General features: G+C 40.8%; 1 protein-coding gene across 9 annotated transcripts; it reads right to left on the bottom strand.

The window, feature by feature from the left end:
* Nucleotides 1-22,193: 22,193 nt before the first annotated feature.
* Nucleotides 22,194-89,317, bottom strand: zfand6 (zinc finger, AN1-type domain 6). Of its 9 annotated transcripts, none has more exons than XM_072278390.1 (9): nt 89,208-89,317; nt 67,295-67,463; nt 67,015-67,121; nt 59,397-59,559; nt 52,918-53,026; nt 41,335-41,430; nt 29,451-29,560; nt 27,470-27,586; nt 22,194-23,069 (listed from the first exon to the last, which is right to left on the bottom strand). In XM_072278390.1, the coding sequence occupies exons 3-9, from the start codon at nt 67,027-67,029 to the stop codon at nt 22,921-22,923; spliced, it is 759 nt and encodes a 252-aa protein (XP_072134491.1). In that variant the 5' UTR covers nt 67,030-67,121; nt 67,295-67,463; nt 89,208-89,317; the 3' UTR covers nt 22,194-22,920. The 9 variants fall into 9 exon arrangements, with proteins under 9 accessions (XP_072134491.1, XP_072134496.1, XP_072134492.1 ...); XM_072278395.1 differs by lacking the exon at nt 67,015-67,121 and adding an exon at nt 64,043-64,933; XM_072278391.1 differs by lacking the exon at nt 89,208-89,317 and adding an exon at nt 89,001-89,198.
* Nucleotides 89,318-105,384: the final 16,067 nt, after the last annotated feature.

The raw sequence follows: 105,384 nt of genomic DNA, 5'->3' as shown, positions 1-105,384 counted from the left end.
GAAAACCATCACACTATGCACCTTCTTAACAGTACTGTCAATCTATACAGCAGCTTTGAGTGTCCTATGGACACGGATCCCAAAATCTCACTGATTCTCCACACTTCCAAGGGTCTAACTATCAAATTTGACCTACTGAAATGAACCACTTCATGCTTATCTGGGTTGAACTCCACATGCCACTTCTCAGCCCAATTCTACATCCTATCAATATCCCACTGTTAACTTTTGACAGCCCTCCAGACTAACCACACTTTTGTGTCATCAGCAAACTTACTAACCCCTACTTCCTAATCCAGGTCTTTTATAAAAATCACAAAGAGGAGGGGTCCCAGAACAAATCCCTGTGGAACACCACTGGTCACAGTCCTCCATGCAGAATGCAAACCATCTACAACCACTCTTTGTCTTCTATGGGCAAGCTAATTCTGGATCCAGAAAGTGAGGTCTCCTTGGATCCCATGCCTCCTTACTTTCTGAATGAGCCTCGTATGGGGAACTTTATCAAATGCCTTACTGAAATCCAAATTCACTACATCCACTGCTCTACTTTCATCAATGTGTTTCTTTACATCCTTAAAGAATTCAATCAGGCCTGTAAAGCATGGCCTGCCCTTGATAAAGCCATGCTGACTATCTCTAATCAGATTATGTCTCTCCAAATGCTCATAAATCCTGCCTCTCAGGATCTTCTCCAACAACTTGCCCACACCTGAAGTAAGACTCACTGGTCTCTAATTTCCTGGGTTAGCTCTGCTCCCTTTCTTGAACAAGGGAACAACATTTGCGACCTGTTAATCCTCCAATACTTCTCCTGTCCCTATTGATTATGCAAAGATCATCGCCAGAGGCTCAACAATCTCCTCCCTCACTTCCCACAGTAGCCTGGGATATATCTCGTCTGGATCAGGCGACTTACCTAACTTAATCACAAAATGCTCTGCAGATGCTGGGGTCAAAGCAACATGCTGGAGGAACTCAGCAGGTCAGGCAGCATCCGTGGAAATGAACAGTCAACATTTCAGACCAAGACCCTAACTTACCTAACTTAATGCTTTTCAAAAGCTCCAGCACATTCTTTTCCTTAATGTCTATACACTCAAGTGTTTCAGTCTACTGTAAGTCATCCCCACAATTGCCAAGGGCCTTTTCCCTGGTGAATACTGAAACAAAGTATTCATTAAGTACCTCCGCTACCTCCTCCAACTCCATGCACGTTTCCACTATCGCACCTGATTGGTCCTATTCTCACACGGCTCACCCTCTTGCTCTTCGCATACTTGTAGGATGCCTTGGGGGTTTTCTTAATCCTACTCGCCAAGGCCTTCTCATGGCTCCTTCTAACTTTCCTAACTTCATTCTTGAGCTCCTTCCTGGCACCCTTATAATTTTCTGGAGTTCTAATAGTACCTAGTTTCTTAAACCTTTTGTAAGCTTTTCTTCTTAACTAGATTTTCCACATCCTTTGTACGCCATGGTTCTTTTATCCTACCATGCTTCTCCTGCCTCAGTGGAACATACCTATGCAGAACACCATGCAAATGTTCCCTGAATATTTGCCGCATTTCTGCCATGCATTTCTCTGACAACATCAGCTCCCAGTTTATGTTCCTAAATTCCTGCCTAATAGCATCATATTTCCCCATCCCTCAATAAAATGTTTTCCTAAATTGTCTGGTCCTATCCCTCTCCAGCACTATGGTAAAGGAGGTAGAGTTGTGATCACTACCTCCCACTGAGAGATCTGACACCTGACCAGGTTCATTTCCCAATAACAGATCAAGTGCAGCCTCTCCCCTAGTTGGCTTGTCTACATGTTGTATCAGGAAACCTTCCTGAACACATCTAACAAACTCCACTCCATCTAAACCCCTTGCTCTAAGGAGATGCCAGTCGATATTAGGAAAGTTAAAAATACCCATCACAACAACCCTATTATTATTGCCTCATTCCAGAATTTGCCTCCCTATCTGTTCCTTGATGTCTCTGTTACTATTGGGGGGTCTATAAAAATACCCAGTAGAATTATTGCCCCCTTCCTGTTTTTGAATTCCCCCCACAATGGCTCAGTAGGTAATACCTCCATGATTTCTTCCTTTTCTACAGCCAGGCTACTAGTCCTGATTAGCAATGCCACTCTCCCACCTATTTTTCCTCCCTTCCAGTCCTTTTTGAAGCATTTAAAGCCCAGCACACTCAGCAGCCATTCCTGCCCCTGAAACATCCAAGTCTCTGTAATGGCCACAACGTCATAGTTCCCCGTATTGATCCACGTTCTAAGTTCATCTGTCTAGTTTATGATACTCCTTGCATTAAAATCACAAACCATCCGGCGGAGTGCTTCTTTGCTCTATCATCTGCTTATCCTTCCTCGCAACCTCCCTACAAGCTGTCTCTACTTGTGCGTCAACTGCTGCATCCTCTGCCTCTTCACTTCAGTTCCTACCCCCCTGCTAATCTAGTTTAAACCCTCCCCAATAGCATTGGCAAACCTCCCTCCCAGGATATTGGTTCCCCTCCAGTTCAGGTGTAACCTGTCCCACTTGTACAGGTCATCCTTTCCCCAGAAAAGGTTAGAATGATCCAAGAACTTGAAAGCCTGCCCCCTGCAGCATCTCCTCAGCCACTCATTCATCTGTGCCATCTTCCTGTTCTGACCTTCCCTAGCTTGTGGCACTGCGAGTAATCTGGAGATTACCACCTTGGAGGTCCTGTTCTTCAACCTCCTTCCTAACTCCCTAAACTAACTGCACAGGACCTCTAACCCTCTCCTGCTTATTTCATTGGTACCAACATGTACCACGACCTCCAGCTGCTCATCCTCCCCTTCAACAATATTCTGCAACTGCTAAGTGACATCCTGGACCCTAGCATCTGGGAGGCAACACACTATCCTGGCGTCTGTATGCTAAACCTTCCCTATCCATGTATTTGTCTAAATGCCTTTCATATGTTGCTAATGTACCTGCTTGAACCATTTCCTCAAATAGCTCATTCCATTTACAGACCACCGTCTATGGAGAAAGGTTGCCTCTCAGCTTCCTATCAAACCTTTCTTCTCTTACATAAAACCTGTGCCCTCTGGGTCTTGGTACCCTAGCCCTGGGAAAGTCTGTGCACATTCACCCTAACTGTTCCCTTCGTCATTTTATATACCTCTATAAGATCACCCCTGGGTCTCTTTTGCTCCAAGGATTAAAGCACTAGCTAGCTCAGCCTCTCCCTAAATCACAGTCCTGATAACATACATTATCATGAATAAACTCTTCTCAGACTTCCAGTCAGGTACAGGTATCAATTATAACCGATGTTTCGTTGACAGACTCTGCCATCTTTATCAGGGGTGATGCCTCAGCACGTCAAGAAGGGAGGAAGAGAGAAAACAGGGAATTATAGACCAGTTAGCCTGACGTCGGTGGTGGGAAAGATGCTGGAGTCAATTATAAAAGATGAAATTATGACACATCTGGACATCTGGACAGCTGTAACAGGATCGGTCCGAGTCAGCATGAATTTATGAAGGGGAAATCGTGCTTGACTAATCTTCTGGAATTTTTTGAGGATGTAACTATGAAAATGGAGAGCCAGTGGATGTAGTGTACCTGGACTTTCAGAAAGCCTTTGATAAGGTCCCACATAGGAGATTAGTGGGCAAAATTAGGGCACATGGTATTGGGGGCAGAGTACTGACATGGATTGAAAATTGGCTGGCTGACAGAAAACAAAGAGTAGTGATTAACGGGTCCCTTTCGGAATGGCAGGCGGTGACCAGTGGGGTACCGCAGGGTTCAGTGCTGGGACTGCAGCTGTTTACAATATATATTAATGATTTAGATGTGGGAATTAAAAGTAACATTAGCAAATTTGCCGATGACACAAAGCTCGGTAGCAGTGTGAAATGTGAGGAGGATGTTATGAGAATGCAGGGTGACTTGGACAGGCTGGGTGAGTGGGCAGATGCATGGCAGATGCAGTTTAATGTGGATAAATGTGAGGTTATGCACTTTGGTGGTAAGAACAGGAAGGCAGATTATTATCTAAATGGAGTCAAGTTAGGAAAAGAGGAAGTACAACAAGATCTAGGTGCTCTTGTACATCAGTCACTGAAAGCAAGCATGCAAGTACAGCAGACAGTGAAGAAAGCTAATGGCATGCTGGCTTTCATAACAAGGGGAATTGAGTATAGGAGCAAAGAGGTCCTTCTGCAGCTGTACAGGGCCCTGGTGAGACCACATCTGGAGTACTGTGTGCAATTTTGGTCTCCAAATTTGAGGAAGGACAATCTTGCTATTGAGGGAGTGTAGGGTAGTTTCACGAGGTTAATTCCCGGGATGGCGGGTCCGTCATATGTTGAAAGATTGGAGCGACTGGGCTTGTATACTCTGGAATTTAGAAGGCTGAGAGGTGATCTTATTGAAACATATAAGATTATTAAGGTATTGGACACGCTGGAGGCAGGAAGCATGTTCCTGCTGATGGGTGAGTCCAGAACCAGAGGCCACAGTTTAAGATTAAAGGGTAGGCCATTTAGAACGGAGTTGAGGAAAAACTTTTTTCACCCAGAGAGTGGTGGATATATGAAATGCTCTGCCCCAGAAGGCTGTGGAGGCCAAGTCTCTGGATGCTTTCAAGAAAGAGATGGATAGAGCTCTTAAAGATAGCGGAATCAAAGGTTATGGGGATAAGGCAGGAACTGGATACTGATTGTGGATGATCAGCCATGATCACAGTGAATGGCGGTGCTGGCCCAAAGGGCCGAATGGCCTACTCCTGCACCTATTGTCTATTGTCTATTGTCATGTTAGGTGGTGTTCAAACCCTTATAGTCCGTCTCTCCTGATTGGTTAGTCCTCGTCCAATCAGGTTTCTGCTCTTGTTATAATATGGCATATCATCAAGGATGACAGTGAAGTGTGAATTCAGTGCCTGGATTGATGCTGGGTAGTACATCCGGTTTTTATTCTTCTTGACTTCAGTTTAACAGTTCTTTTGTAACTGGGAGGCTAACTCAAAGGGCTTATAAGGGTCAACCACATGACATAGGTCTGGAGTCATATCGAAGATGGGAGATCTGCTCTGCTGAAGGTTGTTGGTTGTCCCCTGTTGTGCAGCCAGTCTGCCCTCCTGTCTGCTTGTTGACCACCTGACTTTTGATTTACACTTGAGGTTTGGCAGTTTCTGACAACATCAGCATTTAATCACCTTCCATTATTGAGGAGGATTTAGACTCATCAACAGAAATTGGCAAATTACAGAAATATTAGCCATGGCATAGAAGAAGGCTACAATCCTCACCAACCACCCCAAGAGCCTTCGCATCCAGCACATCATTCTCTGTAACATTTGCCATCTTTGATGGGATCTTACCACTAATCACAACTTACCTCCCCCACCCTGCACTCTTCGCTTTCCACAGTAATTGCTCTCTCCATGATTCCCTCGTCCATTCATCCCACCCCACTGATCTCACTCCTGGCCATCACCCCTGCAAGCAGAATAAGTACCTCCTCCCTCACCACCATCCTGGGCCCCTAGGACTCCATTCAGGTGAGGTAACTTCACTTGCCAGTCATCTACTGTATCCAGTGCAACCTTCTCTACATTGGTGAGACCTGGCGGAGATTGGGAAACCCCTTTGTCGAGCATCCTCCCTCCATCTGCAACAAGCAAGATCTCCCAGTGGCCAACCATTTCAATTCCACTACTCATTCCCATTCTGATATGTCAATCCTTGGCCTCCTCTGCTGCCACAATGAGGCAACTCACAAGTTCCATCTGTGTAGCCTTTAACCCAACGGCATGAACATCAATTTTGCTACCTTTCAGTAGTGTGTTGGGCATGTGGCCAAGTGGTTAAGGTGTTCATCTAGTTACCTCAAGGTTGCTAGTTCGAGCCTCAGCTGTGGCTGCGTGTTTGTGTCCTTGAGCAAGGCACTTAACCACACATTGCTCTAGTCTGTGCAAGGAGTGGTGCCCCACACAGACTTCCAATCTGCGCCTTGTAAGGCATGAAAATGCCTGATGCAGGCCTCTCATGGTCTGAGTCGACGTTCCCTCCCTCGGCATTCCCCTCCCTCAATAATTTCTCTCCTCTCCTCCTTCTCTCTTTTTCCATTCTTGTTCCCTTCTTACCTTTTCTCTTCTCCTCACCTGCCTATTACCTCCCTCTGGTGCCCGTCCTCCTTTCTCCAATGGTCCACTCTTTAACTTTTCCACTTGTCACCTTCCTCCATTTACCTACCTTCCCCCTCACCTGGCTTCACCTATCACCTTCTAGCGTGTACTCCTTCCCCTCCCCTACTTTCTTATTTTGGCTTCTTCCCTCGTCCTTTCTAGTTCTGAAGAAGAGTCTCAGCTCATAGCATTGACTCTTTATTCCTTTCCATGGATGCTGCCTGACCTGCTGAGCTCCTCCAGCACTTTGTGTATATCACTCTGGATTTCCAGTACCTGGAGAATAACCCTTGCAGACCTTACCAGCTTCTGGAGCTACCCCTGGATCCTGTTCCCACGCTTACTTCCCAGTAGCCTCTTCGCACCAGGAGACCATCAACTCTACCTTGGTTCTTCTGCTGCCCACCTGCACTAGAGGCAATTTACAGCAGCCAGTTAACCTAGCAGCAGATCATTGAGATGTGGAAGGATGCAAAAAGTCCCAGAAAAACCCACTTGGTTATGGCGAACGTTCAAAATCCCCATTTGCAGCATGCGTCCAGATTGAACCCAGGCCACAGGAGCGGAGAGGCCACAGCAGTTACTGCTGCACCATTGCACTGCTCACAGATAAAGTGACTTGGAGGGAAAATGTAAGTGGTGATAATCAAGTATGCTCCCTTGTCATTCTGTCTGGGTTTGGATAAGTGACTGATGGTGCTTTGCTGCAGTGTGGGTGACACGCGAGGCGTATGGGGCCTCAGGGAGGGGTAGCACCTGTGCTGGAGGAACATGTCGCGTCCTTTTTAAGGAGGTTAGTCTACCTTTGGTCCCCACCTGGAACTCAGCTCTCATCTGTGGCTTCCCGTAGCTGTTTGCATGCGACAGCGGCCAAATCCCAGGCAACAGCTTCGACAAGCCAGCTAAACCGGGTGAGGGTAGCCGATGGGTCTCAAACCCTCGGTGAGATAGGGAATGTCTATCTCAGCATGTGAAGACAGACTCTGGTACATTGTGCGGACGAGACCAATGGAAGGTCCAACAGTCAAGAAGGCGGTCTCTGCAAGCGTCATGGAACTTGTAGAGCAGGACAAGACACAGAAAACGTCCTGGTCATCCACTGTGTCTAGTCCCATCTCAGCCATCTCGACTCTTGTCTTGCTGCTGGACCCAGATGGGAATTGGGAAGAGAGAGTGAGGCTGACGCTGTGCAACTCTCCCTCACTTAAATCCAAATCACGCGCTAGTCTCGACACCATCATAATTGTGTCAAGGTCCTCATCGATGTTGACGATGGACGAACACAAAGTGACATGCACTGCATCCATGTAGGTCCTGGGTGGAGGAACTGAATGCTCATCCAGTGGACCATTTGTCCCACCTCAAATGTTGTGGGAGCTCCACCAATTGCAACAAGTGACAAGTGTTCAAAGTATTCCTGAACTCTGCACGGTAAATGATGGAGAACCTTCAGTGAGGGACAGGATGCATCACTGGGAATGGGATACCATCAGCATGGTTTGACCTCCACATACCATCAGACTACACCCCACCCCTACCCACCTCCATAGTCACATTTTACACATAGTGAGTGATGGTAAGTTCCTGGATGTTGCTGACCTCAGACGTAGATGATGAGCAAATTAGTGATGCTGATGGTGTTGAACGTCAAAGGGAGATGGTCAGGTGGGTCTTGGTGCAGGTGGTCATCACCAGCTACTTGCTACTTACAAGTCTATGTGTGGGGCAAGACATGGACAACTTTCAAGCCCCATTATCTGAGGAGTTATGAATCCAAGCGACCTTCCTTTGTTTATTATGAACATTTGCTTGGACAGGGTGTCTAGAATCAGGGTCACAGTCTCAAAATATGTGGCTAGCCATTCAAGACTGAGGTGAAAAGAAATTCACTAACTAGTGGTTAGTGAATCTTTAAAGTTCTTTCCCAGAAGGCTACAGGGGATCACAGGAAACCTAACATTTATTTAAGGATATTATTTAATCCCCGGACTCTTGTCCTATCACCCACCTATCCTTGTGTTCTTTATGCAAAATTAGTTATATCTCTAATGTTTTCTATTTCTTATGAAAGGACATTAACCTGAAAAGTTGATACTGTTTCTCTTTCCAAATGGCTGAGTATTTCCAACATTTTGAAAACATAGAAAGTAAAATAAAGAATAGACCATTTAACACTCATATCTGTTCTGCCATTCATTAAGATCATGAAATTCATTAGTGTTCACTTAGATTCCACTTTCCTGCTCTAATTTCACATTTCCTAAACATCTATTGATGCCTGCTTTGAACATTCACTGAGACTGTTATCACGGCCTTCTTGATTAGAGAATATTCAAAATTCTCCACCCTCCGGGTGAAGACATTTCTCCTTGACGCCATCAAGAGTGATGGCCATTCACTTAAGAGAGACATATTGTCTCCCCACCCCCCCCCCAGCCCCCCGCTTCTATTTGGCAGAAGATAACAAAAGCCTGAAAGCATGCACAACTCGGCTTAATGCAGCTTCTATCCCGCTGGTATAAGACTATTGAATGGTTCTCCAGTATGATAAGATGGACGTTTGACCTCACTGTCTAACTCATTATGATCTTGCACCTTATTTACCTGCACTTCTCTCTACCTGTAATACTTTATTCTGCACTCTGTAATTGTTTTACCTTGTATTACCTGAATTCGCAGTTGTAATTAATTGATTTGCATGAACAGTATGTAATACAAACTTTTCACTGTACGTTGGTACATACAACAACAGTGAACCAATTTACCATGACCCTTGGACTAAGGCATTGCAGCCAGGTGGAATATCATTTGTTTATTTACCCTGTCAGGCCACCGGAATTTTTGTATATTCCCTTATAGGAGAAAATAGGTCTAATCTTCTTCATTTCTCCTAATAAAGCAACCACTCCAGTTCTAGTAATCAAGTGGGACTTCATCTTGGACAATTTTCAACCCGGGCAATCTTCATTTCAATCTCTCTACTACAAGTAAACTCTTCCTTAGATAGGGAGGCCAGACCTGTACATACGTAATATTTCAGATAAGATCTCACCACAGCCCTATATAGCTGCAGTAAGAGGTGAAGGACAACATACTATTTACCTTACTGATTTCTTTTTGAGCCTTTGGCTTAGCATTTGAGACTCAGGTCTCTCTGAACATATTTCAGAGTCTCACTATTTAATAAATAATTCCGCCTTGCTACCTTTTTCTTGCTGAAGTGGAAATCTGGGATCTTGGCTTTGCAGTGTTGTTGAAAATTCATTCCACACCCACCCCAGTGAACCCCAACAGCAGGATACATCCTCCTCAGTACTTCCACTGCTTCACAACTGTGCATCGTGAACAAACTCAGGTACTTAGCAATTGGTCACCTCACCTAAACCATTGCTCTTGATCGCAGATGGCTGAGATCCCAGCATCCATCCATGTGACGTCTCATTAGATATATCTGAAACCCAAAAACTATTCATTTTTCCTACACTATTTTCTATCCATTAACTAATCCTCAACCCACTCTGCTGTACTATCCCAATCCCACAGTCACTCTTTTTGTTTCTGAACCTCTTGTGTACCACATTATTGAAGGTCTTTAAAAATCCAGATGCCACATGAAATGCTTCACCCTTATTTATTCTGATGGTTACAATCTCATAAAACTCTTACCACAATTGCCGAATGTGATTTTCCATTCCCAAATCATGCTGACGCTACCTAATACCATCACTATCTTCTGAGTGAAAACAAAAACTGTTATACAGACCTCGATGAGTTAATCTGAGGCCGACACATTGATGCCATCACAGAGGAAGCAGCTTTTCTTCATTAGGAGTTTAATGAAATTTAGTATGTCACCAGAGACCCTTGGACTTACTGTGGAGAGCATTGTGACTGGTTACATCGCAGCTTGGTGTGGGGGCTCCTATGCACTGCATCACAGAGGCTGCAGCGGGATGAAGACTCAGTAACCTCCATTACAGGCACAACCCTCCCCACCACCCTAGAACACTACTTTGTTATTTTTTTCTTTAAACTATTTATATTTTTTTTGTAATTTATAATAAGTTTATGTCTTTGCACTGCACTGCTGGCAAAAGCAGTGCATCTGTTGTCGGCCCCCAACCAACGCATATTCCACTCTCCCCTTCTCACAGTCCCCCACCCTGCTCTCATGACTATACCCCTTCCCCACACGAAACCGCCACGGTGGGCTTCACAGCTGAACAGGTGAGAAGACAGCTGAAACGTCTCAACCCAAGCAAGGCTGCAGGACCGGATGGTTTCAGTACCAGGGTGCTCAAAGCCTGTGCCCCTCAGCTATGTGGAGTACTTCGCCATGTACTTCAAACTGAGCCTGAGGCTCTGGAGGGTTCCTGTACTGTGGAAGACGTCCTGCCTCGTCCCTATGCCGAAGACGCCGTGCCCCAGCGGCCTCAATGACTACAGACCAGTGGCATTGACCTCCCAACATCATGAAGACCCTGGAGAGACTTGTTCTGGAGCTGCTCCGGCCTATGGTCAGGCCACACTTAGATCCCCTCCAGTTCGCCTACCAGCCCCGACTAGGAGTTGAGGATGCCATCGTCTTCCTGCTGAACCGTGTCTATGCCCACCTGGACAAGCCAGCGAGCACTGTGAGGGTCATGTTTTTTGACTTTTCCAGTGCGTTCAACACCATCCGCCCTGCTCTCTGCTGGGGGAGAAGCTGACAGCGATGCAGATGGATGCTTCCCTGGTATCATGGATTCTTGATTACCTGACTAGCAGACCACAGTACGTGTGCTTGCAACACTGTGTGTCCGACAGAGTGATCAGCAGCACTGGGGCTCCACAGCGGACTGTCTTGTCTCCCTTTCTCTTCACCATTTACACCTCGGACTTCAACTATCGCACAGAGTCTTGTCATCTTCAGAAGTTTTCGGATGACTCTGCCATAGTTGGATGCATCAGCAAGGGAGATGAGGCTGTGTACAGGGCTACAGTAGGAAACTTTGTCACATGGTGTGAGCAGAATTATCTGCAGCTTAATGTGAAAAAGACTAAGGAGCTGGTGGTAGACCTGAGGAGAGCTAAGGTACCGGTGACCCCTGTTTCCATCCAGGGGGTCAGTGTGGACATGGTGGAGGATTACAAATACCTGGGGATACGAATTGACAATAAACTGGACTGGTCAAAGAACACTGAGGCTGTCTACAAAAAGGGTCAGAGCCGTCTCTATTTCCTGAGGAGACTGAGGTCCTTTAACATCTGTCGGACGATGCCGATGATGTTCTATGAGTCTGTGGTGGCCAGTGCGATCATGTCTGCTGTTGTGTGCTGGGGCAGCAGGCTGAGGGTGGCAGACACCAACAGAATCAACAAACTTATTCGTAAGGCCAGTGATGTTGTGGGGATGGAACTGGACTCTCTGGCGGTGGTGTCTGAAAAGAGGATGCTGTCCAAGTTGCATGCCATCTTGGACAATGTCTCCCATCCACTACGTAATGTACTGGGTGGGCACAGGAGTACATTCAGCCAGAGAATCATTCCACCGAGATGCAGCACTGAGCGTCATAGGAAGTCATTCCTGCCTATGGCCATCAAACTTTACAACTCTTCCCTTGGAGGGTCAGACATCCTGAGCCAATAGGCTGGTCCTGGACATATTTCATAATTTACTGGCATAATTTACATATTACTATTTAACTATTTATGGTTCTATTTCTATTTATTATTTATGGAGCAACTGTAATGAAAACCAATTTCCCCCGGGATGAATAAAGTATGACTATGACTATGACTATGAAGACAACAGATTTCGTGTTATATAAGCCAGTAATAATAAACCTGATACTGATTCTGAAATATTCAACAAGTTCGACAATATCTACGGAGAGAGAAGCTGAGTTAACATTTGAGGTGCTGCCCAAGCTGCTCCCGAAGGGTCTTGGCCCGAAACGTCGACTGTACTTTTTTCCATAGATGCTGCCTGGCCTGCTGAGTTCCTCCAGCATTTTGTGTGTGTGTTACGTGAGTACTTCTAGCACTTTTTGCTTTTGTTTCAGATCTCCAGCAGTTTGCTTTTCAAGTACTTTAGCCGATAAAATCTTTTGCATGATCAATACAATGGGTTCTTGACCACTTTCTCAATTGAATGTCCTCTTCCATTAATCAAAATAAACTAACAGATTAGCACATCAGTTACATCCACTGATGTTTTTGAGATTTATGGTCACAGTTAGGCTGAATATCTAATTACACAAAGTATTCATTGAACGGTTTGTGAAAACCTGACGTTAATGCATTACTTAACAGGAAGTGCTAGAGACACACGACAGAAATCTTTAAAATTTCAGGTGACAACCTCGGTGAATACAATTTCTTCAATTCCCAGGGTCCTTTCTTTATCTTTTATTTAGTTGTTTGTTACTTCCTCACATGGGGAGGAAGTGTTGCATCAAGTTCTGGTGAAACTGACGCCATTAGTAACCAGAGAAAAATCCCCTCAGTTCATGGATTAGTAGAGGATGCCTTTGATTGTTGGAGGTCAATCACTTCAAGCCCAAGAGAATCAGTGCAGGAAATACAAGAGAAAATTGCTTCAGTAAGTGAGAATTAATGAAAAATGTAGAAACATTAACAAATGTAAAGTATCCATCAACAAAAGATATAAAGGGTTAATAAACTCCTTACAAACTGAGGTAGGAGAAGTTGTATTTGGGAGTCAGATGATGGCTAAGCAACAAATAGTTCAATCACAAACCAGAGAAAATCTGCAGATGCTGGAAATCCAAGCAGCACACTCAAAATGCTGGAGGAACTCAGCAGGCCAGGCAGCATCTATGGAAAAGAGTACAGTCGACGTTTCGGGCCGAGACCGTTCATCAGGACTGGAGAAAAAAGATGAAGAGTCAGAGTTAGAAGGTGGAGGCAGGGAGGAAGAAACACAAGGTGATGGATAAAAGGGGGGGGGGGGTGAAGTAATTGGTTATCATCCTCTAACATTCCATAAATCTTACAACAGTTCTCACTGATTTGAAGATGGCTTGAGAGAAGGGAGAAGAAAATGAGGAACATAGATTTATTAGGCTGACACCAGTAGTTTGGAAAATGTTGGAATCTATTATTAGTAAAGGAAAGATATCAGGGCATTGCCAGAAGACAGAATGAGCAACAGGAAAGCATTCCTTTAGTAATGCACTGGCTTATTGCCTAGATCAAGGCTGCTGTAGATGTGCATCGTGGTGAAGTTTTGGAGATGAACTTGAAGATGAATAAGATAATTTAAAATGTACTGATTTGGCCATATCTGCCAGTGTGAATCAGTAATGTCAGAGTGATGGCAAATATAATTTCTAATGGGACCAAACACTCAGGTTCAACCAAATTGTACCTTATGGAAGATGAGTTTCTGGCATGGGTTGACGCAATCATTTTGCTCCACTACAATTAAACTGCTGTAATGCCCTGGTTCATATTTTTACTGTTATTCAGTATGTATTTCATTTAGCAAGAAGAGTTCTGTTTTCAGCCTGTCTGGGTTATTGTTGAAGATAAGGGATGATGAAGAATGTGTACCATCCAATTAGAATGGTAGAATTATGGGGAGGTTTTCATAGCAAGGGACTTGGCCTTGGTCTTGGGGTTTGTTGTTTGGTTCAGCAGGAGGTGAAGAAAGAAGACACTGGGGAGCACTGGTTGTAGGATTCAACCCGGCAGGAGACCCATTTCTTCAGGATGGATTGCGGAAGGTGGCGTATGACGAAGGGCCCAGTGCGTGAGCGACAGAGAAGTTCAAGATGAGCTCCAGCTTGTGTGCATTTGACTGTTTTAATTAAAATGGGCCCTTTTTGTTTTTCTTTTCTTATCCTTTAGTTAAGATTCATAAATATAATTCCTTTAATCCTATGCAGTGTACTGTCCATTATTTTGTGGCACTGAGTTGTAACAGGGTAGCAAATTACACAGCATCCACACAAACCAGGGTTTGGGGTGGTAGAGCCATCTCAATCTCATGAGTTTGGCAGGATCAGAGAGTGTCTTCTCTAGACTTGCACGGCCAAGGAAACTAAGGGGTTTCACTGCAAAAGAGCAGAATTCCTCAGTTTACAGGATCACATAGTATACATGCAAAAAGAGAGTTCTACTTGGATATTGTCTTTGCAGAGTAGACGCTCTATCACAAGGAATCAGAAGCCATGGGTAACTGGAATATAAAAGGTAAGAGATAGGTTTTACAAATTAACTAAAGGTTTGGTTTAATGAGGAGATCAGACAAGTCTCTTGAGGGAGGTTAAATATATGATTAGAAAAACATATATGTTGGTTAATTTTGATAGTTGAAAGCATTCCTTTTTACAGACTCGCAGTACTCTCAAGCTCCTGGAGGGGGCATATGTATTTATTGAGCAACAGATCATGGATTTTGCTACCTGCCTTGCTAAGGTAGGCACCATGGTCTTTTCCTTTTCTTACAGTCATTTACAGTTACAAATTAAGTTTTACATCAACACAATCTTCCAGTGTGAGAATATGTTTCAAAACCCAATAGATCTCTTCTGCCTACTTAGACGGACTCTTAGCTTGGTAAATAAATATTATTTAAAGCAGCAGATGAAGGAGCTATTTACACAGGTTAAGGCATATTAACAGGAGGGTAGAAAAACTCTGCATTGTGAATTTACAGTACCAGATTTTCTTCAAGACTGTTTCATGCATAGATACAATTGTTTGTTTTTATATCTTTCTAATGAATACAGTGGACTCCAGATAACTGGGATACATGGGGAACAATACATTTTGGCCCAATTAAGCAGCTGCCCAATTAGCCTTAGTTTCATGTTAAAAATGTGAATAAAAGACAAACTACTGTTTAACTGAGTAACAATATGTATTTAAGTGAAATCCAGAACACATTCAAACACTAACAATACTTCTAAAGTACTGAAAAACTGTAGTTCCTAATAACTATCAACAGAAGAATTCGCCCACAGTGTATGCTGCTGTGTTCTTTTGATTGACTGTGAACATGTCAGTGCAGACAATGGATTGCCTTCATACAATGTGTCCGACGATTGTATCCTCCAAACTGTCATTTTCTTTGTAACATTCAAGATGATTGTTGAAACCCTCAAATTCTTCATAGTTCCTAACTTGTTGAAGTAGTGAAATTGTTTCATTTTCATTTTCACTCCCGGCCTTTTTGGCATCGCCAAGCCTAAATGCACGAAACCACAGTGAGAAAGACACAAACACGAGGAAATCTGCAGATGCTGGAATTTCAAACAACACACATAAAAGTTGCTGGTGAACGCAGCAGGCCAGGCAGCATCTCTAGGAAGAGGTATAGTCGATGTTTCGGGCCGAGACCCTTCGTCAGGACTAACTGAAGGAAGAGCTAGTAAGAGATTTGGAAGGGGGAGGGGGAGGTCCGAAATGAATGGAGAAGACAGGAGGGGGAGAGATGGAGCCAAGAGCTGGACAGGTGATAGGCAAAAGGGATACGAGAGGATCATGGGACAGGAGGCCAAGAGAGAAAGAAAAGGGGGAGCGGGGAAAAGCCCAGAGGATGGGCAAGGGGTATAGTGAGAGGGATAGAGGGAGAAAAAGGAGAGAGAGAAAAAGAATGTGTGTATATAAATAGATAATGGAAGGGGTATGAGGTGGCAGCGGCCACACATTTTAATACCATGTCCCATTCCCACTTTGATATGTCTATCCATGGCCTCCTCTACTGTAAAGATGAAGCCACACTCAGGTTGGAGGAACAACACCTTATATTCCGTCTGGGTAGTCTCTAACTTGATGGCATGAACATTGACCTCAAACTTCTGCTAATGCCCCACCTCCCCCTCGTACCCCATCCGTTATTTATTTATATACACACATTCTTTTTCTCCCTCTGTCCCTCTCACTGTACCCCTTTCCCATCCTCTGGGCTTTTCCCCCCTCCCCCTTTTCTTTCTCCCTAGGCCTCCTGTCCCATGATCCTCTCATATCCCTTTTGCCAATCAACTGTCCAGCTCTTGTCTTCATCCTTCTCCCTCCTGTTTTCTCCTATCATTTTGGATCTCCCCCTCCCACTTTCAAATCTCTTACTAACTCTTCCTTCTGTTAGTTCTGACGAAGGGTCTCGGCCCAAAACATCAACTGTACCTCTTCCTAGAGATGCTGCCTGGCCTGCTGCATTCACCAGCAGCTTTTATGTGTGTTGTGAGAAAGACAGTTTGAAATTGTCTTACTGCTTATTTCTTGCCAACTATCAGTGACAAAAATCACTGTTCTTTTTAACACAAGCACACAGAATTGACCCTACAGTCTCCTGGCCAAATTACGCGGCATAGTGTCTCAAATAAACAAAGGGAATCCCACTTATTTTATCAATTAGTTGTTCTTTAAGAATTGTCCCAAATAAGCAGCTGCCCTAGTTAACCAATGGCCCAATTAACTGGAAAACACAGCACTTAACACTGAGTGAATGACAGATTGGATGAGATTGCCAATTTCATGGATATAAAATGGGGTAAATTTATTAGGTTGATTGACCTAACTTTGTGATAGGCCCTATTTGTTCTATGTATGTTAGGGGCGTTTAGTATGCTTGAGTTCCAAGAAAGGACATAAAGCATGGATCACTCATGAGCTCTTTCACATAGGCAAAGTGCATACAACCAGTATCATGCATCCAGTATTAAGCAATTTACATACCAAAAATTTTAGAAACACACATCAAAGTTGCTGGTGAAAATTTTATTTGAGTTAGTCACAGAGTTTGGGTTGTTTTAACTTCTTTCTAATACTCAGGCATAAAGGCAACATTTACAGATGTCCTATGAGAAAAATGTGGACAGTCTATGGCAAACACATTTTGAATGGGCAATGAAACAAAAAAAATACAAATCTAAAATAAAAACAGGAAATGCTGGAAGTACTTAGGGCAGGCTGTATCTGTGGGAACAGAAAGAACAGGTTTCGGTCAAAGGCACTGTCAGAGCCGAAAAGAAACTTGTTAAATTGCAGTAAGGTGGGGGCATAGATAGGTATCTGATAGGATAAAATTCTGAGTTGATGTGGGGATAAGCTGTAAACAAGGTTATCTAGTCAGTGAGAACACAGACAAAAGAATGTATGAGTATGAAATGCAGAGCAGGAACTCGTGCCCAGCCAGACAACTGACACGGGCAAGAGGAAGCTCAATGTTGTTCTTGAGTACCAAACATTTTGCCAGTTCTTCATCTCATTCCCTCTCTCACACCGCAGTCTGTGGCTTCCAATATGGGTACGACAAGGTCTAATCCAGGCTTGGGGAAATAACAATTCATCTTCCACCTGAGTACATTGCAGCCTTCTGGATTCAATATTGAGCTCTCCGGCAATCTTGACTTCTGCCTCTAGCACAGTAGTATTAGCTCAGATCAATTTTTGTTTTCTTCTGTTCTTTCTAGAGCAGAGCATATACTCAGGCTGGCCTGCTAGGCAGGTCTTCCAGCTCTGTACCTCACGTTCCTAGACTCTTTGTCTGCAATCTCACTCACTAACTGCTCCTATTCACTCATGACCAGTTAACCTTGTTTACAGCTCATCTCTATCAGAGACATTCTCCATTCTCCTCTTCCAGCTTCTTACATGCTTTTCTTTCCTTCTGAGTTCTAATGATGTGTTCCTCTTCCCGCATTAGAACAGTCAATGTGGGAAGAGAAACATTGATTGTTCCTCTTTGCACAGATGCAGCCTCACCTGCTGAATATTTCCTGTTTTTGTTATATGGCATTAGCAGTTACTCCCTAGTGAGGACACTAAGGAATGAGTGTTACTGTGTTTTGATGGACAATAGATTCATAATGTTAGGCCACTAATAAGCCTAAAGCCAAGAAACAAATTTATTTACATAAAACAAGCAAAACAAGGAACAAGTACAATATTTGTTGCATACATCAAATGACGAGTATGTGAATTTACCAAATCAGAATATGGTTTATAGTGTTTTGCACCAGCAGTACAGTGCAAGTAAAAAAAAACACACGCCCATATATACATACACATACATCTTATATATTATAAAATTAAATTTTAAAAGTGCAAGAAGAGAGCAAAATAGTGAGGTAGTCTTCACTGGTCGGTTCATTGTCTATTCAGAATTCTGCTGGTGGATCATAAGGAGGAAACTAGTCAGCTGTTAACTTATTGGCAAATGACCACGCTCCTTTATGGCAGCCACCAATGAACGTGATTTTTAAAAAAATACAATAACCCTGGCTATCTTCAATTTACAATAATTCTGGCTATCTATAGGTATAGTCATTAAAAAAAATCATATCAGAGTTACAATACTGGGAAGTGAAATGTTGCAAAGTTCTTTCATATTCAGATTCCAGACAAAATTAAATACATTACGACAAATAGTTTCAGCAAATAGTTACTTCTGTTAAAACCTAATAATAAACTCAAAATGGGAATTTCAAAGAAATATAATTATTCTTATTCACAGATGTATCAATGACACTGCGGAAAATACATGAAAACAAATGTGCGTTGAATTATTATTTAAGGTGGTTATATTTTTTTAGTTGGTATCACTGAATTCAACATTATAACAGCGAGATTAACTTGAATCTGACTTGACCTTCTGCATCATTGTCAGCGCTTCAAATTCAGATGTAAATTTTACGAAGTAGGAGTGCTACTCTGCTTATGAATACAAATGTACATAAAGGTCTACATGGAGTAGATGTGGAGAGGATATTTCCAGTAGAGAGGGAGTCTAGCATCAAAGGGCACAGCTTCAGAATAGAAGGATGTTCCTTTAGTGGAGATGAGGAATCTCTTTAGTCAGAAGGAGGTGAATCCGTGGAATTCATTACCACTAATAGCTGTGGAGGCCAAATCATTAGGGATATTTAAAATGGAGCTTGATAGGTTCTTGATTAATAACTACATCAAAGATTACGGGGAGAAGGCAGAAGAATGGAGTTGAGAGGGAAGATAAATCTGCCATGATAGAATGACAGACAGGACTTGATGGGCTGAATGGCCTAATTCTGCTCCACTACTTTATGGCCTTCTAGGGATCTGAGCTAAGTTTATAACCAAGTACAGGGAACAAAAGTCAAGAGATTAAATTAGACCTGATAACCTGTGAACAATAATATGTTAGCTTAGTTAAACAGTTTGGCTAAACAGAATACTTCACCCCTACAAAAGTAACTATGCTAATATACCTACACTACTGGTTAGAAAGGTTTTGTTTTGTTTGGAGGTGGCACAGATTCATTAAATCAAGTAACTGGAGCTTAGTCAGAGGACTAGAGAATGCTGAGAATCCTGCTCATCAAACTCCAACCGGAGGTGCTCATGACTATGGGAAAGATCAGGACTGACTATGATTGTTATTCCAGGTTTACAAAGGCAAGACCTAAATACCCAGTAGTCAATTCTGACTCCTGAACCATGCTTAAATTTAAATATGAATGAGCATTAACCGGATCAGGGCCAAGAAAGAACGTTGTCACCTTCACTTTGAAATCAAGTCTTTAGATTGCATTTGTGCTATGTAACAATTGAATCACTTCCATAACTCATCAAAACTACCCAAGAAAAAATTACACATTCACTTCTTTCTTACAACACGACACATATGGTTCATAATTAATTTTCACTTCTCTGTATATAAATACAGAGCCAGTGGGTCTCTTGCCCAATTTCAGATTTCAGGGAACAATAAAGGTGACACCAAACCTTTTGCAGGTTTTTTTCCCTGATTGGTTGAAGAATCAGTAGCACAAGTTAGTCTCAAGAGAAAAAAAAATAAGCACTTTATGAAATCAAAAAATATTGTTTTAAAGAAACATATGATTTAAAAAGATACTTTAAATAACTCTTCACGTGTATCTCACAGTAATGATAGTAGCGTTATTCATTGGTTCAGATTTGAAGGCAAGTGACAAAATTGAGATCTGTGTATATATTTCCTATTGTGTATACAACTGACCTGTTCTAGAAACCATAGAAACTACAGCACAGAAACAGGCCCTTTGGCCCTTTTTGGCTGTGCCGAACCATTTTCTGCCTAGTCCCACTGACCTGCACACAGACCATATCCCTCCATACACCTCTCATCCATGTATCTGTCCAATTTATTCTTAAATGTTAAAAAAGAACCCACATTTACCACCTCCTCTGGCAGCTCATTCCATACTCCCACCACTCTCTGTGTGAAGCAGCCCCCCCTAATGTTCCCTTTAAACTTTTTCCCCCTCACCCTTAACCCATGTCCTCTGGTTTTTTTCTCCCCTTACCTCAGTGGAAAAAGCCTGCTTGCATTCATTCTATCTATACCCATCATAATTTTATATACCTCTATCAAGTCTCCCCTCATTCTTCTACGTTCCAGGGAATAAAGTCCTACCCTATTCAACCTTTCTCTGTAACTGAGTTTCTCAAGTCCCGGCAACATCCTTATAAACCTTCTCTGCACTCTTTCAACCTTATTTATATCCTTCCTGTAATTTGGTGACCGAAACTGAACACAATACTCCAGATTCGGCCTCACCAATGCCTTATACAACCTCATCATAACATTCCAGCTCTTATACTCAATACTTTGATTAATAAAGGCCAATGTGCAAAAAGCTCTCTTTACGACCCTATCTACCTGTGACGACACTTTTAGGGAATTTTGTATGTATTCCCAGATCCCTCTGTTCCACTGCACTCCTCAGTGCCTTACCATTAACCCTGTATGTTCTACATTGGTTTGTCCTTCCAACGTGCAATACCTCACACTTGTCAGTATTAAACTCCATCTGCCATTTTTCAGCCCATTTTTCCAGCTGGTCCAAGTCCCTCTGCAGGCTCTGAAAACCCTCCTCACTGTCTACTACACCTCCAATCTTTGTATCATCAGCAAACTTGCTGATCCAATTTACCACATTATCATCCAGATCATTGATATAGATGACAAATAACAATGGACCCAGCACTGATCCCTGTGGCACACCACTAGTCACAGGCCTCCACTCAGAGAAGCAATTCTCTACCACCACTCTCTGGCTTCTTCCATCGAGCCAATGTCTAATCCAATTTACCACCTCTCCATGTATACCTAGCAACTGAATTTTCCTAACTAACCTCCCATGCGGGACCTTGTCAAAGGCCTTACTGAAGTCCATGTGAACAATATCCACTGCCTTCCCTTCATCCACTTTCCTGGTAACCTCCTCGAAAAACTCCCAACTGATTGGTCAAACATGACCTACCATGCACAAAGCCATGTTGACTCTCCCTAATAAGCCCCTGTCTATCCAAATGCTTGTAGATTCTGTCTCTTAGTACTCCCTCCAATAACTTACCTACTACTGACGTTAAACTCACTGGCCTATAATTTCCCGGATTACTTTTCGATCCTTTTTTAAACAACGGAACAACATGAGCCACTCTCCAATCCTCCAGCACTTCACCTGTAGACAGCGACATTTTAAATATTTCTGTCAGGGCCCCCGCAATTTCAACACTAGCCTCCTTCAAGGTCCGAGGGAACACTCTGTCAGGTCCCGGGGGTTTACCCACTTTAATTTTCCTCAAGACAGCAAGCACCTCCTCCTTTTCAATCTGTACAGTTTCCATGGTCTCACTACTTGATTCCCTCAATTCCATAGATTTCATGCCAGCTTCCTTAGTAAATACAGACACAAAAAACCTATTTAAGATCTCCCCCATTTCCTTTGGTTCCGCACAAAGCCAACCACTCTGATCTTCAAGAGGACCAATTTTATCCCTTACAATCCTTTTGCTCTTAATATACTTGTAAAAGCTCTTTGGATTCTCCTTCACTTTGACCGCCAAGGCAACCTCATGTCTTCTTTTAGCCTTCCTGATTTTAGCCCACCTTCTACTCAAGTAAGCAAACATGCAGAAATAATCAAAAATACACTGCTAAATCTAGAAGGTAGGGAGGGGTGTATGTAATCAGAAAATAATTTAATCAAAATCTCATATTTAAGGCACATAGTTTCCATGGCAGATTAAAATAAACAACTCAGTGGTTTTCCTTTATAATTTTATTTAATCAAAGTTAAGACAGTGAATAAACTAACATAAATACAGCACAATTACCATCCTTGTTTCATGTATGCTCAGAGTTAAGCATCACTGGCGTTTTTCTGATTATACTTGTAGTCAGCACTGAAGTGTGTATGAAGTCTTTCCAATCAGGATACATACTGTAAAATCAAACCACATACATTTGCTTGAAGTACATAAATAATGAAATGGAGCAGCAAATAAGCTAGGATGCCAACACATGAGGGCCTTCTCATAAACAGAAGAAAGCAGAGATTAGCATACATTCAGTTACTGGTAGGCCCATTTGTGCCCTGCTATGTTAGAAAATCGTGCTGCAGAGAAAGGCCACATACACAAAAGAAGAAATGCAAACCTGAACCATGCATGTAATATTGGAAAAGCACAGCCCTCCAATACTTCTACTTTGCTTTAAAAATAAGATCAACACTTAACTAAGATTAATATGGCTGTAAAATGGATGCTTCTAAATATGCAGTAATTTTCCAACCACAGAATATTCAAAGAAAAGTGAAAGAACTCTTCAGTCATTTCTCAGACTCTATTGTCCGTGCATGCATGATTTAAAGATCTATGCAAGTACAATGCTCCAAATTCCCAGAATGAACTACAAAGCTCAGCTTATCCTCTCCGCTGTTTAATTAGGTTCACGTGGTTTAAAAGAAAAAGAAATTTAATCTAAGTAGCAGTTCAAATCTTCTGGATCTTCTCTCCAACTACAACAGGATTTTCTTTCCTTATTTTTTCAGCAGCATCAGCTTTGTAATCATAAGGACAACTGTGTTTATCAGAGTAACGATGTAATCCACAGAACAGATTTCCACATCTGCAATCAAATCCTGGAAACAAAAATACAAAGAGAGTAAGTATTCACAACACGAGACATAGACCAAAATCACTCTACTCTAACTCACTGTTTTAACAAGCCAGTTCTGATGCATCTGTATTTTGCCTCTTACCACATCTATATTCTTACTCAAAAGTTTTATTAAAATATTAAAAAATTACAAACTAATTAGAAAGTGCCCTCATGTTTTGGGTTATCCCAAGTATTCCACAAGATCTGAAAAGAAGACTTTAAAGATTAGCTCTATTTGTCAAATGTACATTGAAACATACAATGAAATGCATTGTTTTGCGTCAAGAGCCAACACAATCAGAGATGCGCTGGGAGCAGCCTGCAAATGTCACTATGTTTCCAGTGCCAACATAGCATGCTCACAACTTATAATCCTAGCTCGAACTTTTTTGGAATGTAGGAGGAAACCCATACAATGGACAGGGAAAATGTACAAACTCCTTATAGAGCACTGGGTATTGAACCCCAATCTTCCAACCTCTCGTGCTGTAAAGCGATTGTGCTAACCTCTACACTACCATGCTGCTCCTTCTGCAGGAAGCTATTTGCACCTGTGATAGCAAAGTTGTCCAATGAAATCCTACAAAAAGGCAATGTTGGTCTAACTCAGCAGATCAGGCAGCATCTATAGAAGGAAAAGGACAGTCACTATTCTGGGACAAGACTTCTAATCTAAACCAGATGAAGGGTCTCGAGCCAAAACGTTGATTGCCCACTTGCCTCTACAGATGCTGCTTGAACTGCTGAATTCCTCCAGGAGTTTATTTTTCCCCTCGTCCCTTCAACAAGTTGATTTGTTTGCTTACGGAGTTAATTGAGGGAGGATTCAGTAGCCCAAGCTATTGAAAAGTGTTTTTTAATTTTATGCAGCTAATAATTTGACATAATGTACAAGAAATTACTACAAAGTGGCAAATTCTCATTATCACATCACTAATGGTTTCCAAGAAAAGATGTCTCCATCGACCATAATTATGAATTCTGGAAATCCTGTCCTCTTTGGCAGCTCCTCAGGGCTGAAGATGACTCTGTTTCATTCATAAACATGAGAGATTCTGCAGTTGCCGGATATCCAGAGAAACGCACACAAAAGGCTGTTTTGAATTCAACAAGTCAGGCAGCTCCTATTGAAATTAATAAGCAGTTGACATTGCAACCCAAGACCCCTGCCCTGATAAAGGGTCATGGCCCAAAATATCAAGTGTACTTATTTCTATGGATGCTGCCTGACCTGCTGATTTCCTCCAGTATCTTGTGTGGGTTTCAGTTCAATTCTGTGGGTTCCAAGGTGGTTACAGAAGCCAATGTGGGATTAGCAGGAATCACTATTGTGAACTAGCATTTTGGGAGGCAAAGGGTTTCCTCTGTTGTTTGTGATGAGATTCCAGATAATGCTGTAGGGACTCGAAAGTTCTCAATGTCATTTGGAAGGCTCCTTCTCCATTTCGAGAGGACTTAGGTCAGGGTTGCACACATGTCAGTGAGCATGTTACACTACCTCAAGCAAGCTTTGTTAATAACCTTTGTCCACCTGGTAATCCTCTCTTCCTCCTGTCACAACAAGAGTCTCCATTTCAGAAGTTGAGTGCAAGGCCTAAATACAAGTAGTTTGCCAGCTGAGAGCAGTTAGAGTTGCAATGCTGGGGACATTGGCCTGGAAAGATGCTGACACCGGTTACATCCAGCAAGCTGGTTTGAAAGATTTTCTAAAAACTGTTTCCAGTGCTCCAAAATGCCTCCAAATTTCAAATGCATACAGGAGGTCTGTGGTACTATTACCTGGACCATCAGTTTTGTGCTAGAACTGAAGTTTTGATCTTCAATCTCTTTCTCAGATCGCTAAAGGCTGAGCTGGCACACTGAAGTCAGTGGGGAATTTCATCACTAATATCTGCTTTTGTTCAGAGATGGCTCCCAAGATAATGGGGGAAAAATGTTCTACAGGGTATTCATTGTCAGATTACTGTGGATGTTGGTGCTGTCCAGCAGGGGCTTGTCAATAGAGAACCTTTGCATGTGGATGCTGACTCTAATGACAACCCCCCTTACAGATGACAATGATTGGAGCTCTGCACCAGCAGCAAATTGCAGCTAAGTGACCAGAGCTGGAGTGATCTTGGTTCTGAAGTGGAGATGTACAAAGTTCAAAGTAAATTATCAAAGTACATATATGAAACCACATACAACCCCGAGATTCATTTTCTTGTGGGTATTCACAATACACACAAGAAACATAATAGAATCAATGAAAGAACCACCCCCTACAGGACAAATGATAAGCATTTTAGAATCAGCAACTTCCATTTCCCCTATAGTTGAGCTTCATTCAAGTAGGCAGCTTGTTGGGAGGTGGGGTGTAGATATTGTGGCAAAGAAGATTAAGGGCTGGAATCATGACAGATTTGCCTGTCGCCCATCTGCACAGGGATTAAGTCAGCAGTTGACCAGTTAGTTATAAGGATAGCTACTGTGCCATCACATAGCAGAGAATGGAGATTAATTTTTCCAGCCGAATTTGAAGATACTCTAGTTTCCAACAAAAGAACCTCCAGACAGAACCAAAGGTTCTGTATATAGAGCGAGGAACCTTGTTGACATTGATATCCGCAAACACTGATAACTATAATAATGGAAATAACCAGAACAATTTTAAGGTGACTGTTTCACACTGACCATTCTCTGTGAAGAACGTACCTTTGACATCTCCCCAATACTTTCCTCCAATCACCTTAAAGTATACCCTCCTCATATCAGTCATTTCTGCCCTGGGAAAAAGTCTCTAGCTGTCCACTTGATTTATGCCTCGTATCTTTTACACCTCTATCAAGTCACATGTCATCCTTATTTACTCCAAAGAGAAAAGCCCAGCTTGCTCAACCTATGTGCATAAGACATGTTCTCCAATCAAAGTACCATCCTGGCAAGTTCCCTCTGCACTCTCCCTAAAGCTACCATATTCTTCTATAATGAGCAGGACTAAGCATAATATTCCAAGCATGGTATAACCAGGGTTTCATAAGCAATATCCTTGTGGCTCCTAAACTCAATCCCCTGACTAATGAAGGTCAATACATCATATGATTTAACAACCCAATCAACCTGCACAGTAACTTTGAGTGATCTATGGACATGGACCCCAAGATCCCTCTGTTCCTCCACACTGTTAGGAATCCTGCCATTAACCCTGTATTCTGCCTTCAAGTTTGACCTTCCAAAATAAATCACTTCACACTTTTCCAGGCTAAACTCTATCTGCTACTTCTCAGCCCAACTCAGCATGTTATCAATGACCTCAACAACCTTCTAAACTATCCACACCACCACCAACCTTTGTGTCACCTGCAAACTTATTAACCCACCGTTCCACTTCCTCAACCAAGAACTCTTTTTTTCCAACTTGTTAAGTGTTATTCACCATTTTGGACTGTCTTTGTTATGAACTAAGTGATTGAAATAATGATAGGGTGGTGAAGGAGTGTATTAAAATTTCAGTGTCCGAGATGGAAAAGCAGGAACCTATGTGATAACTAGTATATAAATGGGCATCTGTTGTCAGAGCAAATGTTCACTGCAGTACAAAACATTACATTTGTAACAGTGACACAAGAGAGGCTATAGATGCTAGAAATCTGGAACACCACAGACAAAATACTCATTCCTTACACCTTCCCTTTATTCCATGGTCTATCGCTTCTTACATTTCCTAGCTTCTCACATCATTCCCTTTTTACCCCCTACCCACTCAACTACCTTCCTCTGTCACCTGGATTCACCTAGCTTGTGCTCCTCCCCTTTTATTCAATAGGTACATTTAATGTCAGAGGAATGTATACAATATCCTGAAATGCTGTTTCTTCACAAACATCCTTCTGCCCTCTTACTTTCCAGTCTGGATGAAGGGTCTTGGCCAAAAATGTTAATCATTCATTTCCCTCCAGAGATGCTGCCTGACCTGCTCAGCTCCTCCAGCAATGTGTGTATTACACCACAGTTGTAAATCTGGTCTTCCTTATTTGTGTATTTTTTGGGATGAGAGCCATACTGGGAAAGCTCATGTTCAATGCCCATCCTTGAGAAGATAGTGATGGAGCACGTTTACAAAGCAATACCATCTTCCAGTTTTGTTGAATTGAAAATTCCAGGATTTGGATCTAGTAATAATGAAGGTACACTGGAGCTACAGCAAGAGCTGGAGGAAATCAGTGGATCAGGTAGCATCTACGGAGGGAAACGAACAATTGGCATTTCAGGTCGAGACCATTCCTCTGAATTGGAAAGATAGAAGGGTGACAGATTCCTACTCTTTCTCTCCCCAGTACGAGAGTTAATCACTCAACACATCTGCCTAGTGTGTATTTTCTTTCTGTGGATCATACTGACCTGTAAGTCCCACTTTCTTGCGGCAGGTAAAACAACGATTCTTCTTCTGTTTGGGTTTTTCAGGGGACTTGTCCTGTCCATCAGAAGAAGTCTGTGCAATTTCTTTTGATGTAGAGGCTGTAATAGATAAATAGAAATTCAATAAAGCAGAATTGCATATTAATCTCACAATGACATCTCTATGGGAAAGAGAGGCGAGAGACAGGGAAAGCAAGAACTGGTAAGCTTTATCACACAAAAGTACATGCCCCAAGGAGAAATTGTTTTACCTAGATCTGTGAATGACTCCTCTAATTTTCTCTTAGTCCTCCGTGAAACCTCTTCCAGCGGTATGTAGTCGTCTGCCTCACTCTCTGTGCTAGCATCATAGCTGTACCCTGTGTCTGTGTTCTTGGATGAACTGGAGTAATCTGAACTATCCATGGAAAAGTTTTCACCATTATTGTCCACTAATGATTTGTCACAACTGTCCAGCGTTGCTTTCTCTAACTGTTGCTTCCCACCCAAATCTGCCACAAGAATCAGACCATTTTCAATTTCAGGCACTTTTTAAAAATAAAAAAAAATGAAAATCAGTTCCACTATACTACTTTAATCTTTGCTACAACCATTTCCACAAATGAATTTCTTCTTATCTGCAAAATATTTATATATTTTAGGTATGTGAATAGCTTAATTTTCAAAAGTTAAACTAAAATTTATTAACAATTTTTTTTAAAAAACTTCATTCCCTCTGGAAGGTACCATCGTGCTAGTTTTAGTTACCATCAGACATTACGCTCAAATGGTTACTCTAACTATATAAGCTAAAACTTGATAGATCCAGCTACTTCTGGCTTGTATACAGGAGACAGGTTTCCACAAGGATAATGTAAACATGGATTATTTTCCCCTCTAACAGTCAACATGGATTCAGGTCAAATACTGCGTTAGCTCAGCTGTTGCAATAGAGAAACACAATGATGCAGAGAGCATTCTAAATTAGCTAAAGGGGTAAATTGTCACATTGTTCAATAATGAACCAAGGGGAAATGTGATTCAATTCACAAATTTTGAAGGCTCCAAGTGTGGTCTGAGAAAAATCGCCAGTGAAATTGCATGAAAGGAATGTAAAGTTCACTAAAAACAAGCAAGTCTTTGAAGAGTTTGTCTGATATGCTGAGTGTTCCTGATGATTCACCATCTGCTCCCCCTCCACCTCCCCCCCCAATTTCAAATGAAAACGGGACAAAATATTTGGTTAGAATCAGGACCAGTTAATGACATGGGCAGGGAGTTTTCAAAGGAATTCAAAAAGAGATTCCTTCAAACATAAAGTTAACCCAGCGAAGACACAAGACAATGGGAGATTTTGGAATCTGGAGAAACATACAAAAAGTACTGGAGGAACTGAGTTGAGTTGAAGGATCTCAATCCAAAATGTTCACTGTTTCTCTTCATCAATGCTGCCTGACTACTGAGTTTCTCCAGCAGTTAAGATATAGCAGCAGACAGGCCACTCTCATTTTGTGCTCTATAAAACTGACCCAGGCATGTCAAACTACTGTAAACAACCAGAGAGCGCAGGTCTGCGGGGCTAAAGAGCAGAGAGAAATGGGGAATTAAACCATTAGGGGAAGGGAGTGAGGTAGGTAGAGTTGAAAAGCAGGGTAGACATTAAAGAGAGGAAGAGCAGGAGACAAAAATGGAAGGAAAGTGGAGCAAGTGGAGCAATCCATTCAGTTGAGATTTTGCCTGACTACAAGTAACTGTACAGTGAGGCTTCACACAATGCAACTGAGGAACTATTCTTGACAAAATTACAATATTATACAATTGTATTTACTCCTAATCTGCAAGTCTCAGGTTATATCAATCCTTATTTTTTCCATAGGATGGCTTGCTCTAACAAGTACCTACTATCCTTGTGCATTCAATCCCATTTCAAAATATGCCTTTTGTTTTCAAACGGTCTTTAAATGATATTTGGAAATAAAATTACCCTGTAATTCTTTTTTGGATATTTCTTGTTTATCTTCTGTATGGTCTCCATCGCTTTGGGGATTTGTTACAGATTCTTGGGATACTAGCAGCAACTGATTGGACACCGATCTGTAAAAGAAAACAGCAGGTTTGAACAAATAATAAATTTAATAGCTATTCAGCAGAACTAAATAGAATTTAATTCATAATTGGAAGTAGAAGAACACCTTCCAATCCTTTAGGAGTAGGAAACCATTAGGCCAGGGGTTTCCAGCCTGGGGTCCATAGCCCTTTGCATAATGGTATTGGATCATGGCATAAGAGGCTGGGAAGCTCTGCATTAGGCTCTACTTCTCTGTGCTAGGTTTCATTTCCTCAACTATTTTATAAGAGCTCTTATTCTGCTCGTCTTCACAAGTGCAATACTTAATTTCTTCACCACCTATTGAATTAATTATGAATTTGAATACCATCTTGAATTTATCATTAATCAGTACAGGATGTGGCATGGGGAAAATGTAGCAGAATGTTTCAATATTCATGCTGCTCAATGAATTTTCAAGCCCAGCCCACTGGGAAAGTTGCTGAGAAGTCTATTTTATCATACATCCTTCCCTCAGGCAACACTATTTCTGTGAGAAGCAAAGACCTTTTTTCTGACAACCCCAGCCTCAGATTCTACATCAATAGAATGCCCCCAGAGAGTTGTCTGAATAAATAATTTGCAATCTCTGACAGATGTTTTGTATATTTAGTGTAACTGGCTTGCAACAAAGGGAATCTATCTTGTGTTCTGATCTCCCATTTACTTTTGTTGACCTGAAGACCACAGCTCATTTACTCACCATAAATAATTGCCATTTATCAAGTTCTTTTATTTTGACTTGGGAATCCTTCCTCAGTCATTCTTTAGATTTATAAGGCCCCACAGGCTTCCTTTAGCAAACCAAAGATTCTACAATTTAAGAGTAACAGGCTTTGTATCAAACTGTGACTCCAGATGCTGGAATCGGGAACAACACACTAAAGAGCTGGAGGAACTTCAACAGGTCTCGTAGCATTTATGGAGGGAAAAAGACCGTCACCACATTTGTTATGGAAGGCTGTGATGTGAAACATTGACTGTCCTTTCCCTCTACAGATGCTGCCTGATCCATTAAGTTTCTCCAGCACTTCTGCCTGTTCAATAAAAACAGGTTACTGTTGGAAGGGTAGATTAAAAATAGTAAAACAAATGTTTGACATGCAATTGTACAGTTTAATACAAATATGCACTAATGCTCATGTTTATTTTTGTTTATTTTGTCATGAAATTTCTGTACAATTTATGTTAATTGAACTTTGTTCTAATTTATGTCTTTAAGGTTTGTAACATACTATGTTGCTGAAAAAGCCAACTATTTCCCGAATTCAACATAAACCTGAATTTAGAATTATAGCAAAATATCCACAATTCCAAGTCAAACATTTGTTTTAAACCTATCCACATATTTTGTTACGTACACTGAACCCTGCAATACTTCAACAGCAACCTGCATTCTTGTTCACATAGTTTAATATATTAAACCATATTAAACATTTATTCCTCATCATAAACAAATTCAGACACTGATTTTAATATCCAATACATCACAATTAGCCTTGTTTACCTTAAAGATTTATACAAACATATGTAAATTAATGCACCTTGCTATTCTATCAGGCCATGAAAGCCATCCATTCACAAAATCTTATTCACTATTTCTGTTCATCCATATAATTAATGTTTTTCTCCAATCAAATCCTCTTTAAAATACTTATACTTTAGACTTTACTTATACTTCATTAAAAAAATACATCATTAAACCATAGCTTCACTATCAGAAACGCAAACACTTGATCTGCCACCGTCACCTAATCTCATTCCAAATCTAGGGGAATATCTGAGCAGGCCTCAAAGCAGCTGTGTCACACAATCAATAGTGGTAAAAGGAATTTAGAACTGCTTAAATTTTGAAACACCGTAGCCCCCATTTCACCAGAGAATTGAGTACCACATATAAAAATGGCTTCTGCCTCAAGTTCTATAGATGCACGGTGGAGAGTATCCTGAGTGGTTGCATTGTGGCCTGGAATGGAAGCACTAATGCCCAGCAATGGAAAAGTCTACAGAAAATGGTGGATACAGCCTACTCCATCAGAAGTAAAGCCCTCCTGACCACTGAGCATATTAACCAGGAGCACTGCTACAAGAAAGCAACATGCATCAAAGATATCCCATCATCTAGGCTCTTCTCACTTCTACCATTGTCAGCAGGTACAGGAGCCTTAGGTCCCACACCACCAGGTTCAGCAGCAGTTATCAGGCTCCTAAACTGGTATGGATCACTTCAATTCTGAACTGATTCCAGAACCTACCGACTCACTTTCAGGGACTCTACAATTCATATTCTCAGTATTTTTTTAATATATTATTTGCCCAATTTGTCTTCTTTGTCTATGTATACTTTTCCATAAATTCTATAGTATTTTTATTCTCCTGTCAATGCTTGCAAGAAAATGAATCTCAAGGTATAAATATGGTGACATATATGTACTTCGATAATAAATTTATTTCACTTTTAAGTTCTTGTGTCTTACTGGACTAAATGTCCACTGGTACATTTAGTAAAGCAGCTACCTCACTGGACCAGTAAACCCAGGTTCAAACCTCAATCTGTTCTGCCTGGGTAAATGTACATTCCATGACTGCACTGGGTTTCTTCTAAGTGTTCCAGTTTCCTCCCACCTCCCAGTATGCAGGTTAATTGGCCAAATAAATATGCCGCTCATGTGAAAGGTAATGGTGGAACCTCTGGGGAGTTGATGGGGAAGATTAGGAAAGGTTTAGTGTCAAAGGGCACAGACTCAATGGCTTGAAACGTCTGCTTCCATGCTACATAACTTACTCAAAAAACATCCAGGTTTTTGGCAGTTTTCTTTCCATTTTGGTTTCAAATTAGATTTATTTATGTCCATTGAAACTTACAGTGAAATGGATAGCTTTTGCTAACAACCAACATACCCAAAAAGGTTTATTGATTTATTGAAATACAGTGCAGAGTAGAACTTTCCAGCCATTCGCGCTGTGCTGAGCAGCAATCCACCAAGTTAATCCTGGCCTAATGATGGACAATTTACAATGGACAATTAGCCTACCGACCAGTACGTCTTTGAACTGTGGGAGGAAACCCTCGCGGTCATGGGGTTAACGTACAAACTTCTTACAGGCAGCAGCGGGAAATGAATCTGGGATGCCTGTACTGTAAGCATTGTGCTAACCATTATGCTACTGTGGCACCCATGTACTGGAGGCAGCATGCAAGTGGCGCCGCACATTTTGACGCCAACATCGCACACCCACAATGTTCAGCAGAACACAAGCAGTAACAACAAAATCAGCAACACGAGTCTCATTTCCACCCTCTTCTCCATACCTGTCCATTTATACACACAGCTAGACCTCAAACCACAGGACAAGCTGCCTCTGGGCTGCCAGTCCTTGACCCTGGACTCAGACTCACTGACATCAGGCCTCCAACCTCCAGTCCCTGGCCTGGACTCGCAACCTCAGCCTCTGATCTCTGGACAAGCCAACCCAGGGGGTTTGAGTTTTGAGCCTCTACCTCCAGACCTGGTAACTTTGTGCTTCTACCTCTGGACTCAATGAGCACTGGACATCAACTTTAAGCTTTGCTCTCCAGATTTTACCAACTTCTTCGTATTAACCTTGGGACTCCCCGATCATACGTTTGACCATTGGCGTCGACCCCTGAACTCTGTGATCATGAGTTTGCCCTTCAGGCCTCAACTTTCAGACTCGCATGGACTTCCAACTCCGGTGACCGGAGGTAGTACCAGTACTTGAGACTTCTGCCCATACTCTGAAATCCTCTGATCCAGCACTGAGGATGGCCAAACTGAAGATCACTGACCACCTCAGAACCTGTGGTTCAAGATCTGGGATCACTGATCTTTGACTATGGATTCTAATACTGACTCCTGCTGGAACTCATTTACTGTCCTTGACCTCTAGCTCTCCCTCATTCCTGGTCCTAAACTCTAACCTGAATTGTGACTCCCCACACTGTCCCCAAAACCACTGTTACAGACCTAAAAAAACAACCAAGTCTAAGCCATGACAATGACAGTCATCTCAGCTCGACACCATCTTACACCAGCTCCTGCTTCTAACTCTTCATTTACTGCCCTTGAACTCGAACTCAAACTCATCCTTGTCCCTAAACTGTCACACTGTCCCCAAAACTATCACTACAAACCTGTGTCACTACAATCAGGTCGGAGACATTGCAGCTGAGCGCCATTTTGACTGGAACTGCAACCCATGTGACTGTTTAATTCACTAACTTTGCCTTTTTTATATTTTAAGTCCTCATTTTTCATTTATTTCCCTAGAAATGGCCCTTCTCTTTATACAACCAACACACATCAAAGTTGCTGGTGAACGCAGCAGGCCAGGCAGCATCTGTAGGAAGAGGTGCAGTCGAAGGATTCAGTTAGTCCTGACGAAGGGTCTCGGCCTGAAACGTCGACTGCACCTCTTCCTACAGATGCTGCCTGGCCTGCTGCGTTCACCAGCAACTTTGATGTGTGTTGCTTGAATTTCCAGCATCTGCAGAATTCCTGTTGTTTGCTTCTCTTTATACATACTGGATTAATTCTAAAATACACACCACCAATTTATGCACTTTTCAGTTTGCTCGTGTTTTCAAAACTTCTCTCTTTTCACTAAGATCTGTACTGTTAGCTACCATCGTTCTTTCTTCACGACTTCCCTACCGAGTTACACCCTGACTCAAATATTTTGATTTCATTCTCCGAACCACTTTCCATTTACTTCTCAAGCAAGTTGTAAGTAGTTCTGAATTGTTACTTGTCAGTTTCTAGACACTTCCAAAAGTATCAATTGTGAACTATTGCAAATAAGTTCATATTTATAGCGCCTTTCATACTGTAGTAGATCTTATTGAAGTTATTGGTTCAAGCTAGGAACAACTTGGATTTTGCATTCAATATTATTTCCTCCATCTGTTGAAGTATCCTGCATGAAAAACATTGCTGCAATCCATTTCAGTCTGCACTTTGTGTCTACTAAATCTTGTTCCTATTTTGAGACCAGTATTGTTTCGAGGCATTCTACCACCCCCCCCCCCGCCACTTCAAATTGCAATTATGCTACTTTCCTTCTTACAGTCTTCCCACTGCTATTTGGACTGTTGGACTTTTAATACAAACACACATACAGTACATATACAGTGGATTCTGTTTAATTGGGGCACATTGGGACCAATAAATTTTGGCCCATTTAACCAACTGCCCCAATTAGCCAGTTTCAGAGAAATGATTAAAAAAAGGTATAAAAACAGCAAACTGAGTCACAAATTGTATTTAAAATACAGAACAAATTAAAACACCACCACCAATAGTATTCCAATGTGCACAATGAATAAAATCAGTGCAAACACCTAGTGCAGATAATGGGCCGCCTTCATACAAAGCTAGTAATGATTGCATCCTCCAAGTCACCATTTTCAGTGTAATATTCAAGATGATTGTCGATACCTTCAAATTCTTCATAATTCCTAACTTGAAGTAGTGAAATCATTTCATTTTCACTCCCAGGTGTTTCTGGCATTTCCAAGCCTAAATGCTTGAAACCACAGTGAGCAAAACAGTTCAAATTGTCTTACTGTTTATTTCTTGCCAGCTATCAAGTGACAAAAATCACTACTTTTTGGAACACAAACACACACAACAGACCATATTTGAAAAGTATTTGCTCTAAGCATGGTGTAGTATCTAATAGCCACATTAGTGCACACAAATGAAGCTAGTAAAAATGTATTTGGCAACAGTCTCCTGTCCCAATTAAGCAGCATAGTGTCCCAAATATACAAAGGGAATCCCAGTAGTTTTCTCAATTAGCTTTTGTTCTGCAAGAGTTGTCTCATATAAGCAGTTACCCCAATCAAATGATAGCCCAATTAACTGGAATCCATTGCACACACATACGCACAGGGCTAGGGGGTGGAGGAGAGGGGCTAGAGTGGAGAGGGGGCTGGAGGGTAGGAGTTAAGATTAGGGTTAGGGGATGGAGCTGAGGGACTGGAGAGGAGAAGCATGTGCTGGGTTAGGATTAGGGGATAGAAGTGAGGGGCCCAGCAGAAAGGGGGTAATAGAAGAAGGAGGTCATCTCAAGAAACATACCTCAGAGCAGTCCAATGCGAAAAATTGGTAAAAATATGAAACCACAGTCACGCTACCCTAGGTCAGGCAGCCCCTCTAAACATAGTCACTGGAGAAGAATGGCTTTTGCAAGAGGCTACTGTGATTTCAACAGTCATTCTGAGTAAGCTGCAGAAGTCAGTGGCAGCAACTGAAGATGAGGTTCATGGCTCCAGAATCTCTAAGGCCTTGCACAAAAATGTATTTATGGAAGAATGGCAAGGAAGAAGCCCTGGCTTTAAAAAAAAAAGCATATCCTTGCCCATAAAGACTTTGCAAAGCTTCATTTAGAAGATACAGTAAATATGTGGAAGAAAGTCTTGTGGTTAGATGAGACTAAAGTGGAACTTGTTGGCCTCAACATTAAGCAGTATGTGTGGCGTAAATCTAACATGGCACATCAGCCAGATAACATCATCCCTACTGTAAAGTATGGTGGAGGTAGCATCATGCAACGGAGATGCTTTTCAGCAGCAGGGGCTAGAAATACGGTCTGGATTGATGGGAAGGTGAAACCTGCTAAATACAGAGAGATCCTGGATAAAAACCTGCTTGTCTCTGCTAGAAAGCCCAAATAGGGGAGCATATCCATCTTTCAGAAGGACAATGACCCAAAACACACTGCTAGAGCCAACAATGGAGTGGCTTCAAATGAAGGAAATTGATGTCCTTCGGGCCCAGTCAGAGTCCCGACCTTAACCTGAACAAACATCTCTGGCAGGACCTCCAGATTGCTGTGCACTGCCACTCCCTAACTAACCTGGCACAGCTCGAGCAATTTTGCAAGGAGGAATGGCAAATCTTGCTCCATCACACTGTGCAAATAAGAGACTTAAAGATTACTGGCTGTAATAGCTGGAGAGGTGATTCAACTAAGTACTGAGCAAAAGGGGATGAATACCTAACAATGGCTGACATTGTAATGTTTTAATTTTTGGTTTTCATGGTATACTATTCCTCCCTCCCTCCAGCATTTTGTGACACTGTTGCTGAACAGTTTCTAACTACTCAATCACACAAGTTTGTGTGACCTTTAGACAGTACACCAAACAAATTTTAAATAGAATCATTTGCATGTGTCAGTGCTCAAAAATCAGGTAATGTTTTGTCACTGATAGTTGCTGAGAAATAAGTAGCATGACAATTTAGAACTGTTTGCTCACTGCAGTTTCAAGTACTCAGGCTTGGAAATACCAGAAATAACCAGAAGTGAAACTGAAACAATTTCACTACTTCAACAAGTTACAAAGAATTAAGGTATTGACGATAACCTTGAAAGCATTATATGAGGCAGTTCATTATCTGCTCTAGACATCTGCAGTAATTTTGTTTATATACACTCAATCAAAAGAACAGCTGTGTGTTGGTTGTCCATCATATTTGATGATGACAGTAGAACGTGTGCTGGAGAGTTTTAAAATGGAAAAGCTGTTGCCATGGCACAGTTCCAAAGTCTCGACCTCGGAAGTCTGGGTCCAGTGGTACGAGTAGTCGTCACAAATGAGGGTCTATCTTGGTTGCACTGGATACCCATAACTTCTCTGCCTTATCATGCCCTTCACTCTCTGCGAAGCATTTCAGAACCATCTCTGTAGTAGTTGGATCTCACCGCTGTGCCACTCAGTCCACCAGAGCTGATTCGCACACAAGGACAGGCATGTCCCTATTTCACTGGGGTATAAGGCCAGTTGGCTACTCTCACTTGGTTTTGCCTACCTGTCAAAATAATGTACCAGGCCACTGTCACATGCGTACAGCTATTTGGAGCCACAGGTGAAAGCTGAGTTTCTACTGGGTACCAAAGGTGAATGAGCTGCTCCAGAATGGTCATCACAAGCCCCTTCACTAGAGGTGCTAGTCCTCCCTGGACACCACATACTCAACAGCGTACATCACATGAATTCCTTTGTAGACAACTATTGCAAACTAACGCAGTTTTATAGCAACGTAGTAATATTGGCAATGTTCTGTATTTTATTGAAATATATAAATTGTTATTCAGTTTGTTTTTTTTAAAATCTTTTTAACTAGGTCCATGAACCTGGCTAAATGGGGCAGCCACTTAATTGGGCCAAAATGTACTGGTCCTGATGTGCCCTAGTGTGTGTATATAGTGTACACTATATATATGATTCTTTGCTCCACACTGCCCCTTCTCAAATCAGTTTCTTATATATAATTTCTTCATCACCACAATCTTACTTGAAACCTCTTGTTTACAACCTCAGAGATCAGATATATATATATATGGCCATTGTTGCCTTACATGATTTAAATCTTGCCTCAGGGCCCTAATTAATCTGTTATGAAATCTACAATAAACAATGGACACATCACTTTAATATGTGTGAAAATCAATTATGGTTTTCTCTCTAATCTTCACAAGAACACCCAAAAGTATCATTTTGAATCAGAACTAACCTCAGCCTCAATAGTGCACTTCAATTCTCTAAGCAAATTCCCCTCTATTTGGCAAAACAGGCTCAGTGGACAAACAAAATTTACCGTAATGGGCAAGGAGGGAAAAAATCCGTATGAATAAAGGAACAAACTTATAACATTAATATTCTAAAAGTTACTTGATGGTTGGGGAGGACTTGGTGGGCCTTACGATTTGTTTTCATGTTGTATGACTTGTAAATGCTGCTCATTATTTTTAAAGGAACCAAACAGCTTGGAAAATTCCATTTCAACTTGGAATTCATACTGTATTTCCCTTCTCCACAACTTCAAAAATCCCCAATTTCTTGGTCCGATCAAAGTTAAATAAAAGAATCACTATTTTCAAATCAAAATTCACAAAAATAATGGATCACAGTTCTTTATTCTGAGTTCTTGGGTTTCCAGAAATTTCCCTGAAGTAATTGTTTCATTAATGTCTCTTGATTACACGGTAAGGGCATATTACAAAAAAAAATTCAATCAGGCACATCAATTCCATACCCAAAACATTCCAGCACCTGAAGTATCTTTATAACTGCTTAAGTTAGGAAAATAATATATGTACAGTATATTTCTTGTTTTGCAGAATAAAATATTGTCCTTTATTCAGAGTTTGAATTCTAATGCCATTTCATACAGGTTACATCTTCAATTTAGTGGATATTGGGAATGCAAGAGGATTGGTAGAAGCCACTCCATACTTTTAATCACTTAGTGTTTTCAAGAGAAAAGCAAAAGTTTCCTTTATCAGAGATGTTGGAATTTTTCATTTTAGAATTAAATATATCGAAGGAGATGGTAGTTAGATCTCTTAATGCTAAATAGATCAAGGGACATGAGGAGAAAGCATAAGGTACTGGAATGGATGCTCACATTGATGACCATGTTAAATGAAAACACTGAAAGGCCTACTCCCACTTCGATTTTCTCTTTCTTTGATTACAAGCCAAGATTGCATTAACATTAGAATAATTTTTTTTCTCCATGCAGGGCTCGTGAGGAAACACAAGTAAAAGATTAACGCTAATTTGACCCAAAAATGTGACACTACTGCAAATATCTTCACAAAAAGTTACATTAGTCTCACTAGCAACACATGTAATAGTTGCTGGTGAACGCAGCAGGCCGGGCAGCATCTCTAAGAAAAGATATAGTCGACGTTTCAGGCCGAGACCCTTCGTCAGGACTAACTGAAGGAAGAGCTAGTAAGAGATTTGAAAGGGGGAGGGGGAGGGGGAGATCCAAAATGACAGGAGAAGACAGAACGGGGAGGGATAGACCCAAGAGCTGGACGGTTGACTGGCAAAAGTGATATGAGAGGATCATGGGGCAGGAGGCCTAGGGAGAAAGAAAAGGGGGAGGGGGGAAACCCAGAGGATGGGCAAGGGGTACAGTGAGAGGGACAGAGGGAGAAAAAGGAGAGAGAGAGAGAGAAAAAGAATACATGGATATAAATAAATAACGGATGGGGTACGAGGGGGAGGTGGGCATTAGCAGAAGTTTGAGAAGTCAATGTTCATGCCATTAGGTTGGAGGCTACCCAGACGGAATATAAGGTGTTGTTCCTCCAACCTGAGTGTGGCTTCATCTTTACAGTAGAGGAGGCCGTGGATAGACATATCAGAATGGGAATGGGACGTGGAATTAAAATGTGTGGCGACTGGGAGATCCTGCTTTCTCTGGCGGACAGAGCGTAGGTGTTCAGCGAAATGGTCTCCCAGCCTGCGTCGGGTCTCGCTAATATATAGAAGGCCACATCAGGAGCACCGGACACAGTATATCACCCCAGCCGACTCACAGGTGAAGTGTTGCCTCACCTGGTAGGACTGTCTGGGGCCCTGAATGGTGGTAAGGGAGGAAGTGTAAGGGCATGTGTAGCACTTGTTCCGCTTACAAGGATAAGTGCCAGGAGGGAGATCAGTGGGGAGGGATGTGGGGGACGAATTGACAAGGGAGTCGGGTAGGGAACAATCCCTGAGGAAAGCAAAGGGGGGGGGGGAAGATGTGCTTAGTGGTGGGGTCTCGTTGGAGGTGGCAGAAGTTACGGAGAATTATATGTTGGACCCGGAGGCTGGTGGGGTGGTAGGTGAGGACAAGGGGAACCCCACTCCTAGTGGGATGGCAGGACAATGGAGTGAGAGCTGATGTGCGTGAAATGGGGGAGATGCGTTTGAGAGCAGGGTTGATGGTGGAGGAAGGGAAGTCCCTTTCTTTAAAAAAGGAGGACATCTCCCTCGTGATGGTGGAGGAAGGGAAACCCCTTTCTTTAAAAAAGGACAACCTTCACCCTGATGGCATGAACATTGACTTCTCAAACTTCCGCTAATGCCCCTCGTACCCCATCCATTATCTATATCCACACATTCTTTTTCTCTCTCTCCTTTTTCTCCCTCTGTCCCTCTCACTATACCCCTTGCCCATCCTCTGGGTTCCCCCCTGCCCTTTTCTTATTCCCTAGGCCTCCTGTCCCATGATCCTCTCATATCCCTTTTGCCAATCAACTCTTGGCTCCATCCCTCCGCCTCCTGTCTTCTCCTGTCATTTTGGATCTCCCCCTCCACCCTCACTTTCAAATCTCTTACTAGCTCTTCCTTCAGTTAGTCCTGACCAAGGGTCTCGGCCTGAAACATTGACTGTACCTCTTCCTAGAGACGCTGCCTGGCCTGCTACGTTCACCAGCAACTTTTATGTGCGTTGCTTAAAATTCCAGCATCTGCAGATTTCCTCGTATTAGTCTCACTAGTACAGTTCTGTTGAAAGCTAACAAGTAACTAGCAACAAAATCAAAAAGAGCTGGAAATACCGAGGGTTAAACAGCACTTGCAGAGAGGGAAGCAGAATTAATGTGTCAGATTAACAACCCTTAATTTTTTGGTCTGATTGATCTCTAACTCAGCACATCTCTTCACAGATGCTTCCTGACCTGCTTAGGATCTCCACAATTTTGCTTTCATTTCAGATATTTCAGATTTCTAACATTGACAGTTTTTGTACTTTGTTTCAAATATTTACTGAAGTTCTATTAGTGGAGAGGATCGCCATATACTTTTATTTTTTTTAAAAATGCACCAAAATACTTTCACTATACACATTGCCCATTTCATCAAATCATAAAATCTTAGTTTCTAACTTCTCCTATGTTTTCCTTAACCCTTATTTAATTTCACTTCGCTTCTAGCCCCTTTACTTTTTCTTACCTCTTCCTTCCCTTTCTTCCCTCTTTTTTAATAGATCTTCCCTTCTTCTCTTTTTGTTTTCTTCCCCTTTTCCCTCTTCCCATTACAGGTTGTGGACTGAAGGATGAGTAAACATACAACATTTCACACATCCTTTCTCCATTTATTACCTTACTATATTTACTATGTTTTAAAATAAAATTAACAAAATTATAAAATTAAAAAAACATACACCTTAATCTAAAATACAACTTACGATATAGTTATAATGATGAGTAGCTATTAGTTTGCTCAAAGGTGATCACTATTTGAGAATATCCGGTGGAGGGGGGGGGAGAGAATCCTTTAATTTGCATTACTTGCTGTATACTGATTTTGATCAGTTTCTTCTCACAGATGGGTTGGTATGAGGAAGATATCCATATTAATCTTTAGCAACTGCATTTGGCTAGATCAGTCTGTCAGTGTGGCCAGAATCATGGTCTTTGGGATGCAGCAAAATGTTGATGGCTACAAAATAACACACAGCTGCAATAACTTTGGACATTTGAGTGGGAAATTCTTTGCCATATCATTCCAAGCATTATCCAATGAAACAGTGAAAACAGCGAGCTCTGGAAAGCTGAAATACAAAATATTCAGCAGGACTAACAGCATTTGCAGAGAAAAAAAATTAATATTTTAGGCTGATGAGCTGGTAAGTTCTGTTGAAAGGCTGCTGATCTGAAATATTAGCTCTATTGTTTTCTATTGGTCCTGGTTGACTTGCTCACTTCTTTTAAAAAAAAAAGCATTTTCAAGTAAAGTGCAAAGAATTTCCACAAACCCATTAAACATCAGTTTTCCAGTTAACTTAAGAATTAACTTTGGTATTATTGAGTCCTAAAGGCTAAGGATATAAAATGCAGTAAGGTTAACAATCTAAAAAATTTTCTAGCTGAACCCCCTCCCCCCCCCAACCACTCCTAAAAAAAAGTTTGAATTTGAAAGATAGAGAGAGAGGAAAATTGAGCAAGTTCCATTAAAGCATTAATTAGCTACTACTTTTGAATTTCCAGCATGTAATGAAGATCGAGAACTTACTTAGGTGGTGCATTAACCCAGTGATGAGTATGTAGAAGCTGAAGGTAAATCTCAAACCAAGTGTATTTTTTGTAAAGCAAAAGAAATATCCTAATTTAGATGCAGGATGAAGCTGCAAAAAGCTTACAAAGAGGCTGCATGAATTTCAAAAATCAGAAATAAGAAATGTAATAAATTGTCAGTGTCTTGCCAATTTTGGTCATTATCAAACTTGAGAAGCTTAGCAAAAAAAACATCGCCTACAGTTTCACTTGCCATATAATTTCAAGGACCTTATCTTTATGAACTTCGAAGAGAAAAATCACAAAAATAGAGGAATGTTGTCTTAGTATTGTCTTCTGCCCAGTTCTTCCTCATAATGCAATGTTGAATGTGTTTCTGAATTCAGTTATGTTTTTTTTTGCTGTCCCCCCCCCCCCCTCCCCGTTTGATCAGGATAATCAATGGAGACTGGGGTGTTTTGGCGAAGATTGGCTCTGGGGCCTGCAGTTGGCTAGTAGCAGAGAACTGAACCAAACTGAATTCTTCTGGATTCCTGGTTTGATGTTGAATGACTGAAATATAGTTTTTGATTTTGTGTTTTACATATTGTATTTTTGCTCAATTTTGTCGTCGTTTGCATAATTTGTTATTTTTTCATGCCCGTGGAAGTTTGATGTTTTTTTTCTTTGAACAAGTACCATGGTTGTTTCATGGCTGCCTGTAAGAGGAGAAATCTTAAGAGTTGTATTCTATATACATACTTTTGATAAAAATTGTAGAGTCTTTGTTGAATTGGTTGAGAACTTTTTGTTTGAGACTGAACTGCTCATTTTTAATATTTTTCTATCTTAGACTCAAACCTTTGTACTGCATTACCTTCTCAAATCCAAAGACACTAAACCATGCTTTCATATTTAAAGCATTTGACCAGTGGTAAATCCTGACAATTAAAAAATACAATTCTGATAGGAATATTGCTAACAAGGTCAGCATTTACTCTCAACCCGGTGGTAATGATGTTACCATATTTCCTTAAGTCACACATAGTCATTTAACCCATTAAAACCACATTCCCCAAATTTCTTTTCCCTGTAACCTATTCTCTCTATATTCCCATCAATCTTACCAGTTATCTTTATAAGGGGAAATTTTATAGCCGTCAGTTAGGCCCACTAAATTAACCCACTCATCTTTGGCATCTCGGAAGAAACTAAACCAATGGAAATCACATGGAGATCAGACACACTTCACACAGACAGCACTGGAAGGCGGGATTGTCGTGGTGACAGGGGTCACACCTTGTGGTTCTGCCCTGGAAGCACAGGTGAATGGATGACACATGAGATTGCAGCTACAGGAATCTGGAGCAAAAGCAACACTGGTAGAGAAATTCCTGGAGTCAGGCAGCATCTGCCAAGATAAATGTGTATTGTCCATTTCTTGACCTGCAGAATTCCTCCAGCAGCTTGCTTTTTGTTCTAAATCCAGATTAACTGTATAGCATGCATTATGCAGTTGGCAGAAACTACAAGAGTTCAGTCGATTCTAGTTAATTGTGACACATCAGGACAAATACCCTTCTGACCCAATTAGCCAAAGTTGCATGGAAATAATTAGAGGTATACAAGAGAAACATAGTAACAAGTGATGTATTTAAATGAAACACAGAACAAATTAGAACACTACCAATAATGCTACAGTACTATTACTGTATTAGTTCCTAATAAGATACTGAAGGAATTCATCTAGTGTACACAATGAACAAAACCAGGCAGATCCCTACTGCAAGTAATCGACTGCCTTCATACAATGCTACCCGATGACTGCATCCTCTTAATCTTCATTTTCATTGTAACATTCATGATGATTGTTGATACCTTCAAATTCTTCATAGTTCCTAACTTGTTGAAGCAGTGAAATGGTTCCATTTTTACTCTTGGCCATTTCTAGCATCTCCAAGCTTGAATGCTTGAAATCGCAGTGAGCAAAACAGTTCGGAATTTTCTACCTGGTTATTTCTCACCAACTACCAGTGACAAAAGTCAGTTTTTTTTTTAAAAAACACAAACACATGTAACAAATCCTGTTTAAAAACATTTCGCACTAAGCACGGTGCAGCATCGAAAAGCCATGCAAATGTGTGTGACTGACGTTAGTTAGAACCCATTTGGCAAGTCTTCCGCCCAATTAAGCGGAATAGTGTCCAAAATAAATAAAGGGAATCCCTGCATTTTTCTCCATTAGTTTTTTGTTCTGTAGAAGTTATCCCAAATAAGTGATTGCTCCGAATAATCGATGGCCAAATTAAACAGAATCCACTGTATTCAATCAGAAGTGTGAGTACATCTGCAAAGATTTGATTGCAACCTCAACATCTTGTCCCCAACTACCCACATATCCTCTTACCCTTTTCATTATCATGTATGAGTAATAACTTTCTACCTCTGTACACAAAGCTCCAGATGTGACCTTTCAACATCCTAAATAAATGAAGTACAAACTCTCCTTAAGTTTTGTATTCATTGAAACAAACAGTAAGAATCTGTTACTTTTCTAGATCATTTGCAACACCCAACACTAGCCTTTAGCAAACCATGCACCAAAATAACCAAAGCCCTCTACTTCACAAGCTTTGCAATCTCTCATTTTGATAATGCACCTTCTTTCCTGATGATTTCACATCCTCATATTATATTCCATTTACTAAATTTTTGCCCATCCACTTAACCTATTCTTTCTTTTGTAGCCTTTCATTCAGATTTTCATGCCTATTTTAGTATCATCAGCAAATTTTCCAACCATACAATCATTGCTTCCATTCAACTTGTATTTATATAAATTATTTGAGGCCTGGCTGCAATCAGTTCCCATTGTTCACTACTCAATTTTTTTAACTGGAAAATGGCCTTAAAAAGCTATTCTCTGCTTAGACAGCCAATCTACCAAAACTATTAAGGAGAATAGATAGGTTCGGTAGCAAGAAACTTTTCTTCATAGCAGAGGCCTCTAAAACCAGAAGTGACAGGTTTGGGGTAAGGGGTATGAGATTTAAGGTTGATCCACCAGTGAGTTGCGAGAATCTGGAATGCACTGGCTGAATTTTAGTATTACTATATCTAGAAGAGCATATGAATTACCATGGCAAAGAAGGCCACAGATCAAGACTTGGTAAAAGAGATTAGTACAGAGAGCAGCCTTATGGCTGTGTGACTCTAATCACATGCCATACATTCTCCCCAATGCTATGTGGCTTGATTTTCATAATGACTTTTGATGCAGCACATTACTGAATTATTTCAGGAAATCCAAGTATAACACCTTTTTAAATCCACAGCATGTTACTTTTCAAAAGAGCTCCAATAATTTGATCCATTGTGATTTCCCTTTTACAGAACCATATTGACTTTGCTTGAATTATTAAGCTTATAATTATTAAGCTACATTAAGCAAACTCAACCTGTTTCCAACTTTTTTTGATTCAAGGAATTACATTTACTATTTTCCAACCATTTCCTACAATTTGTTCTGCATCTCTTCCTGATTATAATTTTCCTAACTTCCCTCTTCTCCAATTCCCATTTCTAACCAGCTTTACAATGTCACTTGTACTTTGCGTCTCTGGATGATGCTGACCTGGACAGAAACTACTTCTGCATCCCAGCAAACGCTTCTGATGTTATGCTATTATGCTGCTGATGCCTGCCTTACCACTGACGGAGAGCAGAGGAAAACCGAGAATATTACCTGGTCAGGTAAACGCAAGCCACATAAATGACAAGATTCCAATCAACAGCTGCCTCCGGGATGTTGGTGGTAGAGAAGACAACAATGGTAGTATGACTGAGTGTCATGGAAAGAAGATAGCTCTCTTTTATTGGTAGTACTGGTAGGATTACTAGTCCGACACTCGCGTGCCAATATAACATTATTCATCGGAGCATGCCTGGATGTTGCACCTATGGATTACTTCATTACCTAAAGAACTCATTGTACAATCAATGAACAGCTAAGTTCTACTCTTTAGAAGAAAATATATCATTGATGAAACGCTTGAAGCAATGTAGGTTCAGATTACTCATAAGAAAACTCCTGCTGCCCTATCCTGGAGCAGAGGGATGTTATATAGTACTCAATATCGGTAACATCATAAATATACAATATTAAGCTCACCTTGAAATTTAATATGACAAGAAATGGAGTCAGAGACGAAAGAGCCAGTTTTATGACAGAGGCCAAGGGCAATAGTTTTGATTCCTTCCATCACAAGGTCAGAAGAGTGAGCACTACCAATTACGATGTAAGCATTCGAAGTCTCTTCCTCCAATTTGTTGCTCAATTGTACAGCAGCATTCATGACAAAACTGGGCATTGATCTGATCACCGGTTGAGGGAATTGGCTGTATAAAAGTGGACACCAAAGGTAATTTCAGATCTATAAAGAATAAAGGAAGGGTGAGAATGGACATTGGACTGCTGGAAAATGATAAAGAGCTAGCAATGGGGATGTCAAAGAAACGGGGAACAAACTTAAGTATTTTGCATCAGCTTTGTTATGTATATGGAGAGGATGCTTCCTATAGTAGTGGAGTCTAGGATCAGAGGGCACTGCCTCAGGGGAAAAAAAAGGGTGTCACTTTAGAACAGAGATGAGGAGAAATTTCTTTAGCCAAAAGGTGTGGAACTGTGCAGTTCACTGCCACAGACGGCTGTGGATGCCAAGCCAATTGTTATATTTAAAGCAGAGATTGATAGGTCCAAAGGTTAAAGAGAGAAGGCAAGAGAATGGGGTTGAGAGGGATTATAAATCAGAGATGATGGAATGGCAGAGCAGACTCAATGGGCCAAAAGGCCTAATTCTACTCTTATGTCTAAGGCATTATGGAATTGGTCGACTCTGTTGAATACATGTTGCCTCTACTGAAATGACTGTGGAACAGTACAGATTTAGTGAAGATTCTACACAGTCAAGTAGGCCAAGTGGATCCTCAAGTCTAAAGCTGTAGCCTGCTTGAAAAGTGGTTACCTGAATTTATACCTCATTTGTATTAAAACTCAGTGCTTCACTGGGGCATTTCATAGGGAACTGTGAATCAATCACATTTCTCTTTATGTAACACACAAGGTCTTGGCCCGAAATGTTGACTGTACTTTTCCATAGATGCTGCCTGGCCTGCTGAGTTCCGCCAGCATTTTGTGTGTGTTGCTTGGATTTCCAGCATTTGCAGATTTTCTCTTGTTTAACATTTCTCTTTATATTAGCTCCTTGAAGTCGAGAGCGACTTATTTTCATTGCAGTTTTGAGCACCAGAAGATGCATGTGCATGAACACTTTAAACATGGGTTGATATTTGCATAGGAGTTACGGGTCCAAGGGCCGAAGGGAATGAAATACAGTAAGACAGAAGACAAGGCTCAAGCAGAATTAGCACAGCCATTTATTGACTACACATGCACGCTCTTATGGGTAAGACAATCTTACCCATAGCCTCTTAATCAAACTCCGCTGCAGCACCATCTGATGCCCCGTTCTGGCCCCTCACCTGTTTGTCTTACTGCCTCTTTTTCACCCTTGGCTTTTCTCAGTTTCATGCTCCTTCCTTTTATCCCTTCCCCTCTCAACTTCTCAGCTTTCTTCCCTGTTCCTTACAACCTGTCCTTATCCCATACTCCAACTGTTGCCCATCTGCTCTCTCCCAGACAGCACACTGGACAGCTGTCACTAGCGTTCTTTAGAGATATCCCCCTTTGCTGACAGCAAAGGCCTCATAGCCCTTAGCCACATTGATCAAAACCTGATTTCTCACATCCTAGCCAGAAAATGTCAGGAGAACTACCTATATAGCACTTCCTCACAACGTTACAGTCTCCTACTGCTCTGCAGGTAGCTTGGTGAGATCCTGTGGGAGTTGCAGCATTGGATCCAGTTGTCATTGCCACTCAGCATAGAAGGTAACATCTAGCACCATATGTACATTGGACTGACCATGTTCATGAAGTGTTCCTCTCTAAAAGAACATTAGCTAGGTGATACTCCTTTCCTCGAATTTATTTTTCATTCTTATTCAAAAATTATCACATTAGGATTGAACTCTTATTATTCTAGTTTTCTAGATTATTAACCGTGTTAAAAACTGCCCTATTGCAACATATTTAGGAGAGTTCAAATACCTCAGGATTCATAACGGGGTAATTTGACTGTTCCATTTCCTACTATTAGTTCAGTGGCAAAAAAAAACATACCTTTGACCAATTAAATAACAGAGAAATCTACAGAAGTACTATGTATGAAACCTAACTGCTTAGTTATGGTAAAAACACACTATGAAATCTTCAATGCGAACAGCTGTGAATGTAAAACCCTGGGAAGCACTGGCAAACAGAAGGACCTCGGAGTACACGTTCAAGGTCTTTGAAGACAGCAGCACAGGCAGTTAATGCATTTGGGATATTTGCCTGGCTGGTGCACAGGAGGGGAAGAACAGGATGTTATGATATAACAATACAAAACATTGTGGAGCACGGTACAGAAAGGGCATGAGTGCACAGGTGAAGGTGCAGAGGAGATTGACCAGGACGTTACATGTTATGGAACTTAGAGACTGGTCAGGCTGAATTTGTTTTCCTTAGAGTGGAGGAGGCTGGTGGGGATCTGACAAATGCACAAAATTATGAGGGGCATGGATGAGGTAAATAGTATGAAACCTCTCATCTAAACCTAGAGGAAATAGGTTTAAGGTTAGGGACAAGATGTTTAGAGAGACCCAAGGAAGAATTTTTCCCTATTGGAAAAATGGTTGGAATCTGAATCAGACCATCTGAGGTAGAGATGGACGCAAACGTGCTAATAAATTTAAAGGTATTAAAAATATTCAGATGAGCACTTAAAACATCACGGCTTAGAGAGCTATGGGCAAATGCTAGAACATAGGATTAGTATGATGGTCAGTATGGATACGGTGAGATGAAGGGCCAGTTCAGCAATGTATAGCTCTTAGAACTGAACACGTTTCTCACATATTAAATTCAAAGAATAAAGTTTTTTAAAAAAGCCTTCCTTCAGTTCTCAGAAATTAGTTCAGCTTATCAGCATGCCAAAGGAAGTGGTAGAGAGAGGTACAACTAAAACACTTAAATTCTTGGACAAGTACATTTAAAGGTGTTCACAACCTTTATGCCATTCACCAATACCAGTAAGCAAGGGCTCCATGGACCCCAGGTTGGGAACCTCAGGTTTAGAAGGATGCGAGTCAAACATAGGCAAGTGGGACTGATTTAGATAAGCATCATAGTTGCTATGGGTGAATTGGGCCAAAGAGCTTGTTTTTGCAATGTATAGAGGTATGACTCTAATCTATACTTACATAATGTATATGTAGTAACCATAGAACAGCATGGATATTGTGTTGCTTTGTTTTCCACTGAGGACAACTGTTGCTTTAAGAGCAAGTTAGTTAACCAAAAAAAAAATCACTTATCTCAGTACCCAGCTCAATGACTACAGCCTTGTCCTTAAGGGGAGTTGAGACAAAAGATAAACTATGACCATGTCACGTGCAGATTAGCAGAGCAATAAGGCCCACACCTACTCATCTCTTTCAAGTTCAATGTTATTCAAACAAACAGCTAAATGAGACATTGTTCCTCTGGGACCTAGGTGTGAAACACAGTACATATAGTCACACACAGCAGTTATGATCTGGCACATGGAGTCACAAAATAATATCAGCACAAATCCCTGAGTGGCCTGGCCTGGCGAGTGACCGGTTGACAAAGTGTGAGGTACATGCTCATGTTAGACAGTATAACAGTCACTGGCACTATTGTAATAAAATAAATAGTACAAATACGTGCAACAGCAGCAATAAAAGATGAAAAGTGACGAGTGCAGGATGAGAGTGTGTCTGTGTAGAGGAGTGGGGGAAGAAAATCAGGGATTTCAGACAGGGTGTTCATGTGTGCTGAGGGCAGCAGGGTGTTCAGTAGTCTAACAGCCTGGGGGGAAAACTCTTACCCAGCTTGACAGTTTTGGTTCTTATGCTGTGGTGCCTTCTGCCTGCTGGTAGGTCAAAGAGATTGTGAGAAGGATAGGAGAGGTCACTGATGATGCTGGAGGCACTGCACAAGCAGTGTTTCTGAAACACGTCCCGAATTTGAAGTGGCGGGGAGAAACAGACCCCAGTGATGCTTTCAGCAGTCCTCACAATCCATTGCAGCGTCTTGCGATCTGATGCATTGCAATTCCCATACCAGATGGTGATGCAGCTGGTCAGGACACTCTTGATGGCGCTCCAGTAGAATGTAGCAAGAATGGGAGGTGTGGAGTCATACTTGCCTCAGTCTCTACAGGAAGTGGTGCTGCTGTGCTCTCTTGGCCTAAAGGAGTGTGTTCAGGGACCAGGTGAGATGGTCAGTAATGTGAACACCAAGAAACTTGGTGCTCCTGCCTCTGTCCACTTAGAAGCCATTGATGTGCAGTAAGAAGTAGTTAGCTTACATCTTCCTGGAGTCCACAATCATCTCTTTAGTTTTATCCACAGTAAGACTCAGGTTATTGTGTTTACACAAATCCATAAGCTCCTCTACCACCTCCCTCTATACTGCTTCACTGTTGTTGATGAGGCCAACCAGTGTTACATCATCAGCAAACTTAATGATGTAGTTAAAACTGGACTTGGCAGTACAGTTGCGCGTTAACAATGTGATCAACAGCAGGTTTAGCATGCAGCTCTGTGGGGTACCGGTGCTCAATGTATTGGAGCCAAAGACGTTGCTGTGAATACGGACTGTGGTCTCTTTGTCAGCAAGTCCAAGAGAGAGAGATAGAGAGAGAGATAGATAGAGATAGAGAGAGAGAGATAGAGATAGAGAGAGAGAGATAGAGAGAGAGAGATAGAGAGAGAGAGATAGAGAGAGAGAGAGATAGAGAGAGAGAGATAGAGAGAGAGATAGAGAGAGAGAGATAGAGAGAGAGATAGAGAGAGAGATAGAGAGAGAGATAGAGAGAGAGATAGAAAGAGAGATAGAAAGAGAGATAGAGAGAGAGAGAGAGAGAGATAGAGAGAGAGAGATAGAGAGAGAAAGATAGAGAGAGAGAGATAGAGAGAGAGAGATAGAGAGAGAGAGATAGAGAGAGAGAGAGATAGAGAGAGAGAGATAGAGAGAGAGATAGAGAGATAGAGAGATAGAGAGATGTTGAGACACAACATGGACAGCTTTCCCACTAGCTTCTTGGGAATGATTGTAATGAGTTCACAAGACTTTCACACTCAGATTCTACTGAGCAATTTATCTGGATCTTAAGTTTTAATAAACATGAAATTTATTTTGAGCTTACTGCAGTATGCCACACAGTTAAAGAAAATTCCTTTAAAGAGGCATTTGTATGTTGGCATGAAAGAAATAAATTTGAATTTGACTTTCAGATAAACCGCCCCCCACCAAAGATTTCTGAATACTCTTCGAGCCTTATTATGACAAGGCAATAGCTCTTGAAACAGAAACCCAAAGGCACAGTGCCAATGTGCACTTTAAATAACATCCTTAATAAAAATGACTGAAGCCATGTTAATAAGAGAATAGACACACAGCAGTAATGGAAGAATTGGAATAGATGAGCACGGAGGAGAGGAGAACAAGAATATCTAATCATTAAGTAGAAACCAGACATCTTGGTTAAAGAACACACTTAATGTACTGTGCATAGTTTTGATCCTTTTAGCTTAAAAAATATTGTCACAGAAGGAGCAGAGTGAAGAGTCACTAAACTGGCTCCAAGCCTGATCATTTTGTTATCCAAGGAGAAATTAAGTAAACAAATGAGACCTTAAGACTTACTCCACCCCCCCAATGGGGATAATTCAATAAATGCAGGAGGATTCCTCTGGCAGAGGAGCAGAGGCTTTTGTGGATTAATATGAGCATAAAATTTTACCACACAATGTTTTGTAATTCTCTACCTTCAGAACAGGCTGGGGAGGCTCTCCAACTTCAATGAAAACAGTGATAAATAGCTGGATGTTAAGAGAGTGAAGAGATATGGGAAAAGTACTGGAAAATGGTAATAGAGGTAGACATTCTGCTTTGATGAATGACAAGAGATGGCTCAAAGGGCTGGCTAGCCTACTCCTACCTGCTCCAATTTCTTAAGTACTGAATCTTTCATAAAACAACTAAATGAGTAATAGTTTCATAATGCAGAAAGCACTTACACTAAGAGATAAAATATGTTGAATAAAAGGCATGGAGACATTGCCCTCCATAACTGAATAGAGAACTAGTGATGTTTGTTCTGTTCAAGATTACAAGAAATTAACTGAATCATCAGAAACCAAAGTAAACATACCCTACTTTGTGACCAGTTGATTATTCCACTGTTAACATTCGGACAAATTGATCTCACAAAATTGATAAAGCATTTGCTAGTTATGAATACTTCTTAATTACTAAATAATCACATAGCTTTTACATTTTTGATTTGCTCAACCAAAACAGTGGCTAAAATTACACATTCGCTCCCCATTACTTAATTATCTTTATTACCTAGAATGGCCAGATGTAGAAGAAGAGAATGATGATGATAATTCTGAGGGGCTTCCTTCTGTGCATTGAACAGGATACACATCTGTTAAACTGCTCAAGTTGGCAGATCCTATAAAAGAACAGTTGTGAATAAATTATACATGGTATTGTGAAAGATGGTTAATATAGTGTGTCTAGCATCTAATTAGTTATGGTCAAAAGATTTCAGTGTCAGTGAGAGCAGTTTGAAGTCAGAAGGTGTCAGATCCTTAATACTTTTAGAGAAGCTAAAGCAGACTTCAGGTCAATAACTTCTATTAGATGAAGTGTTCAATTACCATTGTTGGGTTTTCACATTGATTCCAAGGCTCTATCCATATCGAGAAGGCAAACACTGATGAACAGCCTTGGTTCTGGAATGTTTACTGTTCGTTTGTTCTCCCTCTCTCTCCCCCCACAGATGCTGCCCAATTTATTGAGCATTTTCAGTATTTTCTGGCTTTATACAAGGATTCTCTTGAGCTTACTGGCAATGATCATTTATCTCTCAATTAACATCACTAAACAAAAACGTCTGGCTAGTAGCAAGATACTGTAAATGCAGAAACCAGAAAAAGAAACAGAAAATGCTATAAATACTCATGAGTCAGGCGGCATCTGCAGAAGAAAACATATTTTGGTTTTATCAACCTAAACCGCCTTCAACTATAAAGTACCTTCTGAATATGGTGACTAAAACAGTAGCACTCGGTGTAACTTCACTAATGTGCGGCCAATTGCTACAAGCGTTCTATTATAAACTGCTGCAGTTGTACACTAGATGTCTGTTTCATGTACTAGTCATCCTGAATTACTTTACACTGCAGCTATTGGCAGTCTCTCTCCATTTAAATAACAGTTTGTTAATCAATCTTCCATCCAAATTGACCATGACATATTCAGCATTTTCCTCCAGTTGCCAATGCTCTGCCCATTCATTTAACCTATTAGTATCTTTCTGTAAGCTTTTTGTATAACCCTCTTGCTGTCCCATGTACTTCTGCACAATCCATACATTTGGCTATGATATTTGCTCACTACAGTCGGCCCTCCTTAACTGCAAGGGATTGGTTCGGGACCTCTCGCGGATATCAAAAAATGCGGACGCTCAAGTCCCTTATTCAACCTGTCTCAATGTGGTGGACCTTAGGACCCAGCGGAACTCCGGACCTTATTTAACCTGTCTCAGTGCGGTGGACATTAGGACCTGGTGGCGAAGCTCTGAATCCGCAGTGTTTCTGTTCATGAAAATAATCACGATTGAAAATTAAGTGGAAATAAAGCGATTGGAAAGAGGTGAAACGCCATCGGTCACTGGAAAAGCATTAGGCTATAGTCGGTCAATGATCGGAACAATCTTAAAGGATAAAATGAAAAAGGCCCTGCCCTGGTGAAAGCTACAATTATTACTAAGCAACGCAATGGTTTAATTATTGGGTTTTAGGTTTTTGATCCTCCACGTCAACCCGGCACGGATGGAGAGCGCATTTGGGAGCAGTCTGTTACTGGATCGAACTTGGGAACTTGAGTTCCCAGGCCAGCTGCTGAAACATTCATTTCTTAAGTGTTTTATATGCATAGAAAGGTAAAATATATACTGTATACTAAGATAAATGTTTGACTAACTGATGCTAAATAATACCGGATGTACCTGTTCCGACTTACATTTTTAAGAGAACCATTTTTTTTCGATCCCAATCCACGATAACCTACACACATCCTCTCGTATACTTTAAATCATCTCTAGATTACTTATAATACCTAATACAATGTAAATGCCATGTAAAATTGTTGTTATACTGCATTGTTTAGAGAATAATGACAAGAAAAAAAAAGTCTGTACATGTTCGAACAACAAGTGCTGGAAGAGCACTTCCAGGTTTTCTCGATTCACAGTTGGTTGAACTCGCGCATGCGGAACTCACGGATAAGGAGGGACAACTGTACTTTGAATCACTGATGTTAATTATAATAATACCGATCCGTTTGCAATCTCATGGTCACAGGTTGCCAACCTGAAAAAGACCTTTATTTCTCTACTCCTTGTTACCCACGAGTCAACTAATCTTCCTTCCATACTATCATTTAGCACTGCAGGCTTGTTCCTTACAAAGTTTGGTACCATGTTGAACACTGTATTACATCCAGTTGAATTATATCTATTCCCTTTCATCTGCTCCATTAAGAATTTTTCTCCTAGTTGGGATACATTTTAAGCAACTATTAGTCTAGTTAAAGGATAAAGTATTTTGTAAGCCAACAAGTGAGGACTAATTTCTAAAACTACCTATTTTAAAGTCAGTTACTATAAATCTACAATAACTGGATCACACACATTAAGATTATCTGCTCCATTTTTTATTCCAGTGAAAGTCAAAGGAAACTTGGTGGAATTGGTCACAAATCCTTTCCTTAGAAAGCAAAAGAGGAGGAAATAGAAAGGGAACCAAAGTTACTTTCATAAACTAATTCCTCAATAGTGGTTAAATCAATAGAGTCAAGATTTCCATGTTGGTCAGCTGTTGCTCTGACAACAAGCCCAAAAATCCTCAAACTGGATGGATCCCCAGCCAATATAATTTTTACCATTTTAATGTCTTTAAAAGATGTCACTTAAAATTGAAAGGGTTGTAAATATTAATATGTACAGGGTAGATTTCAAAATAAATTGATACAAGTGAAAAGCTAGAAATGAGAATGGAAGGAAGATGGAAATTCAATCAGCATCTCAATCATTTTACATACTTGGGATCACATCACTGCCCCGTAAATGAGCAGTGTTTCCAAGGTATTGTAACTTCATGAAGACCTTTGCCAATAAAAATGCTGGACATGGATGTTAAAGTTAAGTTATCTATAGAGAGTTGAAAGGAAATAGATATTTTGCTGAATTTATTCATTTAACTATTGCTCTCAATTCTTTAACTATTGCATATTTTAGGCAGTAGCACAATATTATCTTTTAACTTCTATGTTAAAGCTGAAACTTCTGGGTGCTTTCCTCTGGGCAATGATGAAACTCAAATTTCTCTGCCTTTATGGTGAATGTAATTCAAGTTAGAGGGAGAAAAAGTCTGATTATCCACATCTATTGTAATATGTGCTATCCTTTCATCTCTTCCCTTCTCACCATCCAGTAACCAGAACTGTACTTCCATCTGAAATGGCAATTCATTTGCATTTATTCCAATCTAGTTTATTGCATTTAGTGTTCAGAATGACATCACTATACTACAGAATCCAAATGCAGATAAGGCAATTGCTTTGAGAGCACCCAAATTCAGTTGGCAAGACCAAGCCTAAGCCTGAATTTCTAGTTGCCTGCCATCTTAATTCCCCATCCCAATCATATTCGGACACGTCTCGCTGTAGCCTGTAGGACTGCTACAAAAAGACCCAATGAAAGCTTAAGAACAATCTCTCATCTTTTATCTTAGTATGCTGCAACTTTTGCTACTCAAATTCTTGAACTTTAGGTAGCAAACGCTTTCTCTCTAAGTCAGAACTAGCCCTTCATCCCTGTATTATGTTGGCTTATTTTTTTTCCTCTATTGATGTAGTCTGGCCTGCTGGACACGTTCACAGCCTTACTATTAAGAAACATATTAGAGAAAAGGGAGCTTAATGAGCGTGTAGCTGCCATATTAAGTCATTGGTGTCACCCTATAAGATGTTCCCAGAAGACGACTATGTCATGTCATCAAAAACTGACAAACTTCTACAGATGTATAGAGGGGTGAGTATACTGACTGGTTGCATCATGGCCTGGTATGAAAACACCAATGCCTTAGAATGGAAAAGCCAACAAAAAGTAGTGGATACAGCCCAGTCCATCACTAGTAAAGCCCTCCCCACCACTGTCGCAGGAAAGCAACATCTGTCAGGGACCCTTCATGTTCTCTTCTTGCTGCTGCCTTCAGGATGAAGGCACAGGAGCCTTAAGTGCCACACCACCAGGTTCAGGAACAGTTATTACCCCTCAACCGTCATGCTCCTGAACCACACTGGTTTACCTCACTCACTCCAACAATGAACTGATTCTACAACCTAAGGACTCACTTTCAAGGACTCTATGACTCATGCTCTCAATATTATTAATTATTGTTTTTCATGTATCTATTTCCACAATGTCATCTTTTGCACATTGGTCACTTGTCCGTTTTTGATTGTGTATTCACTGATTCTATTGTTTCTTTGTTTTGCAAGAAAATGAACCTCTGGGTAGTAAATAGTGACACATGTACTTTGATAATAAATTTACTATCAACTTTGATAATCCTACAAACCCTTTTAATATCTTCCTTGCTATAAAAACTATTTGTACCTTTCCTTTTACAATTCTGACTATACGGCATGGACTGAAGTGATTATAGTTTTCATCCCAGATTCTGTCTGAATGCTGAGCATTTCTAACATAGTTTTTCTTTCAGATTTCCAGCAACTGTAGTTTCCTTTTACATTTTCATTAACTATACACCATATTGATTTCCTTATTCAATAAAAGTATTTCAAAAGTTTGTGACTAGACTGATACTTTGAATGTGTGGGAAATGGTTAATCGAATGTGCTGAGGTTTAAGAATGGAGAGAGGTGACTTAATTTGAACATTAAAGATTTGACGGGTGTTGAATTGACGATGTGGAGAATATGCTTCCTGCTCTGGTACAATCGAGGGGTCATCCATTTTGGACAGAAAATAGGAAACTTTTTTTTTCTTCTTAGATGATCATGCCTGTGTCTTTGGAACTATTTTACTTAAAAAAACAGTAAAAGTAGCCTTTGATTATTTTTATGACAGATAGCTTCTTGATAGGCAAAAAAGTGGAAGGTTATTTGGGTGTAGGGAACAACAAAATCTTGATGTTGTAAGCATCTTAGCTGTAGCCTTATTGAATGAGAGAGAAAAAAAAAAATCAGGCTCAAGAGCCAGCTTTTATTTTCAATTTGTGTGTTCATTCAGATTTGGGGTCGAGAGACAGAATGGGCTCAGGATATCCAAAAAGATGCTGCAATAAACAAAAATAGTAATAACACTGCTTCCACAACTCAGGGAATGAAGACAACGGAAGTGGATAGTGTACCTTATTCTTCAAGGAGAAACAGAAATAGACCACCAGAACAATAGCCACTCTTAGTAGAACCCTGCAGATTAATTTTACTAACTGAAGATTCGTAAAAGAGTTACTTGCATTCACATCTAATAGTGAAAAAATTGATATGGCAATATTTACCCATTCTTTCTGCCCTTTAGCCAAATTTAAAACATGTAAAAGAACTTGTCATAAATGACATTATACAATCATTTGAAGGCAGTGCAGTCACTAGCTATCTACATTACTATGTGATGATGAAATCATTTCCCATTTCTGTGAATAAAACCTTATTTTCATAGAAGCAACTATAGAGTGTTACCCCACTAACAGTTATGCTAGGGTAATACTGTTCACATCAGGAACTTTAGCTGAATTCCTTGAGAAGTGGGGTTACTCAATTTCCTGAGGATTCAATTTCCTGCACTGTTAACTGTTTTCCTGACTGCTGTTGGTGAACTGCAGTTACAAAGCTTTGGAATAAACTTCATCTGATATTCAAAGATTAAGCAGCAGCTGCAATACACAAGTATAGTTTTACAATGTATCAGCAATCTTCATATTTAAAATGTCTCAAAGGTAGGTATACAATTAAATAGTTAGTGCAAAAGTCTGATTCACAATCTACCACCTCTGAGTGACCAACTGCTCTATGATGGGACAGTTCTTTTCTATGCCCAACTTTGACCTTCCCAGAACATTCATCAGCAACATGGAACAAAACTACAGGAATGATCAAGATTAGCATCAAAACATTATAGTACTTATTAACAGAGTGTGTCTTAATGCTAATGAGAACTCATAACTATGACAGCTGGTAGCACCAATATCTTATGGAAAATGATAGTTGGTGACTTGGGATAACGTAGCATTGGAATAACTGCACATAGAGGAATCTATGTTAAAATACTGCAAACTATATGGATATTCAAAAGTTATGGCAAGGTTTATACTGAACTTAATACTCTATTAAAGCAAAACTAAATGCTTATCAACTGAAACCAGTTATAGCTAGAAAATAGTAATTTCTTTAAAGATGCAAATAAAATATGCAAAATTAAAATACTTGTTTTAAAACACCAAATTGAAAAATTACTAAGTTTTGGAAATAATCAGATAAAAACACATTGAGAGATATCTTGAAATTCAAGTTTTAGGAAAACCTCTTGGTATTTGGAAATCAGAGCACCCATATATCTGTTGATTTGTGGCAACACCTTAGCAGGTATTTTGTTCAATAAGGTGGTAGGTACTTTTGAATCTTGAATGTACAGTAATGAAAATGATAACCAAAAACAAGTAAAATAATTGGTGCAGATTGATTAGAAAGTAAAATGAATTGTGTTTTTTTTTAAATAGCAAGGTATTTACCAGGACTGATTCTGCCATTATTATTTTGCCTCTGAAGAAAATCCTTATAGCAAACAGAACACATGCCATTCGTTCGTGGGTTCCCATAAAATCCACAGCCAGTGGTGCACAGCATAGGCACTTGAGTCTGGTTGGTTTCTTGAGCCATGTTCCTCCAAAAGACCTTTAAAACAAGTTTTTAAAAATGTTAAGAATCATTGTCACCAAGATACAACAGTGAAAACACTCATTGCTGTTGTAGATTGTACTGACATCACTACAAGCAGAAAAATTTAAAAAAATTAAAAACAAGTTACAGTGTTTGTTGAATGCATCTTAGCAATATACAGCTACTATTTTCCACCCTTTCCCAAAGTCTTAACTGTACCAGAATAACATGCTGTCTACTGCAATCCTCTACAGCATATGGTTGCAGAAACACTATGGAGGAAGGGGTGAAGAGAAAGGGGAGGGGACATTGGAATATATTAAAAGCAAACTATTCTCCACTTGACTACCTCAGGGAGTAACTGATGCCAGGGACAGCAATATTGAGTTTACACATTAACTTATGACACAAAAGTCAACTGTAAAATTGGAAGCAATCAACCAATTCAATGTTGCCCACAAGCAGCTAATTGATGGGCTTTTGCAATTTATAATCAGCAAACTGAACAAAACTTCCAAATGCATCTGCAGAGTAATTTGACAGTGTCTTGTCTCAAATCCTACCAATTTTTAATCAATACTCCATAGAGAGCAACCTACCTGGATGCATCACAACTTGGTACGATGACTGCATTGCCCACGACAACAAGAAACTGCAGAGAACTGTGCTAATAGCCTTTCCTCCATGGACTGTCTATACTTTTTGCTGCCTCTGTAAGGCCACCAGCATAATCAAAGACCCCACCTACCCCGAACATTCTCTCTTCTCCCTTCTTACATCAGGAAGTAGATAAAACATGAAAAGCAAATACCACCATACTTAGGGACCATTTCTACCTTGCTGTTATATAACTGTTGAACGGTTCACTAGGATGATAAAAGGGACTCTTGATCTCATAAACCACCTTGTTATGGTCCTACATCTTATTGTTTACCTGTACTGCACTTTCTCCATAGCTGTTACACTTTATTCTGCATCTGTTATTGCCTTACCCTTGCACTACTTCAACTCACTGTGTGATGATTATATGGTTATATGATGAAATCTGTATAAACAATATGCAAGACAAGCTATTCACTGTACCCCAGTACGTGTTACGATAAAAAAAATCCAATCAACAGCACAGAACAAGTGAAGCTGAGGGGTACATAACATTTGACTGCTTTACTTCCTTCACAATTACTTATTTTTTGTAAATGTATATGCAACAAGTTTGTACATTTAGCTGTATTGAAAGAATCTAGGCAAGACATCTCCTAAAATTATAGAAACAGTATTCCCCATAGGTATACAAATAGCTAGTTAATTATTTCTCTTAATTCTAGTAAACAGACCAGCTGCATCAGAGATTGGGAACCAAACAGTGACCTTTTCTTGCCATCAGCTTAAGATATTCTGAACAAATGGGCTCAAATAAAATTACATGGAAATTGAATTCTTGCATTTTAAACTTTTACTACTTCTTTAAAACATACATTTACTAGTACTTTGCAATATAACACAATGCAACATCGTACAGAAAACAAACTTCAAGATAGTTTGCTGGGAATGCTATTTACAAAGCTCAAATATCCAGAAGTATGAAGTATGAAAGCTTCGTGGAGCCAAAGACCTTGTGGAATGATATACACTGTCAGATAGTTTACTCTACCTGCATTTCAAGTTTTGGTTTGCCCTCATTTGCTGAACTACAAGTTATTAATAGTGCCATCAGAGCACAGAACTTGTTGTTTACTAGACAGACCATTCAACCCATCATTTCAATGTTCACTCTCAGCAGAATAATTCCAGTGTGATGTCTCTCCCCATTCATTTCCCTTGTAGTTTTAAAACAATCTCTTAGTCACCCATCAAGTTTCCCTTACTGCAGGGATGGCCAACCTATGGCGCATTGCATCCCAGTGATAATTTAAAAAAGCCTACTCATACAAAAAGTATTAACCAAAAACCGAATTGTAGAAAAAAAAATCTATAACAGGAATTCCAAGTAGCTTAAGAGCTAGAAATGGGTTTTATTGAGAATAAGTCTAAAACTTAGCAATTATTTTTAGTGATTTTATTATTTCGTGCACATCTTTTGGCGAATGTTATCTTCTTTCACATTAATCTGTTTTAAATTTTAAAAATGTTCAATGAGTCAAACTAGGAAAGAAGGACTTTCGTTCCGCAGTCATTCCATATTCCATAACTGTTCAATACACTTTTGATACTTGTTTAATCCTGAGGCGCCAGGCATCTGCACCAGCAGGTTTTTGCCAGTTTACAATTGACAGTCGTGCGCTATGGAGTAGTGCTTTGTTCATCCTTTGTGAACATCTGCAGTTTTGTACTTTTTCGAAAAATAAGTCTTATTTTTACATTCAGTTACCCACAACAGCGCAAAAGAAAATGAGCAAAAGAAAAGCAGAAAGTGATAGTAAGCGTGAATTCAATGAACAGTGGGAAAATGAGTTCTTATTTATAGTGGGTCAGTCAGGAAAACCATTGTGCATTGTTTATGAAAACAGTTTCTCACATAATAGAAGACAAGATCTTAATAGACAATAAATTACAACATCAGAATGAAATAGAAGAAAAATTGAAGCTAGTGCTTGGGTCTGAGTTACAGAAAGAATGTGATTAAGAGAAAGGAAGAAATCAAAAGACGAGAAAATATATTTGTTAAAAGTCTCGTTAAGGTAAGTAATGTTATCCTGTTTTTATATTAAATCAACATATCATGTAAAAATGCTAAATATGTCTATATTAACATATTTTTACAAGAATTGAATGGGGGTACGAGAGTTGTATGGCACATCTGAACTCGTGCATGAAAAGATTGACGCATGGAATGTAAAAGGTTGGCCACCCCTGCCTTACTGTTTTGATATTCCATTACATTAAGAGGCAACTTATAGTAGCAAATAAGCCCAACTTTGAGAGGTGAAAGAAAACCAGAAAATATTGAAAACAGAAACACAGAAAAACAATACAGGCCCTTCGGCCCACAAAGCTGTGCCAAACATGGCTTTACCTTAGAACTACCTTGGCTTACCCATAGCCCTCTATTTTTGAAGGTGAATTATTTGAAGTGCAAAAGTGAAAGAAAGACTGAACACAAGAACGACCAGATTTAAACGGTTTGCTTTCTGGCTTAGGGAGCTTGAATAGTATTACATTAACAATTAACATTGTACTAATAATTACATTACCTCAGTTTTGAATTAAATGTGTAAATCCAAAGTTTAGGCTGAGGTACTGTTCCTATGACGTTAACAATGCAGTAATGTTAATTAACCATCTTCAAATGAGTTGCTATTTACTGGGAATATTTTCCTTGTTATAACATACTGGCTGATTTATACATTAATAAAAAGCCATCTAAAATTTGTTATTATTTTGCTAGCAACATGTGGACACTATTGACAAGTCATTACAGATAAAAATTTAAACAAAAACTGATCAGCTTAAATATTAAATTTATCTGAATTTTGGGAATCTCAACACAAGGTTGTTTAACAGCAAAATCAATTGAAATGTAACTACTTAGCTACTCATGGGAGAAATAAGAGTCTACAGACATTATTTCATTTGTGAAACTCAAGCTACTAAAATGGAGGTCTACAACAATAAATAAACGCTACTAGTTTTATAGTCATTCTTACATTCAAACAGAATCATACATAAAGACAACTACTGGTTAATGTCTGAAGTCTTAACTGAAAGCATCAAATTAAAGCTACACATTTCTGGAACATTTATAGAATTCAAAATTTTTCTATTATATAGTTCAAAAGTCTAACATAAAACTAACAAAATTAAAAGTAGACATTTGGCCCAACTATTCTGCTGCGTACAAGGCAATTTTCCCAATTTGTCGACCATTTCTCCTACTGAGTAAGATACTTTTCAGTTCCTTTCGCTTACATATGCTTATTCTCTGGGTAAAGAAATTCTTCTTTATCTGTGACCTGTATCAGTAAGCCATTATATTTTTGCCCCAGATTTCCTCTACAGGTTTGGTTTATGCAAATTCCCCAACATATATTTCACAAAGCTGCATTCCCCAGATCATAGTGAATGCCAGTACACAGCAGGATGAGTGCTGTTATCGTGGATGATTTGGTACCACTGGACCTGTAATTTTAATTAAGTGATTTGCATATGGAAGCAGCACAGGAACCTGCAAGCTATATGTTTCTTTAACTATTATTGCATTTTCAATTTTCTAATTATTGTTCACTATTTTTTAAAATCTCAACAAATTGCCCAGTAAAAGATCAATGGCCGTGTAATACAAAATGCTTATCTATTATTTTCATGATCTGAAATCTAGACCAATGAAACTATTGGATGGACAGCTGAGAAATCAGAATCGAGTTTAATACCACTGGTATGTCGTAAATATGTTGTTTTGCAGTAGAAGGCTAAAATATATAATAAAAGCTTTAAATTAAAATAATATGTAATTAAATTAAATTAGTGCAAAGAGAGTACAAAAAAATTTGAGGTAGTGTACATGGGCTCGTTGTCCATTTAGCAATCGGATGGTGGTGGGGAAAAGGCTGCTCCTAAAACATTGAGTGTGTCTCTTCAGGCTCCTGTACCTCCTCTTGATGGTAGCAGTGAGATGAGGATGTGTCCAGGGTGAAGGGGTTCCTTAATGATGGATGCCGCATTTTTGAGGCAATGCCTTTTGAAGATGTCATTAATGCTAGGGAGGCAAGTGCCCATGATGGAGCTGAGCTTGCAATTATCGGCAGCTTTTTTCTGATCTTGTGCAGTGGCTCCCTCCAGACCAATTAGAATCCTCTCCACAGTACATCTGCAGAAATTTGTGAATCTTTGGTGGCATATAAAGTTTCCTCAATCTCCTAATAAAATATAGCCACTGCTGTGTCTTTTTTGCAATTACATCAATATGTCAGGCCCAAGATGGATCTTCAGAGATGTTGACACCCAGTAACTTGAAACTGCTCATCTTTTCCGCCGATTCCTCAATGAGGACCGGTGTGTTCCTGAACGTCCCTTTCCTGAAGTTCACATTACTGATGTTGAGTGCAAGGTCATTGTTGTGTCACCAAACAGCTGATCTATCTCTCTCCTGTTCGCTTCCTCATCATCATCTGAAATTCTACCAACAATGGTGTGTCATTGGCAACTTCACAAATGTCATTTAAGGTGTGTTTGGCCAGAGTCATGAGTGTAGAGAGAGTAGAGCAGTGGGCTGAGCATGTATCCTTGAGGTACACCAGTATTGATAGTCAGCAAGGAGATGTTATATCTCATCTGCACTGACTGTGATCTCCCAATGAGGAAGTCAAGGATCCTGTTGCAGATGGAGGTACAGAGGTTCAGGTTTCAGAGCTTGTTGATTAGCGCTGAGGGTATGATAGTGTTGAACGCTGAGCTGAAATCAATAAACAGTCTTACGTAGGTCAGTTTGTTATTACTACAATGTTATGTGCATTTGCATCACATGAACTGAGAAAAATAGTTGAATCTCATACTTATTTCACCATAAGGAACATCCTTGGCAATACTCATCCACTGCATCAGTGAATAAAAGGGTGAACCTGTGCTGAGCTGCAAATATTCCATTATTCAAAACACAAGCAAGTTTGACTCAAACCGCCAAGTACATTCAACCAGAGTGGTAGCCGTGGAATCTAGAGGGGTGGGAGAGTGTAGGTGGCTGGCAGGGAAGGGAAGTCATGTTTACACTAGTTAGCTCTACTTCAAATTTGCACTGCTTTTCTCCTGTTAAAACAAAAAAAAACTTTGCTCACCACTCTTAACTACGCAGGGAAATTCATATTTTTAAGACAGCTGAGTAGCCCAGTCACATTAGCTAGTCTGGCCATTTTGACAGATTTAGTTTCAAACTAAGAATAGCTAATGTGAAGGCCTTTCTTAACTCTCATGCTGCCATCTAGGTTGTCAGAAAAGCAACTCGTTCAAAAGAAACAAAGATGTTTACAGTTAAAACTCCTTAGATCAAATATATACCCAGTAGCTGCTTTATTATGTATACCTATTTGCTAATGCAAATATCTAATCTGTCAATCATGTTGCAGAAACTCAATGCATAAAAGCACGCAGACATGGTCCAGAGATTCAATTGCTGCACAGACCAAATTTCAGAATGGGGAAGAAATGTGATCCAAGTGCCTTTGACCAATTATAAGTGCCAGATGGGGTGATCTGAGTATCTTAGAAACTGCTCATCTCCTGGGATCAGAGGAGAATGGCCAAGCTGATTCAAGCTGACAGGAAGGTGACAGTAACTTACTTAACTATGCATTACTACAGTTGCATGGCACAGCACCTTGATCCTTGAAGTGAATGGGCTACAGCAGCAGAAGATCTTACTGGGTTTCACTTCTGTACCTTATAAAGTAGCCGCTGAGTGTATATACTGTAGTTATTTGCAAATATTAATTTTCCCTTTTGTTGTAATGCAGTCTTCTTCTAATCCAGTTTAATACGATTTACAAAATTACCTTTAATTAGTTTAAAATGACTTTAAAGAACATTAAAGCTTGTTGCATCTTGTTTCATGTAAAAATAAGCCTGGATAAGTTACTGAGACCAATTCAGCAATGCCACAAATTTCAAACTCAAAAGACTATTACCTCTTAAAAAATACATTGTTCCCTAATTAAAGACGACAGTAAAAGAGATTTCAAACAAAGTAGTTGGATATATAGCCTCAACCTACTTTCCTAGAAGCCTGTGAATTATGAATGTCTATGGAAAAAAGTTAATGTGCCTCAGTTGCCATTTTAAACTTCCAGTTTAAGATGGCACTACCAAAGAAGTGTGACAGCTTACTAGTAGTTTCAAAGCTAAGGAATTTGATTAAAAACATTACGAATAATTTTTTTTTTAAAAAGATGAATTGTGGTGAACTATTAAAGTGAATTGCGGGTGATTTTGAGAGATGTGGCCTGCTGGTGCACTGCAAATTCGACACACTTGGAGTTGGAGCTGTGGGGTTGGAGTGTACGAATCGGAGGGGAGAAGACAGGACAGAGGAGTTTTGATGCTTGTCCAACTAACCCAGGTGAGAGGTATATCGCTCTGAATGACGAGCCCATTTGGAGAGGTCTTTAACAGCAAAATCCAGGTCCAAAGTGAATTGCTGGCCAGCGTGTTCTAGACCTGGAGCAATTTGCGGCAACAAGGTACAGGTCCTAATGTGAGGTACAATCTGCTGTTTCGACAATCTAAATGCTGGTCCATACAGACTGGAAGGGCAGGGCGAGGTTGTAATGCGCTGGGTGCCCAGCCAATTTGGAGAGGTTGAGAACAATTTCTTCTGCAGTGAACTGTAGGCCCAGATTGATTTGCCACAGTGAGACCCCGTTCCTAGTGCAAGGTACAATCTGCTGTTTGAACAATTTAAATGCTGGCCCAGATATACTGGAGGCTCCTCTCTCCACGAAGCTAAGGCTCAATTTGGTTCAGAATGCTGTTGTTGGCGCTCACTTCTGTTGTTTGCATGATTTGTTTTTCTTCTCCACTTCTGTGTGCATTGGGGGTGGGTCTTTATTTTTTTTAATTGGGTTCTTTCGGGTTCCTTGTTTTGTGACTGCCTGTAAGCAAACAAATCTCAAGGTTGTATAATTTATATATTTTTTGATAATATATGTACATTTAATACTTCATACCTTCCAAGCTACAATATACAAACTGATCTTAATATACAAATAAAAAATATACCTATCCAAATTACCTACATTAAAGATAAGGTGCTATTTGAACTTACTGTGGACAGCACTGGAGTAAGTTAGGAGGCCGAAGACAGAGGTCTGATTGGGAGTAGATCTTGGGACTAAAGTGGCAAATGAATAGATGCTCAGATTTTCTCAGGAATGAGTAGAAGTGTTCTGCAAAGTCACCCAGTCGTTGGCTTCTCCAGTGTAGAGGGGAGCACACTGAAAGTACAGAATACAGTACACTAAATGAGAGGAGCAAGTAAATTGGTACCTTCCCTGGAATGGTGCCTAGATTGTGCAAAGGAAGAGGTAAAAAAAAAAAAAGAGCAGGTGTTACATCTCCTGTATCTGCTTGGGGAAATGCCCCAAGAAGGGGAATAGTTGATGGAGATGGAAAAGCTGACCAGGAAATTAAAGAGGGGACAATTCCATTTGAATGTTCAGAGTGGAAGCAAGGTTAGGAGGAGTGTCTGACGATGGAATCCTACTGAAAGTATCAAAAACTACGGAGGATGATCTTCTGAATGCGGATGCTGGAGGGGTAGGTGAGGACAAGGGGGCTGGAGGGGATGGAGGAGACCCTTTCCTTGTTTTGGCTCTGAGGAGGGAGGAGTTAGAGTGGAAGTAATGTCAGTCTGGTTGATTGCAACTTAGATTAGCATTTCAGTCAAGTATCAAACATCACAAAGTACTCACATTAAATTAACTGTTTGTAATGTGATATTTATTGCTGGTATAATTAACTCATTTAACATCAACCATTAGTTACTACACTGAAGAAACCTATTCAAATAAAGCTTGTCACCAGCTAAAAACAAAGCAATAGCATAATGTTAAATATATACAAAGAAATAAGAGAAAGTTAGTTTACTGAGGGTAATTCAGAACAGACTTTAAAATAACTTCAGGCTCTAGAAATTAATTCTCAAACTGTAAACTCGCTCATCTTCTACCAATCAATTCTTCAAGTTTAAAAAAATAAAAACAAATCGCAGCATATACCTCAATTTCTTGATTTGTGTATTATCTGCATCCTGACTGGCTGTAGTTATCACCCTCCCCCAGGTTTAATACTTCATTGTTTAGTAAGCATAACTAACCATCAGTCAATGTGATGTCATTTCTGCAAGCCCCACCCACTGTTTCACATTAGCCAAATATGGATTTTTTTTTAAAAAGTGAAAGATACAGTTATGCTGAACTTAAACAATGGATCTAATTTTCTGCAGGTTGGTCTAGAGAGAATTATTACAATCACAGAACTGTTCCAAAAGATAGGAATATTACATCTTCTCACATATACACAGATTGTTTACAAGTGACATCAAATCAATGGTCTATCTCAAGCTGTGAATATTCCCATAAGGAAATCAACTCAAAGGATTTAATTTCCCAAGGAAATAAAACTTTAAGGCAAAGTGAACAAAACTCTATGGTGAGTTTTCTGTCAATGGACCGAAGTGAAAAAGTAGAAACCAACAGAAGCATTTATTAAATCTAATGGAACAAACTAGAACTAATTAAGTATAGAGACTTGTGTCACTTTTTTTCCCCTGGACTCATAAAAGGAATAAAACACATGCGTTTGTATTACTTTATGCCATCCCTGGAACAGAGATAAGGCCACCACCAATCACTCCTTTAGAATTCTCTTCATATTTACCGACTCATTTTTCCAACCACACTCACTGTCAAATATTCCTGACAGAAGAAAATCTTCTTCAATCCATTTATCAACATTCACCCATATAATTGGTTTGGCCATTATGCCAGATGAGTCACAACTACATCTTGCTTCACACTCCAGTGCCCAAGCTCATCATTTCAGGACTATCCTATTGGCAAAAGGATATTCTTGAGGTGCTTTCTGTACAGCAAACTAACTCCTGAAATTCTCACCCCACTTTTGTCTCCTTGAAACATCACACACAGCTTAATACAAGGCCACATTTTTTTTTTTGCCATGAGTGACCAACTGAACAGATGCTTCACTTTTCCCAAAATGTCCTCAAGTCCTCTGTAGTCCATATTCTTCTCTAGTTTCTCTCATCCCTTGTTCCCAGATCATCTTGCCCACAAGTCCCACAACCTGTTCCCCTGAACTTAATTCCTTCTGAAGCCACCACCAATCACCATCTACATATTTTCCTACAGAACTCTAAATTACGTTTTTTTAAACTACTTCATTTTCCAGGATGAGGACACTATTTGAGAAGGTAATGGCAAACCACAGTCTTGAAGCATCTAGTATGCTTACATTAGGAGAAAGTTGTTAGGATTTGACCCAGAGATGATAAAATGTATTTCCAAGTCAGCATAGTGTGCAAAGAGCAAAGTCAGGTTTGCCATATGCACAGGTATGTGTATGTACAAGTACAGTGAAAATTGCTTACAGGGAATCACCGGCACAGAGCCACAGATAAGCAGCATCAAGAAAAACAAACATAAATTGTACACAATTTTAACAAGAAAGAACCTGCAAGTGGAGATGTTTGCACGAGTCTGAATTCTTTGCCTTTCTTGGTGGTAGAGGTCATGGGTTTGGGAGGTGCTGTTAGTGCAACTGTAGTGCACGTTGAGGCGACTATGGATGGTGTTAAGCTCCTTGTGTGCATTTAGACTTGCACTCATCCAAGTGTGTGAAAAGCATTCCATCATACACCCAATTTGTGTCTTGGAGTTGAAAACGTTAGGTCTTGGCATTTCAGAAGGCTCACTTGTCACAAGATATCCAGTCTGACCTGTTCTCATGATTACTATTCAGTAAGGAACATATTTAACCGAGTTTTTAGTTACGCCATTTCAAAACCATTAGCGGAAACTGCTTCCTCTAAATAAAGCTGCAACTCCCCTCTGCCGCTTCAACCTTCCTTCGCTCCCCCAAATGCTTAAATTTATCACTTCCTAGATTCATGCCCACCTATCCCATAGATATGCTGAGAAATGGATCACGTGCTGGAAAGTGGGACTTGTTCAACAGGTACTTAATATTTGAAAGAACATGGTGGGCCAAAGGATCAGTCTTTATGCTCCACAACAAAACCATATTGTGCTTATCAGAAACACAAGAAATTCTGCAGACGCTAGAAATCTTGAGGAAACATACACAAAGTGCTGGAGAAACACAGGTCAGGCAGCATGAAGAGGAGTACACATTTGACATTTCGGGTGAAACTGGTATTTGTTTACATGAAGCTAAGCAACCACAGGTGGCAGAAAACACTGTTTCTAGCTTTCAAATAGTGGTTGTAATTTGGGTTACAATATAAAGTAAATAGAGGTGTGTGCAACAGGGTGTAATAGTTAATATGAAGGATTCTAAACCACATATACACAAATTAGTAAAATAAATTGGTACTAAAATTTCTGTAATATTTTCAGATTGGTATGTAAAAACTGCAAGGAACAGATCATTGTAGATCTAGCATTATAGAGTTTGCCTAGTCCTTGCCTTCTACCTGACCCCCCCCAGCCTCCACATTCAACAGATAATTCTCCATTTCAGCCAGCTCCAAAAAAAAATTGAAGACCAGTCACATATTCCCCTTTACCCCTTTCAGCATCTTGCAAGAATCGGTTCCCTCATAGCTCTCTGCCTCGCTCTTCCATCCATATGTATTCCACATCCTCTGGCACTTTCCCCATACCACCACAGCATATGCAACACCAGTCCTTTCACCCGACCTTTTTCCATTATTCAGGGATCTAAACAGTCCTGGGTGAAGCAGCAATTCACTTCTTCAATCTAGTGTAGTATATTCAATATTCATAATCTGCCGTGCTCTTCTTTGAGTGAAGACAGTAGAGGAGTGATCTGAAGAGATGCCTCCCACTTTAATACACCGACGCACTCTGACCTCTTTGAACTCCTGCATTATCACAGTGAGACCTAATGCAAGCTTGGGGAACAAGATTACTTCTTCAACGTGGGCACACTGCTGCCTGCAGAACTCTGTATCAATTTCATGTAGCTCACTGTCTGCACTGTCTGGTCATTTCATCCTGTCATGCTGGCACAGTCTGTTATATCATCTACTAGAAATCTCCTTTAGCTTCACCACTTAAACCACATCACAGTAACAAAGCTTAATATGCTTGCAGCTTGTCCCCAATAAGCACTTGGACCCAATCCATCAGGGATATTCCCTTTTACACATCCTTCCACACCTTTTCCCCACTTAAAAACTTCCATTTCTTTCAGTTTTGACACATTAACTATTTATTCTTCCAAAAGAATTCTGTCTGAATTGCTGAGTGCAGCATTTTCTGTTTTCATTCCAGAATTTTACATTATGTCTGAGGGTGATATGGTTCAATCTGAAATCAGGGTATTCAACCTAAACAAAAGAAAATTAACATAAAAGGGAAAAGTTGGCTATGGTAGATTGGGAAACAATACTAAAAGAGACAAATAATGAGTAGTATTTAAATAATAATGCATGAATTGCAACAAATATACACTAAAATACTGAAAGATGACAGGAAAAGTGATTAAACTGGAGGCAATATTAAACCCAAGGAAAAGAACTGTAAATTTGCCAAAAAAAAATAAGCCAAGGCACTTTAATCTTCAAAAACATGGTTAAGAAATCACTTAAAAATAGAAAATCAAATACAAAAGTAAACCAATCAGGAAAAAATACTGGAAAATCTGTAACAGGGAAAAGTCTAGTGAGGGGAAATGTGAATAAATTACCGACAAGAATATTTATAATGAGGAAGTGACAAATATTTTTCTTATCTGACTTTAGGAAAGACAATACAAGTTTTAAAAAAAGTTCAAACAGGGGCTGATACTAATAAGGAATTAGCATCAGTTAAAAAAAAATTAGAGAAGTTAACAAGCCTAAAAACTATATGTAAGCTCAAAGATTTGATGGCTTATGTTTTTGAAAGTGCTAGTCATAGAGAACTCTATCATCATCTTTCAATATTCCGTAGATTTTTGAATAATTCCTGCAGATTGGAAAGTCTGATGTGACTATTTTACATAAAGATGAAGGGAGAGAAAACAATTGTAGATGTGTTAGTTTGGCAATGGAAGAGATAAAAATGCTGAAACCTACAATGAAAAATGTGGCAGCACAACAGTTACAAGAGACTATCACTGATCAGAGTAAATGTGTCTGTGACAGAGAAGCCAGGTTTGATTAATTAGCCAATTCTTTGGGGGGGGGGGAGGGGGGGATGTATCCAACAGAAGATACGGGTATAGTCGTTTTTTTATGTGGCTTTTGATAACATCACTCAAAAAAAAGGTTGGTAAACAAAGTTAAAACACAGAGTTAGTGGTAATATATTGAGTTCATTAATAAGAAAACACGAGTTGGAACATACACACACTTGGGTTTACTGTTTGTGACTCGTGGGCATCTGCGATCAGTGCCTAGACTCAAAATATTCCAAATTTATCAGAGAATGCAATGTAATATTTCCATTTTGCTCATGACATAAAACAATGGAGATGTGAATACTGAGGATGCAAAAAACACTTCAAGGGATATAGACAGAATGAGTGAGTGGGAAACGAGAGATGGTGAACAATGTGTGATAATGAAAGGTTATCCACCTTGTTAAATGCTGAATTGTTTTAAACTGTCTAGAGAAAGAAATATTGATATCCAAAGGGATGTCATTGTGTACAAGTCACTGAAAGGTAACATCCAGATGGCACTGGCAACTAGAAAAATTTCAAAGTAAGTGTATTATCAAAGCCTCTATTGCAAGAGGATTTGAGTACAAGAATAAAGACATCTTATAGAATTATATAGGCCAACAGTGAGACAATGTCTGATGTATATTTACTGGTTGTATCATAGCCTGTCATAGTATGAAAACACTAATGCCCTTGAATGGAAAATCCTACAAGAAAGTTGTGGATATGGTGTAGTCCACAGGAAAAGCCCTCTCCATCATTGAGAATATCTACATGAGATGCTGTTGTGGGGAAGCAGCTTCCATCATCTAGGACCCTCACCAACCAGGTCATGCTCTCTTCCATCAGGAAGATACAGGAGCCTCAGGATAAACACCACCAAGCTCAGGAACAGTTATTACCCTTAAACCATCAGGCTCTTGAACCAGAAGGGATAACTTCACTCAAATTTACTCGCCCCATTACTGAACAATTCCCATTAAATATGAACTTGCTTTCAAGGACTCCAGCTCATGTTCTCGATATTTATTTTTCCTCTCATTTGTATTTGCACAGTTTGTCCCATGCACATTGGTTGTTTGCCCATCTATTGAGTGTGGTCTTTCATTGATTCTATTGTGTTTACATTTTTTGTGTATGCCTGCAAGAAAACAAATTCCAGGTTTGCATTTGTTGACATATACAGTATGCACTTTGATAATAAATTTACTTCGAACTTTCTGGGATAGTAGAACTCTCACATAATGGAATATCAATGAGAGTTATCTGGCATGGAAAGTGGCTCTTTGGCCTACTGGCTTTACTGACCAACCTGCCTAATCCAAGGTAGCCCCATTGCCAGCACTTGGTCCATAGCCTTGCACCTGTCCAATTATCTTTTAAAAGCTGTTACTGCACCTGACTCAATCACTTCCTCCGGCAGCTCATTCCAGAGACACCACCCTACATGGGAAAAAAATTGCCCCTTGAGCATTTATTAAATCTTTCCCCTCTCATCTTAAACCTCTGCCCTCTATTTCTTGATTCATGAGCCCTTTTTTTAAAAAAAAAAGAATGCATTCAACTTTTCTACACCATTCATGGCTTTATGCACCTCCATAAGATCATCTCACCCCAAGGAATAAAACCTGTCTCACCCCTCCCGGTAACATCAATCCTCAAGTCACGCAACATCCTTGCAGATCTTTTGTGCACTCTTTCCAGTGTAATACACATTTTTCAAATAGCAGGGAATTCAAATCTAAACAATATGGAGGACATTGTGTGGACTTGACCTTTATTCTTTATAGAGCTTAGAAGAACGAGAGGTGACTTCACTGAAGTGCACAAAATTCTCAAATGACTTTTTGGAATAGTGGCAGGGAGGATGCTTCATCTGCCTAAAGAATTAGAATGAATGAACTTCCCTGCATTAAAGGAATCAAAGATGAAAGAGGCCCAACAGGAATATCATACTGAGGTAGATGATCAGGCTTCATCTTGTTGAATGGCAGAGCAGTCTTGAAGGGCAGAATTCAGTATTCCTGCTTCTGTTTTGTATGTCCCCATTAACTAAAGTTTAAAGTTTTAACTAAAGATTTATTCTGCTGCAACCTGAATGTATTGTTAAATGATTACTCCCAACAAAGAAAGCCCCTTTCCGCTGTTGTGGCCAACCACTTTCCACAAGATGTTATATCTTAAACTAATATAGATTAAGTCTGGGTGTGAATAGTATCATATCATTGAACATTGAAATCTATGCCTGCTAATATGAATCGGAGAACAGCAATATTCTTTATGAAGACACACGGGTTAAAATTATGTCAATAAAATCCTATGAAAACGTAATGCTGTTGGTTTTCAACTAATCAAATACATGTATCATTATTTTATCTACCAAAATGGACAATCTCAGATCTTCCTACACTAACTGTGCAAATTCCTTTAGACTCTGCTGCTAACAATTCATTTTCTCCACTCAGTGCTGTGCCACTTCTGTAGAAGCCATTCTTACTGTATGATATTCTGAAACATATAGTAAATGTCATATTATAACAAGCTTATTTAAAGCAAAGAGGTTTAAATAGGGATTTATGAATATTCATACCTGCACATGTTCAACATTCTGTCAAATGAGGTGCATAAAAAAACACTGGGATTTAAATTTATTCCAATAATCCTACAGTCTTGTTTCAAGATTTCTCTATAAATAAACTACTCTAACATTCAGACTGAGTTTGGAACATTGTAACAGGTGCAGTGAACATTGAAATTTTAGGCCAAATTCTAAAGTAGTTTTAATTTTCATCAAAATTGTTCTCTGATAATTACTCAGGGACAAGAATACTTCTGTTAATTAGAATTAATCTAGGCTATCATATCATAAAATTAAAATATAGCTCTGGAATATAGTTCTCATCATTTAGGCTAGGAAAGCATTATTAGTTCTACCACCAATGGCTGTACATATAGAAAGAAAATACCACTGCAAGATGGTGTGGTTGACTTCATTCTAATTTGAGCACTAGAAGTCAGAAACAGATCAAGTTATATATGTTTGCATCCTGCTTTAATAACTAGTTATTTACATTTACCCTTGTGTGAGTGCATAATGGGTCACGTGCACACACATTGTAAATTCAATGTTAGAGTAGTTATTTATAGAGAAATCTTTGAACAAGACTATAGGATTATTGGAATAGATTTAAAACCCAGTGTTTTTATGTACCTCATTTGATAGAAGGTTGAACATGTGCAGGTATAAACATTCATAAACCCCTATTTAAACTTCATTGCTTTAACCAAGCTTATTATAATATGACAATTACTATACATTTGATCATACCACAAGAATGGCTTCTACAGAGGTGGCACATTTGATCTACCCCAACTCGGATAATCAACTGTAAACTACCCATGTACAAGATATTTACTCTCACCTCCCCTAAGCCATGACAGCACCAGTGAAGATCAAGTACAAAACAAAACACTACAAGTGCTAACAATCTGAAATAAAAGCAGAAGTTGGCAAATGTTTAGCTGGTCAGACAACATCTGGGGGAAAAGAACATGCTGCTGACTGTGGATGGCCAATTCTGATACAAAATGACAATGTTGGTTCTCTGGAATTATTCAACAACATTTGACATAATGAGAGCGTGGTGTCCAGAATCTAAATGAATAAGTTCCTTGTACATACAAAAAAAAAGGTTTAAAAAAAGCTTGGAATTCCCTTCTATAAATGGAATTGGTGCTAGGTCAATAGTGAAGAGGGGCAATGGCAGTTTCATAAATTTAGGTCACTGATTAGCTGTGATTTTACTTATTTGTTGTTTAGTCTTAAGGAGTTGACTAACCTACATCCCATCATCAGGTCTCCCTTTGAAGATATTCATTATTTCAATCCACTGTTCACACAATCTATTTCTTCTCTTACTACTTCTGCCTTTGTCTCATCTATTCCACTTACATGTTCTTTCAATACTTGCAGCCAGTTCCGCCCTGAAGCACTGTTTTTCTACTAACAGCATCTAGGTATACTGCACCTCTACTTTCAACTGAGACAGCCCAGGAATCTCTAACTTCAATGAAAAAAAAGTCAACTAAACTCTTATCTACTGAAAATAGAAAATAAGTATCTGAAATAAAAGCAGAAAATGTTGTAAATATTTAGCAGGTTAGGTAGCATCTGTGGAAAGATCAAGAGTTAATGTTTCAGGTTGAAGGCCCTCAATCAGAACTCTAAAAAAGGGTCTTTGACATCAAAATCCAACTCTATTCCTATTGCCACAGATGCATTCTGACCCCTCAAGTGTTATGAGTAGTTTCAGATTTTATTCAGACCTCCGCTGCCTAGGCTAGTCCTGACATTGAACAATTTTTCCATTCACATTTTGCCATGGGGACTATACAATTTTCATTGTCACAATATAGTTCAACACTCCATCCAATCTTTGCTTAAACTTTATGCCTCAGCATCCACATTTCCAAAGATTCAAAACCCCAAGAAAAAAAATTCTCATCTAGGTACCAAATGGATGACTCTTTTCCCTATGATGACATTTCCTAGTCTTAAATATCCCTAAAGGAAAAATACCTTTAACTGTTAAATCCACTCAGAAGCTTGCATTTCAATAAGATCACTTCTCAGTCTGCCAACTTCCATTCCAGCAAACACAGGGACCGCCGCTTAGCACAGAAGGTCAAGATGCTGTCTCCCAGCTCCAGCAACCAGAGTTCAGTTCTGATCTCCAGTGCCACCTGTGTGCAGTTTGCATGGTTTCCATGTGAATGCAAGAGTTTCCTTTGAATTTCTAGTTTCCTCTCACTTCCTAAAGGTTCACGGAAAAGTGCTTGTGCTGGAAGAATCTGAAGTGGGGTTGGGTGGGGGAAGATGATGTGGTGATAATAGGCATGTGAGAGAGAATACACCAAGTGAGGAACTGACAGATTCAGCAATGACATTCCATGGCAAAAGGAAATACAACTTTATTTTCAGTCAGCCTTCTTAACATAACCCCATCACTTCGGGAATAAATTTAGCAAATTTTCTCTGCATAATGCCAAGCCATGTCCATCCTTCCTCAAACAAGCCTTCACATTCAATATTCCTATCAGTTCCACCAAATTGTGTGACTGTTTTTCTTTATTCTCCTGAAATGTGACCTTTAACTTCTAGTTGCTTGTCATTCCTTGCTCAGCTTTTTTTTTTAAAAAAGCAACGGATTAGTAACTGTTAGTGTTCAAAGGGACCTGGATGTCCTTGTGTACAAGTCATTGAAATCTAACCTGCAGGTGCAGCAAGCTATTCAGAAGGCAAATTATACATTGGTCTTTTTTAATGACAGAATTTGGGGAGAGTAAAGATAACGTACTTCAGTGATTATAGGACCAACCCAAGATCTCACTTACAGTATTCTGCATAGCTGTGGTCTCCTTAACTGAAAGATGTGCTTGCCACTGAACTGGTTGGAGGGTGACAGGTTTGCTGTACGAGGAGAGAATAAGTAGGCCTGCATTCTCTAGTTTTAAATGAGACAATCTTATTGAAACCTACGTAGCACAACTGATTAAGCAGGGATTTTCCCTTGGATAAGGAATAGACCCCTGAGAATTAAAATGAGAACTTTGCTCAGAGGGTAGTGAATCTGTCGAATTCTCTATCCTAGAAGATTAGATGTTGAGTTTATTTAAAACTTAACAATTTTAGATATAAAGCAAGCCAAGGGATATAGGAATAATGCAGGAAAATGGTGCCAAGGTATGATTGGGTTACTCCTCTCCTATTTCATATACTTTAAGTTAATTCTCACCCCACTGTCCTCACCTGCTGACACATTTTCAATCAAATGCAACACAACAATGTTTACTCTATTAATAAGTCATTTTAGAAGCTTCTGGAATGAATAAGCAGAATATTTTCAGATCATAACCACCACTCCACTACTACATTTGTTCCAGGTGTTAATCCGTATTTGGCAGTTCACAATCACTCCTCTCAATATATCAAGCTAATCACCCCCATTATCTTCAACTGCAACACTTTCCAGTGAAGGAAAGTTAATGCCTTCTGCACAAATAGTCCCAGATGTTGTCATTTCTAGAATTTACAACCTAATAGCTTTTATAACACATGATAACTCAAAAAAACTCCCCAAGTAACCTTCTTCTGGTAGTATCTAATGCAGTAATGATAGTGGAGTTTGGGAATGGTAAGTGCAAGCTTTGCAGACAAGTACAAGCAGCTGTATGGCCTGTCAAGGACACTCAGGCAGAATTGAAAACATTTAATTATTAAATCTAGGCTTCTTGGTGACTTAACCTAAGGAGGTGAAAGGGAAATCAGTGAATATGGATTATCTGAATTTCAAAAAGCATTTGATACAGTTCTATGCAAAACAGTGTATAAATAAAAGTTAACAGGCTGTGGTTGTATATTAGCCTGGGCAGAGGAATGGTTAAAGACAGAAAAAGGGAAAACATTTCTTTTTTGATTGTAGGTTTGCTACTAGAGTTACAAGGATCACTACTGGGTCTTTTACTTTAATGCCTTGCATATGAAGGTATTCAAGTAAAATATGTTCAAGCAAAATATATTCAAGTTTGCTGATGAAGGTAAACTATGAAGCAGAGTTAGCTATGAGCCCAAATAGATATAGATAAGTCAAATGAATAGCAAGGAGATGGCTGATGAGAGTACAATAATGGAAAAACAATCTAGTAAATGCTGATTCATGATAAGCAGAAAATAATTGTGCTAATATAGCTACTAATTATGAAGAGAACAAGTACATTTTTCTTTACTGCCAACAAATAATTCTTGCTGAACTGGCACTGTAATGGGTACAGTTTTGTCCTGCATACCCAATAAAAGATCTTCTTGTCTAGGGGGTTATGTAACAAGATTTACTATACTGAATCCTCAGGTGAGGGTCTGACTTACATTAGTTAGATGAAATAAGGCTCACCTATATTCTTGGAGTTTTAGAAGAATAAACAATAGTTTTACTGAAAAGCAAAAGATTCCAAAAGCTATTCATAGGGTAGATGCCAAGTCATATGGTTCCTTAGATTAGACAGTCAAGGACTGTATGACAATCTCAGTGCAAGGGGTCAGCACTGAGATGCAGTAAAATTCCTTTACTCAGTCATGTTAATAAACCCTTGGTTTCAAAACAAAATCATGATTGACAGATCTTGGGAAACAATGTGAAATCAAGAATCATATACTGAGTCACATCTATACTGAACTTTTTGCCCATCTATACTAATCCCATTTTCCCACACCAGGACTATACCTGTATACCTGCTTGTTACCTGTACCATGGGACATGTACTGAAGAAAGAACCTCAAACATCTTGCAGAGACAGGAAAAACTGATGGAAGAAAAAGTCACGGTCAACAGCATGTAGCATTCATGAGATATGTCAAAGGATGGACAGGCAAAAGTTTTGAAGAGCTTATTAGAACTTCTCAGATTAGAGACAGAAGACCGACCTAGGAATGCCCACATCATACAACATGGCACAATGATGATGATAGCCACAGGGAAAAGATTTAATCAACCCCATCTCTACCTCTCATAATCTTATATACTTCTATTAGGTCATTTCTCAGTCTCCTTTTCTCCAGGGAAAACAAGCCACCCCAACTAATCTCTCCCCATAAAGTCCTCCAATCCAGGCTACATCCTGGCTAGTCTCTTCTACGCTCTCTTCAGCACAATAACATGCTTTCGATAGTGCAGCAATCAAAAATGCACACAGTAATTCAAGTGCAGTCTAACCAGTGTTTTGTGAAATTGCAACACAACACCCCAACTTTTATATTCTGTGCCCCGACTGAGAAACGCAAGCATTCCATATGTCTTCTTCACTACCTTATCGACCTGTATTGTCACTTTCAGGGAACTATGATCCCGGATATCTAGATTTCTCTATTCATCAACATTCCTTAGGGCCTCACCATTTACTATGGTAACACTTTGCATTTATTGTGATTAAAAGCCAACTTTATATCTGATCCACACCCTGTTGCTGCCTTTGACAATGTACTTTGTGATCCACACCACCACTAATTTTCATGACATTTGCAAAACTGTACCTCTTGCATTCACATATAACAAAGAACAGTACAGTACAGGAATAGCCCTTCAGCCCACAATGTTGTGCCGATCCAATTAAATTAATAATCAAATGGCTAACTACACAATGTCCATATCCTTCCATTTTCCTCATATTTAAAGATCTTTTCCAAGTCTCTAATGTTTCTACCTCTACCACACTGCAGGCAGCACATTCTAGGCACCCACTACCATCTGTGTAAAAAAAAACTTACCCCTAGCATTTCCTTTGAAATTACCCTCTGTGATACTAAATGCATGCTCTCTGATACTAGACGTTTTAACACTTGGGAAAGATACTGTGTTCACTCTATCTATGCCTCAATCTTTTAAACCTCTAACAGATCTCCCCTTAACCTCTACCTGTCCAACAAAAATCCAAGTTTGTCCAATCCCTCATTATAGCATATGCCCTCTAATGCTTTTAAACCTCTGCAGCACCCTCTTCAAAGCCTTGACATTGCTCCTATAATAGGGCGACCAGAACTGTGTGTAATATTCCAGATGTGACCTAACTAGAGTTTTATGAAGCTGCAACACAACTTCCTGATTTTGAACTCGCTGTCTTGACTAATCAAGGCAAGCATGCTATATGCTTTCTTACCACCCTATCAACCTGTGTAGCCACTTTCAGGGAACCATGAACTTGGACCCCAAGAGTCCTCTGTACATCAACACTGTTATGTAACTTGTTCTTGCCAGTGAACTATCTCTTTACATTTGAGTTACCAAGTCACATTTGTCCAGGTTAAACACCATCTCTCATTTCTCTGATATACATCACAAACAGCAGAGGTTCCAGTACAGATCCCTGCAGAACACCTCTAATGACAGACCTCCAGCTAGAATGAAGTTCCTTTGACCACTACCCTTTGTCTTCTACAAGAAAGCCTGTTTTGAATCCAAACAGCCAATTCACCATGCATCCCATGCAACTTAATCTTCTGGATGAACCTCCCATGAGGGACCTTGTCAAATGCTTTATTAAAATCCATGTAGACAACATTAACTTCAATCACCCTTGTCACCTTGTCAAAAAAATTGTCAAGTTAGTAAAACATCATTTGCCCCCCATAAAACCATGCTGGCTCTCCTTAATTAAATCATGGTTTTCCAAATGCTCATAAATCCTATCCCTAAGAAATCTCTCCAGTAACTTTCCTGCCACTGACGTGATATTCACTGGTCTTTAGTTTCTAGGATTATCTCGTTTCCTTCTTGAATAATGGAACATTGGCTATTTGCCAATCCTCCGGGACCTCGCCTGTGACGAGAGACGACACAAAGATATTGGTCAAGGCCCCTGCAATCTCATCTCTCCCTCTCTCAATAACCTATGGTATATCCCATCAGACCCTGGGGACTTAGTCACATTAATGCTCTTTGAGAGATCCAACACTACCTCTTCCTTCACCTCAAAAAGCCCCAGCATATCAAAAACACTCAGTGATCGCCCCATTCTTCACATTGGTAAATACTGATATGAGGTATTCATTAAGGACCTCACGCACATTCTCCGCATACAAGGAAATGTTCCTCCTTTTAATTCTTGTGTGGTCCTACCCTCTCCACAATTATCCTTTTGCTCTTCAGACATGTACAGAATGCCTTAGAATTCTCCATAATCCTGCTTGTCAAGGGTTTCTCATGGCTCCCCCCATGGATTCCCTAATTGCTTCTCGTTCTTTTCTGGCTTCTTTATAATCCTCAAGGACTCTATTTGATACTAGCTTTACATATTTTTCCTTTCTCTTCTTGACTGTATTCATCACCACCCTCTACATCCAAGGTTCTCTTGCCATTCTTGCCCTTCCTTCCTTATCCTGCACTCTGTACAGTCTTTAAACAATCTCCACATCAGATGTGGACTCAAAAAGAGCTATTCCCAATTAACTCTCCCTAGTTCCTGACTAATGCTACTGTAATTTGCTCTGCTCCAATTTAATACTCTTCCACAAAGTCCATACTTATCCTTATCAATAACCATCTTAAAGCTCGAGTTGTGATCATTGTTCCCTAACTTTCCACCCACTGAAAGGTCAGTCATCTGACCAAGTTCAGTACAGTGTCTCCTCTTGTTGAACTCAACATATTGATTTAATAAACCCTCCTGAATGTACGAACAAACTCTGCCCCATCCAAACCATTTGCACCGAGAAGGTCCTAGTTTATACTAGGGAAGTTGAAGTTGAAGTTCCCCATAACAACAATCCTATTAGTCTGCCTGCTTATCTGTTCCTCAATGTCCCAGTGGCTTTTGGAGGGTCTGTAGCACAATCCTAAGGCAAGTCCACTCTTCCAATTTCTGAATTCTAGCCATATTGACTCAGTGGACCAGACCTCCATTATGTCCCCTCTGAGTGTAGCTATGATATTGTCCCTGATAAGTAGTGCAACTCCCCCCCCCCCACCTCTTACTTCCCTATCTTTTCTAAAACAATGAATCTCTGAGATATTAAGCACTGACTTCCATCCCTCTCTGAACCAAGATTCTAATGGCCATGGCAGAGTTCCAAGTACTAATCCAAGCTCCAAGTTCATTGCTTTTACCCATTATACTCCTAGCATTAAAAAATACACTTCAAACTACCATCCCATCATATCTATTAATTTGCTCCTGTCTGATTTTACTGGCCTTGACATCAACCTTCCTCTTCATCCCTCCACTTTCTGATCTAGAGCTCTGGCTCCCACCTGCCCACCAAACTAGTTCAAAACCTCCCGAGTAACACGAACGAACCTTCTAGTCAGGATACTGGTTCTCCTCCAGTTTGTGTACAACCCATCCATCTTGTTCAGGTCACCCCCGCCCCAGAAAAGGTTCTAACTATCAAAAAACCTAAAACTCTGTTCCCTGCATCAGTTCCTCAGCCACTCATTCATCTGCACTATCATCCTATTCCTGCCCTGACTAGAATGTGGCACTGAAAGTAATCCAGAGATGACTACCTTGGAGGTCCTGCTCTTCAGCCGCTTTCCTAACTCTCAATACTCACTGTGCAGGGCTTTTCCATCTTCCTACCTATGTTATTAGTGCCAATGTGCTCCACAACCTCTGGCTGCTCACCCTCCCTCTTCTGAATATTCTGCAGCTGCTCGGAGACATCCTTGACCCTAGCACATGGGAGGTAACACACCATCCTGGTATCTCTTTCGCGGTCACAGAATGTCCTGTGCATTCACCCAACTATTGAGTCTATCACTATCGCTCTACCCAACTTTACCATTCTCTGCTGAGTCTCAGAGCCAGCCAGAGTGCCATTCACATCCAAGTTGTTAATACATATTACAAACAGCTAAGGTGTCAGCACCGATCTCTTATGCGCACCATTTGTCTCAGACTTCCAATCAGATAAACATCCTTCAATCACTGCCCTCTGCCTCCTATTACCAAGCCAACTTTGAATCAATGTAGCCCACTCACAATGGGTCTCATGTGCCTCAAGCATTTGATCAATTTATCACGTGTCAAATGCCTTAATAAAGTCCACACAGACAACTCTCGACAAAGTGAAATAAATTAGTGAGATTAAATTCTCTGCAGAAAACAACCCTCAATCGCTCCGTCTTTCCAAATTCTGGAAACCCTATCCCATAGAATTTTCTGCAATGATATTCCTAGCACTGACACAAGACTCATTGATTTATCCTTGCTGCCCTTCTTAAAATAAATATTAGATATCCTCCGGTCTTTATGTATCTTGCCTATGATAAACAAGGATGCAAAAGTCTCCATCAGAGCCCCAGCAACCTTCTCCTTTGCTTAGCATTCTGGAATAGATCTCAATTGGACCCAGATTTAATCTTATACATTCCAAGATATCTAACAGTTGCACTTTCTTAATACTGACAAACTTCGTACTATCAATGCACCCCTCCCAGAACTCACTATCCTCCACATCCTTCTCATTGGTGAATACAGACAATAATGATACATTTAAGGTAGTATGGGAATCAAACAGCAAACTGGTCTAAGCAAAAAAAAAAAATGCCAGGTCAAGCTCAAAGGTCTCATCACCTAATAGTCCTGGACATAAAGGATAGCGTTCATTAGTCAGGACAGGTTCCTAAGGTTGTCATAGCCAGGGATGGTAACAGGGATATGCTCCCACTACCTATAAAGTGCTCCAAATGGTGTGCGTCACTGACAGCCTCTGACAACCAAGTCCAACTCTCGGTCTTCACTTGCGGCTTAGCTACTAGGCCCGGCGGGACTGTTTCTACTGACAAGAGAAGGGGCAAATGCAGACCACTGGCCCCTCAAAACCAGCTGCTTCAGGCAGGTGGGGCTCGTCAGCCTTGGATGGCAGCCTGCTTAGGAAAAGGAAAAACTCTGATCTTAAACCTCTACTGCCTTGTGGCTATACCCACCCATGGGAAAGGCTTCGGGAGTAAACCCCGAGGAAGAAATCCTGAACCGGGGTCCCTAAGATAGTTTGATGCTGTTTACAACTTTGCGATTACGCTGGTGCCAAGCTGTATTGGCACTTGCCCTTCCCTTGGACTACATCAGTGACGTGGAGAGGGGGAACCTGCTGCATGGGCAACAGCAGGTTTTTCAAATCTTCCCGCCCAGGGTGCCCCTGGAGAGAACACAATCCAGCACAGGTGCAAACCCATGATCCCCTGGGATCGACAGCTGCCTACAACTAGACAGGACATCAAACACAAGAAATAGGAAAGTTATGACTGAACTTTATAGAATCTTGGTCAGACCTCAGATGGTGTACTGTGTGCACTTCTGATCAGCGTACCAGAGGAAGGATGTCTTTGTACTGGAGAAGGTGCAAAGATGATTCTCCAGGACGTTGCCCTAAGATGCAGCAGCTTAATTGTGAAGTGAGACTGGAGAAGCTAGGGGTTGTTAAGAGGGGACATGAGTGAGGCATGTAAAATTATGAAGGATATATATAGAGTAGACTGCAGGAAGTTTTTCCCATGCCAGAGGTAGATAAAACTAGAGGACATACAGTTATAGGGCATACAAGGAGGATCTTCACCCATAAAGAGGAAGTACCTGGATTGCACTGCCTGAGTGCAGTCAAAGCTGGTTTATGACAGCACTGATAAAAGTGTCTCGATGAATACTTGAATTGTCTAGGTGTTGAAGGCTACGGTCCAAATTCTGGGAGATGGGATTAACACAGAAGAGCACCCACTGTTCAACATGAACATCAGTAATAAGGAAGATTTCAGAATTTAAAAAAAATTCAGAGTGACAAAATTGAATCTACACTTGCTTCATGGGAAAAGGATCAATGAAAAATAGCACAGGGGTGATCTTGTCTGACCAGTTTGACTGAATTTCATGAAAAGGTAACAAAGTATTGATGAGGGCTGTATAGTTGATATAGTTTGCAGGGACTTTGGTGAAGCTTTGACACTAACATGGGCAAATTGTTCAAAAAGTCAAGAGTCCATGGGACAAATTGGCAAAATGGATCCAAAATTTGCCTTACCAGGGTAATTTGGCAGAATTATTTTGAGAAAAGAAACCAGTGATGTATGACAGGGATCAGTGCTGGGGCTCTTCCTGTTTGTTATATATACAATTTAATAAATGTAGGACGTATCATACCAAAATGACCAAAAAAAATGGCTGGTGTTATTGATATTGAGGATAATCAAAGGGTACATGACGATATTGATTAGGAGACAAGATTGGAAGTACAATAGCAGATGGAAATTAATATCAATAAGTGAGGTGACGCATTTGGAGGGCACCAAGAGTAAGGCATACACAATGACTGTTACTGGCCTAGAGTATTGATGAAACCAATCTCTGCCACCTTCAGATATACTTGCACTTATAAGCATAGGTCCCAATGCTTACAACATCCCTATACTTACAAGTAGAAAAGGTGGTGAAAAAGGCACATGATACTTAGCTTTAATTGACAAAGAATAGAATAAAAGAGCAGGGACATTATGGAACAATTTTATAAAACATTAGTTAAGCTTCAGCTGGAGTATTGTGTACAGCTCTGGTCACTATTACACGAAGAATGTGATTGCACTGAGATGCAGGAGATTCCAGGATTCACAAGAATGATCCTACGAAGGAAAGTGTTAATGTACAAGGTGCATTTCATGACTTTGGGCCTGTACTCACTGGAGTTTAGAAGAATGAGTGGAGAATCTCACTGAAACCTATTGAATATTGAAAGGCCTAGACAGACTAGATGTGGAGAGGATATTTTCTGTAGCGGGTGTGTATAGGATCAGAAGCATAGCCTCAGAATAGAGAGACATCCATCTAGAACAGATTAGGAGAATTTCTTTAGCCAAAGTGTAGTGAATCTGTGGAATTCATTGCCAGACAGCTGTGGAACCAGGTAACTAGGTATATTTAAAGCTGAGGTTGATAGGTTGTTGATTATAACCATATAACAAATACAGCATGGAAACAGGCCATCTCAGCCCTTCTAGTTCGTGCCGAACTCTTACTCTCACCTAGTCCCACCAACCCGCACTCAGCCCATAACCCTCCATTCCTTTCCTGTCCCTATAGCTATCCAATTTAACTTTAAATGACAACATCGAACCTGCCTCAACCACTTCTGCTGGAAGCTCGTTCCACACTGCTACCATTCTCTGAGTAAAGAAGTTACCCCTCATGTTACCCCTAAACTTCTGCCCTTTAACTCTCAACTCATGTCCTCTTGTTTGAATCTCCCCCACTCTCAATGGAAAAAGCCTATCCACATCAACTCTATCTATCCCCCTCATAATTTTAAATACCTCTATCAAGTCCCCCCTCAACCTTCTACGCTCCAAAGAATAAAGTCCCAACTTGTTCAACCTCTCTCTGTAACCTAGGAGATGAAACCCAGGTAACATTCTAGTAAATCTTCTCTGTACTCTCTCAATTTTATTGATATCTTTCCTTTTTATTCAGTGACCAGAACTGTACACAACACTCCAAATTTGGCCTTACCAACACCTTGTACAATTAGCAAGGGCATCAAAGGCTACAGGGAGAAGACAAAACAATGGGGTTAGGAGGGATAATAAATCAGCCATGATGGGTGGAGCAAACTCAACAGGCCGATTGGCCTCATTCTACTCTCATGTCTTATAGTTTTATTCACATTACCTGGGATGGAGCATTTCAGCAGTGAGGAGATGCTGGAGAGGCTGAATTGTTTTACTTGGAGCAGGGGAGACAAGGAGGTGGTAGCTGGATTCAAGTATACAATTTTATGAGCATAGATCACAAAGGTTTAGGATAAGGGCAAGCAATTTAGTGGCAACCCAAGGAAGAACCACCATTTGCTGGACCAAATGGCCTAGTTCTGCTCTTATGTTTTATGGTCTTATGTAACATACACAAAATTCTGGAAGAACTCAGTAGGTCAGTCAGCATCTATAGAGGAATAAAGCACCAGTGTTTCAGGACAAGATCCTTCATCATGATTGGAAAGGGGGAAGAAGCCAGATTAAGCTAGGGGGAGGGGAAGATATACAAGGTAGAAGGTTTTATAGTCTTATGGGGGTTGGAATATGGAACACACTGCCAGAGCAAGCAGAGACCCTCAAAACTATCTTTTTTTAGACAAGCACTTCAGTCAGCTAGAAAGTTACAGATTATGAATTGGGAGGTTTAGACAGATACTTGTTAACTGGCAGGGACACAGTAGGCAGATTCTATTCTTAAGTAAATTGTACAGCGGTTATAGCAGAAAGCTTACTGGTTCTGCAGACTACAGAGTTCACACATTCAATACAGCACCCTAATGAAACAAAGGCTCCTGCTTTTCCCAGCATTAGCCCAAGCCTGTGATATTGTTAAATAAAAGTCCATTCAATTACCTTTAATCTAATAACAAAACTATGCGGTTCTACTTTTGGTGCTATGACACCACTTCATAAGCTTTGGCACTCAAGGGAAACAGCCTTGAAGACAAGTTGGAAACCACCCTCCCACTTGCATCTTATACTGTACCGAAAAGTGATACCCCACATACACCACAGAAAGCAGGTGCAGACTAGACCCCGCCCCTGCCCCGGGCGCGGCCCTGCTCCGAAGGCATTAGATGCTTCCTGATGCCAAGCTGGAGCTCGAATCTCCAACAGACCGGTTTGACCCCCCCCCCCAACCCATCGGGGCGCGCCTCCACAAAGGGCGAGACCAACTCTGCCCAGCTGGCATTATGTGGACAGAACGTTCGCTCTGGTAAAGGGGGTTGGGGTGGGAAAGGATGCTCAAACAGGAGCCCAAACAGCGGGTCGAGCTCCGCTCGCCAGACCATTCCACTATTACCGACCCGGGGGCCTCGCTCTGCCCCCGCCCGGGCACGTCAACACCCCGAACGAGTCACGGCCCAGCTTCTCCACAACCTAACCCACTAGCAGGAAAGCCCGCCTCCGTCGTCACCAGCTCCCCATTGATCACAATCGCACCACAGCGCCGCCAATCTTCACATCGCGCCGTACCTAGTGGCTCAGAGCCCGTCAATCAGATCGCTAAGTCCCACCCCACACGATCAGACCCACCCCCTATTGGCTCTTCCGGCGGCGAGTTGGGTTGAGTGGGGAGTGCCAGGCCCGCAGCGGCCGGCTGACGGTACCCGAGAATAATGAGAAAGGTATGAAGCCAAGTCAGTTCCATCGGCAACAGGGCCCGGCATGTCTCAACGTCCCTCTTGCAGGAAAACTGACTGGGAGTAATCCCGCCTGAATTCCGCGGTGACAGCGACCTACCTCTGAAACAAAATAACAGACAAAGAAAAGGAGCGAGCGGCCTGTGTCCGCCCGCCCGGCCCTGTTTACACGGACAAAGCAGCCCGTTTAGTTGCCCTTGACGTCACACGGCAGCGCAGCTCCGATTGGCTGCCGGTGCAGGTGGTGCATTGCCCCCGCACGAGCGGCTTTTGCGCCTGGCAGTGACACGGACTGTCAATCACGCAATCTGGGTTTTCCAAACCTCTTCAGTGAAACTTTGATGTGTTTTCCGGAAACATTTCACATCTCTATTCCTATTTTCAGCGGTGAACCCTTTTTTTTAATGATGTAATCCCAAAAAGTTTTGTTTTCCCCTTCTGCCTCAACACTAGCCACCCCAATACCAATACAATTAATTAGGTGGCCAACGTTCAGGTGTGGACGCGCTCCATATAGAATAAAAATCTACCGATTACTTTGAAGCGAAGCGTCATGGCCTTCTGAAAGTAACTTTTTTATTAATCTGTTTGAAAAGAGCTGACGTTAGCTGTTTAAAAGAAAAGCATTTGCTTGACTGGTCAAAGTGTTTGATGAAGTCAGGTTGACATTGAACTGAAATTTTACCAGAGAAAAGAACTTTATTGAAGTGGACTTAAGAAGTGTAAATTGGTCCTCATTTCAAGGGACAAATTTTGTTTTCATTTTAGTATGATACTTTAGCTTCCCCCCCCTCATTTATTAGGAATCAGAGGAATTAAGTTGTTTCTGGAATGAGGAATAAAATGGCCTTTAGTATGTATTAATCATATTCTGCTTAACACACAAAATGCTGGCAGTCAAGCAGCATCTATGGAGAGGAATAAACAATCGACCTTTCAAGCCAAAACATCAAACATCTATTCCTCTCCATAGATGCGCCCTGACTTGCTGAGTTCCTTCAGCATTTAGTGCCTGTTGCTCTAGATTTCCAGCATCTGCAGAATTTTTAGCATCTCAAAACTGGAGGTCTGTTGAATACTGTGCAATAATATTCTGTTTGCTCACCTCTTGTAAAAGACCTTGTTGCCTTATAAGATAGTTTGGAGGCTCCTATGATCAGTTGCAAAGCTTGGTACAGACCAACATGGTTGATTTCTGTTACAATGAGACCCCCTTGATCTCAATGATATGTTAAAGATAGAACTCATGAAAATTAGGAAGCAAGTACCTTGCTGTGCTGGCTGCAGCATTTCTATATGTCTGATCTATGTGGTAACAGGGGGAAGACTGAACTTTTGATCCTGCTAAATTTGCTAAGGGTGAAGTTGACCCTACCATTCAACTGTGTGAGATCATGTTTAATTGTGGTATTTTTCAAAAGAATGCTGATGAAAGAGCAAAACATGACTGTGAATTTGTTGACTCAGTGGACTCAGAATAGAAATAGCAACTCAAAACTGGAGGTCCATTAATTGCTGTGCAATACAGTTTTGTTCCATCACGAACTGTATCCTCGTAGCTTTATGTATCCTCATTTGGCCACATCATTAAAGACACAGCCTTCAAAGAATGCTGAAGAGCATGCAAGAGATAGAATTAAAAATTGGATGCCAACTGGACAAGACTACAAGTACTAAACAGTTGAAGCATCATGCTGCATGCACATGCAAACAATCTTACATCCCACAGGTGAGACCAAAGCTCAGACAACCTTGGCGCATCCTATTATGAATCACAGTGCATCATTAAACAACTAAATTAAGGAGCAGGAAACAAGCTGATGGAAGAAGGGAGGTTGGTGATAGTGGAATTCTGCAGGGATCTGTGCTGGGACCTCTGCTGTTTGTGATGTATATAAATGACCTGGAAGAAAATGTAAATGGTTGGGTAAGTTTGTAGACGATCTGTAGATTGGTGGTGGTGTGGATAGCACAGAAGATTGGCAAAGAATACCACACGATATAGATCAGTTGCAGGTATGGGCGGAGAAATGGTAGATGGAGTTTAACCCAGGCAAATGTAAAGCGGCAGATCAAATGTAAAAAAACAATACACAGTTAAGGGCAGTACTCTACAGTGTTGATAGACAGAGGGACCTTGAAGTCCAAGTTCATAGCTCCCTAAAAGTGGCTACTCATGATGATAGGGTGATAAGAAAACACATGGCATGCCTGCCTTCATTAGTTGAGGAATTTAGTTCAAGAGTCATAAATTTATGTTGCAGCTTTATAAAACTCTAGTCAGGCTGAATCTGGAGTTTTGCAAACGGTTCTGGTCACCCCATTATAGGAAGGATGATGAGGCTTTAGAGAGGGTGCGGAAGAGGTTTACCAGGATGCTGTCTGGATTAGAGGGCATGTGATATAATGAGAATTTGGACAAACTTGGGTTGTTTTCTCCATAGCGATGGAGGCTGAGGGGAGAGTTGATAGAGTTTTTAAGACTATGAGAGGTGTAGATAGAGTAGGCAGACAATGTCTTTTTCCTGGGGTTGAAATGTCCAAAGGGGGCATGCATGTAAGGTGAGAGGGGATAAGTTCAAAGAAGATGTGAGAGATCTTTTTTTACAGAGAGAGAGGTGGGTGCCTGGAATGGTGGTAGAGGCAGACACTGTACATCAGGCACTTCAAGAAATGTTTAAATAGGCACATGAATGTGAAGGATATGAAGGGGTTAGTTTAGCTGGCCATTTGATTACTTGTTTAATTGGTTCAGCACAGCCTTGTGGGTTGAAGGTCCTGTTCCTGTACTATACTGTTCCTTGTTATATGATCTAGAATTTTTGTAGATCAAAGCAGCAACAGTGGAGGCAAGGTGATGTTTCGGATCAAGGCAGCTAAAGGAAGGAGACTTGCTCATGAACATACTCATTCTCATTAATGTTAGAGCCCAACACACAGGTGCATAAGCAAAGAAGAATTGTTTGCATCTTCTGACAGGAATTTACAATGAGTAAAGATGATTTTTATGCTATACGCATGTTTAAGACAGAAACCACCTTTGCAAAATAGTCAAAGTCGAGTTTTTTGTCCCTTGTACAATTAAATGTATGCACAGGTGCAACGAAAAACTTGCTTGCAGCTGCATCAGAGCATATCACTTTGTAAGTGTGGCAGTCTGTGCTCTGAAATGTTTAGGAGAATGAAAGGAATTTCATTTACAGGGCTTGTTGCAGGGTGGATGTTTCCTGGCTGAGGAGTTTAAGCTGAGGATACAATTTCAGAATAGGGATGTTATTTGGACCGTGATGAGGAGAAATTTCTCTCAAAGGATAGTGGATTTTTAAGAGTTGTAAGAGGCAAAGTAACGCTTTAGACGTTAGAGAAATGGAGGGACTTGAAGAAAGTGTTGACGCGTGGCCAAGTGGTTAAGGTGTTGGACTAGTGATCTGAAGGTCACGAGTTCGAGCTGGAGCTGAGGTAGTGTGTTGTGTCCTTGAGCAAGGTACTTAACCACACATTGCTGCAGCACATTTATAGCCCAGCGGCGGCAGTTGGTGCAGTATGGACAAGACAAGATAGTAGAACAGCTATAATCTTGAATGGGATAGCAGTTCTGAATGGCAGGGTGGCCGACTCTAGTTCCTATTTCTTATGTTGATAAGAGCACTCGTCTGCCGGGTAATGACAATCTCTAACAAGAAATCCTAACCACCTACCTTTACTGTGCAATGATATTACCGTCATTGAATGCCCCACCATCAACATTGTGGTGTTACTGTTAACAGAAATTTAGTGTGACTACAAGAGCAAGCTGGAGGCTGGTTATCCTGTGGTGAGTAACACGGCATCTGACTTCCACAAAGTCTTTCTATCATCTGAAAGTTTTGACACAAATGTGGATTGAAGCACTCTTCACTTGCATTGTTGAGTTCATCTCCAAGTTTCAAAAATCTCAACTGCATCTTGGACATAATGAACCAATTTTTTGCTCATTAATGTCCTCCAGACTGGATGTATCCTGACTAAAGTGTCAATTTGTGCTGACACATTAATAATGCACAGCATCAGCTTGTCAATTCTTTTTTAGCCATACGTCCCAAAATTGTGATCTCTAGCATCTTGAAGGACAAGGACAGCAGATGCACGGAAATACCACTTTCAATGTTCTTCCCAAGTTGTGCCTTGATTTTTAAAATTTTGTTGCCAATTTTTCATCATGATTGCATCAATGTTCCAGTATTCCCACCCTAGCAGTAGTTTCAAAATTCCAGCATCAGATGGACACCAATTATTTGAGGCCATTCATCAACACCCTCTAAAAGGCAATAGGCATGGACATTAAATCCTATTGCTGTCATGAGTAAGTTAAACAAAATGTTGTGATTGTCCAGTAACTTACTGCCTTCAGTCTTCGTTTTGGTTGTGGGCCAAAACTCTAGAATCAGAAAGTAGTTAAATATTCTCAGTCTTTGGAGAAAGACAAATAATGACTCATCATCTAGTTGTTCTTATTATTGTATGTAGTTAATAAGATTAACATTTCTATTCTCTGGAATTAAGTCTGGATTTCTCAATGGCAATTCTTGAATACCTTGAACAGGACTGCAGCAATGTGCACCATTTTCTGGCTTTTGTAGTTAATGTGAACATAGGAGATCTGATTTACTCAATTCATCACACAAACTTTGTGATTACCAAATGATCTTCCAAAGTCTGCTAGGTTATATGTATTTTAGAAGGATCTTTTGTCAAGTGAACAACATATGCAAACTCAAACACGAGGAAATCTGCAGATGCTGGAAATTCAAGCAACACACATAAAAAATGCTGGTGAACGCAGCAGGCCAGGCAGCATCTATAGGAAGAGGTACAGTCGACGTTTCGGGCCAAGACCCTTCATCAGGACTAGCTGAAAGAAGAGGTAGAAAGAGATTTGAAAGTGAGAGGGGGAGGAGGAGATACAAAATGGTAGGAGAAGACAGGAGGGGGAGGGATGGAGCTAAGAACTGGAAAGTTGATTGGCAGAAGGGATACAAGGCTGGAGAAAGGAGGGGATCGTGGGACGGGAGGCCTAAGGGGAAAGAAAGGGGAGGGGAGCCCCGAGGATGGGCAAGGAGTTATAGTGAGAAGGACAGAGGGAGAAAAAAAGAGGGAACACATGTAATAATTAATAAATAAATAAATAAATAAATAAGGTATGGGGTATGAAGGGGAGGTGAGGCATTAACGGAAGTTAGGGAAGCCAGTGTTCACGCCATGGGGTTGGAGGCTACCCAGACGGAATATAAGGTGTTGTTCCTCCAACCTGAGTGTGGCTTCACCTTTACAGTAGAGGAGGCCGTGGATAGACATATAAGAATGGGAATGGGACGTGGAATTAAAATGTGTGACCACTGGGAGATCCTGGGGAAGATAAAAATAAAAAAGGTCCTTTGTTTTTTATATGTATAACCAGCCTTGTTTTTGCTTTGCTTTGTAGTTGCAGCCAAACACATAGCTTGTTTTTGTTTCCCTCCACTGTTGTTTAGCAGTAACCAAATTCTCTCTTTGAGCCCTCAGTTACGTTCTCTCTACCGCCCTCTCGTTCCTTCCCGACCTTCCAGAACACTTTGCCTCCCTGAATATATAACGTCCAGTTTTGCTCCTTTTTCAGCCAAATTTCTATAATTGCAGTCACATTATCTTCCCAAATGACCATCAGTGCCTGTTGTTCATCAACATTATTTACCACACTTCATGGTAAAATCGAATCTAGCTTTGGCATTTCTATTATCACGGACCTCAATAAAATGCTTAGGCTGATATCTAACATGAATTGTCTCAAGCAACACACACAAAATGCTGGTGGAGTGCAACAGGCCGGGCGGTATCTAAAGGAAGAAGTACAGTCGACGTTTTGGGTCGAGACCCTTCGTCAGGATTAACGGAAAAAAGAGATAGTAAGAGATTTGAAAGTGGGAGAGGGAGGGGGAGACCCGAAATGATAGGAGAAGACAGGAGGGAGAGGGATGAAGCCAAGAGCTGGGAAGTAGATTGGCAAAAGGGATACAAGGCTGGAGAAGGGAGAGGATCATGGGACGGGAGGCCTTGGAAGAAAGAAAGGGGGAGAGGAGCACCAGAGGAAGATAGAGAATAGACAAGGAGTTATTGTGAGAGGGAAAGAGAAAAAAGAAAATATATAAAAAATATTTAAAAAATAAATTAGTGATGGGGTAAGAAGGGGAGGAGGGGCATTAATGGAAGATAGTGAAATAACTGTTTATGCCATCAGGTTGGCGGCTACCCAGACAGAACATAAGGTGTTGTTCCTCCAACCTGAGTGTGGCTTCACCTTTACAGTAGAGGAGTCCGTGGATAGACATATAAGAATGGGAATGGGACGTGGAATTAAAACGTGTGGCCACTGGAAGATCCTGCTTTCTCTGGCAGACAGAGCGTAGGTGTTCAGCAAAGCGGTCTCCCAGTCTGCGTCGGGTCTCGCCAATATATAGAAGGCCACATCGGGAGCACCGGACGCAGTATATCACCCCAGCCAATTCACAGGTGAAGTGTTGCCTCATCTGGAAGGACTGTCTGGGGACCTGAATGGTGGTGAGGGAGGAAGTGTAAGGGCATGTGTAGCACTTGTTCCGCTTACAAGGATAAGTGCCAGGAGGGGTATCGGTGAGAAGGGATGGGGGGGTTGAATGGACAAGGGAGTCACGTAGGGAGCGATTCCTGTGGAAAGCAGAAAGTGGGGGGGGGGAGGGAAAGATGTGCTTAGTGGTGGGGTCCCATTGGAGATGGCTGAAGTTACGGAGAATTATATGTTGGACCCGGAGGCTGGTGGGGTGGTAGGTGAGGACAAGGGTAACACTATTCCTAGTGGGGTGGCGGGAGGATGGGGTAAGAGCAGATGTGCGTGAAATGGGAGAGATGTGTTTCACAGCAGAGTTGATGGTGGAGGAAGGGAAGCCCCTTTCTTTAAAAAAGGAGGACATCTCCTTCGTCCTGGAATGAAAAGCCTCATCCTGAGAGCAGATGTGGCGGAGATGGAGGAATTGCGAGAAGGAGGTGACATTTTTGCAAGAGACAGGATGGGAAGAGGAATAGTCCAGGTAGCTGTGAGAGTCTGTAGGCTTGTAGTGACATCAGTAGGTAAGCTGTCTCCAGAGATAGAGACAGAAAGATCAAGAAAGGGGAGGGGGGTGTTGGAAATGGACCAGGTAAACTTGAGGGCAGGGTGAAAGTTGGAGGCAAAGTTAATGAAGTCAACGAGCTCAGCATGTGTGCAGTGCGCCAATGCAGTCATCGATGTAGCAAAGGAAAGGAGGGGGACAGATACCAGTATAGGCTTGGAACATAGATTGTTCCACAAAGCCAACAAAAAGGCAGGCATAGCTGGGACCCATATGGGTGCCCATGGCTACACCTTTAGTTTGGAGGAAGTGGGAGGAGCCAAAGGAAAAATTATTAAGAGTAAGGACTAATTCCGCTGGATGGAGGAGAGTGGTGGTAGAGGGGAACTGGAATCCAAAAAGAAGTGGAGAGCGTTGAGAACTTCCTGGTGGGGGATGGAAGTATATAGGGACTGGACATCCATGGTGAAAATAAAGCAGTGGGGGCCAGGGAACTTAAAATCATTGAAAAAAATTCAGAGCGTGAGAAGTGTCACGAACATAAGTGGGAAGGGATTGAACAAGGGGGCGATGCCGGGTCTTTACCATCCCCTCTGACCTTCAAATCTGAGGAGAGCGCTCTGTCCTCAGTAAGGGCCTTACCTTTCTCCCCCTTTGCCCTCAGCGAATTCCACATTCGCCATGACGCTGAACTCTTCTTCCGCTGGCTCCGTCTTCGAGCCTACTTCTTCGGCAAGGACTCTCCCACCCCCACCGATTACCTCTTCTCCCATCTTCAACCGTCTTCCTCTTCATGGACACCACATTCTGGTCTTTTGCCTGCTCTGGATCCCCTTATTGCTAACTGCCGACGGGACATCAACCGTCTCGACTTCACCACACCTTGTTCCCATTCCAACCTCACTCCTTCCGAACGCTCTGCTCTCCACTCTCTCCACACTAATGCTAACCTTACTATAAAACCCGCCGATAAGGGGGTGCTGTTGTAGTCTGGTGTACTGACCTCTACCTTGCCGAGGCACAGCGATAACTCGCGGATACCTCCTCTTATTTACCCTTTGATCATGACCCCACTAAGGAGAACCAGGCCATTGTCTCCCACACTATCACCAACTTTATCAGCTCAGGGGATCTCCCAATCACTGCTACCAACCTTATAGTTCCAACACCCCCACACTTCCCATTTCTACCTCCTACCCAAGATCCACAAACCTGCCTGCCCAGGTAGATCCATTGTCTCAGCTTGCTCTTGTCCCGTTGTCAACTATGACCCATTTGGAGTGAGTAGGCTCAAGACCTCCTCTGACATCCATCCAAAGTTGTAAGCTGAGCCAATTAGTTAGTTCTGAGCACTCCACAGTCATGGATGTTGTTACCCACAGACTATTTGAAAAAGAACATTGGAATTCAAATGGTTCAATATAATATTAGAGAATATATACAGTATACAGTCTGACATTCTTATTCTTCATAGACAGCGACGAAACAAGAAACCCCAAATTATGAACAAAAGAAACATCAAAACTCCAAAGCCTCACCTCCCCTCCCTCCTAACACACAAGCAGAAGTATCGGCCCTTCCCCCACTTATGCCAGCATAAGCACTGGCCTCCCCCAACTCCCACCATGCAAGAAATAGCAAAGGCCCTCAAAGAGACCTTGATCCAGAGTCCATCCAAAACCACAGGTCTGTGGTGTCTGAGACACACACACACACACACACACACACACACACACACACACACGCGCGTCTGTGTCGTTCCTCCAAACCCCTGACTTGAGGACCAACAGGTTCTCACTCACCATCAAAAGAGAGAGAGGGGGGATCACTCGAATATGGGGGGGGGGGGGTCTGACAGCAGCACACATTGTTTTCCGTCCCTTTGTTTCAGTCTCCCGTGATGCTTCCGTTGGTGAAATCAGCAAGGAACCAGGTTATATACAGGGCCATTCCCCAAAGGCGCACATCTTCCAGGCTGTTTCTGCAGACAGTGAAGTGCCAGGCCACACAGACAGTCCAAAAAACACATTGCTTGAGAAGAACAGTCTGAGCTGTAGATCACAGGCTCCAACAGAACCCCAACCAACTTGCAAAGAGAAAAGACTCAAGAGAAGAAGAATAAGCAGTTTTGTGGACAAACTGGAAGAAGTCACCTGCGTCCGTGAAAACTGCCGGAACCATCTTTCTGAGCTGCTCCCTCCACAATTTCACATTTCCTGGTAAACCATTTTCTCTCAAGCCATACCATTAAATGATATTAATATTCAGATAACTAATGGGATCTTACTTGCTGCGTGTTTACTATTTCAATAATATCGTAAATATATTGTTTAAATAATTCATTATGGGTTACAGTGTGGGCGCATGGCCAAGTGGTTAAGGCATTCGACTAGCGATCTGAAGGTCGAGTGAGTTCGAGCCCCAGCTGAGGCAGTGTGTTGTGTCCTTGAGCAAGGCACTTAACCACACAGTGCTCTGCGACGACGCTGGTGCCAAGCTGTATTGGCCCTTGCCCTTCCCTTGGACAACATTGGTGTTGTGGAGAGGGGAGACTTGCAGCATGGGCAACTGCTGGTCTTCCATACAACCTTGCCCAGGCCTGCGCCCTGGAGAGTGAAGACTTTCTAGGTGCAGATCCATGGTCTCACAAGACTAATGGATGCCTTTACTTTACTTTTTATTGCATGTAAAAGCACATGAATGGCATACATCATCACACCACATCATGTGTGTGCACCTCACAGAAGTATAAACAAAGTTATGCATGCATTCCAGACTTCCTTGATTTTCTTTCAATTAGTCACAAAACTTACACAGCAAGATGTTCAAGTTTTAAAATAACAGTGCAGCACAACCAACAAGCCACATTGGACTTGTATGTGGTAAAAACAGGAGGGTCAGCATTATGGAGCCATGATTGGCTGAGACAACTACAACTTGATTGGAGATCCATCCACCATTTGCATGCCACATCCCCCGCAATAGGCTCAAAGGAAAGTGAATTAAAAAAGGCTATGACAGTTTTCAACTTGGGCACTGAAAAACTCAAAACAAATCAAGGGGAAAATAGTGTTAGCTAAAAGTGCTACACCCAAGTTTTACAAAGTCTGTCTGGTTTCTTATACTGTCTGTGATAAAGTGGACAGTGAGCTAGATCACATGGAGGCTGGAGGAATTATTTCCAAGGTTGAGTGGAGCCCATGGGCAATACAAGTGGTCCCAATAGCCAAGAAGAATTGATCTGTCAAGATCTGTAGTGATGTTAAGGTCACCAGCAACCCAGTACTGAAAGCAGATCAATACCCTCTGCCCAGGATAGAGGATATCTTCCTGGAGGAAACACTTCAGCAAAGTTGACTTAGCTGAGGCCTAGCTACAGATGGAGATGGGAGAGAGTCCAAAGTGTTTCTCTCCATAAACAAAGGACCTTATCACTATCATAGGCTTATTTTTGCACCTACACTCTGGCGGAAAGCTATGGACTAGGTGCTGCAAGGCTGCCCAGGCACCCAGTGTTATCTGGATAACATCATTGTTACCGGTAAGGATGACATCTCCAAAATCTCAAGACAGTATTAAAAAGATCAGAAGATTATGGGCTCAGAGCACAATTGGACAAGTGTGAATTATTTAAACCAAGTATCACTTACTGTGGTCACACCATTCACACACCAGAATTACGCAAGTGTGCTGAGAAAATTCAAGCAGTGGTGGATGCCCCAAGGCCAAAGGACGTGTCACAGTTGTGGTCCTGTTTAGGATTTGTAACTTACTATAACAAACCTGGCTACTGTGCTCCACCCCTTGATCTCATTCCCACAGTTCAGGAAGAAATGGCAATGGACAAAGTGTGTGTGAAGTGGTTTTCAAAAAGGTAATGAAAATTGTGACATCAAGCTCTATACTCACACATTATGATCCACATCATCCAGTGCAGCTTGCCTGTGATGATGCCCGTGTGAATGGAACCACTGTACCATTGAGAGCATACTCACCAGTTGCATCTCAGTGTGGTATGGCAATTGTCCCATATCGGACTGCAATGCACTCGAGCGTGTGGTGAAAACTACCCAGCGGTTTATCAGCACCCAATTGCCCACCATTGAGAACATCTACCATAAACGCTGCCTGGGCAGGGTGTAAAGCATTATCAGGGATGCATCTCACCCTAACCATGGACTTTTTACTCTCCTCCCATCCAGTAGGCACTACAGGAGCCTCCGCTCCTGCACCAGCAGGCACAGGAAGAGCTTCTTCCCTGAGGCTGTGATGCTGCTGAACCTCGCATCACAGCGCTAAGCAGTGTTGCACCCATATTGTACTGTCTCAGTACTTTTATATTTGTGTGCTGTAGCGCTTACTTTTTATTCACAGTTATTTTGTAAATAACACTATTCTTTGCATTTCTGGTCAGATGCTAATTGCATTTCATTGGCTTTGTATCTGTACTTGGCACAATGACAATAAAGTTGAATCTAATCTAATCCCTTGCCTTATGGTATACAGTAGGTGCAGTAATGTCACGTTATGAATGATGGAAGTGAATGCCCCATTGCCTTTGCAACACTGCTGCTGAGAAAAATTATGCTCAGGCTGACAGCGAGACCTTGAGTCTGGTTTGGGGTGTAAAATGTTTCAACCAGCACCTACCTGTAAGGGAGAGAGTTTACCATCATTACTGATCATCAACCACTAGTGCCCATCTTCAATCCACAGAAGGTGGTTCCACTAACATCAGCGGCACGAATGCAGAGATGGGTTCTATTTTTTGGAAGTCACAACTACAAGATCAAATTCAAGAGGAAAACTAATTGAAATGCTGATGGATCATCCCATTTACCCTTGGAAAAGGAAATAGCTGTAAAACTTACAAAAAGGACACTCCTCCTGAAGTATTCTCCCCAATGTAAATCAAAATTCTCTCTATCGGAGCAGAGATGATCCAAAGAGAAACTGGAAAAGACCCCACACTAACACAGGTCTACATGGCCACCCAAAATGGCTGGAATCTGCAGCAGAAACTCCAGTTCCCCTATTTTTACCAGCACTGGGACAAATTTGCCCTTGACAGAGGTTGCCTTTTGTGGAGATTGAGAGTTATTGTAGCATCCAAGCTGAGAGCTAAAGTGTTGGAGGAGCTACATGCTGGTCATTTAGGTGTGGTCAAAATGAAATGTTGGCTGAAGCTTTGTGTGGTGGCCTGGGATGGATCAGCAGATTGAGCAGCTTCAGTGCTGTTCAGGATGCCGGCACGTCTGGAAGGAAGGTACCCAGAGCTGTCAGAACCACTTCCTGCAGTGCCAGAGTCAACTCCTACAACCGACACGGAGGAGGTCCCAGAACTGACGCTGGTTACACAGCCACAAGTCTCACCTGACAAGCAAAATGACCTCCCTGGTCAGGAAAGACATTATCCCACAACAGTAAGAAATCCTGTACAATCTATAGGTGTGAATGGGACAATTTAAAATTTACTATGCTGTGGATGTCTATATAGTTATACTACATAGTGTACTGTATTTGTACAGCATATAAACTGAGATTTGTTCTATGTTAATTTGGAGTTTATAGCTAAGCAGAGAGGAGTGTTGTTTAATATTGTAAATTTATATTCAATTAAGCATTCTTATTTTAAATTATTCATTATGGATTATATGTAAAGTTACTTAACTGGCATATGTCATCATGGCACATCATAGGTGAGTTAAACATGCATTCTGGACTCCCTTATTTTTCTCAATTAGTTTCATTTTTGAGTTACAAAACATAAAAGTACTGTGCATAACATGACTGGCATACTTTTGGTCCATACATCATTCCTGACCTGTAGACTACCTTGGGGTGCTCCAAGGATGTGAAAATTGTGTACATGTTTAATTTATGTTTTTCTTTTGAATGCTGCTTATGTGATTCAATGTGCCTGTGATGCTGCCGTAATTCAGTTTCTAATTGCCCCTGGGCATACATGTACTTGTGCATAGACCTTTTGACTTCGAGTACTACAGATATGCAATTATTTTCTAAATTCTGCCAAACATAAAATTTTCCTTTTGATTGCAACTGTTACAATGCATTTAGCTATGTGTGGATATCGAGAAAAGGAAGAGGTTTTGCATAGAATTACGTATAGTTAAAGGAAATGAATTGTATTCCTCAACCCACATCCTTGTACTCCTTCCTCACTGTGGGCTTAATAACTTTCCACTGAACTTCTATGTCATTCACTTCACCTGCCTGTGATGGTGTTCCACATTCTCAATTTTTTGTGTGATTTTGTTTTAAAAACATGCATTAGGAATTTGCTAAGATGCTTTCTAATCCAGGTGATATCTTGGCAAATCTCCTCTACACCCTGTCTAAAGCTTCCACATCTTTCCTATAAAATCTATAAAAAGTGTCAACATTTTCCGGATAACACTAGATTAAGATTTAATTCCCTGGATCGTAGGAGAATGAGGGAAGATTTGATAGAGGTATATAAAATTATGAGGGGTATACTGTAGATATGGTAAATGCAAACAAGCTTTTCCCACTGAAGCTAGATGAGTCTAGAACTAGGGATCATAGGTTAAGGGTGAACAGTGAAATATTTAAGGGGAACGAGGGGGAACTTTTTTCACTCAGAGAGCAGTGCGAGTGTGGCATAGCTGCTGGTGAAAATTGTGGATGTGGGTTCAGCTGCAGCATTTACGGTGGGGCTAGAAAGTTTGTGAACCCTGTAGAATTCTCTCTATTTCTGCATAAATATGGCAAAAATGTGATCAGATCTTCACACAAGTCCTGAAACTGTCACAAGGGGGTGCTGGGAACAGACCCAAATGCGAGACACAGACACTGAAGTATCAGGAACAGGACTTGACTAGAGTAGGGACGTGACAGGATACAGACCAGGAGCAGGGTCAAGAACACAGACTTGGGCTAGGGAAAGTGGGACCAGGACTAGAAACCATGGACTAGGAGACAAGGCTTCGACTCCGAGCCCCAGAACCTGGATCTTGCTTTGGGCTCGTACCCTAGAACCAGGCAAGGACAGGATGAGGCTGGGGCCTTGGGTCCTGAGCTTGGCTGCAGGCTGGAGCCTCAGGTCCTGAGCTTGGCTTGGGATCCTTGAGCTTCTCCTGGGCAGGACATGGATCTTCACCCCACAGAGGCTAGGACAGAGAGGGACAGACCCAACTGCAGGGTACCAGCAAACAGCCTGCTTACCTAACAGATACAAGGGACAGGAAGGGACAGAACCAACCACAGGGTAACAGCAATTACAGCCTGGCTTACCCAACAGAGGCAAGGACAGGAAAGGAGCTCAATCCAGGGTGGCTCTGAGACTCAGGGCAGCCAGCAACCTTGGCTGGCTACAGAAACAGCCAAATCCATACCACAATGACCACTCCAACAAGTGGCAACAAGGCTCCATGAAGCAGTGGTCCTCCAACCAGGCCTGGAGATCACAAATGGTTTCACTAGCCTTGCATCAACCAGTTGCTCCAGGGGGGACTGACAAGACAAACCAACAGCCCACACTCAACCCCAAGGCTACTTATATTCCAAGCCCAAAGATGGGAATCATGTGCCTAGGATTAACTCAACCAAACGAGGGACAGCTGGAAGACCCAGAGTCCTGGGTCCACGGACTGGACCGTGAACCGGAATGTGGACTTCACGGACCAGACCATGACAGAAACTAGATAAGGAGAACTCAATTAATGACATAAATAACATAAAAACATTCTACTTGTTCATTTATTTATTGAGAAAAATGATCCAATATTACATGTATTTGTTGGAAAAGGTATGTGAACCTCTGGGGTAATGTCTTCTACAAAAGCTATTTGGAGTCAGGTGTTCCAGTCAATGAGATGAGATTGGAGGTGTGCCCCAGCACATCCTTAGGTTGTGTTGGTTGTTATGTTATATTTTAACATAAATGTGATGAATAAAATAATCTGAATCTGAAAACAAAAGGCAGCCACTGTTAAACAGTTCAGACTGAATAATGGTAGAATATAGAATGGGAGATCCTAATTTAAACTAATATACGTCAGTAGTGATGGGTTGAAGAGGAGAACCTTTTTTTGTATAGTTCCTTGCATCTCAAAATGCTACACATTCAGTGAACCTCTGGAAATACATTGCTGTTCTGCTCATTTAGAAAGAAGAAAACAATATGTGCAAAACTAGATCCTACCTTAAATAACCACATCCTATCAAGAGATATTAGACAGCTTGGACCTTTGTTCCTTGCATTTAGAAGACTGAGGGCTAAGTTTACTTAAACCTGTAAGGTTCCAGTGAGGGTTGACAGGTTAGATATTGGGATGTTTTCACTAGTGAGAGATCTGTAAAATAAGAGGACAGTCAAACACAACCATCTTCCTTTGTAGATCCACTGATTGCTTTGAAAACGTGAGATTGCTGTTCAATACTATCTTCTATGGATATTACAAATTACATCATCCTTGGTTTCATTGGGTTTCTCTAACATCTTTCCTCTTTTCCCAAATATTCCTACTTTATTGGAAATAGAATTTTTCATGCTTTGGACTTCATTGGTTTCTTTTACCCCTCAATAGGCTTTGAATTTTTTTCTGAATTTCTCAGATACCAACAAGTTGTTTCCCCACCTCCTCTTTCCTGCAGAGTTTCTGAAGCCGATTTCCCTTCCTTGTTTCACTTCTTTGTTTTTCAAACGTATGCAAATAGTTCAGGAGTGTGATGTAAATTCTTGTATTTCCCTGTACCCACATTGTTCCTGCTGATACAATGTGATTAGTATATTTATTAACTCTAAGTAAATCATTTCCTGATTTGTATCAGCCTGCCTATTCAATGCGGTTGAATTCAAATTTATGTATCCTCCTATCTTCTCAAAATATCCTGACCTTTTTCAAATTGGAGTGTTAGCTTCCCCTTTGTGTTACCCCCTCCCGAGCTAGTCTACTCCACATGGCATTTCCCCCTTCCTGTGTGATCAACTTTTATTATTTCACTCCCATCTACCGATCTGTTCCCTTCTTCACTCTACCTTAATCACAATATTGCATCACCCCATTTACTGGGGTAGACTACATTGCAGTGATCCCCATTAAACCTTAACTCATGCTCTACACCTATTTCTAATGCTTGTAATTTGTGTGTTCCATCTCACTCCCACTTGCTGTAATCCCCTCTCTCCTTGCA

The sequence above is a fragment of the Mobula birostris genome, chromosome 14, assembly GCF_030028105.1.
Source record: "Mobula birostris isolate sMobBir1 chromosome 14, sMobBir1.hap1, whole genome shotgun sequence".
In the NCBI taxonomy this organism is placed as follows: domain Eukaryota; kingdom Metazoa; phylum Chordata; class Chondrichthyes; order Myliobatiformes; family Myliobatidae; genus Mobula; species Mobula birostris.
Note: the sequence above shows the minus strand (reverse complement) of the source record. Positions and strands in the feature narration are given on the sequence as shown.

Excerpts from the sequence above, each read along its gene's own strand:
- zfand6 (XM_072278390.1), bottom strand. Across the intron at positions 53,027-59,396 it reads TAATGGCAGAATCAGTCCTG|GATCTGCCAACTTGAGCAGT; the intron begins GTAAATACCTTG and ends GTTCTTTTATAG. Across the intron at positions 27,587-29,450 it reads ATCCAAAAAAGAATTACAGG|CCTCTACATCAAAAGAAATT; the intron begins GTAATTTTATTT and ends TATCTATTACAG.